Source organism: Marmota monax, unplaced genomic scaffold (genome assembly GCF_021218885.2).
Source record: "Marmota monax isolate L192 unplaced genomic scaffold, Marmota_monax_Labrador192_F-V1.1 WCK01_AAM20220418_F8-fsc00003, whole genome shotgun sequence".
In the NCBI taxonomy this organism is placed as follows: domain Eukaryota; kingdom Metazoa; phylum Chordata; class Mammalia; order Rodentia; family Sciuridae; genus Marmota; species Marmota monax.
Window position 1 is genome coordinate 6,555,091 of NW_026694084.1, and position 144,179 is coordinate 6,699,269.

At 37.2% G+C, this 144,179-nt stretch overlaps 1 protein-coding gene, 1 long non-coding RNA gene and 3 other non-coding genes across 7 annotated transcripts; 3 read left to right on the forward strand and 2 right to left on the reverse strand.

Annotated features, from left to right (window-relative positions):
- Positions 1–39,177: 39,177 nt before the first annotated feature.
- Positions 39,178–39,282, reverse strand: LOC124107070 (U6 spliceosomal RNA). The gene has a single exon (XR_006856277.1). It is a non-coding gene; the product is annotated as a U6 spliceosomal RNA (small nuclear RNA).
- A 9,438-nt stretch (positions 39,283–48,720) lies between these two features.
- Positions 48,721–49,739, reverse strand: LOC124106848 (uncharacterized). Its single transcript, XR_006856207.1, has 2 exons — positions 49,642–49,739; positions 48,721–49,400 (listed from the first exon to the last, which is right to left on the reverse strand). It is a non-coding gene; the product is annotated as an uncharacterized LOC124106848 (long non-coding RNA).
- An 81-nt stretch (positions 49,740–49,820) lies between these two features.
- Positions 49,821–114,153, forward strand: Mtdh (metadherin). 3 transcript variants are annotated; one of them, XM_046464665.2, is made up of 13 exons: positions 49,821–50,560; positions 64,533–64,634; positions 80,598–80,682; positions 81,674–81,850; positions 83,255–83,320; positions 84,530–84,766; positions 87,378–87,467; positions 90,060–90,158; positions 96,531–96,652; positions 103,209–103,316; positions 106,717–106,857; positions 110,001–110,157; positions 110,966–114,153. In XM_046464665.2, the coding sequence occupies exons 1-13, from the start codon at positions 50,180–50,182 to the stop codon at positions 111,034–111,036; spliced, it is 1,836 nt and encodes a 611-aa protein (XP_046320621.1). In that variant the 5' UTR covers positions 49,821–50,179; the 3' UTR covers positions 111,037–114,153. The 3 variants fall into 3 exon arrangements, with proteins under 3 accessions (XP_046320621.1, XP_046320622.1, XP_046320623.1); XM_046464666.2 differs by lacking the exon at positions 87,378–87,467 and having other exon boundaries at positions 49,822–50,560; XM_046464667.2 differs by lacking the exons at positions 87,378–87,467; positions 90,060–90,158 and having other exon boundaries at positions 49,822–50,560.
- On the forward strand, positions 67,623–67,757 carry LOC124107087 (U4 spliceosomal RNA). The gene has a single exon (XR_006856288.1). It is a non-coding gene; the product is annotated as a U4 spliceosomal RNA (small nuclear RNA).
- LOC124107067 (U6 spliceosomal RNA) lies at positions 69,847–69,953 on the forward strand. Its single transcript, XR_006856274.1, has one exon. It is a non-coding gene; the product is annotated as a U6 spliceosomal RNA (small nuclear RNA).
- Positions 114,154–144,179: the final 30,026 nt, after the last annotated feature.

Below are 144,179 nucleotides of genomic sequence, written 5' to 3' on the forward strand. Positions count from 1 at the left end.
CTTTCAACTATGCCTTGTCCCTGTGGATTGTATGGGATTCCTGTTATATGAGTAATGCCAAATGTTGAGCAAAATTGTTTAAAAGAGGTAGAAGTATAACCAGGGGCATTATCTGTTTTTAACTGTTTTGGAACACCCACAGTGGCAAAATTTTGTAAGCAATGAGCTATAACATCTTTAGATTTTTCTCCGGCATGAAGGGAGCCCATCAAAAATCCAGAAGAAGTATCAACTGTAACATGCAAATATTTTAATTTTCCAAATTCTGGCAAGTGTGTGACGTCCATCTGCCAAATATGGTTAGGTATCAATCCTCTAGGATTGACTCCAAGATTAACTTGTGGTAAAAAGGTCACACAATTTTGACATTGTTTTATTATTTGTCTAGCTTGTTCCTTAGTTATTTTAAAACGCTTTTGTAAAGTATTAGCATTGACATGGAACTTTTTATGAAAATTTATAGCTTCTTCTAGTGTAGAAAAAATATGTATGTCATGTGTAGTTTTATCTGCTAAATCATTGCCCAAACTAAGGGCTCCAGGCAATCCTGTATGTGCCCTGATATGTCCTATAAAGAATGGATCTTTTCTGTCCCAGATTAGACTTTGTATAGTGGAAAGCAAAGAGAAAACAGTAGAAGAAGGGGAAATCCTACCAGCATCTTCAAGAGATACTATAGCATTAACTACATACTGACTATCAGAAAATAAATTAAATACAGAATCTTTAAACATCACAAAAGCTTGTAAAACTGCATTAAGCTCTACCTTTTGAGCTGATTGTTTGGGTACTAAAAATGTAAAAGTTTGATCAGGGGTAACTACTGCTGCTGTACCATTATTTGACCCATCAGTGAATATATTTGGAGCATTCATGATAGGTGTTTTTCTTGTCATTTTTGGAAAAATTACAGGATGCAATGACCAAAAAGACAATAAAGGATTAGATGGTAAGTGGTTATCAAATGAAACATTAGATTTGCACATGATTATTGCCCAAGTATTTAACTCATTAGCTAACTCATCAATTTGATTCATAGTATATGGAGTAATAATTTTATTGGGAGAAATTCCAAACACTCCCTTTGCTGCTTTTATTCCTTTGAGTATTAATTGTCCTACAGCCTCAGGATACCTAGTAAGAATAGTGTTAGGAGAATAAGATAAATGTATCCATAATAATGGACCTTCTTGCCAAAATACTCCTGTAGGAATATTTTTTGTTGGTAGTACAATAAATAATAAAGGCAAACTTATATCAATTCTATCCAAATGCATATTTTCCATATATGTTTCAATGATTTTTAATGCCTTTCTTGCTTCAGGCGTTAACATTCGGGGTGAATTTGGATCTGATGGACCTTTTAGGATATCAAATAAAGGTCCCAACTCTCCTGTTGGTATACCTAAATAAGGCCTTATCCAATTTATGTCTCCTAATAACTTTTGAAAGTCATTAAGTGATTTGAGTTGATCTACTCGTATTTGAATTTTTGGTGGACGGACCATGGTTGAGGATAATAGAACTCCTAAATAATTAATTGGAAAATTTAATTGTACTTTATCTATTGCTATCTCTAGATTATAATTTTTTAATAAGTTTGTAAGTGTGGCATAACATTCTAGCAATGTGTTTTTATCTTTGTGTGCTAATAATACATCATCCATATAGTGAAATATTTGTAGTTCAGGATTTTGATTTCTAAGTGGCTGGATTACTTTGTTAACATAAATTTGACACATAGTTGGGCTGTTAGCCATCCCTTGAGGGAGTACTTTCCATTCATATCTCTGATCAGGACCTTCATGATTCAGTGCAGGGATAGTAAATGCAAAACGTGGACTATCCTCAGGATGAATTGGAATTGAAAAAAAACAATCTTTAATATCTATAACTAAAACATACCAGGTTTTTGGCAAAGCAGACAACTGAGGAATCCCTGATTGAGCAGGTCCCATAATAACCATCTCATTATTAATGGCTCTTAAATCTTGCAATAATCTCCATTTACCAGATTTCTTTTTGATGACAAAAATGGGAGTATTATGGGGAGATACAGAAGGTTGTATATGTCCTTCCGCTAATTGTTGTTTGACCAGGTCATGGGCTGCTTGTATCTTTTCTTTAGTCAGGGGCCACTGAGGAACCCATACTGGTCTTTCTGATTTCCAAGTAATTTTTATTGTCTCAGTGGCCCTTTCTGAAAATCCAACCCATGTCTGTCTGTTCCTTCATCTATTTGTATTGGTGCTGCTATACCTTGTTCTTGTTTTTCTAATCTTTTTCCTTTCCTAAAACCTTGTCTAGTCATAATAGTGGGTGCATTTTGGTTGATGTTATTTGTTAATGTCAAACCTAATTGATCTAGGACATCTCGTCCCCATAAATTTATAGGAAGATGATCCAATACATATGGCTGTATAGTTCCTTCACATCCTTCAGGATCCTTCTAATCTAATACCATTGCACTTCTATGGGGATTAGTTGCCACTCCTAGGCCTCAAAGCGTTTGAGTGGCTTGTTGTAATGGCCAATGTTTTGGCCATTCTTTTTTTTTTTTTTTTTTCCTTTTTAAATATTTATTTATTTATTTTAGTTTTCGGCGGACACAACATCTTTGTATGTGGTGCTGAGGATCGAACCCAGGCCGCACGCATGCCAGGCGAGCACACTACCGCTTGAGCCACATCCCCAGCCCTTTTGGCCATTCTTGACGAGAGATGATGCTAAGGTCTGCACCTGTATCCAGTAGCCCATTAAATTCATGTCCTTGAATATTTAGTTTTAGCATGGGGCGAGAATCTAAATTTAAAGAAAGCATAGCCCAATCTACACCTGTGGAGCCTAATCCCTTGGAACCTCTTTCTACAGTACGACTGGAAAATTTATCATGTAGGCCGGGTATTATTAGTAACTGTGCTATTCTATCTCCTGGTGAAATTACTGATATACCCTTTGGAGAACTGGCTATAATTTTTATTTCACCTTCATAATTGGGATCAATTACCCCGGGACTTATCATAAGTCCTTTTGGAGTAGAAGAGCTGCGTCCCAATAATAAGCCTACTGTTCCCTTGGGAAGAGGTCCTTTCACCCCTGTGGGAATGATTTGAACTCCCATCTCTGGAGTTAGTACTGCTCTGGCGGAGGCGCAGATGTCCAACCCTGCGCTCCCTCTGGTTTGTCTGATGAGGGATCTGATGGACAATGTGTCCTGGGCACTACCCTGATGGGGTTGCTGGGTTCCTCCAGTGCTCCGTATATTTGTGGTTTTGGGCCCCGGAGCATTGGGCCCCCCTGTCCATTTTTTGGCAATGGAGCCCGATGCCTTTCTCCACAATATCGTGGATAAACACCTGGTCCTTGTTCGTTTTTTGATAATGGAGTACCCTCTATGGTGGTTTGAGAACGGCATTCATTAGCCCAATGTCTCCCTCTATGGCATCGTGGGCAAATACCTGGTATTCTACTCCTTTGATACCTAGTTTTGTTAAACCCTCCTCCAATTGGGCAATTCCTTTTAAAATGTCCTGTTTGTTCACAATTGTAGCATGTTCTTGGCCTGGCATCTAAAGCCTGTTTTACTGCAGCTGCCACAATTTGCCCTTGTTCATTAATGTCTCTGGCATCTAAAGCCTGTTTTACTGCAGCTGCCACGACTTGCTCTTGTTCATTAATGTCTCTACATAATTTAATATATGTGTTTAAATCTTCATGTTTCCATGATCTAATGATATCTCTGCACCAACGATTCGCTTGCTCATAAGCCAGGTGTTTTAGTAATGGCATTGCTTGTTCTGTATTCCCAAAAACTCTGGTAGCTGTTTGAATAAGCCTATCTACAAATTCAGCATAAGGTTCATTAGCTCCTTGTATTACCTTAGATAATTGACCTTGTAAACCTCCATGTCCTTGTAAAGTCTTCCATGCCTTAATTGCATCTGCAGCAATTTGTGCGTATATGCCAGGATCATATGCAATTTGTTGCTGCTGATCCTCATAAGGTCCCTTTCCTAACAACATATCTAGATTTCTCTGAGGATAACCAGCTGCTGCATTTCGCCTAGCCGTCTCCTTGCAAAATTCCTCATTGGCAACCTTCCATAACAGGTATTGTCCTCCATTTAGCACAGCTTTACACATATTAGCCCAATCTGCTGGCGTCATGTTCAAGTTGTTAATGGATTCGACCATGCTTACAGTGAAGGGTGCTTGAGGACCATAGGTTGTTACAGCCTCTTTTAGCTGCTTCACTGTTTTGAAATTTAAAACTTGGTAAAATCGCTGCCCTCCTGCCTCAAATACAGGGCATGTTAATATTTGAGATCTTGTCTCAGGATCCCAACTATCAACTGCGGGGGTTGGGGACCTCCCAGCATATGGAGGTGGCCTTGTTAGTTGGACACTTACGTCCTCTGGTGATAGAAAGGTGTTAGTAGCAGTCTCCTGTTGTAACTTTCCCCCTGATGGCTTTTTCTGTTTTACACTTTCTTTCTCTGTCTGACTAGCTTGAGAGGCCTTCTCTTTTACTTGAATCATTATGTCTTCTTCTTCCTCTACCATTGTCTGAACTGAAGGCTTTGGACTAAGCAAACAAGACATGAACGTCCACAATGGCAATGTGCCAACTGGCAGAGTCCCTGGGCTTTTCTTTTCTATTCTTTTTAAATCTTCACCATGATGGTTCCATTGTGATATATTTAACAACTCCTCCTTAAAAAGCCATGGGCTACATTTTTGTATTGTATCAACGTATGCCCTGATTGTTCTTGATTTTACTGAGATGCCTCCTTCCTCTAACAATTTACTTAACACTCTTTCAGTTTGTTTTTTACTAATTTCTGATCCCATATTTCTACTATAATACAACCCAACAAGATAACGCCTAACAAAACTGAAACTGAGTGAAACAAAATTGGAACAACACAAAATCATTATAATAGCCTCCTGAAATGTCCATCCGTCCTTTCTCCCTATCTGTTCCTCAGATGTGAGTCGTTTTTCTTCCATCTTACACATCTCCAGGGACAGGCAACTTAAAACAAAAGTGAAACAAAATAACAAAAGAAGAATCTTAAAATGGCTACCCATCCTCTCGCCCTGCCCTCAGGGGCGAGCAGTTCACTTACCCTCAGTCGCTCCCCGTGCGAGCCACCAAATGCCGCAGTCTGGCTGGGCACAATCAGGAGCCACTTGTCAAAAGAAACTAACTTTATTTTTAGAACCACACACGCCAAACAAAACAGCCTCTCAGGAAAAACCCTCAGAGCCTCAACTGCCACCACCGGCTTTCCACAAGCTTCTCTCTCCCACCCAAGATTCTCTCCACCTCCCACAATCCTCCTGCTCTTGAGGCCGATTGGCTGGGTCATGTGGGCGGAGCCAAAAAAGTCCCCCAATGAGCAGCTCCGTGGTCTGAAAGGGCAGGGAAACAGCCCAATGAGCATCACTGCAGAGGAGCCAATCAGCTAGATGTTGCTGGGGCCGCTGTGAGCCAATCATCAGCCGGCAGCTGGAAGTTTGCTGGCAGTTGGAAGTTTGCTGGGGCCCCTTCGGCTGTGGCTCTCAATAGCACTGGTCTCTGCCCTAAAAATTATTTGGTTTTTATGGAAAAAAAAAAAAAGGGAAACTGTGTGTTCCCTCCCTAGCCCTCTAAAATGAAGGGGAAACAGGATCCTCCCATCCTACTCCTACTTCCTTTCTTCCTACCACAGGACCAAGCCACCCCCTTGGAGAAAACGGAATTCCCCTGATAAGTTGCCCCCAGTCAGAGCATTTCTGGGTCTCTTTACCACCATTTCCCTTTTTGTTACTTTTAGATACAAGAACAACTCCTCACTCTGCGGGGTCCTGTCAAAACCCCTTCCTTTTTCATTGTCTGTTGGCCTTGCAATCCCAGTGATGGAACACCCCCTCTGCTGCTTCTCTTTACAATATCCTCTGCTCTTTCAGAAAGCAAGATTACAGTTTCAAAATCCCCAGATAGACTAGAATGTTTTATTCAGAGAATCAATGGCACTTTATCCTGCTTTCCTTACTGAAACTTGTAGTATTCTTTTTAACTCCACTCCCATTCAATTGCTAACATAAACTTGATACTGGTTATTATCTCAATTAACTTTTTATCCAGGCCCTAATTCATTCTCTCTCTCTCTCTCTCTCTCTCTCTCTCTCTCTCTCTCTCTCTCTCTCTTTCCAGGCCCTAATTCTCAATACTCACAACAAATAAATGGCCTTCAAATATTAGCTTCTACATTAGAAACTGTGAATGTGGAAGTTGGCACATCCTCCCTGGAGAGAAATCAAAAGTGAAGTTGTTCCCCTTCTGCTGACTTAAAAGGGCCCGGGCTTTCTGACACCAGGAATTCTCCAAAGCAGAAGCCGACTCTGGCATAATGAAACTTTTTGTATTGGCTTAGTGATGAAAATGGTCAGAAGCAACTGCTATAGCAATTGCATTTTTCCTTAACAGGAAGCAAGAGTTACCTACTAGTTACTAGTGGTGTAAATTTCAGGTAAGATAATGGTGCAATTTTCTAAGGGTAAAATATAGGAAATGAAAATAACTTTTGCTTTTATTCTAATAAGCCATAGAAATTTAGGCTAGCTTAAAGATAATTTTTAAAATCAGCTTTATATTTAAATCATGAAATCCTCTCTTGGATAGAAGTCGTCTTCTCTTTAATGGAAAAAGCAACTTATTTTGAAAATTTCTTTATCCACCCACCATTAGCTTAGAACAACAGTACTGGACCTGGAGGTGTAGCCAGTGATAGAGCTCTTGCCTAGCATGGGAAGGCCATAGGTTCAGTCCCCAGCACCAAAAATAAAAGAGAAAAAAAAACAAAAACAAAAGCAAAAAACCCTGACAGTACTGGGGTCATGGACAGGTAGGGGCAGGATACAAACAAGGAATTTATACTAACTCAGCAAAATACACACACGAAATCACTCAGAAATTTTTTAAAGCAACATAATAGACATGTGTATCAACGTTTGGGAATTATGTGGTTTTTCAAGACCTTTAATCTTGAGTTGCCAGATAAAATATAGGACCCCCTGGTTACATTTGAACTTCATAAAAAACAAATAATTTTTAGGATAAATATCACCCATGCTTTAAAAAATATGTATCCGTTATTTATCCAAAATTCAAATTTAACTGGGCATCCCATGTTATTATTTGCTAAATCTGGCAACCTTAAACTTGAGGAATAGAGACTGGGTCAGATAAGCTTCCTGGAGAATGTAGGTTTTAGGCCAACTGCTGACAGAAGCTGTAAACGGAAACAGAAAACATGCCAGATGTGGGAAGTACACTCCATGGCATGAAACCGAGATGAGCAAGTAATTCTTGGTTAGGATGACAACCAGGTTGGCAGAGCTGGAGGAAGATGTTCAAGATGAGCAGACAGCTGAAAACCACCAGAGCGAGTGAGTGATCACTCGTTTTTTTTTGTTGTTGTTCACTGTCCTTGTGAGTGGTGCCTCGTAATGGGCTTTATTTCCATGGAATTTGTTTAAAGGATAATATTCCTGTTAATCAGTCTGAACTTTCCCCATGTAAGACCACAGATGTCAATGGCTTAGACACAGTCTTTAAATTGCAGCGGTGTTTACAGGTTATGCACATGAGCATTACAATTGAAGTTTCAAAAATTTCTCGCGCGCGCGCACGCGCGCACACACACACACACACACACACACACGTGCATATGTATTATCTCAGTGGTTTCCTGATACTTGGAGTGTCTTGGTTGGTGGAATTCAGTAGGATTGGAAGGTGAGGAGGTACAGTAAGACCTAAAAATCTCTGTTCAGTTAAAAGAGGCTGGGAAGCCTGCAGAGTGTTCCTGCTGGTGGGCAGAAAGGTGCTGGAGAAAAGCAAAATAATGTGGGCAGTGATGAAATAAACCCCTTGTCCTTCCACTTTCGACTCTATTCCTCATATCTGGCAATTCTGTTTCTAGAAATCTATCAGAAACATGTGGACAAAACTACAATTAGACATTTATACAAGACTCATCATTGTAGCACTATTTACAACAATAGCAGCAGCAACAATAACAACAACAAAACCCTGAGAATAACTAAAACGTCTATGACAAAGGATGAGTTAAGTAAGCTCAGGGCATCCACTCAATGGATGATTCCACAGCAGTCAAAAGGAAGAGGAAGGGCTCAGGGTGTGGCTCAGTGGTAGTGCCCATGCTTAGCACTTGTGAGGCCCTGAGTTCAATCCCTAGCATGGGCTTGCACACATACACACACACACAAGAAAGAAGGAAAAAGATAAAAGAAGAAAGGAAACACTTTTAAATGGGGAAAGTCTAGGAAGATCTAGGAAGTATGTATGATGTGCTACAGCTTACATAAGAACCAAGTACACAAATATATTTGCTTATTTTAAAATATATATATAATTACATTCTTAAAACAACAAAAATTTAACCATAAAATAAAAAATAATACCAATGCAGGAGGCAGAAAATAAAGCAGAGAAAAAAATGGACAAAAGCTAAACTTCTTTAAATGTGCTTTGTTGGACAGATATCTTTAGGGGAATGTAAATGTTTAAATAATTTATAATTAAATTATGAAAAAGAAATCCTGGAAACAAAAAATAAAAGGAAATAAATGAGCATAATTGTATAATAAGCATAACCACCAAAGAGGACCCATTCCAAGTGACTTAAAAACACAATAATTTGGCACTCCAGGTGGGATATACCCTACCAATAAAAAGAACCGTAAAAAATATTAATGAAAGAATCCTTAAAGTTTTGGAGTTATACCCTAGGCATCTGAAGATTGTTGTGTGCATGATGTGGGACAAAGTAAATGAGTAATTATGTGATGTTCAAACTCTCTCATACCCAAGGTAATTTGAGAACTAAGACTCTTGGCATGGGAGGAAGGAAATAGAAAAAATTAAAGAAAAAGGCTTCACAAATACTCAACATGCATTCTATCACTGAGCAGAATCCTCAGCCCCTATTATTTGTTTTTAAACTGGAAATAACATTGTGATGTGAATATTATCACACTTTTTTTTAAATTTTAGAAATGAAGAAATTGAGGGGCTAGGGATATAGCTCAGTTGGTAGAGTGTTTGCCTCACATGCACAAAGCCTTGGGTTCAATCCCCAGCACCAAAAAAAAAAAAAAAAGAAAGAAAGAAAGAAAAAGAAAACAGAAATGAGGAAATTGAGGCTCAGTGAGGTCAGTTGGCATTCTGAAGCCAGAAAAAATATACCATTACTAACCATTACTCTATAAATGAGCTTTCTATAGACTGAGTGTACAATGGTGCCAAATCTTGTGTCTAAGTTAAGCATAAAATGAGAATAGATGCTGTCCAACTTACATCTGGGTTTTGGAAACTTAACAAGGTCTAACTATCCAAAATATATACCAAAAATAACTGGGGAAACAATAGTGTGTCCAAGTCATTCAAAGGAAAAATGTATCACTATTTCTATTCATAGTAAAAAGCCTGTTTAGACCATCCCATGACCAAAAATGGTATTACTGAGCCTTTCAAGGAAAGTGGGCATAATACTTGTAGACAGGCAAAAAGACACATGGTCCTCAAGGAAATATGAATCTGAATAGAAAATGTTAAACAACAGAGATCAAATCTGCTGCTTAGCCTGATGAATGAAGTTTGTTCCACTCCAGTAGCAATCAGGAGATTCTGGCAGCGGCCCAGGGGACCCCCCGGGAGGAGCATCTGGAAGGAAGTGTCCACCACACTTTGGTCAGGCTGGCACCAGCACTGCAGGGCTGGCTCCTTGCTACAATACCTGCAGAACTACCTACCAGATAAGGTTAGCAAGGAGTGACATCAACTCCAAATCATCCAGGGCTCCGCAGGAATTAAAGCGCCTGATTGAGATAGTTAAGGGGACTTTTTAGAAACACTGAATCAGGCTCAGAATGACTTATTGCCAAGTTTTGAAAAATTGGTCTGGGGTTCATCCCTGGTCTAATTAAGGTCTATACTATCTTTTCCCCTGAATGTAACTCAGGAAAGCTATCTTTATCGGTCTGCTTGTATCTAGCATCCCAGACACTAAGTCTCTGACTTGAATATATAGCTGTGAGGTTGAAAACTGTTATCTCCCCTACACAGTCTGCTGTGGGAGGAAATCGCTCTTATGCAATGAGAGACCAGACAAATTCTTTACTCTTTTCTAAGAAACAGAGATAAATATTTACAAGGATTCCTCAGACACCAGAGATAAAATACTTGATTGTAAAGAAATAAAATGTGACTTTTTAACATTTTACTAGATTCATAGGGAAAAGTGTGTTGTTTTACCAGAGTTGCACTGACTCTAAGGTTTTTCACATGGTATGAAGAGGGTAAAAACTAAAAGAAAGAATAAAAAAAACACAGATTTGATCACTGTTTGATGCAAGTAGTTATTGTAAATCTTAATTAAGGCCTTGGGGGGACCTCACCCAGATCCTTTAAAAAGGAGAAGAAAGAGGAGGGGGTGGTGGGGAGAGAAGAAAGAAGAGGAGAGGGGGGGAAGGAGGAGGAGAAGGAAGAAGAAAATTAAAAAGGCATGTAGCAAGATAATTGTAAGTAAATTGAGAAATTTTAAATGTTACTATTTTTCTATTTTTTCCCACTGAGGTGAATGTGTCAATATTTTGTGTACATTTAGAGGAATCATAGGAACTTAATTGCTAAAAAGAAAAGAACTATAACAAGCAAATCAAGTCCCCCGTCACATTCCCAGACTACTGATAATGTGGATGTTGTTGCCTTCATTTTCAGTGTTTAAAAGTACTTCTCTATTTCTCCCTTATGTAGCTTTCTTCCATATTACAGGTCAAAGCAATGTATATTACATATGTATTTATTAAGTTAACAAACAGCACAATAAACTTCACAAACATTATATGCCAGGTACTGCTAAGCAATGGGAATACAACAGTGAACCAGATAAGGTAGGGTCCCTGACCCACATGAAGCTTTGAAAGAGACAAGGAACTAACCTAGAGTTACAGTAGCCTATAATACGTATTCAGAATTTCAACTATTTCAACTATTACAGCTCCTAAGGAGAAAAGTAGAGAGTGCTGTGAGTTACTCTAAAAGTGAAATCTAAATTAGAATACTTATTTAACCAAACAATTCAATGAGATATTTAAGCGTTAGAATATCCACATTGTTCCTGAAATTTCCCAACCTTTCTTGTAATTAGTAAGAGTCCTGTAATTAATTATGGTCACTGGGCTGGAAGGAGAAATGTGTCACTTTTAGGAGGAAGCATTTAGAAGACAGTGCTTCCCTCCAGCTCTTTCCTGCCCTGCAATTATAATCATGAGGCTAGGTGTGGAGATGAAGTTCACAGATGGAAACAACCTGGATTGCTAAGTTGCGACAGGAAGGTCAAGTACTACACAATTTTCTGTGCGTGTGTGTGTGTGTGTGTGTGTGTGTTGCCGGGGATTGGACCCATGGCCTTGTGCATGCACAGTGAAGAAGGCCATTGGGATTTTAATAGGAATCACATTAAATCCATATAACACTTTTGGTAGTATGGCCATATTGATAATGTTAATTCTGTCTATCCAAGAGTATTTGGGAGGTCTTTTCATCTTCTAAGATCTTATTCAAATTCTTTCTTTAGTGTTCTGAAGTTTTCATTGTAGAAGTTAATTAATTACCACAACATGGCCTTTTCCTCCTTGACTATCCTGTCACAGGAATTACATTTATTCTCATGACATCTCTCCATTTCACTAATGGAGAAATGATGACACAGGAATGCTTAGGGAGTTACCTAAAATTAGTCAGTAGTGAAATCGGATATCCTGCTTTTGGTCAAGAGCTGTATTCGAAGCACAAGAACTTTTCAAAAGCAGGTTGAGACCCACTAATTTTAAAATTAATTTACTTTGTCACAATTGGAATTTTTCAAAAGATAAATTAGAGCACACTAGTCTGGGATAGAATATAAGCTCACAGTGCACTTTAATGAGTATTATTTTAGGTAACTTTTATTTTTAAAATGTGCACATGTTTTATTGCATTATGCCCACACATATACTTTAGGTACACATTAGTTACTACGCAAAATGTACTTCTCATTGTGTTGTGGATGAGAAGTTTGGAAAATATTGCATTAGACTACGCAATGGGAGTCATGGATAAAGTTTTTTTTTTTCAGTGAGTCATTTAAATGAAATATTGTAAAAATTTTCATGAAATGAATGTACTGTTTTGATACCGTTTGATCAGAAATTATGAGTGTAAGAAGAATCATGGACTCAGAACTGGGGATATAGCTCAGTTGGTGGAGTGCTTGCCTTGCATGCACAAGGCCCTAGGTTAAATCCCCAGGACCATAAAAAAAAAAAAAGAATTATGGACTCATTCTGAAAGGTCAAGAAAACTACAAAAACTGCCATTAAATATTAAATAATTTACTTTTAAAAAAAAAAGTAAGTGAAGCCAGGTACAGTGGTACATGCCTATAATCCCAGGGGCTGAGGAAGGTGAGAGAGGATTGCAAGTTCAAAGCCAGTCTCAACAAAAGCCAGACATTAAACAACTCCGTGAGACCCTGTCTCTAGATAAAACACCAAATAGGGTGGGGGAATGTGGCTCAGTGGTCAAGTGTCCATGAGTTCAATCCCCAGTACAAAAAAAAAAAAAAAGTGAGTAACTCTTGGAGAGCAGGAAGATAAAGGTTAGAATTTGGATTCACTTAATCATCCATTTAAAGAATACTTATGGAGCACCTGCCATGTGCCAGACTGTAAGTTAGGCTCTGAGAAAATGTCTAACAATTGGTAGAAATGTTCTCTGCCCTTATGGAGCTTATATTCCAGGCAGGGAAGATAGACACTGGATTTTTTAAACATACACTTATTATTGAGTTGTGACTAAAATGAGTGCTAAGACAGATAATGCCCTGAAAGCATCTGTGTGCTGGCAAATGATTAACAATCTGCTCTGCAAGGAAAATTTTCTTGTGTATATTTAGGCACCTCTATCTGCAATTAATTTTTCTGACATAAAGGATATATAGCATACAATAATAATATACAATACTTAAGGCAGACAGTTGATTCTCATGGAATACTTTCATAGATTTTTTTATTTGTTCTAATTAGTTATACATAACAGTTGAATGCACTTTGACGTATCATTCATAAATGGAGTATAATTTCTCATTTTTCTGGTTGTACATGATATAGAATCCCACAGGTCATGTAGTCACGTATATACATAGGGTAATAATCTCTGATTCATCCTACTATCCTTCCTATCCCCATACCCCCTTCCCTCCCCTCCCCTCCTTACCCCTATACCCCCTCCCCTCCCTTCACTCCTCTCTGTCTAATCCATAGTAACTATTCTTCCCTTGCCATCCCCCACTCCCACCAACTTACTATGAATTAGCATCAACATATCAGAGAAAACATTTGGCTTTGGTTTGGGGGAGATTAGGCTTATTTTGCTTAGTATGATATTCTCCAGCTCCATTTACCTGCAAATGCCATAATTTCATTCTTCTTTATGGATGAGTCATAGTTCATTGTGTACATGTACCACAATTTCTTTATTCATTCATCTGTTGAAGGGCACCTAGGTTGGTTCCATAATTTAGTTACTGTGAATGGAACTGCAATAAACATTGATATGGCTGCATCACTGTAGTATGCTGTTTTTAAGTCCTTTCAGTATAAACCAATAGGAGTGGGATAGCTGAGTCAAATGGTTCCATTCCAAGTGTTCTAGGAATCTCCATACCACTTTCCACAATGGTTGCACCAAATTGCAGTCCCACCAGAAATGTATGAGGGTACCTTTTTCCCTGCATCCTCGCCAACATTTATTGTTGCTCGTATTCTTGATAATTGCCATTCTGATTGGAGTTAGATGAAATCTTTGAGTAGTTTTGATTTGCATTTCTTGAGCTTTTATATCTGTAGCCAGTGTATGGCTATAACTTAAGAAAGGAACCTTGTAATTCCAACATGAGTGTCAGTGGATATTCTCATTTATGTTAAAGAGTAAGATGAAAGTAAAACAATGACGACTTAAATCAGAACTTGACTCAGTTGTCAATGACAAGAGCAACTTCTTTGCTGAATTAGATAACAGTTTTAAATGCTAAAAGTATAATCTCTCAATTTTTTTGTGCTAATCATGATGTAATTATTATTTCTTTAATTGGTTTTATTTTTAAGTACATGACACATGATGTAATTATTATTGACACCAAATACTTTTTCAGTGCTGGGAATTGAATCCAGGGCTTCATACATGCCAAGCACAACTCTACCACCATACCACATTCTTAGCCCACAAAACACTTTTAAATTTAATCTGCAGGGGAGGGGAGGGGGGATAGTAGAGGATAGGAAAGGTAGCAGAATACAACAGTTACTAATAGGGCATTATGTAAAAATGTGGATGTGTAACCGATGTGATTCTGCAATCTGTATTTGGGGTAAAATTGGGAGTTCATAACCAACTTGAATCTAATGTATGAAATATGATATGTCAAGAGCTTTGTAATGTTTTGAACAACCAATAAAAAAATAAATTTAATCTGCATTACTAATATTTTTCATCAGTGTTTTAAGAATAAACAATAAAACAATAAGACAGTCCTGGATTTATTGTATTTGCAGATTTTTCCATAGTGAAAACATCCATGGGAGCATCCTGGCCAATTTCCAGCTACCAAGGTGATATTACAAGAGATGGGGAACAGAATTGAAAAGACTACTGCAGAAGTGTAGTATTGTGTACTTCATTATGTAGTATTCTGCCATATAAAGAGAATAGACATGGTCTGGGGCTGTAGCTCAGTGGTAAAGCACTTGCCTCACATGGTGAGGCACTGGGTTTGATCCTCAGCACCACATAAGAGTAAATAAAGATACTGTGTGTTCATCTACAACTAAATAAATAATTTAAAAAAGAGAGAGAGAATAGACACAACCTCAGGAGCCAAGTAATAATAAACTGTAGTAAAATAATTGGGGAGAAAGGAGCTTTGAGTATTTGTTTTAACTTTTACTGATATTTTTATTATGAATATAATAATTTATTTTTTATTTTTTTTTAACTGGTAAAATATTTTATTATTGTTAATATCTTAAGCATTTAAACATTGTATCAATACTTAAAATACACAGTATCAACATTTCTTAATGAATTGTTTATTACTATGGAGTTGCCTGTTTCAGTCTTTTGGTAATATCTCCAGAGCACTTCAATTTTCTTCTTCTTTTTGTTATATCAAAATATATGGGTAGATCTGTGGAATAGTAATAGGAGAATGAGGAGGGGGGAAAAAGAAGGGAAAGGGGTAGAAATATGAAATGAATTTAGCAATATCATATATATATTTTAATCTTATATATATAACATATATATGTACCAAAAAAATCTTACTCATGTGTATATGTAGAAAATACCAATCAAATATAAATAAGTAAGGGAGTGAAAGGAAGATCTATATAGAGGAGAGGAGGGAGAATAGAAGGAGGGGAGAGGAGGGAAATATGGAAGGGAAATTGGGATTGAAATCAAATTCCTTGCATGTGTTACTTTGTCAAAATGAACACAAATACTATACATAATATTAAAGGAATAATTTATTTTTTAATTATTACTACAGTTAACAAATGTCCCCACAAAATTCTTGATATTAACAACTGGTTCTTGTGACTATACCCTAAAGCCCTCAAGGATTAGAAAAAGGGCAAACTGATGGAGAGTGTCTCAAAAAAGAAAGGCTTTGCTCCTGAGTCCTGAACAGGGAGGGTTGATATCATGGAAGAAGCTGGTGGTGGTGGGACATAAGCCCACTGATGCCAAATGTAGCTGCTTGGTTTCTCCTCCAGAGTAATGAAAAGGCTGTACAGGTCAACAACAAAATATTTCTAAAATTGTTTTCTCCCCAGCCTCCTCTTACTATCTCCCAGTTTCCTTAAAATGTTTAAATCAAGATTTTTAACATGGAATAAATTTCAGATTACCCTTCTCTCACCTCTAACATATCTCTATCACCTCACTGAAATCCCTTTAACAGCTGAAAGATCCTATTCTAAAAGTGAAGTTAAAGGGCTACAAAAGTGTTCAAGCAACACAGCTCCAAAAACTAAACAGGAAGGGACAGGCCTGCAATCATCAGTAAGCAGTTAAGTGACATATGGGGTTCATTCCCATTTGACAACTTGATGAGAAAATCAGGAAGCACAAAGACCACCCAGTGCAGCAAAAAGCTAATGTCAGAGAACTAAAACTGGCCCTGTTTACACACTTACTTGGACAAAGAGAATGTATTAGTGGGGGCGACTTTGGTCTCTATAGCTGTGCACATTTACATCATGGCTTGAGACATTACAACAAAACCTCTCCACATCCTGGGCTCTTATTTATTTATACAATCAGTTATAACATGTTACAATAAAGGAGTTGCTGAAGAAGATCCATGAATCACCAGAAGGTTCACTTGCAATAATTATATCAAATAAATTCTTATCTCACTAAAAAAAAAAGTGCATAGTTTATTTCTCTTTTCACTACACTGTAAATATTTATGTATATGTTTGCTTCCTCCAAGGAAAGCAAACTTCTCTTCTGAATTGTGTCCTCTCCAAATTCTTATGTTGAAGCTCTAACTCCCTATATGTGGCTGTATTTTGAGTAAGAAAGTAATTAAGGTTAAATGAGGTTATAAGGACTGATCTGATTGGATTAGTATCCTTGTAAGAAGAGGCCCAGAAAACTCTCTTGCTCACTCTGCCATATGAAGATGGAGCAAGAAGGTAACCATCTGCAAGCCAGGAAGGGGACCCCACAACCAAACTGGCCAGCACCTTGATCTTGGACTTTCCAGTCTCCTGAATTGTGAGAAATGAATTTCTTCTGACAGTGTCACCCAGTTTGTGGCATTTTGTTATGGCAGCTTGAGCCGACTAATATAGAAGAGATTCTATTTTAGTTACTTTTCTATGTATAATACATTAAAGTATCTTACACAAGGAAGACACTCAAAAGAAGATCTTGGAATTAGTGGGGAGATGTACATGATAGCTCTATTTTTTGTTTAAGGTCCATAGTCTCTTGCTCAAGCTTGAATCCCTTCTCTCCAGAGCTCTATGAATAACACTTCCTTTTCCCTGCTCATAGAAGCCGAGCTTACTTAATGGCAACTCACAACAAATGTTCCAGAGTCTTCTCTGCCATCACTTATCCAACCATTTCTCCTACAAGCCGGATTCACCATTTCTCATCTATAACTTTGCTAAAGCACTTATGTTTCTTCTAATAATGCCCTGGAGAGGGTGTAACAAGCAGCTCTAAGGACAGTCCCATGCAAGAGAGACCTGATCTGTGGCACTGGAAACTTTCTATTCTGTAAATATTCTCACAATGGCTGATTTCAAGCTACCAATGTGACTTCACTCAATATAGATTTGGGAAGAATTGCACAAAGCAGACTCTCACAACCTGCTATGGTTTGGATAAGGTTAAAGGCTTGGTCCCCATCTCATGGTGCTATTGGGAGATGGTGGAATCTTTAAGAGATGGGGCCTCCTGAGAGGTCCTCCAGTCCCCAGGGGTGTACCCTCAAAGGAGATTGTAGGATCCCAGCCCATTTTCCTTCCTCTCTCTTTCCCACTCCAGCCAAGATAAATGGTTTTGCCATGATGTACTGTTTCACCAAAAGCCTAAAAGCAATAAGGCTACTCAATCATAAACTGGATCTTACAAAACTGTGAGCTACAATAAACCTTTCTCTCTAGAATTTAATTTTTCTTGGGTATTTGTTTCAGTGTCAGAAAGTTAACACAACTCTACTTCAGTCTACCATGGATTTACATCTTAGTGATAGGCACTAGTCACCAGCATATCCTTGGAGTTGGAGAGAGCTACAGTCTAGAACCAAGTCTACCATTGTGTAGACTACCATTAACTTACTTAATCCATTTCCAATTTTTATTTGCAACCTGGGAATAATAAGAGTAGCTGTCTCATATTTCATAGGTGTTAAATGAGATTGTACATATAAAGTACTTATCACATTGACTAGTACATAGTAGGTGTTTAAGAAATATTAGGCATCATCATTATCATCATCATACCTCCACTGTCACCACCATTCAGTTATTCCATATAACCACAGACATCACCTTCCCCCATCTGCACGGCCTGCCAGTTGTACAGATATTTGCATAAGCATTAGCATTGAAAATCTATTATACTTTTGTTACTCAACTTCTCCTGGTAGGAGACAGGTCTGAAATGCTTATAACTGAGAATGAATGGAACTAACTTACTTGCATGACAGGAAGAGAAACCAAGCCTGCCATTTATTGAGTACCTAATTGTTGACCCACAAGACTTTTTGCTAGAGATTTCCCTGTCATCTCATTTAAGTCTCAAAACAATCATTTCCATGCATAAGAAAACTAAGGCTTGGAGTTCAGTAACTCGATGAGGTCACAAGCTGGTGAGAATATAGATCCAGGATTCTTCTAACCTATTCCAAAAACCATGGTATCAACCTTGTCAAGAATACCTTAGTTGCTGGGCTCAGTGGTGCACGCCTGTAATCCCAGCGACTGGGGAGGCTGAGACAGAAGAATCACAAGTTCAAATCCAGCCTCAACAATGGCAAGGCACTAAGCAACCCAGTGGGATCCTCTTCTGTCTCTAAATAAAACACAAAATAAGGCTGGGAATCAGTCGTTGGGTGCCTCTGAGTTCAATCCCCAGTACCCCTCCCGCCACTACACACACCAAAAAAGAATACCTTAGTGGTGAGATGACAGGATAAAACAATATAAAGAGCCCACTGACTGCCACAACTTGGTAGTAATGCATGTATTGGAAATTTTGGTTCAGAGTAAATTGAAGCATTGTCCCAACCCTGCCCCATTTTCCTACTTAAGTTTGTGTTTGCATGTAACAGAAACTCAATTACAGCGTCTTAAGGAAAGATTCTTCTCCTCATGTAACAATATCCAGAAGGAGGCTCCTGTCTCTTCCTGATCATCAGTTTTTTAGCATATGGCTTTCTTCTTCATGGTCACGAGAGTGCTACATCATGTCCAGGCATTGCATCTATATCCCAGGTGGAAAGAAATAAAAAGACACATATCCTCTAAGCATGCTTTTTAAAAAAAAAAAAAAACTTCATTGAATCTTTTTTTTTTTAAGAGAGAGAGAGGGAGGTAGAGAGAGAGAGAATTTTAATATTTATTTTTTAGTTATCAGCAGGCACAACATCTTTGTTTGTATGTGGTGCTGAGGATTGAACCCAGGCTGCACGCATGCCAGGCGAGCGTGCTACCGCTTGAGCCACATCCCCAGCCCATGCTTTTTTTTTTATAAGGAAAAAAAGTTGCTTTCCCAGGACCACCATCCTGTGGATTTTTGCTTATACCTCTGGGTCGGAATTAGGTCACAAGGTTGCCCCGAGTTGCAAGGGGTCCAGGGAATTGTGTCTTTTTAAAGGGACACATTATTGACTGAACACAATTGGGTCTCTGTTATGAAGGTGAAAGGAGAGACTGAATATAGAGAAAGGAAGCAGTGGAGTCTGCCACTCCATTTGGTCCTCAGAGAAGCCTGGACCTTTTCAGGGTTGGAAGGAGCACAGAATGTCAGAATGAAAAGAAAACTTTGTGATCATTAGTCTGATCCAATTTCCTGCTTAATGAAGGATTTTCTTCTACAACTTCTCTAACAAAAGGTCATCCAGATACTGCTGAATACAGACAAGATATCAGTGTTTGAATGCTTGACTATTACATGCAGGAGACCAGGACTTATGGTCCTATCAATATACTGACTACAGAATTGTGATCAAGCACCAAAAAAGTAAAAATATAAAATTAATGAGTATTCCAATTAGATAGCAAAGGGTAATATTAGAATCTAGATAAAAGAGTACAAAATTCTATATTCTAATTATGCAGGAAAAAAAGATTTTCATCATACTAGATGATAAAGTGTTTTGAAAAAATTAAGTAAGGATGACATCTAAAAGATGCCTACGAGAAAAATGATGGCAGGCATGAAGTTGGTCACATTGGTCCAGAAGACAAATCAGTCTTAAGAGAGTATGTTAATCGCAGCACAAGTAGAATTATCCTGGTTTGGAGCATCGAGGTCCTGGCCTAATTATCTAGCTCAGTGGTTCTCAAAGTGTGATCCAGGGCTTGTATGGTGTCTAAGACCATGACGTCAAACTATTTTTATCATAATACAAAGAAATTATTGACCTTCTTCTCTAATTCTCTCACTAGTATACATTGGAGGTTTTTTGTTTGTTTGTTTGTTTGTTTGTTTTGGTTGTTGTTGTTTGTTTGTTTGTTTTTTAATGGCTAAATAACCTGGGATATCTCCACAGAAAGAATGCAAAAGTAGACATGAAAATGTAAATCTCAGGGCTGGGGTTGTGGCTCAGTGATACAGTGCTTGCCTAGCACATGCGAGGCCCTGGGTTCAATCCTCAGCACTACATAAAAATAAATAAATAAAATAAAGGTATTGTGTCTAACTACAACTAAAAATTTAAAAAGAAAGAAAGAAAATACAAATCTCTAAGCCTGTACTAAAACTTTAAAGCTTATAGAAAATTTTCTGAAAGTTGGAAGGCTAAAACAAAAAATAAAAATAAAAAAAAAATTGAGACCAAAGAAGGCGGGGAAGAATAGAAAATACAAATCTCTTTAATTAAGGAATATATTGAAAGGAATTGCAAAACTGTAAAACAATGCCACCTTTATTGCTGAAATTTTAACTAACATTTCAGCTTTGGGAAAAATAACCTTTTTCATAATATATTATTTGTTAACACATAATGGATTTATTATTGCTTTTAAATGAATCAATAAGAGTACTTTTTAGATTTCTCAGATTCAATTTCTACTACAGTAAATATTGATAGTCATGACTTGCACAAACAAAAGTTCTTTGGATCAGGTGTGGTGGTGCACACCTGTAATTCCAGCAACTTGGGAGGCTAAGACAGGATTTTAAGTTCGAGACCAGCCTCAGCAACTTAGTGAGACTCTCTTAGAGAGTTTTTCCTCTGAGAATTGTCACTGTAAGCATTGCTAATCGAGAGAGGAGTCACCTCACTCGTGGAAACACTCTGGCTGGAATGGTTTTACCTATAAAAGCAGTCAGCATGAAAGTGAGAACACCTGTGTATAAGCCCTTCAGCTCACCTGTGCTTAATATTACCCGCCATTCACATCATCAAGCTTGACACCTTCTGTTCCCATATCTAATCAGGAACTAAACTGTGGTTCTTCCTTTTTCCTGGCTGGTATCTATCCTTCCTACCCCATCCCCACATGGCCACCATCACATCGTTCAGACTTCATTTTTTCCCCTTTCCCTTTAAATACCTTCTGAACATGGAGACATTTAGAAGTTCAAAACCTACGTTTGAGAGGTATCTCTTTCTTGATATTACAACAGTATTAAGATATTAGATCAAATAAAAATCTACTTTTCTAAGGTGATCTCTATTTCGTCTTCAGCAGATCCCTAAAGAGCTAAGGGGCTCTTAGGGGCTGGAGTTGTGGCTTGCCTAGTACATATGAGGCACTGGGTTTGAACCTCAGCACCACATAAAAGTAAATAAATAAAATAAAGATATTGTGTCCATTTATAACTAATGCTCTAAAAAAGAGAGAGAGAGAGCTAAGACAGTGGCTGTATGTGGAAATACCAACTTAACAGTTCTGCAAGTCTTTGTGCATTACCTAACCTCGGGTCTCCTGCTGTAACCAGTCCTTCCGGTGTACATCAACTGTCCTTCCTAACGCCCTACCTAAGCCACAAGTTAAAGTAAACCTGGGGCTGCCCATCCGGTTGTTCTTACAGTGACCAGCTCAGCCACTCCAGCCAGTATCAGAACTTCCCAGCAGGGACTTCACAGCCAATCAGCTGTTTCTTCTGGCTTCCTTTCCGTCCAAATCCACACTCTATTTAAAGGATGGTAGTTAAATTTGAGCCAAAGAAATAGCTAGGAGGTGACAGCAGCTAAGCCCCTAAGGCTTTAAATAGACCAAGACACTGCATAAGGAGAAACTTCCCCTTCCCCAGCCCTCCTCCTCCTCCACGAGGTGAGAGAGCTCTGTCATGAAAGTCACTCCATATCCCTCAAGTTTGCACTGCAGTCAAAGTCTAGAAAAAGGTAGAGGTCGCAGATAGATTTCTGTTAAATAGAAATCAAGTCAAGAAAAAGGTAGAGGTAGTAGATTTCTGTTATTATAATGTATGGGGAAATATCATTTGTTGTGTCAGAGGAAAAAAAACACATTTTACAAAACAAATGAGAGGAATGTATGTGTTGGGCAATCAGTATTTCATTTGATACTGGGAATTACTTTGACATGAATGATTCTTCACCACCGTAACATATTAATCCTAAAGAGTGATCCAAAGGCAAGACCAGGCAGGCCTCTTAATGTGTAAAATAAGAAGGATTAACTGACAAGGGCACCTCTACCTTAAAGATATTTAGATTTTAAGATTATTAAAAACATCCACTGACCTTACAAAACCAAAACACAGCTGCAGGCAAATCTGGCACCCACAGACAGGCTGGCCTAACTGGCTTTCAGGTTAAGTACATGCAAACCTCAAAGCTTTGGAAAAACTGCCCCCCACCAACTCTAATTTTAGAGGCCATGGATTGACTTCCTGCTATGAAAGATGAGGTAATAATATTATTTTAATATTGATTGAGGTGAAATATTCAATTTCTCCTAGCTACATCTTATCCCTTTCTCTTTTTTTATTATTTATATTTTATTTTTCCAAGTTACAAACCATCACATTATGTTCTGTAATTATGATATTCCTGATGTAGGATAGAAGAGATGTTTTTATTTGTTTGTTTTTAGTTTTTTTAGTTTTAGGAGGACACAATAGATATTGGTGGTGTTAAGATATGTGGTGCTGAGGATGGAACCCAGTACCTCACATGTGTTAGGTGAGCACTCTACCACTTGAGCCACAACCCCAGCCTGAAGAAATGTTTTTAAATGGGTAGAAAGGAGACATAAAGGAAGGACGAGGAAGTAAGGTCTTAATTCAGAAGTTCCACATAACTTTTCCAGGCATGTCCTTCCCTACGTTTGTCTCTCTTGAAGGCCTGTTATTTCCAGATTCCCAGTAAATCTGTAAATCCCCCAGTTCGCTGTTAACTGACCTGCATTAAATAGATTAAGCAAAGAGAGATACAACATCTTGAAGAAACTACAATTTAGGAGCCCTTCCAGCACTATCTATTGATCAGATAACAAAGACCATGTCAGCCTAAGGATCCAGAGATTGACCAGACCATCTTGAGATCACTGGACTGATGTCATTCCTACATTCCTTTCCATACCCGACCCGCACTACATTTTCTTTAAAAGAAGAATTGGCAACCCCCCAAAGTGCATCTCTTACTCTGGAGATGGCCCATATTCTCCCTTGAATGTGTACCTATTTTCTTAAATAAACCTATGCCTCTAATTGGCATGTGCTGAAATTCTTTTCAACACTTATGCCAAGAACCTCACTGGTCCTTAGTCAAGTCCCCCTCTCTCAGGGAACTCCTTGGATCCTTCTCTGAAGAAAATTTCTTCAATGACATTCCAAGTCATTTAGTCTTTGTTCCATTTAAGTAGACCCAATGCTCATTTCTGGTTCTTCTACTATTATTAAATTCTTGGTCTCCATTCATTTCTTAGTCTGGATTTCAACAGCAAACGATTGTCTTTGAGAAGGGCTTTCAGGTCCTATATCTTTTGCACAGAAAATTCTGAGTACTGTTTCTGATGTTCATGTTTGAGGGGAGGGAAGGATGGGTGTGTTTGCTAGTTGACTTTATAACTGTGTAATTCTGCTTGGTCACACTCTTGTCCCCAGAAGTTTGTAGATCTTGCTCCACTGTCTTCAGCTTTGAAATCTGCTGAGATGAATCCAGCATGCCTAATTTTCCTCCCTACAGATGGCTTACTTTTTCTATCTAAATAGCTAAAGAATGCTTTTCTCATCCTCCAACCCCAGTAACTTAATCACAATATGTCTCAATGTTTATTGTGCTCTATCAATTTTTTTTTCTGACACACGATCTGCTCTTCTAGCTAAGGATTTGGTTTGCTAATTTGGAAATTTTCCTTTATTGCAAATCAAATATCAGGTTGGATCATCTTCCCAAAGAAAAAAACAAAGTTTTTCTCTCTACCCTCCTCAGTACAGAACACTTCACCTCTGGTCATCAAAATGTGCAGATTCTCTCCCCCCAAGAATTCTCTAGTGAACATCAGCTGGGTATCCTATAATTCAATTCAATTTTCATACTGTCACTTGGAGACAGCATCAGATCTCACAAGTTAAAGACTCAGCCCCACAAATGCAAAGCCCTCTTCAGATTCCACTCCCAAACCTCACAGTGTGACCTGTGCTTCTGACCCACCAGCTATAAATCAGGGCTCCCATGACCCCTTTCTAAGGTTCAGTTAATTTCTAGAGTGATTCACAGAACTCAGGGAAACACTTTGCTTACATTTACTAGTTTATTAATGAGGGCTACAAGTGAACAGCTAAATGAAGTGATGTGTAGAGTGAGGTCTGGAATGTTCCTGAGCACAAGAGCTTTAGTTCCTGTAGAGTTGGGGTGCGCCACCCTCCTGGCATACAAATGTTTGCCAACCCAGAAGCTATCTAACTCACAGTTAAGGAATTTTCATGGAGTCTCCATCATGTAGGCATTAGGTCCACGTCCATTACTCCCCCTCTCTGGAGAGCGAGCAATGGGGCTCAAAGTTCCTAAGCAGGGCTTGACGTTTGTGGTGACTAACCCCTATCCAGGAGCCCACAGAGCTGCCACAGAACAAAAGACACTCCAAGCACCCAGACACTCTGTGAAGCTGTTCCTACCACACAGGAAATTACAAATATCTCAGGAACTCTGTATCAGTAGGCCAAAGATTAGAACACAAGATTCTCCCGACATCCCTATACTCAGGAAATTGCAAGGATTTTATGAGCAGAAGGCAGAAATATATATATATTTTTTATATCAGTCTCTGCCCTCCACATTGGTTGCTCTCTATGTATTTTAATCTCTTTGTCCCTTTCTCTACATTCATTGATAATTAGAATCATTTCCTCTATATTATATTCTATTTTCAACCATGTCTACACTGTTCCTAAGTTATTTATTAAATCTATACTGGCTCTCTTTGGGGTTTCAATTAATTTCCTTAACTCTGAAAATTTTCCAATTTATTTAATTCTGTTGTCTCATTTTGGGGTCTTAGTTTATGGAATAACAGTATCATAAAGTTCTACAATACCTTAAAGCACTTCCAGAGAATCTCTTGTTGGTTTGGAGGGGGTGTATTTTTTTTTCTTTTCTTTTTTGTGGTACTAGAGATTGAATCCAGGGTTTTGCACATGCTAGGCAAGTGCTCTACCACTGAGCTTTTCCAAAAAACTTTCATCTTGAGGATGAGGCGAGGTTTCATTAAGTTACCCAGGCTGGCCTTGAATTTGCAGTCCTGTGCATCTGGGATTATATGTGTGTCACATGCCCAACTGGAGGGGTTAGGCTTTCATTATTTTAAAAGCCATTTTCCCCCTTAAAATTTAATCTGGCTTTATCTTACCATTTATATCAGAGATCTCTTATTATACTATCAAATCATAAATACTTTTAATGATATATAGACAGAAAATACCTAGAGAATTATTACCAATACATAGAGTATTTAAAAATAAAAATTCTTTAAAAAAAATTTTTTTAGTTGTCAATTGACCTTTATTTATTTATTTATTATTTGTTTGTTTGTTTGTTTGTTTATATGCAGTGCTGAGGATCTAGGGCCTCACACATGCCAGACAAGTGCTCTACCACTGAGCCACAACTCCAGCTCTAAAAAAATAAAAATTCTTGATCAGACTACTTATTGCCCTTGAGTAGTTAACATTTCTCAAAACTTACTGTGTGACAGTTAAAAGGTATGGACAGGGCTAGAGACATAGCTCAGTGGTAGAGTATCTGTGGGTTCAATGCCCAGGACAGAGAGAGAGAGAGAGAGAGAAGTAAGAAAAAAAAAAAAAGTGCCTTAAAGGTTTTCTGATCCAAGCATCTAACATTACAAAAGACAAATTAATTTTTTTTTTAGAAAGAATTTTTTAATGTTTATTTATTTATTTTAGTTTTCGACGGACACAACATCTTTGTTTGTATGTGGTGCTGAGGATCGAACCCGGGCCGCACGCATGCCTGGCGAGCACGATACCGCTTGAGCCACATCCCCAGCCCCAAAAGACAAATTAAGATAATGAAAATCAGAAACAAAATCTGCTTCCTAACACTGGAATTATTATTCCTGATAATGGAAATACATTTTGGTCAATGGATATATTTAGATCATTAGGAAGGCGCTGTTCTTGTTGTAAACTATTAACAAGGTGTTCAGTTTCTTACACACATAACACAATTATTTTATTTGGGCCTGTGACAACAACCTAACTGCTCTGAATCTATATACTTTCTGTTAATTGACAGCTTCTCTTATGTTATTAAAGGAAATATTGTTAATCCCACTGAAACTTATAAAAATGTTTATATATGGAAATATAAAATAAAATATATATATATATATATATATATATATATATATATATATATATAGGCTTTAAAAAAAACTTGTTTACATTAAATAGAGACATAGCATTAAATATCCAAACTACTCATAAGATACAGATCTCCCACAAAGATATACTAAGCTCATCAAAGGCCTGACTTTGTTCATCCCCTTGATACGTAAGTTTTAAGCCAAATTCATAAATTCATCATAATATATTCATTTGAAAATCGCACTACTGGGCTTGGGTTGTGGCTCAGTGGTAGAGCGCTCACCTAGCATACACGAGGCACTGGGTTCGATCCTCAGCACCACATAAATGTAAAATAAAGATATTGTGTCCACCTAAAAAAACTGAAGAATAAATTTAAAAAAAAATCATGAAATCCTGAAGGAAAAAATATTTAATATAGTAGGCTATAGTGACTTGGACCATCATAATGTATGTTGCTTCCAACCCAGATAATCTAAGATTAAAAGGACTCGGAGAAAGAGCCATTTTAGAGAATAAGTTTCACTGGATAAAATCTATGGCACTCCTACTTTTCTGGTGCAGAGCCACCAGGCACTGTCCTTTGTGTCAGTAGCATGCAGACCCTGACCTCCTTAGCTCAACACCTGCAAATGGCCCCTGATTATTCAGACTGCATGGTTGTTGACATACTTATCACACTATTCCAAACTAAAATCCAGATGCCATTAATTCAAATCCCTCTTACTCCCCATGTGGTGGCCAGTTAATCAGATAAAAAGGTAGTAATAAATCATTATGAGATAAAGAAGACTAGGGGTACAGTATCCTCCTTCCTTGCCCTCCCAGGAATTATAAATGAGACAGACTTTCAAAGACGGTATTTTCATCTTCATTGCTTAACCTAAAGAAAGGAATGTTTTCAATGGTAGAAAACTTATGCCAGAAGGAAGCTGTGTCATTTCGTATTTGTCAGAGGTACCCTAGGAATATCATAGACTACTAAATGAAATATAATCAGCTGGTATATGAAGTATGCCCCCAAACTCCTATTAATGCTAGAATATTCAGAGACAAAAATGATTGGATTATGAGACCTGCAGTCTAATCAGCCCACCCTAGTTTGAATGGACTAACTGGGAGGTAATTGTAGATGGGTAGTGTGTGGCTGGAGGAGGAAAATCACTAGGGGGCATGCCCTGTAAGGGTGCATCTTCCCTGTGGTCCTGTCTCCCTTCCCTCCTCTCTCTCTCTCTCTCTCTCTCTCTCCCTCCCTCCCTCCTTCCTGACCCACCATAAACTGAGTAGTTTTCCTTTACTGGGCCTTTCTCCCATGATATGCTGCCTCACCTTGGGCCTAGAGCATTAAAGTCAGCCATCCATGGTCTGGAGACATCTGAAACAGGGATTCTCCAAATAAACTTCCTTCTCTAAGTTGTTCTTATTGAGTATTTTGGTCATAGCAACAAAAAGCTTACTAAAACACTGAGTGAGACTTTAAAGGCTTCTCAAAGAAGGCCAAGCATAGGGCTACTTGATCCTGGTTTGTAAGTAAACATCATAAGCTATAGTGAGTCTAGTTTGCAACAGATAGCTACCCGAGTCTTTCCCTCGCCACCTGCTATCGCTCTGATGCTCCCAAATGAACCAGAGCAGAGAACCACCCTGAGACTTCCTTTACCTGCTGAGTTGGGACTGCTGGCCTTTCCAATCCTCCTTTTCTCCAGTTCACATTGACCCAGGCTGGGGCATGGCACTCTCTACTTCCTGACATTTCATTTGCCCACAGGCTGCTGTGCTCTTTCCTTCCCAGGCAGGGCCAAAAGTGGCAAAACAGAGCACCAGCCAGGAGGCTGAAGAATGTTGATGCCTTACAATAGAGTTACCCCTGTGCACAAAGCCAACCTACAGCTGGCCCTCCACAACTAAGGGTTTCACAACTGTGGAGTCAACCATCCACTGGCAATAAATATTCAAAGAACAGGGGTGTTGCTCAGTGGTAGTGTGCTGCCTAGCATGTGTGAGGCACTGGGTTTGTTGATTCCCAGCACTATTAAAAAAAAAAAAAAGCTTTCTCCTTTGAACACGTACAGACTTCTTTTCTTGACATCATTCCCGAAACAATACAGCATAACAACTATTTACATAGCATTTACATTATATGAAGTATTATAAATAATCACTAGATGATTTAACATATAAGGGAAGATATACATAGTTCTACACATGGTTTAAAATTCTGCCATTATATATAAGAGTTTTGAGCTCCCTTGGATTTGGGTATCTGAAGAGCTGTTGAAACTAATCCCCATGGAGATAAAGGGATGACTGTACTATCTAAGGCTCAACAGAGCAGTGCTAGTTAGAAAATATTGAAACCCATTACAATGTGTTCTTAGCTGAAAATTTGGCTACTCAAAGCATCTAGGTCTCTCAGTAATGCTGATTCTACCGTAAAATTTCAGAACAAAGGACAATCCAGAAATTCCCATACTGCTAATTTGTACCTGATTTTCTTACAAAGCATGTGACCCTCAAATGAATTCAAATACAAAACCTTTAAAGTCAAATAACAGACTTGCAAGTTATGTGAGCTTTTGTTGCCAAGACCCATAAGATATATAAAAGTCAATTATACTTACCTTTTAGACTTGTTTTTTGACAACATATTTTTCAGCATTTTACTGACAATTCATAATTTTGCTTTTTTTTTTCCTTCACAGTTGGACATGCAATGAATTAGCTTAGTCCAGTGAGCATTCATCTGAGACCAAAGTCAACTTTTGACATGCTGCTTCTATACTTTTCATGTTCCCAAGTATATAGAATCTGAGTTTTAGCTGGGGATATTCCCCAGCCCCCCTCATAGCTGAGGGTGAACATGTAACTAGGTTTTGGCTAACAGAATTTAAACAGAAGTGATATGTACAACTTTGGTTTGTGTCCCATGAAAGAAATAATGTCCTTTTATTCTTTCTATGCTTTCCCACCTTGCAGCCCAGAACTTGGTCTTGGTGGCAAGCCATTTGGGACCAAACAGATGAGGCTAATATTTTAGGGGCACTTAAACTTCTGCTTATAAGAAGCCAATCTATCAGTATTATATGAGAAATAAATCAGATGATTAATGAGAAAAAAAATGGCCTTCTTTAAATTCCTGTTGGTCTTTGTCATAGCAGCTGAATTTTAATCCTAATTGAAACATCCTCCACTTTCTATTTCAGTTGTATTACACTTAAGAATTGATGTGAACATTGTAATGTCATGTGTAGCTAATAAAAAAAATTAAAAAAAAAGAATTGATGTGTTTTTATTACTATTTGCTATTTCATTTTTGCTAATCCTTACAGAGTATTTAAGGCAAGTAGCAATAAATCATTCAAAGAATCATACAAATTTCTGTACAAAGTCAAAAATTAATGGCATCAGCATTGTCACTTTATCAGCTCATTATAAAAGTTAAAATCCAGTAAATAATTCCATACTTAAGGTCGTACAAAACACTGCCTATTCACAAAGGACAATAACACAGTTTGTTAGAGAAGTGAACATCCAATGTGGTTCTTGATCTTGTGGAGCAGCTAAGACAAAAGCTACTAAAAAAACATTCTAGTTATCCACAATAAACAAGTAATTTGGTGCTAAACCCTATTACTAAATGTGATTGAATTACTCTAAATCTAAATTTAACCACCTTTTGAGTTTCAGTTTTAAAGTTGGCTAAAAATAATTTATCCAGAAGAGAGCATGGGTACGCTCAAAAAGTTTCTGATGTAAACTGAGACTGTTGTGACTGAGTTCTTTCAGAACTATTGCTACTAGATGCAAATTTCCGTTAATAAATAACTCAGCTAGTGAACTAAGAAAGAAAGTTTTGAGTCATTCCTCTTAGAATTATAAAGACAAAGAAATGGTTAGGAAGACAGAAACAACTATGAAAAAAAATTCTTCTGGTGCCTAGAAGGATAAAGTTTAGCATGACCATAATTTCTATTTCTAGTGTGGCTACCACAAATAAAAGCAGTAGTATTATTAGAAGGTAAAATGTGTATTTCTAGTTCTTATAATTCTCTTTGGCCTACTAAAGTAGGGTGAGAATGTTAAGAAAATAGAAGTCCTGAATGTTGCTAGAAGAAAGAAATCACATGTCTTCAGAGAACTATCAGGAAACATCTGGGAGAAGCTATAAAGACTTTCAGTTTCACAAATTATGTTAGTCCTCACAGACATCTCATTTCAAAATGAAGATTAGTAGTAATGAACCATTTTTCTCACTTCTCCAGGTTCACTAATGGGACAGTGATCATCATGTCACTTGATCACAGAACATCACTCATCCCTAATTCTTCCCTCCATGTTAACCCAGTGTCTTATGGTCATTTGTTGTCCCCCTTCCTCTTCATTTCCCCCAGCACTGAATTTTTGCATTTGGCACCTCATATCTTTCTTAGACCATTGAAATAGGTACCTTCCCCACTCACTTTCCAATCACCACAATCATTAATTCATTCATTGAACAAATATGTGTACTCATAGGCCCTGCAGTGATTGCTAGGAGTAAAACAGTGTGCAAGGTAGACACCTCCCCTAGCCCCACTCCTGTGGAGTTTCTGTTCTAGCAAGGCTTGCTGGCAAACCAGTTTTATGATATTCTTGTTCTCAAAGACCGCAGAATAATCCCCGATCATATCCTGTATTAGGAACCAAATTGTGCATCCCACAACCAAATTCATATGTTGAAGCTCTTACCCACAATGTCACTGTATTTAGAGATAGGGACTTTAAGAAGGTAATTAAGGTTAAACAAGGTCATGAGGGAAGGGCCCTAATTTGACAGCACTGATGTCTTTATTAGAAGAGGAAGAGACACCAGAGACCTCTCTCTCCAAGGACATACAAAGCAAAGGCCAAGGAAGGATATAGCAAGAAGGCATTCATCTAAAAACCAAAGAGAGAGACCTCAGGAGAAATATCTTGACAACACTTTTATCTTGCACTTTCAATGTCCAGAAGTGTGTGAAAAAAAAAATGTCTATTGTTTAAGCCACCCAGTCTATGGTATCCTATTATGATATCATAAGAGAACTGAGTAATACATTCTGTTACTCTTGTTCCCACTGGACTGAGGCACAGTTATCTAATTCCATCCCTAAGCTCCAGTTAAGTAAATGCCCCGAAGACACACCACTTCTTTTCTATTCCAAACCTCTACTCAAGTTGCTCACTACCATACACTAAACTCCACTGTTTCAACAAAGAAATCTCATTATTTTTTAGAGCATAACTACAGACAGGATTTGTTCCAGCCTATGATGGAAGTCTGAGTATTTGGAAAAGGAGATTATAACTAAAACCATCTGTAGAGTTTATTTGATACTCACAAAAGAGTAGAAAGTCAGACAAAACCGGATATGATTATGAAATTTTATTTTAAAGGGATTCCATATTACAGTTTTTTCTTTGTTTTTTCCTAAAAAGAAATGTCCTAGAATCTTAGTCTGAAAAAGATATGTTATCTATCTATTCTGATTTGTTATACATGATGGCAGAATGCAATTTATTTCCTATTACACATATAGAGCACAATTTTTTTAATGTAAAGTTATATATATATATTTTTAAAGAGAGAGAGAGAATTTTTTAATATTTATTTTTTAGTTTTCAGCGGACACAACATCTTTGTATGTGGTGCTGAGGATCGAACCCGGGCCGCACGCATGCCAGGCAAGCGTGCTACCACTTGAGCCACATCCCCAGCCCTAGAGCACAATTTTTCAAGTCACTGGTTGTACACAAAGTATTTTTACACCACTCATGTCTTGTACTTAGGGTAATGATGTCTAACTCATTCCACCATCATTTCTAATCCCCTGCCCCCTCCTTTCCCCTCCCTCCCTATCTAAAGTTTGCCCTATCTAAAGTTCCTCCATTCCTCTCATGCTTCCCCCCCCACACCAATCTCCATTTATGCGTCTACATCCTCTTATCAAAGAAAACATTTGGCCTTTGATTTTTTGGGATTGACTTGCTTCACTTAGCATTATATTCTCCAAAGTCATCCATTTACCTGCAAATGCCATGATTTTATTCTCTTTTAATGCTGAGTAATGTTCCATTGTGTATATATACCAAAGTTTCCCTATTCATTCATCTACTGAAGGGCATCTAGTTTGGTTCCATAATTTAGCTATTGTGAAATGTTCTGCTACAAACATTGATATGGCTGTGTCCCTGTAGTATGCTGTTTTTAAGTCCTTTGGGTAGAAACCGAGGAATGGGATAGCTGGGTCAAATGATGATACCATTCTCAGTTTTCCAAGGAATCTCCATACTGCTTTCCAGATTGGCTGCACCAATTTGTAGTCCCACCACCAAAGTATGAGTGTCCCTTTTCCCCCACATTCTCGCCAACACTTATTGTTGTTTGTATTTTTAATAGATGCCATTCTAACTGGAGTGAGATGAAATCGTACAGTAGTTTTGATTTGCATTTTTCTAATTGCTAGAGCTATTCAACATATTTTCATGTGTTTGTTGATTGATTGTATATCCTCTTCTAAGAAGTGTCTGTTCAGTTCCTTGGCCCATTTATTGATTGGGTTATTTGGGGTTTTTTTTTTTTTTTTTTGGTTTTAAAGTTTTTGAGTGCTTTATATATCCTAGAGATTAGTGCTCTATCTGATGTGCTTGTGGTAAATATTTGCTCCTATTCCATAAGGTCTCTATTCGCCTCACTGATTGTTTCTTTTGCTGAGAAGAAACATTTTAGTTTGAATCCATCCCATTTATTGATTCTTGCTTTTTTTTTTTTTAATTTATTTTTAAGGAGATGTAAAGCTTTTGACCCAGTTGTAGATGGTGAAGTAGATTTTTTTTTTAATTTTTTTTTTTTTTTTGTATTTGTAAGTGGACAGCATGCCTTTATTTTATTTGTTTATTTTTATGTGGTGCTGAGGATTGAACCCAGTGCCTCAGAGATGTGCAAGGCAAGCACTTTGCCACTGAGCTACAGCCCCAGCCCTGATTCTTGCTTTTAATTCTTGCACTACAGGAGTTTTATTACAAAAGTTGGGGCCTAATCCCACTTGATGGAGATTTGGGCCTACTTTTTCTTCCAATAGGTGCAAGGTCTCTGGTTTAATTTCTAGGTCCTTGATCCACTTTGAGTTGAGTTTTGTGCATAGTGAGAGATAGAGGTTTAATTTCATTTTGCATATGGATTTCCAGTTTTCCCAGCACCATTATTGAAGAGGCTATCTTTTCTCCAATGTACATTTTTGGCACCTTTGTCTAATATAAGAAAACTGAAGTTATGTGGGTTAGACTCTGTGTCCTCTATTCTGTACCATTGATCTACAGGTCTATTTTGGTGCCAATATCATGCTGTTTTAGTTACAACTGCTCTGTAGTATAGTTTTAGGTCTGGAATAGTAATGCCACAAGCTTCATTCTTCTTGCTAAGGATTGCTTTGGCTATTCTGGATCTCTTATTTTTCTAGATGAATTTCGGGATTGCTTTTACTATTTCTATAAGGAATGCCATTGGGATTTTGATTGGGATTGCACTGAATCTGTATAGTGCTTTTGGTAGTATGGTCATTTTGACAATATTAATTCTGCCTATCCAAGAACAAAGTAGATTTTTCCATCTTCTAAGGTCTTCTTTAATTTCTTTCTTTAGTGTGTTGTAGTTTTCATTCTAGAGGTCTTTCACTTCTTTCATTAAATTTATTCCCAAGTATTTTATTTTATTTACTTTTTTAAGGCTATTGTAAATGGGGTATTTTTCCAAGTTTTACTTTCAATGGATTCAATGATACTTTTTTATCTGTTTCTTTCCTTTTTTGGTAATGGCAATAAGTTTATATTGAAGCAATCAAAACTCTCACATATGCTAGGCATGGTGGCACATGCCTATAATCCTACCAGTTTGGGAGGCTGAGGCAGGACGATTACAAATTCAAAGCCAGCCTCAGCAACTTAGTGAGATCCTGTCACAAAATAAAAAATCAAAAGGGATTTTAAAAAGCTCAGCAGTTAGTGCCCCCTGGGTTCAATCCCCCGGTACCGAAAAAACAAAAAACTCCATTATAGACTCACAAAATGCTTGCATAGGTGCTGAGGTTGTGGCTCAGTGGCAGAATGCTAACTTAGCATGTGTGAGGCACTGGGTTCAATCCTCAGCACCACATAAAAATAAATAATAAAATAAAGTTATTGTGTCCATCTACAACTAAAAAAAATTGTTAAGTGGAATTAAGGGTCATAGCAGAGACAAAATTAATTTATCCAAATTAATAATCATGGGCTGGGGACGTGGCTCAAGCGGTAGCGTGCGGCCCCGGTCCGATCCTCAGCACCACATACAAAGATGTTGCGTCCGCCAAAAACTAAAAAAATAAATAAATAAATATTTTAAAAAATTCTCTCTAAAAAAATTAATAATCATATTTGGCATTCACTCATGCCATACACTAAACAGAAAGAGAGAGAGAGAAAGAAAGGAATAAGCTCACTGGGTCATCAAATGTAGGATTTACCAGCTGTAGAAAGGCCACAGTGGTGTTATAAACTTACTAATTTTGCCAAACCTTAGTTTTTAGATTATACTCTTAGTTCTTTTGCCAGTTTCTGAATGCCTAAGGTTCCTAATTTACATAAACGCTTGGGTCTTTCCAGACAGGGACAGCAGTTTCTTTCCTTTCTGCTCAGCCCCTGGAATAGCTACTCATTTTTAAGACTGGTTGGTTTCCAGTGAGGTTTGAAGGGTTATTTTTTTCTCTTACTTCCAGGGGAGGCTACTTAGCACCTCCAAAAGAAGTTTTGCTTTTTAGTAATAAAGATTATAAAGATTTCACAGCTTTGGGAAACATCTTAAAATATAACTGGAACCCTCATAAAAAGATGAATGGGGATATATATATATATATATATATATATATATATATATATATATATATATATATATATATATATATATATATATATATATATATATATATATATATACACACACACACACACACACACACACACAATGGAGTTCTGCTCAGCCATAAAAAAAGAAAGAAATTATGGCATTTGCAGGTAAATGGGTGGAAATGGAGAAAGTCATACTAAGTGAAACAAGCCAAAATTAGAAACTTAAAGGTCAAATGTTTTCTCTGGTATGTGGAAGCTAGAGTAAAATAAAGGAAAGGGGGAAGGAAGGTTAAGATAACTTAAAGATAAAGGGAAGATCAGTGATGTAGAAGAAGGAGATAGAGAGGCAGAGTGGAGGGATGGGTAAGGAGAGGCAGTGCAGAATGAATTCCTTAAATATCATGTATGTGTATAGATAAATACACCACAAGGAGGTTCACCTTTAAGCATAAGTAAAAAGAAACAATCAAATATAAATAGATGAGCAAAAGGAAGTCTAGTAGATTAAAGGAAGGAGAATGAGAGGGAGGATGAAAGGAAAGACGGGGAGGGAATAGGGGATCAGGAACTGAAATCGATTTCCATGCATGTATAGTTTGTCAGGATAAACCCAACTACTATGTATAACTATAGAGCTTTAATAAAAAAAAATTTAACTGGAACCTTAGAAGTCACTGGGTATATTAATAAATGACACGGGTTGACATATCTTAAAACTTAGCAGTGGCATTATTCTGCTGGTAAATCAGCAAAAGTGGGCCTTGATGAAACACACCCAAATAATACTACTCTTAGGAAGCTTTTCCTAAGGAGATATTTTAAATTTAAATTATACTAGTATATATTACTCAAAAAGTGATATAGCCCAATAATGAGTTACCTGAGGATTTTTAAAGATGAATGAAAACTTACATTATTCTGATTAAAAGTATAATTATAGTCACTTAAAATAGTTGAACAATGTAGCTACTCAAAAGACTGAGTCAAAAGGATTGTTTGAGCCCACAAGTTCTAAACTAACCTGGGAAACATGGCAAGACCCTGTCTTAGAAAAAAGAAGAAAGAAAAATTAAACTTTTGATCAATTTAAAAGACAATATAGAAAAAAGTAAAAAACTACTCAAAAATCCTAGCTCCTAGATATGACTATTGTAAAGTATTATAAAGATTTTGAGAAATCTCTTTCCAGCTATCTATCCATGTAAACACATTCTAAAATGTTAATTAACTGCCAATTAATCATGTTATGTTATAACTTGATTTTATTTACTTAGCATTTTGGCCTTCTGTATCACTGAATAATTGATATGCATGGATATATATCATATTCTTTAATGGCTGCATAATATTCTTATCCTTGTATATGTTACAATATATTCAATCATCCCTTTTCTTTCAGTTTTTCCCCCTTATATTATAAACCATAATATAATGATTATGTGATTTCTCTTTTGTATATTTGTCCAATTATTTTTTGGATAACTTCCTAGCAAGGGACTTTACTGGATCAAAAAATATTTAACCACATTTTGAGGTTTGATTTTTTAAAATCTGTTGCAAAATTGCTTTAGAAAGTTGTTTACCTACTTACTTTTACTAAAACTGTCTAAAAGTGCCTGTTCCCCCATAAGCTTGAAAACACAAAGTGTCATTCATCTTCTCATCATGGGTTTTATTGCTGTGTAATAAATTACCACAAACCAAATAAGTTAAAGCAAACTTTTTTACAATTTCTGTTTGACTATGTCCTCTATTTCAAGGTCTGTGTCTGTTCTGTGCCACAATATGTCTCTCCTCAACTTCTTGCTATAACATGGAGTATGGATGGGTGGGTTGTCTCAAGAATTTGATGAAATCCACAGACATAAAAGGCTGAAAATAAAGTAACAGGATTTATTAGAATAACAGAAAGAAAAAAAGCAGAGCTCCCAAAGGGGAGGGGTCCCAAGAGAGGGTGTCTCTTGTCTAGGGGTTTCTATGGGCTTAATCTGTCCCTATAGTTGATTAGTGGGATGACAGGATTCAGAAAGGGGTCAGTCAACTCTCTATATTTTGTCTTCTTCAGCAAATCTGGAGAAAAGTGATTTCTAAGCCTTTGTTAGCAAAGGGTTGAGGATAGGGTCTGTTGGCATAGGAGGAAGTACCTTTTATGGTTTGTCATGTCTAGGGGTTATTAAGGAACTATCTTTGTGGCTAGGACCAGATAGGGTCAAAAGCTTGATTTCTTAATCCTCTCTTCCACCTTTCCCTTCTCCAAGACTCTTTTCCTGTGGGTGGTCTATTTGTCTCATTGCCTCAGCCACCCAAGTAACTGGGACTACAGACATGTGCCACTCTGTCCATCTTGGACTTGATTTAGATGACGAAACTCTGGAGTTTGAACAGATGTTATAATAGGTAGGATGAGACTCTTGGAGACTTCAGGAGAGGGTGAATGTGTTTTGCATGTGAAGTGATGTGAATCATTGAAGACCAATGATGTGAATCATTGAACTGTGGTAGATTTTTCCAAATTAGCCCCCAATGTTGACTGCCTTCTGGTATTCACAGCCTTGTGCAATTCCACTTCCTTAAGTAACTTGCTTTTTGTTGTTATTTATTTATTTATTTATTTATTTTTTAAATTTTAATATTTATTTTTCAGTTTTCAGCAGACACAACATCTTTGTTTTTTTTTTAAAATGTGGTGCTGAGGATCGAACCCGGGCCACACGCATGCCAGGCGATCGCGCTACCGCTTGAGCCACATCCCCAGCCCTTATTTTATTTTTTATGTAGTGCTGGGGATCTAACACAGTACTTCACACATGCTAGGCAAGCTCTCTGCCACTGAGCCACAACCCCAGGCCCTTTACATATTTTTGAATTCCCCAACACTTAACACATTTTCTGGTATCTTGCAATGTTCAGTTCAAATTGAATACACTGAATAACAGTGGAGCAGAGAATGCTGATTTCCTCACAATGTCCATTCTCCCTCCTTTCTTTTTTTTCCCCGGGGGAGGGGGAGAGGGGGGGAGGGGAGGTAGATACCAGGGGTTGAATTCAGGGGCACTCAACCACTGAGCCACATCCCCAGCCCTATTTTGTATTTTTTTAAGAGACAGGTTCTCACTGAGTTGCTTAATGCCTTGCTTTTGCAGAGACTGGCTTTAAACTCGTGATCCTTCTGCCTCAGCCTCCCAAGCTGCTGGGATTACATGCGTGCCCCACTGTGCCCAGCTTAGATTTCTTTTATGTGAGAAAATTTAATACCTACCCTGTTTAATCCACTTTAGTTTGGGTTTCTGTGTACAGCTGAAAAACAAATCCTAACTAAATCAAACATGGTTTTCCCTTACTGTATAGAGAAAAAAAAAAAAGAAATATGGAGACAGCATTAGGAGGATTGCAGGAAAAAATATGTTACTTTAAAGGCAATCCAAAATGCCATTAGGCACTTAGGATTCCAGGGATAGTGTAATCTGTAAAGTATTTCAAAGAACAAAACAGTCTTTTCTGTTGCCACATGTGTTTCAGTAGTGTGAATTAACTCATACAAAATTAATAAATGGGAGAATGATAGCAGTGAAATAATGTCAAAATTGCTTTAGTCTTATGCAAGTGATTTTCCCAGTATGTGATTTAAAAATTTGGAATGCCTCACGAATTTGAGAGTCATCTGGATAGGGGCCATGCTAATCTTCTCTGTATCGTTCCAATTTCATTGTATGTGCTGCAGAAGTGAGCGAGTAACTGGCTTTTAACCAATAGAATACCTCAACATTGAGGGAATATTACTTGTGTGATCAGATTACAAAAGATTCTGTGTGGCTAGCAGACATTCATCCTTGATGGTTTTGATGAGGCAAACTGCCGTGGTGCAGAGGCCGGCTGGGCAATATAGGCAAAAGGTTAGGGAGTCCCTGTCTCAAAATCAAACAAGTGTGGGCACGGTGGTACACGTCTGTAATCCCAGTGGCTTGGAGTTCAAAGCCAGCCTCAGCAATGGTAAGGCACTAAGCAACTCAGTGAGAACCTGTCTCTAAATAAAATGCAAAATAGGGCTGGGGATGTGGCTCAGTACTTGAGTGCCTCTGAGTTCAATCCCTGGTACTCCGCACCCACCCAAAAAATCAAGCAAGCAAGCAAACTGAAATATGGCTGAGGCACTTTACATGCAGTTTAACTACACCTCCTGTAGCACAATTCTTCACAAATTTATGGACCTGCAAACCAGAGACAGTTTTCTTCCTCCTAGATACCCATCATACAATGTTGATACAGGAAAAGGAAAGCAACTATATGTAAGGCCCTTGCTTAGCATCTGGACAGCCATCTTAAGTGACCGCCGCCATTTTAAGAAGAATTTTGCTTTCCTGCCCAAGGACATTTCTGAGAAATACTAACTCCCTCATACTAATTCCATCCTTAACTGCCCATATTAGGACCCCACCGGTTCTAATCCCTGTGCCTGCCCCATAAAAGTCCCAAACCCCAAGCCTGTTTTTTATCAGCTCTGACAAACTCTCTCATGTGTATCTTTGCCTACTCTCTGTCTTTCATTTCTCCCTGAGGGGTCTTGCTTTCTTGAAGGCAACTGGCAGGAGGCCACCAGTTTCTTGCCACATGGGCCTTTCCTCATGGAAGCTTATTTCACCAAAGCCAACAAGGGAAGGAGAAAATAGTCTACCAGCTAGATGGAGGCTACAGTCATATGGAGCATAACCACGGAAGTGATTCCATCCCTTTTTGCCATATTCTATTGATTAGAAGGAAGTCACAGGTCCCTCATTCTCAAGGGGAAGGGATTACACAAAGGTTCAGATATTAGGCTTCAAGGATCACTGGGCAGCATGGTAGTCTTTCTTCCACAAAATACTGATGCCTTCAATTAGTGATATGTCTTTGTTCCATGTGTAAGTAGTTATTAGTCTTTTTAGCCATGTTTTGAGCACCTATTATGAACTAGGTATTATGATAGGTATAGGGTGTAGTACAAGAATGAGCAAAAATAGACACAGTTCCTGTACTCATGGAAATTATGATCAGGAAACAGAAAATAATTACATGAATAAAGGTAAACTTGCAATTCTGACAAATATGATGAAAGGCGCTATGAAAATATATAACATGAGGAAGTGACCTGATCTAGGGTTTAGGCACAGCTTTTGAGAGAAAATGACATTTCCCCTGAAATAAGTAAAATGAGCAGTAATTAACTAGGAAGAGCAAGAAAATAAACTGGATGCACAGGGAAGAACAAGTGCCAGGAGCTAGGACTATGGAGAGCATCAAAAGATTGAGGCATGAAAAGCTCTGGAGCAAGGAAACCAACAGGTACCTCCAACTCTGATCTCTCCTCTGGGATCTGCACCCTTGTATCTGTCTGCCTATTTGGAATCTGCATCTGGATATTTCATATTTCTCAAAATCAATGTATGCAAAACCAATCTTGGCTCATAAAACTTAGCTCTTTCCCTATATTCCCCATTTCAGTGTATGGTACCACCTTCTGTCCAATTGGAAGTGAGAACCCGGAGTCATTCTTTTTTTTTTTTTTTTTAATAATTTTAATATTTATTTTTTAGTTATCAGCGGACACAACATCTTTGTATGTGGTGCTGAGGATCGAACCTGGGCCACACGCATGCCAGGCAAGCGCGCTACCACTTGAGCCACATCCCAGCCCCCGGAGTCATTCTTAACAGTGTTCTCTTCTTCAGTCCCTCACCAAATCTTATGAACTTTACCATTACTTACACACCAATGTTCACCATAATGCAGATGTGCCATGTTTTTTATTAAATTTAATTTTTTAAAATTTCATGTCTAGGGCTGGGGATATAGCTCAGTTGGTAGAGTGCTTGCCTTGCATGCCCAAGGCCCTGGGTTCAATCCCCAGCACCTCCAAAAAAAAAAATTTCATGTCTAGCAATACACTTTCACAAATTAGACAGCTAAACAGTTCTTTAAAAAAATGGAAGTCCTATATCATTTTTCCAGCCCAAACTTGTCCATAGACAATTTCTGTTCATTATTCTTGCTGCTGTTTCTTATATCTACCTCCTATGGCTAAATAACATGCTTATATAACTATGTATAATTTTCAGCTTTAGTTATTGTGCTTTCACTCCCATGAAAGATGGGAACTCAGGTTTCTTACACACAGGCACATCATCTACCCTCATTCCCTGAAAAAAAAAAATGACATCACAGTATTTCCATATGTATGATATTCTCTATGTATATATTATTCACAGCTGAGCCATGTAATATACTTTGGTTACTTTCCTTCTCTTGTACAAGTTTCTTTTTCTCTAGCATTCAATAACTGCATTTTTTTACCTACTGTTTTTCTATATATTTATCACTAATTCATTTCAAGCGCTCCAAAAGAAGTATAAACCTCTCTCAGGCTAGGGTTGTAGCTCAGTTGCAGAGCACTTGCCTACCATGTGTGAGGCACTGGGTTTGATTCTCAGCACCAGTATCAATAAGTAAAATAAAGGTCCATTGACAACTAAAACAAACAAACATAAAGAAGAATAAACCCCTCTCAATGTGTGTGAGTCAATTGGTTTCTTGGTTTTCTAGGAGACAGCCTTCCTAGAATCCTTGGAATTCCTGCTTCTACCTGCCTTAGTTGCTTTCTAACCCTGATAATACATCCACGTTTGGGAATTCTCTTCCCCTTTCTTTTGTGTTGGATTCCTTCTTTCTTAGTAGCCTTCCTCTTGATTTAATCTCTAACTTCAGAGAAGCCCATCTTCTAGTAGCTTTCTAATAAAAGTGCAATGGTGATAAAAATGTTGAGACTTCTCATTCTAAAAAGCCCTCTATCTGCCCTCCCAATGGTGTCTTTAGGGACTTTTTCTCCAATGTGCAGTGGATATCCATGGTAGTTTATGATCAGGAATGATGCGCTTGTGTGTAGAAGGGATTCCCTACATTGTGGGCTTCACTGTCAAGAACAAAATAGAGCAGATGCCCAGTTTGAGGGGTGGAGGATTCCCAAACATCTGTCAGTCTCTTTCCTAGGATAGGGCAGTTTCCCCATAGGCAAAAGCTCCAGAGTCCTGTCTTGATGGGCATCTGTCATCCTTCTGGTAGCCAAATAGGGGAAGGGCACTGGGGTTTTCATTTAGTATGAAGGTCCTTAGTCCCTCCTTAGCTTCAGAACATCACCTCCCTCCAGCCCTCCACTGTGCCAGGGGTCAACTCCAAAGAGAAAAGCCTTCATTTTCTAGTGAGAATGAGGAGTGGCATATTTCTGGTGGGAGAGGGGAGCTTTTACTCAGACTCAACCAGTGTTCCTGGAGGTTTGCAAGAGTACCTATGGAGAACACCTAGTCAACGGTCCTACAAGGAGGTTTTTTAAATTCTTACTGTTTAAACTTGGACTTAATTTCTTTGAACTTCCATTTCTTCATCTGTAAAAGGAAAACTCCCCCAGAGCCTTGGTGTGAGGATTCTGTGGGATTAATGAATATGAATACTGAATAATGAATAATTACTATTATTTTTTAGTTGTAGGTGGTAGACACGATATCTTTATTTCATTTTTATGTGGTGCAGAGGATCGAACCCAGTGCCTCACATGTGCTAGGCAAGCACTCTACCACTGAGCTATAACTCCAGCCCAACTTGCACATTCTTAGAAGATCTAGTCCTGATTACAACAGTCAAAATGTGGTTTCAGAGGTCTTAGTCCATAGACAGCCAACTCCATTGCTCTGGGCCTGAGGTGACAGAAGATAATGGTGGAAGGGTGTAGTGGCGGAAAGCAGTTGGGGATACGGCCACCAAGAAGCAGAGAGAGTGAGAATATACCATGTTCTATCATATCCCCAGTCCTCCACTTTGCTGGCCCTCATGCCTACAAATTCCTCTCCATCCTCATGAGTCTCTCTACTTAGCAATATCCTAACTCATTCTTTAAAACTTAACCTAAAAACATACTACACCTAGTGTTCCACTATAACTATGCAGAAATAATCTCTCTCCTTAATGATATCAAATACTTTGTAGATACCTCATTCTCATCCCTATTACAGGTTGGTCATCTGGGAAGCTGACTTTGAGACAAATCAGCCTGAAGACGTGTATTGGGAAGTCGTCTTAGAACCAGTGGAAAGAGAAGGTCGCAGGATTGAGCAGATGGCAAATTGAGTCAAGATGCAGTACCAACCTTCCTCAGCCAAACCCATAAATTGTTCTGGGGTGGGGAACATCCTTGGAACTATTCCAAGTTGGGGCAAGGCTAGAACTTATACCCCATTCCCGAGGCTGAAGAGTCAGTGAATGCCAGGTCTCCCTGAAGGAAACATGACCTTGGATGAGGAATGTCCCCAAATGAATGACAGCTAAGAGATGTCTTCTGGAAATACACCTGGCATTGAGGAATAAGGTCTTCATTCCTGAAGGGGAATGGAGGGGTGGATTACAGCAATCACTACAATCTCCAAGCTCAAATCAATTGACTTTAGCCATATTCCCTTGTATTAAGCAAGGGCTATATCTTCACTAAGTTTTCAGGTTTTGGGGTTTTTTTGTTTGTTTTTTCCTTTTAGGAAGTGTTTATTTTGATTTTGAGACTTTTGAGGACAGATACCGTATTTAAAGTAAAGTGTCGAGATTTAATAAAATCTAGTGAAGGAATGCTTGAATAAATGATCCAGGAGCCCAGTTAACCATAACACAGGAGTGTAAGTTGACTCACAAACAGATTGTGAGTTTCTCAACACTGAAAGAGGTTATTTAGACTTTTCCCCCCCAATGCCCACCTGAATTTTTAATGCCATAGGTATACTGGATATTATATGTATGTCAACTTTATACAATTTTTGTTTTGCCTCCAAGAACCAGTAATTTTCTATAGCTCAGTTGAGAATGCATGAATTGCCTTAGTGACTGCTAAGAGGATCTGATTTCCTAAGTCAGCTCTTTGACCCATTGTCTTATGTAGCAAAATCCATATGAGAGAACTCACATTACTAAATGTGATATGTTGATAATGAAATCAGGTCAAACGGGGTTAAATGATTTTAAGAGGTTAATTATGGAGTTAAGATTACTCAATACACTTTTCCTCACTATAAGATTATAGTAAATCAGTAACTGTATAGTCAAGGGAGATACCATTACTTTGCCTAGATTCCACACAACTTACTGCATTTCTCTCTCTCTCTCTCTCTCTCTCTCTCTCTCTATATATATATATATATATATATATAATTTTTTTTGTTAGAGTCATATAAACACCTTTGTACCCATAACCTAGCTGGAGGGATAAAACATTGCAGAAACATCTGTAGCCCCCTGAATACTCCACACCAATCCCCCAATCCCATTTTTCTCCCTTCATCACTAGAAATTATTTGGTGTTATTTCTGCGTACAATTTTACATTTTCACTATATATGTATAAACTTGTTTTATAAATTTTCAAAGCACGGTATCAAAATGTAAGCATTCTGTGGTATTGTTATTACTGTATGGCATTCCCTGAATGAATATATCACACTTTTCCTTGTCATCACTTTGATAGACTTTTTGCTTCCCATGGCCCCCACCCTGATGTTCCAGTGAGGTAGGATTGATAAATTCCAGTTTTTAGTTCCACACAAGTTCTAACCATATTGTCTGATCTCTTAGAAGACTTAGAAACATACATAAACTATCTTATAGGATAATTTCCTTGTTTACTAATTATTATTTATTCTGAGGATGACCCTTTCCTCACATTACTTCCAAATTTTTGGTTCACTAAAGATCCCTGCTTTGCTGTAAAATTATCCTCCTAGGTATTTAACTCTGTGACCCAGCAATTTATAATGGCAAGAATCTACATTTTGAAGATGCAAATCAACAATTTTCGTTCATCTGTCTTCAAACAAAGGCTGCTTGTGTGGAAGTTGGCTTCCCACACTGCTATGGTCTGAATGCTTCTATTTCCCACAAAATCTGTATGCTGAATCCCTAACCCCAATGTGATTCTATTTGGACAGAGAACTTTTATAGAAGTAATTAGGGTTAAATGGGATTCTGATTTTATAAAATTGGTGTCCTTATGAGAAGAAATAAATGATAGTTCACTTGCTGCCATCCATGCTTAATATTGGACTTCCAGAACTGAGAGAAAATAAACTTTAGCTGTTTAAGCAACCTGGTGCATTTTGTTGTTTTTGTTTTCCTTTGCAATACTGGGGACTGAACCCAGAGGACTCTGCCACTGAGCAACATCCCTGGCCCCTTCTTAAAATTTATTTTATTTTATTCAGTACTGAGAACTGAACCCAGGGGCCTTCTACCACTGAGCTGTATCACCAGCCCTTTCTTTTGATACAGTCTTCGTAAATTGCCCAGGATGGCCTCAAACTTGGGATCCTCCTGCCTCAGCTGCCTGAAGTAGCTAGGATCACAGATATGTACCATAAAGCCTGGCTTATTCTGTGGTATTTTGTTATGACCGTTGTAGCAAACTAATACATGCACTAACTCCAAGACCTGACTGCATACTGAAAAAGAGGAGGAAAGCAATGGGAGGTCTGGATTCTAGTCTAAGCTCAATCATTCTGATTCTAGGGTATGACACTAAAACTCTTTGTCAATAAAATGAGTGGCACTAAATAGCACTTTTTTCAGGTCCCTTAAAATTGAACGTATTTAACACACATGTTGTAGGCTATGACTTATGCATTGCAGTGCCAGGATTCTATCTTGAAGAAATAATGAACAATAGTCAAAGATTTAGTTACAGAATATCCATGACAGAATTACATTTGATGGCAAAATAAAATCTGTTAAAAAATACAAAAAAAAAAAAAACTATCCAACATTAAAGTATGTTAAATTATAGTAGAGACAAACAATGCAGTATTTTTGCATTAAAAATGATACTTTATTTATTGAGAAAACTGTTAAAAAAAAACCTGCTTTGGTTATAATTATAACATCAAGGTTATAGTGTTGAGAAATCATGTTCTTTAAAATCATGTATCAGCAAAAATAACTTGTTTGAAATCCCATCAGCACCAACTCATATGAATCACTTTTAAAATTTTTTGAACTGCTTTTTTGAAATATAGTTAATATAAACTATAATACTTAAAGTACACAATTTGGTACTTTGGTAAGTTTTAAAATACATATACACCTGTAAAATTGATACCATCTGTTACTGGTGATGAGTCCTGCTTCCTCACATACTGAAGTATAACATTAGAGAAGCACTGAGAGGCAAGCATATAAAGCAGGGTTTATTTAAAAAGGGTTTATTTTAAAAAGGGTCACTTCTCCTGGGAGGGAGAAGGGGACCATAGCTGGTATCCCCAGAAGTGAGGGTGTTTTGCCTTTTTATCTGTCCTAGGTTTCCTTTGTTCTCCTGTTTTCTTCCCCCCTTATCTCTCTCCTTCCTGCATATCTATGACTAGGCCCAGGAGATACTGCATGGGATGGCCAAAAGGTAGAGGGGTCAGGGAGGAGTGGTCTGGGTAGGAAAGGGGGCCTAGGGAGAATTAATTAGCAGTTCCAACTCCAGTCTGCTCAGAAGTTGCTTCATTAACAATTCTTTTAGGATGGGCAGTATAGGCCAATCTCCCAAGGGCACAATTTCCAACCTTTGGACGCAAACGGGTTTAGTCTGTTTTCTACAATCTGGCCAGATTTATCAATCTAGGCTGACTACCTGTTTTTTTTTAATTCTGGCTTCAAAATCATCACCACAATCAAGATAATGAACATATTAATCATCCCAAGTTTCCTGGTACTCCTAGTACCTCCCCCTCCCACCTTTTTGTTCTCACCTTGCATCCCCAAGTAACCACTTATTGGCTTTCTGTCACCAATAATTATTTTGCATGTTCTAATTTTACATAAACGGAAACATACAATATGTTCTTTGGAGGGGGAGGGGCAGTGAGGGAGAGATCCTAGATTCTTTCATTCAGCATAATTGAGATTCATTCATGTTGCTCCATGTATTTATAGTTCGTTCCTTTTTATAGCTGAGTGGTATTCCCTTTTATGGGCCACTTCCAGAAAAAGCAGTCCTTATTTCCAACCCAGGTTTGGTTTCAGACACATTTTACATTTATCTCAACTTTACCATTCAGAAGGGATTCCCAGTCTACTTAGACCAGAGTTGGTATTAACTTAATATTACATACAACTCTGCTTTGCTTTCAGTCTTTCAAAGCATGGTTTCATTTAAAATTTTACCTAAACTTTATCCCTCTGCAAATCAATAAACATAATTTTGTGTGACTGCAGCAGCAAAGTTCTTGGTAGGCTTTATCAGATGATTTTTATTAATTGACATGAATGCCCATTTCTACATTAAGTGGAAAACAGTAAACAGCAGATGAACCCATTTTTGTTTTCAAAATATAAATACATGGAAAGATGAGGAGAAACTTAAAAATGAGTATATTTGTATTATCAAATATAGGAAACATTGTTTCCTATCCTTAAGATTACAGTTACAAAAAAATATGATTTAGGAGTGGCATACCTCACTACTATTATTTTTTTTCATATGAAATTTTTCTTTTTATTTATTCACTCTTTTTGCTCACAGAAATTTAGAAGACATTGTTAAAATAGAAGTAAAAGAGAATAGAATTTAAAAGTTAATAGATATTAAAGTGAAATTTGATAGTTACAATGATGGTTTTTATGACTCAGCATAATCTCTAGATAACAATTGTTTCATATTATTTATGTACTTAACATATTTTAAAATGTATATAGTACCTCAAAAAGAAAGTTCTCAATAGATTAGTGTTCTTCCAAAATAGAAAAATATTTAAAATAGATTCCCCACATCTGTTTTATAGATTCCCTTAATATGGCCTTTTCTGTTTTCTATATTACCAGAATCAGGTCACCAGGTCTAACTCCTGTTTGTCCGCCCCCCCCGCCCCCGCCCCACACACACACACACACCTCACTACTATTATTGTAATAGTTTAATCTATAAATTCACAGGAGTTAAATCTAGACTGGCCAGCGGAACTTCTTAGGAAATCATGACCCTTCATGTCTGGAACCATAACAAATATGTAAGATTGTAAATCTTATTTCAAAAACATGAATGGAATTTGTTAACTTTTAGAGCTTAAGCAGATTCCAATGACACCTTCTAAGTTTCTGACTTTATAATTTACAGCATTTAATTATAAGTCTACATAAAGTTTAGCAGAAGTTTATTTTTGTTATTACAAAACTCCCTTCCACCCACTAATCACAACATGCACTACAACTGCTAAAAAGTAGGTCAAAATACTTGACATATTTTTGGCATTGGGTTCTTGTACTTAGTTCACTTGTTTACATACTAATGATCATTTAATGCTAAAACATTAAATTTCCTTACAGAAAAAAATGAAATTTAAACACCCTAAGGCAGTCCCCAAATATCTTTGTAATTAAAATCTGAAAAGGCAATTCATTCCCTTCTAATGCTACATCTCACAGTTGGTCGACAGAGCAAACAAAAATAGAATTTTTAAAACTCCTTTTAACGCGTTGTAAAAAACCTTAAAATAAAACGCAACGAGGAAGCTACCTCTACATGTAAACACAATCTAATGAGCTTCCTCTCATTATTTCTTATAGCAGCAAAATAATAGTACCGCCCACAGGCTTTCAGAATTTTGAATTCTGGATACTAAAAACAGCACGACTGAATGAGCTCAACAACGCAAACACGCCCTAGAACGGCTGGCAAAGGGCAGACACTCAACAGTTGGCCCGAAGATAAAGATCCACTTGGTGAATTAAACCCAGTTTCACCCTAGGAGGAGGGGTGGGTGCCTGGCTTCAGACTCCACTGAATGCACTCTGGAAGCATCTAGCTGACTGGTGACCTAAGGAAGAAAAAGGCGCTTTCATTTCAACATCACTCCAAAAAAAAAAGGAAAAAGAAAAGAAAGAAAGAAAAGAAAAATAAGAATGAAAAGCCCTACACCTCTAACCAGAGAGAATTTGACCCAGACCCCGTGCTCGGGTTCCTCGCTCTTCACCCTTATCCCCGAGCCCGCCCTCCACGAGCACCCTTCCATTGCACTCATTCAGAGCATCCGGTCTATCTCTGTGTTACCGGCCCACCTGCGGGGCTTCCCCCAGTTAATCTTCCAGCCCCCAATCCCGGGTCACCAGTCCCTAGGTTCCACTTCTCCGCCGGGCCGGTACCCGCCACCGCCACGCCTTCGCGCCAAGGTTCTCTTCCCGCCCAGCCCCTCCCGCGCCCACGTGACACCCACGCCCCGCCCACCGCTCCCACGTGACCCGCGGCCATCCCCGCGCGCGGCGTGGATCGCGGCCGGAGCCGCCATTGTTCCGCCGAGGGAGGACAGCGGGGCCTGGCGCTAGCGCCGAGACGCCGCTTAGCGGTCGCCACTGGAGACACTCCCTCCCTTCGCCCCGGCTCTCCTCCTGGCGGCGGCGGCGGAGTGAGACTGATAGGGGGAACCTGGGAGCCCCTCTGTCCTCCCCGCGGCGGCAGCGGCCGATCGCCGGCTCCGGCGCGAGGAACGGCCGCGATGCGCTTGGCCTGAGGTGGCCCGGCAATCGTCGCTTCCTTTGACTCTTCCACGGCGTCTCTGCGCCCAGCGTCATCCTTCAAGTCCCCCTGACGGGAGGGAAGATGGCTGCACGAAGCTGGCAGGACGAGCTGGCCCAGCAGGCCGAGCAGGGCTCAGCCCGGCTGCGGGAAATGCTGTCGGTCGGCCTAGGCTTCCTGCGCACGGAGCTGGGCCTAGACCTGGGGCTGGAGCCGAAGCGGTACCCGGGCTGGGTGATCCTGGTAGGCACCGGCGCACTCGGGCTGCTGCTGCTCTTCCTACTGGGCTACGGCTGGGCCGCAGCTTGCGCCGGCGCCCGCAAGAAGCGGAGGAGCCCGCCCCGCAAGCGGGAGGAGGCGGCAGCCGCGCCAGCTTCAGCCCCTGATGACCTAACCTTGCTAAAGAATCTCCGAAGCGAGGAGCAAAAGAAGAAGAACCGGAAGAAGCTGCCCGAGAAGCCCAAAGTGAGTAGGGGTGAGGGACAGGTACAGCGTGCCGGCGCCGCGACCTTCGAGCGAGCGGAGGGCCGAGCTCCAGCCGGGGAGCGAATAGAGTGTGGTTAGGCGACAGCCGAGGCGCAGATCTGCCAAAGTGGAGGAATAGGTGCTAGATAGGTGGGCATGTTACTTTGGGGAGTAGGGGAAACTCCGGAGGTATAAGGGCGGGTAGAGAAGCCCAGTTTCCAGGAAGGAAGTTAGATGCTCTGAGTTTAGTATAAACAAGAGTACCCAGAGGTCAAACCACCTTCAGGAACCTTGACACTAGAATAACATACCTTACCTTAAGGCCTACCTTAAGGGTAGGCTGCACGTGGAGGGTAATGGGACCTTAAAGGCGGTGTTGGGAAGTTGTGCAAAGAGTACACCTGGAAGATCGCTCTCAAGTCACACTGAGACCGTAGCCAGAAATTCGGTGACCTAAAAACTCGGGCTTACAGAGGATTAAGGGTGTCCAGGTCTAGACCCGCTTCCATTTTAGTTGGGACTTTAAAGGGAAATGGTTGCCCACTCTTGGTCTGGTGAGTTGGGCCAAGGGAGGCCAGAACAGAAACAAGGCAAGTGAGAGTCGGCTACCCCATATTCTTCAGGGGTATATGGCCACAAAGAGAAAGAGCTCAAGCAAGTTAAGCGAAGTGGACTGTTGTGCACTCCATGACGTGGGAGGTTTTTGAAATAGGTAAAAGGGGATGACGGGGCAGAATGGTGAAGGTTGAGGGTTTCAGGCACCAATTTACTGGACCACGTGTGGAAATGCAGAGGGCATCACATCCCTTTTGTCATGCCTTCATGTTTTAGTTGTACATTCTTTATTGCCATTTTTCTGGTGGTTTTCCCCTTTATATCTTTCGTAGTTTCATATATTTTTAAAATGCTTTACAAGTTGAGCACATTGAGAATATGGAGGTCTTGCAGAGTTAGAAATATCTCTTAACCTATTTTTTTTATCCACGTAATTAATTTTTGCCTTTCAGTATAATTCAGTAATCCTTACTATGAAAAGTGCACACTGTTGTGTTTGGTTGGCAGTATGAGGTATGCACATAGGAGTTAAGAGTCAATCACAGGATACCGATTCATAAATAACTATAATATTGCAGGCTGCTAGGTGCTAATAGAGATGTGAACAGAGTATTAATGAGGTTTGGAGGGTGGGAGACTCATTCCATTGGATGGATTTAGAGAAGTTATTGAGGGAAGTGGAGTGTAAATTCAAACTTATGAGAATATTGTTGGTAACAATACAAAAATAAGGCTATATTAGAGATGTGACAGGTCACAATCAATTAGGCCTGGTTAAACATTGATGTTTTGCTTGCTGATTAGGAAGTGCAAGATATATGAAAGCTAGAAAGGGCTCAACTTAGGAGAAGAAAGAAATAGAACTGACTTGGAACATAATAAAAATGCAGAGAGCACCAAGGATTGCCAGAAAGTAATGTTATGATGGAATTAAAGAGCCTGGCTCTAGGCTAAAGAAGGTGATCTTGGGGTGGGGGGAACGACACCTATTAATCCTAAACCCTGTGCAGATGTTGCAGGTTGTGAAAACTTCAAGGCCCTATTTGGGACATCTAGAATTTCAGATGGACTTGAGGCGAAAGACAGGTGCTCCAAAGAGCCCATCTGAAGTGCATCATAACATTCAGATGACTCATCTGAAGAAGGAACAGATTGGTGAACACTTGACACTATGAAAAATGCACGTTCGATTAGGGCTTACCACCTCTTTTGAGTTAAGAAAAGGGGAAATGAATAAGTAAATAAACCTAGAATTGGCTTTGAGAAGTGGAGAACAGGGACACTGACTGGATGGTGAAATGTTAATTAGGTGAGAAAGTAAATGTTCTCTTATCAAAATGTTGAAGATGTTATCAAGGTACTACCTACAAATAAAAGGCAGTAAAAAGAGATACAGTATTCTAAATTGGATCACATTTGTTGGTTTCACATTTGATTGTGAGACATGATCCACAGAAAAATACTGCTTTATGTGGCTAAGTATAATCCACCCTTTGTTTAGTACTCATTATGTACCTTGCAGTGTACTAAGGATTTACTTGAAGAAAAAGCAAGGTACTACCTACAAATAAAAGGCAGTAAAAAGAGATACAATATTCTATGTCACTCTGAAGGGGATACAAAAGTAAAAGCTCTCTTTCTCCCCAGGGAGTTCTTTATTTCAGTTATAGAAGATACACACTGGGTTCTGCATCCATGAATTCAACCAACTGGGGAGCAAAATATATATTTTTAAATTTATAAAATTATACGTGCGCTAAATGCCTATAGACTCTTCTTATAATTATTCGCTAACCAATATAGAACAACACTACTTACTTAGCATTTACATTGTACTGAGCCTTACATGTAATCTAAGGATGATTTAAAGAATGTGAGGATGTTTGTAGGTAATATGCAATACTACATTTTATGTAAGGAACTGCATCTGCAGATTTTGATATCGTTAGGGATCCCAACCAGTCCCTTGTGGATGCCAAGGGACTACTGTACTCAAAAAACTTAACAGTACAACCCTGTTATTCCAGGTAGGCACCAAATACCTAATCACAAAGTTGGCTTTTAAAGTTGGTAAGGGGTAGGAGCCAGGTAGTGGGAGAGGCAGGCCTGAGATACCACAAAGGCCCAGGGTTGGAGGAAGACAATTTACCAGCCTGGCAGGAAACTTGTAACGTGTTTAACCTTATCTTTTTAGCTTGTCTTGTTTATAAATTGAAGATCTTAGTTGAGTTAAAACACTGCAGGAGTCCTCAAAGTGTCCTGGCTATTTGTAATAGAGTAACTTAGAATACTCATTTTATTTGTGTGTGTGTATATATATATATATATATATATATATACATGTATGTATATGTATATATGTATAAAGATAGATATAGATCTCTGAGTCTTACCACAGATTTTAAACATTCAAAATCTCTGAGCCTGGGTCTAGGGAAATATGCTTTTGTTGTTGTTGCAATTTTGTGTTTTGTTCTTGTTTGTGTTTTGTGACTGGGTCTGGTTGTGTTGGCCAAACTGGTGTGATAGCACCCTGCAAATAGTTACTCATCCTAACTACTTTAGAGGATGCAGCAGGAGGATTGCAAGTTTAAGGCCAGCTGGGCTACTTAGTTAGGCTGGGGGACAGGGCTGCTCTTGAAAAAAGGGACTGCAAGTATAGCTGAGTGGTAAGCACCCCTGGGTTCCTTGATCCCAGTACTATTTCCTCTATCCCAAAATTTACACACTGGAATAGGGCTTTGGGATCCATAGTATAACATAAGATCTACTGTGATTTCTTTGAAAGGACATTTCATATTGCTTTAGGACATTTTGCTTAAATGTAGTTTAACTTTCATCTTTCTTTTTAAAATTTCATTGTTTATTTATTTATTTGTGTGTGTGTGTGTTGCTGAGGACCAAACCCATTGCCTCATGCATGCGAAGCAAGGGCTCAACCACTGAGCCACAACCTCAGCCCTAATTTCATTATTTTTAGTTTCTTTTAAATCATTCCAAATTTTTGGATCCTCCTTTTCAAAATTTGTCTGTAATAGTTTGTCTTCATTTGTACAGTAGGTGGTATTTAGCTGCTTAAATCTATATTAATTTCAACCTATTCATTTTTAAAAATTCTTTTATCAATTTGGTTTTTATCCCCTAATAATGTCTTGCCATAAGCCCTCTAGGGTATGAATTGCATATGTTCCACTTTTAAAGTGAGAAAGGGGAACACTTTTCACTGGATTAATTCTTGGTATATTTAGGAATAAGTTTTTCCATGTATTTTTTATAATACATAGTTTAATGTGGATTTTAAATAGACACTCAGTAAATAAAGTGAAACGTGAATTTTTCACAAAATCAACTTAAGAAAATTTATTTTAGTGAACAAGTTGTTTACATATTATTGTAGGAAGATTTGCTGTAGTGTAATTGTCAGTATCTTGAAACTTAATAATTAACAGTAGTATTTTGTCTTGTTTGCTACTATATAACTGTGCATAGTACTTGGCACTAGTAAAATTATTATTAAATGCATGATATAGTCCCACCAGAGTATTTATACAACTTTTTTTTTAATAGTTGTTAATGGATCTTGTATTTTATTTATTTATTTGTATGCAGTGCAGAGGTTGAACACAGGACCTCACACGTGCCAGGCAAGCTCTCTACCACTGTGCTACAACCCCAGCCCTATACAACTTTTAATCATGCCAGATAAATAGTCATATGAGCCGCCTTTTTATTTTTACATTTGAGATGGTTGTTTGCCTAATCTGGCTATGATTTTGAAAGGTCCATGCTTCTACATCCAATAAATTATTCTAGTGGTATGCCATGTCTTTTAGTCATTAATTCTGTTTCAGTTTTAATGACAGTGTCCTACTTTAGGAATTTTATTGCTTTTTGCGTAGACTGTTCGAACAGTATCCTGACTGGTTTTCCTGCTTCCTCTCTTTATTGCCAAACTTTTCTACCTACTCATGCTAGTTGAATCTTTTGAAGTCCAGCCCTAATCATTTGACTTTCATGTTCACCTCTTTTCAGTAAGTTCCTCTGTCATATGTTGAATAAAATCCATAGTATAAGATATGGCAGCAAGTCTCTTCATTATCTAACCCTATCTTAGGTTTGTCTCTCACCATTATCCCCAAGAAGTAATTCTGCTTAGTTACACTTCTGTGTCTCCCTCCGTTCTTGTAAAAAGCCCTTTCTTTCTTTCTACCAATTTTTACTTTTCCTTCAAGATCCAGCTACAGTGCCACCTCAACTTTAAAGTCTTCCTAGCTCTTCAGCTACAGTTGTATGTTTCTGGAACATCTAGCAAAATATCTTATATTTAGCAGAAGCTGTTGCCATGTTGTTAAATCAAAATGGCCTGATACTCCCCTTTCACATGTATCTGTAATCATTCAGCAGGTATCTAAATATCTCCTCATTGTGCATTTTGGCAGCATAGAGCACATTGATAGTGGTTACACACATAGGAGGTACTTAATAAACAGCAATGGAACAGATCAATGTAGTTGAATCTTATTATTTACATAGTTATGTTCAATGAAGTCTCTGCAAACATTCAGTTATTGAGTACTGACTAGAACTCATAGAGAAAATGCAAGGTTAGGTTCCTGAAGCCTGTATAACAATATTTTCAAAAACCAATTAATACATAGTCTTGCTTTATGTATGCTTCTGTTTAAAGACACTTTATTTAATAAACTTGATTCATTAACATTGAATCCGTGACCAGCAGTACCAGAACTCATGCATATTTTCTGTAAGGTACATTGCATCCTTCTTGTAAATCACTTTGGAACATTAAACAGCACTATAATTGGGGGCCATTTTAAACAGAATTGCCAAAAAAAAAAAAAAAGCTTAAAAATGCAAAATATATGACTTTAAATAGACTTCAAAAAGGACACTTGTTTATGAGAACTGCTGGGGCTGGGCATATAGCTCAGTTGGTAGAGTGCTTGCCTAGCAAGGCCCTGGGTTCAATCCCCAGCACCACCTAAAAAATAAATATAAATATGAGAACTGAAATTTGAAGGTGGAATATTACCTTGACCTTAGCTAGGAATTGTCTGTAGGGCAATGCAAATTATTTGCAGCTCTGTGCATGTTCTCAGATGACAGCAAGTATTGGTTTTTGTGGTTACAAATTTTAGTGAGAAGGCAAAAATCACCAATGCAGAATCTATGAATAGTGAGATCAACCTTTATTAGTCTCTATCTGTATTTGAACTATTCTTCTCATCTCCAGAACCTCATGTCTAATATATACTTTTCTGTAGTTTGAATTTTGACATTTATGTCAAACTTCAACATCCTCATAACAAATGTTTCCTGTCCTCTCCAAGTCTTCCCCATTTCTGTAAGTGGTAAATTATACCCATATTCAAGCGTTTTGAATCATCCTTGATTTTTAACCTTTTTTTAACTTCGTGTCTAATCCATAAACAAAGTACCATCAGTTTTATCTTCATAATATATTCAGTCTGACTTCTGTGACTTGCTACTGTCACCTTAGCTCATCCGCTTCTGCAGTAACCATCCCTTGACTGCCTCCAGTTCTTAACATCTTACCAAAAATTCTTTTTTTTTTTTTTTTATGCTGAGGATCTAATCTAGGATCTAACCAGATGTGAGGCAAGCTCTGTACTACTGAGCCACACCTCTAAGTGCACTGAGTAGTCTTTTTAAAAACAAATCACCATCTTGCCTAAAACCATCACTTGAGTAGCTTTTGTACTCAAAATCAAAACCTCTTTTCTTGTCCAACATAGCTCAGCACCTGTTTCCCACTTCCCCATCAAGCTGATTGGGTTAGTTTCCTCTCATTTATGACCATGGTGATATTTTTTCAGTTCTTTGGACTCTTTGACAGTCGATTGCTTTTACATGAACTGATGTTTCTGGAACAGTCTTTTCCCCACTACTCTAATCAGCCTTTAGATCTCACCTTTAAATATGACCTTCCCAGCTGGCTTATTTAATAAACTTGATTCATTAATATTGAACCCAAGACCAGCAGTACCAGAACTCATGGTACTAATTGTAATCCTAGTGACTCAAGAGGCTAAGGCAGGAGGATTGCAAATCCGAGGCCAGCCTTAGCAATTTAGAGAGACCCTGTCTCAAAATAAAAAATTGGAAAAAGTATTTAGGTATTTAGCTATGTGGTAGAGCACCCCTGGCTTCATTCTTTGGGAATGTCAAAAAATAAAAACTTCCCAGAAAATCCTTTCCTGATAACCCTATTTGAAATAGGTGTCCTCTTCTATTTTCTGTTCTAAGACTGTTATCTTTCCTTCATAATTATCAGTTTGTAACTTATTTACTTACTTATCCATTTCTTTTTTGAGGTCTTTTCCTAGACTATTAGACAAGATTGTAAGCCAGTGGCAAATATTGCCTGACATATGAAGCCTTCGTTAATTATTTGTTGAACTAAATGCTGAATGAAGTGGCTGAAATGACAGCTCATGGTTTAATTGGGTGATCTGTTATTAACCTAAATAAATTTGCCTTTTATTATATTCCCAGTAGCATTGTTGGTTTTCTTTATTTTTAGACAGTGGTTTTTACTGGCAATATTAAAAGTAAGTTATATCACTTGCTGCATAGTTTTTTTTTTTTTTTAATTTTTAAATCACTATCCCTCTTTGTTTTAATTCTTAAAGAATAATCATTTGGTTAAGAATCTCCAAGTGATGAGTAAAGCAAATATTCCTGATTTCACAAAGAGAAATCTTGAGATTTAGAGAGATTTAGTGACTTACTCAAAGTATGTAGAGTAAAGGAGTTTCAAAGGCAAAACAGTATCCTATAAGAACTTTGTGTTATTTCCACCATACCTCTATGGTTTTAATGCCATGTTCCAGGATATTAAATTGTACTCAGAGAACAAATCCAGTTTACCCAGTGAGTTATAACTTTATTGCTTTTAAATTTTACTTTTAGAGTAATCAGAAGTTTCCACTGACAATTATAATGACCTTTACAAAAGCTCCAGAATTTTAGCTCTATTGGCTTATATGGCAGAACTTTTTCATCTTTTGTATTCCATCAGAGTCCTAACATAAAAGACCTTTTTAATAGTTTATTCACCTTCAGCTACCAAAACCAGCAATAAACTCTCTGAACACTTGTTTTTATTGTGCTTTGGCTTTGTTAATTAGTATACTACTACTCAAGGTAGAGCAGCCTTTAAAGTATTTTTTAATTATTATTCAAGCAAAATCAAGGATCTGAGTGAGCAGTTGGTGTTTATTTGACCAGTTTAAAAACTTACTATTTTCTTTCCAACTCTCCTTGTAGTTTTCAAATTATTGCACTGAATGCTGGCCATCTAGAATATATCTGTCAGGATTTAAGAAAGAAGTGTCTCATTAATATGTTTGCTCTGTCACCTGAAGTCCTCATCTCAGTACCCATCAGAGTAAAACTGAAAAATCAGTGATTGGGTTTCATTATTTAAAGATCATCCTTAACATAATTCAGTCACATGACAGATATTTTCATCTCCCCATCCCATAAAAGTAGCCCTGAACATTCCTGATACTGTTAATAAGAAGAATAGTGGGGAATCTCCAAAAAGATATGAACTTTTGGCCAGTTGTTTGGGAACACATAGATCTTTACTGCTACATGAAATATCTCAGGATATATAACAAGATTTAGAAAAATTTTAGTTGTAGATACTATTTGTAAGATTGTTCTTTGAGTTCTAAGAAGTTTAAAATTGGGGTTGAATTTTAAAATAGTAGGTAAATTACCGTGTCTGAAACTGTAGTTTATGTAGTTGATAATGTGCAAAACATTTGGCATTTACTAAAGAAAAATTCATAAGTTGTATTTTCAAACAAAATGACAAATTACTCTATCTGGAATTTGTATCAAAACTCATTAGGCTGTATTATGGTCTAACTTGTCAGCCTTGTACTGATGCCTATTCTGAATTTCCATAATGACTTGTCTTTTCTTTTTTATGATGAACATTACATATGTATGCATTATATTATATATGTGTATGTGTGTCTATTGAATATGTATATATTCAAAGCTTTACACACACAAACATACACACACTTTTGCCTCCTATATGCATAACTTTCAGTTAAGCAAATTGAGAATTTAATAAATTAGTAACTTGTCCAGAGTGATACACATTTGGGATTTCAATCCTGATCTTGCAACTTGCCTATAAAACCCATACTCTTAATATATATATATATATATATATATATATATATATATATATATATATACACACACACACACACACATACACACACACACACTTTTTTAAAAAGTTAGTTATTGATACATCTTTATTTTACTTATTTATACGTGGTGCTGAGAATAGAACCCAGTGCTCACACATGCCAGGCAAGTGTGCTACCGCAGAGCCGTAGCCACAGCCCCCAAACTCATACTCTTGAAGAGAGGGAGAGGGGGGAATGTGCTTTTTGTCTTGTATTTTGTATGTTTTATTGTATACTTGTCTTCCCTTGCTGGGTTCTAAGATTCTTGAGAGCAGAGATTATGGCTTTTCTTTTTTAAGGGTTCTACATGTTACTCTACTGCATTGTTTGCTTATTGAATATTTGGTGAATAAACACATGAGTGAATAGTTTGTGATTTTTTGTTTTAGAAAACAATAGAACTATATAAGCAATGGTTTGTTGTTGTTGCTGTTATTGTTGTTTTGGAGTACTGGGGGATTAAACCCTATACTGGGTGATTTTACCACTGAAATACATCTGTAGCCCTATTTGTTTACTTGTTTGTTTGTTTGTTTGAGGTGGGGTCTTACTAAGTTGTTTAAGGCCTTGCTAAGTTGCTGAGGCTGCCCTCAGACTTGTGACTCTCCTACTTCAGCGACCCAAGCCACTGGGATTATAGGTACGTGCCATTGCAACAGACTCTAAGCACTGTTTTTAAAAGATAACAGTGCTGTCTATAGAACAAGCCTAAACTATTTTCAGCCTCTGAGAAGATATAGTTTCTTATCATTTGTAGTCTATTAACTTACCAAAAGAATTTGTTTCTGCAGCATTGGGCCTGACAGGTGCATATCCACGCCCTTTTGACCACCAGGACTTAACATTTATTTTGAACTTACTAGTATAAAAGTGACCTTAATACTTGAACATGAGGTTAGAGGATGTGGACCATTATAGCTTTGCAGAATAAAAGATATTAGAAGGAAAGAAACTATTTCTTGAGCAAGTATGCTTTCACATGGGCTCTCATTTGGTGAGAAATCTGTAAGTCAAGTACATCTCATATTTACTAAATGTTGAAATCAAGGATTAAGTCAAGGGAAATGCTTAAAATCACAGTGATTAACCATAGATGTTGGGCCTTGATCCCAGGTTTGTCCAATTCTAAAACCCCTGGTCTTTTCATATTCCTTTTGTGTGTGTGTGTGTGTGTGTGTGTGTGTGTTGTGGGTAGTTGGTAGACCACCCTTCTAATTTTTAAACCTAAGAAGTAATTTATGATCTTTACATTTTGTGACTAGAAATAAAATTTACTTAACTAAGTGAAAATAGGGTTCCACATGATTTCATTTTAGAAGTCTAATATTAAACCTTTTAAATTCTTGCCTCCAATATAGATTTCTTTTGCAATTTAAAATCAGTTTTACAAGTAAAGTCTCAAATGAAGTAAAAGTCTATTATTAAACATACCTTGTCATCCTGAACCTTAAAACTCCTTCAGGGTAAATTCTTTTTATATGTTCCTGTTCCCACAGTCCCTAGCCCTTACTTAACTAAATATTTATGAAATTGTATGAAACTAATAAACTGTCGATTGATTAACATGAACAATTTTATTTCCTTGAAAATGGGAATAATAAAATAAACAGTTCTCCTATTTTGTGGCCCCCTTGTCCATTCCATTCTGGTTGTCAGCTAGGTATTCTTGTTCTGATTTACTACCACCCCTGCTAGCACACACACACACAATATGTTCTTCTGTGCATGCATTTGAAAAAAGAATCCAAGGAGGGAGTTGAGGGGTTATAACAATAAGTTATATTGTGATGCCTCTAAGGAGTTTATCCATATAAATGAAATGGTTTTATCATTTTATTGTTACTGGTTGATTCTCACAAAATTTAAAAGACCTCTTTGGTTTAAATATACAGATTGTTTACTACATATGAAATTAATTTTGACTCTGGAGGGGGGAACACCTTAAAGCTCTCCAGAGAATTTAAAACTAGGTCATAAAGAGAGGCCCATGTAATTGCTAATCCGTAGAAATCCAGTAAATAAATATAAAGCTCCAGGAGAAGAGAAAACAATATTTTCTTATAAAATGCATATTGACAGTCACAGGGGCAGACACATTAGGTAAGTGTTGGTTTGCAATTATTTCCTTTTCATGTGAGTAGATCTGTATAATATGCTCTGATTTAGAAATCTGCTAATTTAAATATGGTTAATTTCTCTGGAACAGCTAGTGGCAGAATAAAAGAACATATATTGGTGCTGCTATTTGATAGGACAACCACTGTAGTGTTTATTTGTTCCTGCTATCCAAGAATTCTATGGGCTTTAGTCTTGGGGTAGGAAGCTTATGGTTTAATGTATTTAATTTTAAAAATTAAAAAAATCAGGTGTGTGGGAGGGTTGTTAATGGCTTTGGGAATCCCAGTAGTGGTGAGAACTATATAAATCCCCAGGGTTAGTGGAAAATAGAGGTCTGTAATAGACCAGTTTTTCTCTCTATTACAGACCAGTGTTAGACCCAAACTGGTCTAGCTGCAGACACAGACATTACATAGGTTGATGTTACAAAGACAAGACAAAATTGAACTTGGCATATTGTAGGAGCATGTGAACACCCTCTGGTTTGGTGATCATTTCAGAGTCTATGAAATGGATGCTGAATGTTCCCAATTGTAAGAGCACTGTTGATCACTGATTGAGGACTTCTGACTTGAATTTGTTTGAAAGGAAAGATTGCTTCATCTTTTATTTAGGAGACTCCATCAACAATGTTTACAGCTGGTCTCAAATATATAGTATAAGTTTTAAAGACATCTTTGACCACTTGATTTTTTTATCACTTAGCTTTAATAAATAAATTTAAATGACTTACTAGTCATTCATATGAGTTAAATAGAGATGGTATATAACTGTCCATGACAGTTTCCTGAAGGGATTAATTAAATGAAATTTTGCAGATGTAACCCTTGTGAGTTGTTAGTTGAAGAGATAAGAAGCTGTGGAATTGTAGCTGCAAGATCATTCAATTAGTTTAAGACTTACTTAGGTGAGGCTAACCACAGGATATCAGAAAAGTTTGGCTATAGAGGATAGTATAAACTAAGAATAGCCTGATAGCTGGGTGTGACAGTGCTTGGGAGACTGAGGCATGAGGATTGTTTGAGGTCAGCCTAGGCAACACTGTAAGACCCTACCTCTACTGAATAGAAAAGAAAAGGAAAAAAAAAAAACAGCACATGAGACTAGACAAGTAATATGGTGATATTGGAAAGTAGAATTAAACAGCTTTAAATTCCTGATACAGATCCATCCATAAGTTCACCTGCCTTACTAAGGTTTCTTATCCCTTTTCTTCATGCACACTCTCTCTCTCCACTCTGTGGATAAACACAGATACAGAAAGAAAGATTAGAGGCGGCAACATTAAACTGGCAAAGCAAAACAAAAGAAAGAAAACCAAATCAATTGTGAGGAAATCTGATTGTGGTATTAGCAGTCTGACTTAACAAGTTGCTTAAGACCTGGCAGATTAAATTTTGATTCATTAGGAGTTTAATCACCTAAAAGACAGCTTTTGTTTTGGTTTTTATGCCACTAATCTTTGAAAAGCCTACAAATTGAGTTTCAAAATATAAATGGTCTCTTTTCTACAACCACATCCATGATTTTTTTTTAACAAATCCAGATAAAAATCACTTAGAACATTCATACTGTTTTCTTGAGTGTAGCTGTGTTATAAGGATAGGCATTCTAGCAAATTCTATTCTGTGGGCTGCGTTTATGGCTCAGTGGTAGAGCTCTTGCCTAGCATGTATGAAGCTAAGTATCTCCACATTTAAAAAAAAAAAAATGAAGATACTGTGTCCATCTACAATTAATTTTTTTTTTTTAATTCAAGAACTGGAAGTAAAGCTTTTTCAAAAATATTTATTTTTTAATATAAATATTAGTTTGTATAATAAACTTATTGTAGTTGGACACAATACCTTTATTTATTAATTTTTATGTAGTGCTGAGGATTGAATCCAGGGTCTCACACATGCTAGGAGAGCCCTCTATTGCTGAGCCACAACCTCAGCCCCTGGAAGTAAAGTCTTTAAAACTAGTGTGTTGATTTACTATATTGTTGAATATGAGGGGAATATACAAGTGACAAGAAGTGATAGGATTCAGAAAGAAGGTTAAGAATACCTTGGCTCCATTCTTCAGACTTATCAATCTATATGCATTTCCGTTGATGGGGCTCAGAAATATTTATTTGAAAAGAAAAAAAAAAGCTGGATTTGGGCATCAAGTCATTATTCTACTCATGAATACCTCTAAGTGCTATTTATGATTTTAGGAATGTTAGGAAAGCTGAGGTAGCCTTTGGCGATGAATTGGTAAATCTGCTTAATTCCAAAACAGTAGAGCCATTAAATTATATAATTAGAGGTAATATTAGAGATTGTCTAACATTCCTTTATATATCATCTGAGGCTGTTTTTGTGCTACAGTGGAAGAGTTATTGAACTCTGTTGAAGTGGAGTCTGTATGGCCTACAAAGCCTAAAATATTTTCTCTGGCCTTTTAAAAAGCTTTGTGAGCTGAGCATGGTGACACATACCTGTAATCTCAGTGACTCAAGAGGCTGAGGCAGGAGGATTGCAAAGTTTGATGCCAAACTCAGCAATTTAGGCTCTAAGAAACTTAGACCCTGTGGGGGGTGGAGGAGATACTTAGTTCAGTGGTAAAGTACCCTGGGGTTCAGTCCGCAGTACCAAGAGGCGGGGTGGGTGTGGGGGTGGTGACTTTTTAGTAGCTCAAATGTGTCATTTTTATAGAAATAGAAATAAGGCTCAGATGTTTTGATTACGTAGCTAACTGGTGGTTATGGTACAAATGTAGTTTAGATTTTTTCAGTGCCTCTATTTTGTTGTTTGGAGGGGCTGATACCTGAGTGAGATCAGAAAATTTTGGGTATATAATTTTGTTTATAAGTTCATTATAGTTACATAAGACTGTTATTAGGGACAGTGGTTCATCAAGTCTTCAATAATTTTGCTATATAATAAAGCAACCTTGTTAATTTAGGTAGGGGACCATATTTTGATTGTAGTATTCATTGATAACATTGTTTCCTAAGTCTTTGGTTTGATCTGCCAACCAGCTTGATACATGATGTTTTCTTGTTGCCTATGCAGCCAAATGGTCGAACTGTGGAAGTGGCTGAGGATGAAATTGTACGAACTCCTAGAAATGTAACAACAAAGCAGCAACCAGAGACAGACAAGAAAAATGAAAAGGTAAGTTTGGGAGCGTATGAAATTAGATGTAAGGTTTTAATAAAGACAGTTACATGAAAATGATGCTTTCCTGTTTCATAAGATTTTATGTGTATCTTCAATTTAAGGAAACTCTGTAAATCTGAATTAATCATAGTGGGTGGATGGTGAAAGTTTGTTGGGTTATTTTATCATTATTATTATTTTTTGTTTGTTTTTTTAAAGAGAAGATGTGTCACTAAATATTTTAAATATTGCCGGTATTAGTAAATATTCATTACATCAAACATAATTTATATAATTCATGACTTGAACACCTTTTGTATGAGTAAGATCTATATTTATATATTATCCCTTATTCAAAAATAGAGTTGTATTTCCTTTGTTGATAGTGTACTTGTAAATACTTAGGAGACTTGTCCAGTGGTATTAAGTGTTAAAATAGATTTCTGTCATGGTGGAAACCTAATCGTCTCCTTTATTAGACAGTTTGGTTTTATTTAACCAAGTGTTCATTGCTTAGGAAAATAAGTTATTAAAAGGTTTGGATGAATACATTGTTTTGGATGTGAAGTTTTCCAAAATAGAAATGTAATACCCCATAAATGTTACCTGCCTGAAATCTTATTTTTCAGTTGCTGGTTTTAGAACTGGCCCAAATTTACTTGACTTATCTGGTTTGGAATTCGGCAGAATAAACAAGAAGCTCTTAACATTGTTCCTTCTGCTGTGAGGGAGACTTGTTGAATTTCTTTTTGTGCATTGAATTGCCACTACTCCACCCACCCGTCTTTTTTAACCATGCATTACCCATTTGGGGGAGTGGTGACAACTGCAGAGAGGTAAGTGGTTTTAAGAAGCTAGCATGCAGCAGCTCCAGCCCCATGGAATAGTAGTATAAAATTGTTCCTATAGTTCCTTAATGCTTGCAGTTTCAGAATGTCTTTGAAGAATTGGTGAGATCAGTTCTCCCACTGTAACCCAGTGAAATTGGTATAGAGCCAAGATAGCTGTAGGTGGAATGGCTTGAAATAAAAGGATGGTTATGGGAAATAATTAAATTTATGTCTGACTTTGCTTTGGGCAGAAAAATGAATAATAAATTACTTGCTTTAACAAATAAAAGTATAACAACAGATTGTGTGTTTACAGAGTAAATAGTTCATGTGCCTAGTATAGATGTACATCCCCCCCATTATTTTCTTGTTCTTAGGCTTTCTATTAGTAAGTATTTCTATTTAATTCTGTTTCTCCTCCCTGATTTGTCCTGAAAATTTTATAATTGGAATAATTAATGAGCTGTCATTAATCTCTGATTAATTATATACAATTAGATGTAACAGGATGTAAAATTCAGTTCAAAGTTTATAACTATCATTCTGAAATTTATGTTAGGAAGTAATTATAATAGTGGATATTTATAAAGTGTAATACATCCAGAATTATGCAAGGTGAAATGGGTATATATGTATGAATATATTTACCTGTATATCTCGTGAGGACAATTTATTGAGCACTTAGTAGATGCACTTTTAAGACTTTATAAACATTTTTTAATGATTTATATTCATTATTTATTCTCACAACAACACTGAAGAGATGGATTCAAACCTATTTTACAAATGAGAAACCTGAGACTTAATTACCTAAACTATGAAAGGTGATCAGTTCTAACCCAGGCCCATCTAAGTTCAGTGTCTGTATTTCTACTGTCCTATCTAATCCTCACAAAAACTTCCAGACAGATAGTAACAGTGCCATTTACAGATAAGGACTTCAAAGCCTGATCACCTTTGTATTTTCATTTGTTTCATACAATTTTTATACTAGGATTTGAACTCAGCTTGTTCTAATGCCAAAAACCCATGTTCTTTGTATCACCTAAAAGTACTGCCTTTTAGTTGCTGTTATTTAGATTCATTACCATTCCTTATAAAGAAACATTTTAGGTTTACTTATACACTTTAATATATATATTACCATATCTTCATTTTCCTCTCAGAGCCACATCTTGGGCACTTTGAAAAGTAACGATATTTGCCCAGAGAGTAAAAGTGGCTTTTTTTTTTTTTTTTTTTTTTTTTTTTTTGGTACTGGGGATTGAACTTATGGTCACTCAACCACTGAGACACGTCCACAACCCTGTTTTGTATTTTATTTAGAGACAGGTTCTCACTGAGTTGCTTAGCACCTCACTTTTGCTGAGGCTGGCTTTGAACACATGATCCTCCTGCCTCAGCCTCCTGAGCTGCTGGGATTACAGGCATGCGCCACCACGCCTGGCAAAAATTTCATGTTAAACTATGTTGTTTATTACCTTCCCTTGTCATTTTAGGAAGTCTAGATAAAACTTTGTTCAGAAACTATATATGACAAGAGGTAGAGAGCTTAAGTCTATAAAGCAGATTAAGCTATCATTGTTTTCAAAATCTTTATTTGAATATGAAGGTAAGTGCCTCATTGATGCTAGTTTCTGGTAAAGGTCACACAAATTCATTAGCCAGGCAGAATGCATTGTGCTGGTAGATGCTTAGAGGAATAAGGAGAAATATAAGATGCTCTTACCCTCAGAGACATTTCAGTTTGGTAAGGAAAGCAAACAAAAGGAAGATATCTGATAACATACCACATTAAGTGCTAGATATTCAGAGAAGAAAGGTTATTCTCCTTGGATAGCCAGAAAAGATGGACTTATTTGGATTTTTATTAAGGATGGGATAGGATTTCAGTAAGTAGATGTGAGGAGGCCAATTTTAGAAGGAAAGAAACAAGGGGAGCTCAATTAGATTTTATTCAGATAAACCAATTGAGTATATTCAGACACAGGAAAAGCTTGACAGGTCAGGGTAGGGTGAGGTTATAATAAAAACTTGGATATGTTTAGCTGGCAGCAATATTTATGACTAATGAGTCAGTGTTGCATGTGTGATTGATTATAAGAGTCTGAATTAAGGTAGAAGTATAAATATGGCTAGTAAGAAAAACATCAGAAGCAAAATGTATAAAATTAGCTTTGTGCAGTGGCAGTATTGAAGCCAACGAAGTCCATCTGAGGCACAACTATTGCTAATTGAAAACTTTTCCAGTACCCCATCATGACAACTTTCAATATAGTCGGCATTGGCATAATTAAAAAAAAAAAAAAGGAAGAAAGAAAAATGTATAAAATTTGGTTACTACAAGGTTGTTTAATATGAAGTCAGTATCTACTGAAATCCTAATATCTTGCATTATTAATTAGATGCTACATTTTTATGATGCTATACAATGTACAAAATAGTTTAACATCCCTTAATTCTGATGAACAGCTCTGAAGGAAAATGACATCATTTTTTCCCCATATAGCTCAATAAAAAGAGTTTAGCAAATTGCCCAAAATCAGCCAGGCATGGTGGTACATATCTGTAATCCCAGCTACTTGGAAGGCTGAGGCAGGAGGATAGAAGTTTGAGACCACCCGGGCACGGTGGTGCACACCTGTAATCCCAACAGCTTGGGAGTCTTGAGACTGGAGGATTGCAAATTCAAAGCCAGCCTCAGCAAAGGTGAGGCTCTAAGCAACTCAATGAGACCCTGTCTCTAAGTAAAATACAAAAAATAGGGCTGGGGATGTGGCTCAGTGGTTAAGTGCCTCTAAGTTCAATCCCTGGTACCAAAACCAAAAAAAAAAAAAGAAGAAGAAGAAGAAGAAAAAGTTTGAGATCAGCTTTGGCAACTTAGCAAAATCCTATCTCAAAATTTAAAAATACAAAGGCCATAGTGGTAGAGTGCTCGTACCCCTCCATTCAAACCGCAGTATGGATAGGGAGTTGCCCAAGATCTAGTAAGTAATGCTTTTTCAATTTCTCTAATGCAGTACTAGTTCTCAGTGAATCCTTGGAAAGGGGTCCCAGTAACCCTTTCGTTGGATCCTTGAAGACAGAATTATTTTCATAGTAATTAAGATAGTATTTACTGTGTTGATGACTTACACTAATGGTACAAAAGGAATAATAGATAAAACCAACTCTTTACTCTGAATCAAGGCAATGGTACTAAACTACCAATAGTCAAATGTCATTATATCATTTTATTCTTTACTGCCATTTATTCACAATTTAAAAACAGAAGAAAATTGCTAGTTACACTTATTTAAAATATTTTTTAGCCATAGATGCACACACTGTCTTTATTATTTTTATGTGGTGCTGAAGATTGAATTCAGTGCCTCACGCATGCAAGGGAAGCCTTCAACTACAACCCCAGCCCCTGCTAGTTGCATTTTTTTTTTTTAAAGAATATTATTTTCACGTGAAGCTTTTTACACATATAACTAACTTTCTTTTCTTTCTTTCTTTCTTTCTTTACTTATTTATTTATTTGTATGTGGTGCTGAGGATCAAATCCAGGGCCTTGCATGTGCAAAAAGCGCTCTACCATTGAGCCATAACCCCAGCCCAAAGCTAGTTGGATTTTCAGAGACCTTAAGTAAAAGCCACTATCTGGGCATGGTTGCCCATGCCTGGAATCCCAGTGGCTCAGGAGAATGAGACAGGAGGATTGTGAATTCAAAGCCAGCCTCAGCAAAAAATGATGCAACTCAGTGAGGCCCTCTCTTTAAATAAAAAACAAAATAGGGCTGGGGATGTGACTCAGTGATTGAGTGCCCCAGAGTTCAATCCCCATTACCCAAAAAGAAGAAATCAAAATAGGTCCTGGGATGTGGCTCAGTGGTCAAGTACCCCTGAGTTCAATCCCCTATAACCCCCACCCCCGCCAAAAAAGATAGTGCTTTACCAAGAAAACAATACAACTGATTAATTTTATTAAATCTTGATCATTAAATACATGCTTTTTAACTATTCTGTATGATAAAGTAGAATATATGTATGGAATATGATACATACTGAAGGACAGTGATTATCTTAAGCAAAAACACTATACAGTGAGTTGTAAATTGAATTAACACTTATTTCATGTTACTCCATTTATACTTGAAAGAATGATTAGTAGCCCTGGATATGCAGACTTGGGTATTTGCATACATTTTCTTCAAAATAAACAACAGTTATTATGTCACTTCAAGGAGAAGAACAGATAAATATTTGTTGCAAATTATAAAATTATCTGTTTCTGAGTGAAAAGTAGAAATTTGGAAGACTTATATCTGCTGCCATGATCTTGACAACTCAGTATTTAAAGAATTTCTGATGACATCAGAAAGTACAAATGTTTCTTGAAAATGAAGAGTATAGTACTCTTTTCAGCAGTGCATATACTAAAATTGGAATGGTACAGAGAAGATTAGCATGGCTCCTGCACAAGGACGACACACAAATTTGTGAAGCATTCCATATTTAAAAATTTATATGCATATATATATGTATATATACACACACACATATATAATGGAGTGTCTTTAACATTTTGGAAGATCTGCATAATTCAGTGAATCAATATTTTCCAATTGATCAATGCTTGCCTGTTACAAAATCATGCATAAAATATTCAAAGTGCAAGATGGACCAATGGATATTAATATGGTACAGCATGAAAAGTGCATTGATGCAGTTTCAGATTCCAGGTTGGAATAACTTTTAATAACTACTTTTGATGTGATATTTTTTTCCTTCCCTTATTTTAAAACTCTTTATGCCTTCCCAGTGCTCTTAGGAAACACTCCAGTCTTAAACTTGACTTAAATGCTCTGCCTGTGACACCAGTCTAATCTCCTGTTTCTTACCCTTTCTCAACTCCAGCTACCTTGGTTTTCTTTCTTTTTTGTTAAACAGCTTTATTTTGAGATATATCATAAAATTCACTTAAGTGTACAATTTAAAAATATTTACAGAGTTATATAACCATTACAATATAATTTTAGAACATTTTCCTTACTTGAAAAAAGAAATCTATGCCCATTAGCAGTCAGTCACCATTTTCCCCTCTACCCCACTCATTCCCAGTCCTGGCTACCACTAATCTTGGTGTGATATCAAGGAAGAATACTCACTATTATCTGAAAATATTAACATACTCCTCCGTTTTCCAGTTGTATACTATGTGTTGTCTGTAGATATAGCTCTGTGGTATGGTGGTTGCCTAGCATGCCCGAGGTCCTGGGTTCAAACCCAGCACTACAGAGAAAAGTGTGTGTGTGCGTGTATATGTGAGTGCACATCGGCAGATATTGTTTTAGAAAATATCGCTTGCATTTTTATGGTTATATTTGCATAATACATAACTGATTATTTTGAAATACATTAATATGTCTAAGTAATTTCTTAGCTTAAATTTATGATATGATAAACACAGTCCACATAATCAAAGGCTCTCTACATTCTTGGTACATTTTAAGAGTCTAAAAAACTGGACTATGACCAAGAATTTGAAGAATTGTTGCTCCAAGAGTCCAGAAAGCTAAAACCAAAATAATTGTTAAGGCAGCATACTTTGAAACAAGTGTCAGCTAGAGCTACTCATCACAAAACTGAGTATCTGTATGCTCAGAGGGCTTATATACATTAGTGTTTTACCTTCCATAATACATCTTAGAAATGATAATTTAAAACCAGGACTTCATAGGCTGGGGCTGGGGCTCAGTGGTAGAGTGCTCCCTTAGCACAAGTGAGGCACTGGGTTTGATCTTCAGCATCACATAAAAATAAATAAAGTAAAGATATAAAAAAATCAAACAAACAAAAAAACAGGACTTCACAAATTATGTCCAAATCTGGTTCTCTGGCTGTTTTTATAAATAATTTTATTGGAAGACAGCCACATATTATCATCTGTGCCTTCTTTTTGCTCCATAAAAACAGAGGTAGTTGCTACTTTCCTTAAGGCATAATTATACCGTGCCTTGAAATATTAGCTAATGATATTCTGAAACTATCCCATTTAGCAAAAGTTCTAAGCATTCAGAATGTGAAGATAACATTTATAGCTCTTTTAGAAATGTTTACTTATATGGTATTCTATCTAACAGATTTTACTAAATATTACAGATGCTTAGATGCCTCTCTTAAGGTTTCTTGGGGAAACATTTGTTCTTTCTGCCTGGTAAAATTAGCAGAAAACAATGTGTCAAAAAAGCAAACATAATCCTTCATCAGCACATACAGTTGGATGCAACATAAAAAAAACATTGCTGATGATGTAAACAAATTAGTAGCAGAGCAAATTACATTGTCTGGGAGGGGAAAAATACAAATGTTTCTAGCATTACAACATGGAGAACTTAGTAGATTCTATTTCAGTAGTGAAATACATAATTATTTTTGTGAGCAACTAATGATAAAAGCTGTTCACAAAGATCTATTTGTAATTTTTTTAAATGTGAGAAAAAAAGAACTCAACTCAACACCAGAAAAAAAGAAAAAAAACCTTATGTTCACTTATGGGTGAATGAACTACCCCTCAAAAGAAGAATACAGATGGCCAAGAATTGTATGAAAAGATGTTCAACTTCTCAAGCCATCAGGGAATTCAAATCAAAACTGCACTGAAATTCCACTTCATTCTAGTCAGAATGGCAATCATCAAGAATACAATAACAGGCTGGGGATGTGGCTCAAGCGGTAGCGCGCTCGCCTGGCATGCGCGGGGCGCTGGGTTCAATCCTCAGCACCACATACAAATAAAATAAAGATGTTGTATCCGCCGAAAACTGAAAAATAAGTATTTAAAAATTTTTAAAAAAGAATACAATAACATTGTGTGCCTGTATGAATATATAACAATGATTCCCACTACTATATATAATTATGATGTACCAATAAAATTTTAAAACAATGCAAATAACAATGCTGGCCAACATGCAGGGAAAATGAACCTTTTCTGTTGGTGGAAGTATAAATTAGTACAACCAAATCAGTATGCATTTTCCTCAAAAACTAAAAATTATATCTATCCAAAAGAATTAGAGAGGATACTTCAGAGATGCATACATCCCCATGTTTATAACAGTACAATTCACAGTAGCCGAATTATTGAAACAACATTCATACACACACTTATACATACATAAGGTATTTATTCGGTCATAAGAAACAGAATTATGACATTTGCAGGAAAATGAATGAAACTAAAGTGCATTATGTTAAGCAAAATAAGCCAGGCTCAGAAAGACAAATAATATGTTTTCTCTTAATATGTAGAAGCTAGAAAGAAAGAAGGGGGGAATCCTATGAAAATAGAAGAGAGACCAGTAGAGAAGAGAAAGGAGGTTGCGGGGTTGGGCAGTGGTAAGGGCAGTACCAGGGGTTGAAATTAGTCAAATTATATGCATGTACAAATATACTGTAGTAAATTAGCCCAGTATTCTGAATATGCATGAACAGAAAGAAATGTTAATGGAGGGGCTACTTTGACCAGGAAAACAAAAAAATAAAATGAATAAAATTGGGAGGTTAGGAAGATAAAGTTGTAGACAGTTTGAAAAACCATACCTTTACATTTCAGTAAGGACAAGGTGGTAATCACTTTTTATTCTATGAAGAAGAATACTGGTTACATTGTAGCAAAATACTATTATAAAGTAGACCAATTTTGAAGGGGCTAGTCAAACCCAGGATCTCATGCATGCCAGGTAAGCACTCCTCCACTAAGCTACATTCCTAGCCCTAAAGTAGACCAACTTTTACAATTGAGCTTCACACTTTCTTTTACTAAAAATTAAGTATTCTTAATCTATTGATCTTTTTTATTATGACAGATTGTTGTCTATTTAGCAGGTATTTGGGGAGGCGGGGCTAGGCTTAATCCATACCTCAGGGTTAAGAAATGTTTAACAGAGTGTCAGAAGGTACCTGGTTTTTGAGGGAAACTCATCCAATGAAGAGTATATTCTTAAATTTTTACATGATTATGTGATTTTATTATTAAGAATTATTTTTTATTGGATGTGAAAATCCTCATGTCTTCACAGCATTTGGAGCAGAAAAATAGCCTAACAGCCCAGATTCTGGAGTGCAAGTATCTGAGATCTAATCCCAGCTCTAACATTAGTTATATGATTTTAGGTTGACTAGTAATCATTTGTGCCTCCCTTTTCTCATCCATATAGTGGAGATAATAGCATCTTCTAGGGTTATTTTGACAATTAAATGGGTTGATTACAAAGAGCTATGTAAGGGATAGCTATAAACTAGTTTAAGAAAAAAAAGTCTTTCTTGTGAATCCATTTGTTCAAAATACCCCCGAAGTGTAGAATCTTCTCATTTGCAGAGGGAACTTGTGAATGTTGAGAGGTATTAAAATTTACTAGCTTAATTTCTAGGTGGACTAGGATGTAGCTTAGTGGTAGAGCGCTCACTGTCTAACATGTGTAAAGCTGAGGAGAAGGATTGCAAGTTCAAAGCCAGCACCAGCAATTTAGCAAGACCAAAAGCAATTCAGCAGGATACTGTCTCTAAATAAAGTATATGTATAAAGGGACTGGGGAGGGCTCAGAGGTAGAGCACTTGCCTAGCATGTTTGAGGTACAGGGTTTGATTCTCAGCACCATATATAAGTAAATAAAGATCCATTGACAACTAAAAAAATATTTAAAAAAAAATAAAGGGCTGGGGATGTGACTCATTGGTTAAGTACCCCTGAGTTCAATCTCCAATATTACCCGCCCCCACCCCACCAAAAAAAAAACAAAAACCAGCAAGCAGCTAGCTTATCTAACCCATTGATATGGCAGACCCCCTCAAGTATTTAAGTGAGTTAAGTATGTCCCAGACATGTATTCTCAGCTGAGTACCAGTGCTGCCTGTTTGCATATTTTGGATAATTCCTTCTAATGAGATTTTTTAATTTTCTAGTTTTACTTCAAGTTCATTCTAATTTCTGAGGAATTATCAATCCATTTTATTTTGTGTATATTCTTTACAAGTTTTAGAAAGTAGCAATAGTGGATCATTTATCAAAGTTTTTTATAGTAAGTCCCCAGCCACCAAATACGTATTATGTAGATGTACATTCATTGTCTGTTTAACTCATTGTTATTTTAGGAATTTGGTGTGTTTGTGGGTACATACATATACGTGATCATGCATGTATATACATATTTAACATATAAAAAACACCTTTATTTATTTATTTATTTATTATTAATACCGGGGATTGAACTCAGGGACACTTGACCACTGGGCCGCACCCCTAGCCCTATTTTGTATTTATTTAGAGACAGGGTCTCACTGAATTGCTTAGCGCCTCACCATTGCTGAGACTGGCTTTGAACACACAATCCTCCTGCCTCAGCCTCCTGAACTGCTGGGATTACAGGTGTACACCACCATACCTGGCCACATTTCTTTTTAATGGATTAGTATAGTATAAATTTTTATAATACTTGAACCATATATATGAAATGAGAGGAAAAAATGTGTTATTCTACTGGAAGACAGTAAAAAAGATTTGCTGTATACACAGATTTTGAGTCGTTTATGATTTATTAAACGATATATGTTTCAAGTAATGTTGGGAGTTTTTGATTAAAGGTAGTTTGCTTCATGCAACATGTGAGTCCCTGATGATTTCTAATGGTAGAAAGACTTCCTTAAGAACAAATTTCTTCATCTTGTATTATCAGTGCTGATCATGAAGCATTCAAACAAAGTAGAGATTCTGTTGTGAATGTAATGAAGTATATATACCTCTTACTCTCTTGCTTTCAAGAAGATCATATTTATTTAGAAAATTTTATTTAAAAAATTGAATGCTTTCACATACAGAAACTTAAAGCAGTACTGGAAATATCACATGGAAGTTTGTGACAAATGACTGAATTTGTGGCAATTTTAAATGTTTATAAATACCAGACTTTTTGTATTTAGGGAAAAGGAATGAGAAAACTTGACAGAGATAAAGTAAATGGAGTACAACTTGAACTGGGACAAAAGATATAATGAAGATCACTTCATGCACTGAGTATCAGCAGGGTAGCAGATGATTGAAGGTACATACAAAGATAAATCACCCTAGCACTCTGGCTAGCATTTCATTCCAAGAAAAAATAAGTCCAAAGTCATGCAACCTAGGCAAAGCAGGAAATGGTATAAGAGATGGTCAGTCATATAGAAAACAAATAGTTGCATATATGAGTAAAAGAGGTTGAAATTAATTTGTAGGAGACCTTACATGTCATATAAGTAATTTGTAAGTTAAGACTTTATAGGTAATAGGACATATCTGTAGTTGTTTTCAAAATTAGGAAAGAAAATTAATTGGATTGGTGTAGATATCTTGGAGGTAACCATTAGGAAGGAAACCCTTGATGAGAATTTCTCCTAATAGCAATTACATGTCTTTCCTATTAGATAATTAGCACAGTTGCCATAAGTAGACATTTATTCAGTTCTAAATACTTAGCTCCTAAAACAATGTCTGGCACATAGTAAACATTTCATAAATGTTAATAACATGAAGACTATGAAGAAAGGCTTGCTTTTTAAATTTTAATTGACATAATATTTGTACTTATGGGATACCATATTATAATATAACATATCTACAATTTGTAATGATCAAATCCAGATAATTAGCATTTTCATCTCTTCAGATATTATCATTTTTGTGCATTGGGAACCTTCATACCCTTTTCCTATAGTTATTTTGAAATGTGTATTTAATTGCTGTGAACTACTGTGCTATAGAACATCTGAACTCTATCCCCTGACTCTGTGTTTTGGTTCTTATTATCCACTCTCTGAGTCTCCCTCACTTCCCCCTATCCTTCCTAGCTTTAGCAACCTCTATTCTACTTTCTACTTCTGTTACCAGTTTTTTTAAGCTTACACAAATGAGTGAGAGTATACAGTATTTGCCTACCTATTTAACATAATGTCTTCCACTTCCATCAATGTTGCCATGAATTGCAGGATTTCATCCTTTTTGAATAATATTCCACTATAGATACTACCAGATTTTTTTATCCATCTATTTGTTGATTACATTTCTTGGGTATTATGAATGGTGCTTCAATAAAGAGGGGATTGCAAATATCTCTTTTGATGCAATGATTTCATTTCCTTTGGACACACACACACAGTGGTGGGATTACTGTTTTCAGTTTTTTTGAGGAACATCTGTACAGTTTTCCATAATGGCTATACTAATTTACATTTCTGCCAACAGTACATAAGATTTCCCCTTTCTCTGCAGCCTCACCAGCATTTGTTATTTTTTGTCTTTTGATAATAGCCATTTAACTGGAGTGAGGTACAATTTCATTGTGGTTTTCATCTGTATTTCCCTGATGATTAGTGATACTGAGCATTTCTTCATATACTTCTTGGCCATTTGTATATCTTCTTCTGAGAAATGTCTATTCTAACCATTTATCCATTTTTAAATCAGATCTTTGTGCTGTCAAGTTATTTGGTGAAGGATAGTTTAATAATCTACCCAGCTCCTTGTCAGAGCCTGAAAACAAATGGGGGGAAAGAAAGTAAAGTAACAAGGAAGCCAAAACTTAGTGCTGCAGATTTTCTTCAGAAGATTTAACTGAAGTGGAACTGCTTAGAAACAAGACATTCACTTCAGTAAAATGGCCGGGGCAAGTAGGTATATGTATTATATTATATATTTATCTTAAAACTTTTCATAATGTAATATTGTCTCATCTGAATGTGCCTTGTTTTTTTGGTAGTTACTTTTCAAAGTAATAGTAAATTTCAACAATATTCATGTCTCATCCAAGAGGATAATCTTTTTCTACAGATGTTTAGTGACAGATCTGGGTATATTTATGACTGTAATTTCTATCATTTTTTCATAGTTTCCCTCTTTTTAAAATTTTTATTTATGTATGCTTTTAGTTAGTAATCTTTTTAATTTTTTTAATTCTTTATATATGTTTTTTTTTTTATTTTTATTATTGGTTGTTCAAAACATTATGTAGTTCTTGACATTTTTTTTAATTCTTAAAAGAAAATTATATCTGAGGTTAGTAGAAGTGTTTGTCCTGTGTGACAGTTGGAGGAAAGGATTTATAGTGACTTAACCCAAAGCCATGTAGTTAATGCATATTTAAATTTGCATTTATAGTTACATGTAGGGAGAATAGCAGAGTGTTTGCAAGGGTAGGGTCTGGAGTCAGAACTGAACCTTTCCTGGTATTCCCACTTAATTACTTAGACATTTTGTGTAATTTCTTAATGGTCTCAATGCCCTTATCTTTATCTCTAGATTTAGTTTATCTTATTCTTATATGTCTTATTTTGGGAGGGTAACCAGGGATTGAACTCAGAGGCACTTGACCACTGAGCCACCCCCAACACTGTTTTGTATTTTATTTAGAGACAGCATCTCACTGAGTTGCTTAGCACCTTGCTTTTGCTGAGGTTGGCTTTCAACTCTCAATCTTCCGGTCTCAGCCTCCCTGATTGGCTGGAATTACAGACGTGCGCCACCATGCCCGGCCTATATTATCATTTTTTATTGATAGTTTTTTATATTGATTATGTGGTCAAATAATAGTATTTATATATTATTAAAATTAATGTCACCTATTTTAAGTTTTTAAAAATGTGTCTACTATAAAACATTAAACTATATATGTGGCTTGCATTAGGTTTCTATTGGATGGCTCTGCTATAGACTACAAATAGCAACCCCTGGCTCCCCAATTCCAACCAGAGGACTGTTTTTGTAAATAGTTGTATTGGAACTTAGTACCATTCACTTCATTTATATATTGTGTATACTTGCTTTTATGCTACAAAAGTTAGTTGTGTGGTTACTACAAAACCAGATGGTCCCATTAAGCCTAAAATACTATTTGATGCTTTAGAAAACGAATTTGCTGCTCCACTCTAGACTGTAGTTGACAAATGTTCACTATGTTATCTTTTGAGTGGTTATAATAGAGACAGAGATAAAAAGCAGATTAGAGGGTGCCAGGGAAAAGAGGAGAGTAGGGAGTGTTAATAATGGTCTAAGAAAATAATGGTAATAGTTATGCTATTTTGAATATAATAAAACAGCTGAATTGGTATTTTTAAAGGGTCAATATTATTGTGTGTGGATAATACCTCAACGTTTAAAAATCCTGGTTTGGTTTATATAATAAAGCAGTATATTAAACATGATACATGTTGATGATAATGAGAACATGCAAAGAAACATGAAAATCAGTTATGAGAACAAAAAAATTTTCAGAAATAGTTTTTTTTTATATACTCCCTTATTACAAATAGTTTTTTATCACTTTTAAAAGCTTGTGTCACAGTTGTCCATTGGTGTCTGTGGGGTATTTCCAGGAGACCATGCAGATACCAAAATTTGCAGATGCCCAAATCTCTTATACTGTAAAATGGCATTATACTTGCTATGTACCTTACACACATTCTCTAATATACTTTAAATGATGTCTAGATTAATTGTAATATTTAATATAATGTAAACACTGTGTAAATAGATTTTTTTTCTTTTTTGTATTAGGGATTGAACCCAGGGGTATTTTATCACTGAGCTCTCTCCCCAGTTTTTATTTTTTATTTTGAGACAGAGTCTTATTAAGTTGCTAAGCCTAGCCTCAAACTTGTGATCCTCCTGCCTCAGCTTCCTAAGACTCTGGGATTATAGGTGTGAGACACCACACCTGGCTTAATTTTTTTTTTTTTTTGGGGGGGGGGATGGTGCCAGGGGTCAAACCCAGGGTTTGTGCATGCTAGGCAAGTGCTGTACCTCTGATGGGCATCTCCAGCCTATGAATAATTTTTCTACTCTAATATTCTGGGAATAGTGACAAGGAAAAAAGGTATACATGTTCAGTACAGGTGCATTTTCCCCACAGATTTGGAGGACTAACTGTATTTTCAAGTTGTTTATTGATAAGTGCTTAGCTGAAATTGCTTACTCATACAAAAGGCTTATCATTTAGATACAATCTCTTATTTAGTTTGAGACTTTAGATAGTCCACAATAATATATATGGCCGATATTAATATATAACTAAATAAGTGAGTACAAAGTATATATAAAAACTTCAATGCATGTTAATTCTTTTCTGTAAGTACTTATCTAAGTGTAGAAATCATGGCTTTATGGAATTTTTGGCCAGCTTTTGAGAGGAGAATATAATTTAACAGAAAGGCCATTCCCAAATGTCCATATCTTGTATCATGTAGGTATTTTATCTTCATTGAATTGTTAAACATCTATATATAAGTCTTCAGTATTTTCACATTGCTTTGAAGGTAACAAATTATTACTTGCGGCTGGGTATGGTGTAATCCCAGTAGCTCAGGAGTTTGAGACATGAGGATTGGGAGTACAAAGCCAGTCTCAGCAATGGTAAGGTGCTAAGCAACTCAGTGACAGCCTGTCTCTAATAAGATACAAAATAGGGCTGAGGGTGTGGCTCAGTGGTTGAGTGACCCTGAGTTCAATCCCTGGTACCCACTCACCCCCCAAAAAATAAAGAAAGAAACAAAATGTTACTTGCATTATACAATTGATTAATTTATTTGTTGTACGTAGGGTTTATCAGCAATGTGCTTTATGCAATCCAAAAACCAATAGTTGTCTCATCATTTTCCTTGTGAACACAGGCAATGGGTTTTCATTTTATTGCCCTGAAAGCGGCATATTACAGCACCTTATTGTACCATGAGGTAGAATAACATGTCTATGAGCACAGCCTTGGAGCCAGACAGAACTAGTTTCTAATTACAACTTAACTTACTAATTTAATGTGACCCAGTACTGCCTATTAAATATTTAACAAATATTTCTATAAGTCTCCATTTTCTTATCTTTAAAATGAGATAATGCCTTTTCCAGTGATTTTTTTTAAAGCAACAAATAAGAAAATAAGTGCGAAGTACTTAGCACTTAGAAACCACTCAATAAATGGTAACTTCATATTATTGCCAGTTAATATGTTATGTTTTTTAAATCAAACTCATTAAAAATTTTTAGTGTCAGCATCATACATTTCATTATGTATTTTACTGACTACTACCTTTTCAAAAACATAACAAAATAATAAGTTACGTTCTATTTTACTTTCAGTCAAAGAAAAATAAGAAGAAATCAAAGTCAGATGCTAAAGCAGTGCAAAACAGTTCACGCCATGATGGAAAGGAAGTTGATGAAGGTATTTGAGCAAGGGAAAGCACTGTAGAAATTTTTTAAAATCCTTTTTTTTTTTTTTTTTTTTTTTAAACCAAAGTGTATCATGTAAAAGCCTCATTTGTTTTAGTTAGTCTTGTATCTAGCTCTTCTTTTTAATTACTATAGTTTTTCAAATTCAGATCTATGACACTGGTAGGAAACAATTTGTTTTCTAAATTATTTGACAATTCGATAGTGCTTTTCGTAAATGAAACTACCTTGAAATTTAGGTCTACCTCAGTATTTTGAACAAACTGAAAAGCCATTCATCTTGTCTTTGTTTCCTAAGTATGGTTTTGGGGATTTCCCCCATTGTTTTTAAATATACCATCCCTGACAGGGATGTAATTTTGTTTTAAAACATGCATTCTCACCTTTTGCCTTATTTCCTAAGTTCTAGTCCCAAATACTGGTAAAGTTCTTCTTAAGAACTTGATGTGTTTGTTTCTAGGATTGTTGAAAAGGCAACTGGTATTTGAGAGGTGGCAAAGTTGAATCCAATTTTGGAGGCCAATTCTGCAGTTCCTACTTAAAATAATCTAGATTATTATTGCAAAATAGCAAACCCTATTTATGCTTGGATAATTTCCTTTATTGGTAAAATTCTTGAATAAGCCATTTATCTTCATTACCTAATAAACCCGTTTATTAGTGATTTTATATATATATCATTCCTATCACTTCTACCCAGCAAAATAAAAAGATACATGATGACTTATTTGTATCACTTTTTCTATAGACGACATATTTGATTAAGAAAAATGCTAGAATACATAATAATGGTTTGTTGCCTATAACAATAAGCTTAGAATAAATTCTTAGTTTAAATTAATAAAATCAACACTCTGGGTTTTTAGTTTAATATATACATTTATCATGATACCTTGTGTGCCCCACCCCATTTTTTCCTCAAAACTACACCTTTTTTTGTTTTCCCCTTACTGAATAACATTTTTTTTCTGGGGCTATGTCAGGAGCCTGGGAAACTAAAATTAGTCACAGAGAGAAACGACAACAGCGTAAACGTGATAAGGTGCTGCCTGATTCTGGTTCATTGGATTCAACTATCCCTGGGATAGAAAATACCATCACAGTTACCACCGATCAACTTACAACTGCATCATTTCCTGTTGGTTCCAAGAAGAATAAAGGTATATTAGTGGAACATAAGAGTGGTACATCAAATCAAACTCCTTTAAATCAGATTTACAAAATATTTTGAATTGCTAATGTCATTGTGCTGATATACCCTTCTTCATGAGAATATTATGAGCCATGTATTGGTTTACCTAATACCATCAGTATTATTTTGTACATATTGCCCAATGAATGGCTTGTTAAAATCTGCCTTTCTGCCTTGAGTCACATGAGAAAATGATGTTGCTCCTTTTCTTTATATGTATTGCTTTGCCCCAACTCTTGCACCTCATTTCTTATAGTGGATAAAACATTTATTAAATGGAATTATTTATCACCATTATGCATGTTGGGTGCTTTCATTCCAAGATAAAACAGGCATATTCTGGTTAGTGCAGGTTCTATCTGGATTTCTTATCACCCTAGCTTTTTGAGAGGACCAGAGATGTTTGGTAAAGCAGAACTTGAAAGGTTATTAAGCTTATGATCTTCCAAGTATTTCAGATGTTCAAACTGTCAATATTGATGGCTTCTTGGTAGCACTTTACATTGCCATCATTTTACACCAGACACGCCAGTCTGCAAAGTGATACTGTTCAATTTGCTTCAAAACATTGACTTAACTCACTCTTGTCTTTTTGTTAATGACCTCTCATCTTACCATCACTCAGTTGTTTCCAGATCACTTTCTTAGCCTTATTACTCTTTTTTACTTTTTTGCTTGGTAACTTGTTGGAATTTATTGCCACAATATAGCAGTGACTTAATTCTACTTACTCATTTTCACTATCACATGTTAGCTCTGCTTTAGTAATTCAGTTGGTAGCCCTTTTCACTGTCTTGTACTTGTGCCTTCCTTTCTCACACAATTCCGTTTCATGCTGGATTGTATTTTTGTTTTTGTTTTGATACGTTATGATCATTATGCTTTTTAGTGACAGAGAAATTGTAATTTTGTTTTAAAACTTGCATTCTCACCTTTTGCCTTATTTCCTAAGTTCTAGTCCCAAATACTGGTAAAGTTCTTCTTAAGAACTTGACGTGTTTGTTTCTAGGATTGTTGAAAAGGCAACTGGTATTTGAGAGGTGGCAAAGTTGAATCCAATTTTGAAGGCCAATTCTGCAGTTGCTACTTAAAATAATCTAGATTACTATTGCAAAATAGCAAACCCTATTTATGCTTGGATAATTTTCTTTATTGGTATTTTAGTTGACTAAGGATATGGTAATTAGAGAATCAGTTACTTATGAACATGTGAAATGTGTTGTAAAATTTACTTTTTTCCTGTGTAAGAATCTGGCACTTGAAGAAACAATTTATTATAGATAATAAGTAAAAATTAATTTGTATATTACTCCTAACTTAACGTGCACAGTGGCCTTTAGTGTTAAATAAATTTTATTTCTATTTCAACCAGGTGATTCTCATCTAAATGTTCAAGTTAGCAACTTTAAGTCTGGAAAAGGAGATTCTACACTTCAGGGTGAGAGAAATTACATGTAAATTAAATTGAAGGCCCGTCAAAATAGAAACTTATGTACATGTCTTTTTTCTTCACACAAGTGATGCAGAAGGAAAATAAAAGGATTTAAAATGGTTTTTTAATTAATAAAGTAACATAATCCAGAGATTTTGAAAAATAGATAAAAAGAAAAATTACTCCCACTTCTAACAGCATTTGGTATGTTTTAGCTTTCTGACGTCCCCATACATAGAAACATTCTTTTAGTAATCATTTATATGCAATTTTGTTTCTTGCTTGCATTGCTTAAACCAGTAGAGAAGGATTTTTGTTGAATGTGAATATAATATAGTCATGTGAAATAAAAACTTTACCTCATATATTAAGAAAAAAAGCCTTAGTTATTATTTTTAACTACCTCTTTGATAGTATCTAATATACCACAGTAAATGGACTGTAAGGTACTCAGAATATCACAAACATAAAATACATTTATCTACTCATTTATGGTGATGATTGGATTAAGTAGAGTGATACATGATGCGAAAACAAAAGTTATAATAAATTCATAAGTGAAAAAAGCACCTTTTTCATTTCAGGCTTGTTCTTAATCACTGTCACCTTCCTTCATGCCTATGAGTCTCAATCTTGGCTACATATTACAGTTATCTAGGAAGCTTAAAAAAAAAACATGTACACATACTTACATGTACATCAAAAGAAACATGTCCTTATATATTCACAATCGCCTGTGTTTCCATGCATACTTAAAATACCTGGGCCTCACCCCAAGACATTCTGATTTTTAATTTGTCTGGGCTGAAGCTCCAAAGCCTATTTTTAAGAAAAATATTAGTTGATTTTAATGTGAAGCCAGGGTTTTTAGAATTGCTGCCTATACATAATGTATAGAATAGTTTAAGGAAATAATATCTAACTAGGGAGAAGTCTTCATATGAGTTGGGTGAGTATTTTGAGTATACTAGAATATATGTCATTTTCCTGTTCACTTTGTTGTACTTCCTTTGAGGCAGTAATTCTGCCATTGAAAGAGGTATGGGGTGACTATGTCACTTTATAATTGATTTTTATCTTTAAAGCTCAAGCTATTTAAAGGAAGAAACAAAGGAATGGTCATTATAAGCCAAACAATTGTAGAAATTTGAAAATACTTATTTTTTAAACAAGAAGTTGCATACTTATTTTTAATCTTTATTTCTTTTCTTTAAGTTTCTTCAGGATTGAATGAAAACCTTACTATCAATGGAGGAGGCTGGAATGAAAAGTCTGTAAAACACTCCTCACAGATCAGTGCAGGTGAGGAGAAGTGGAACTCTGTTCCACCTGCTTCTGCAGGCAAGAGGAAAACAGAGCCATCTGCTTGGACTCAAGACACTGGTGATGCTAATGCAAATGGAAAAGACTGGGGAAGGAGCTGGAGTGACCGTTCAATATTTTCTGGCATTGGTAAGAACCATTAGAAAAATGTATGTTCATTTAAAATTGCTAACCTCTGGTATATTTTGAATTTTTCAGAAGAGAGGAAAACGTCTGTCTATAGATACATTAGTCCTTCTAAACAGAAATAATAGAAATAATTCATCTCAGATCATCTGCATGAAGCAAAGTGGGAACTAAAGTGAATACAGCATTTATTATTTACTCGTTACATAGTGCTTTCAGAAATATTATCGTATTTGGTTATCAATGTAGATAACTGGTATGTTTGTGATTTGGTAAATATAATGTGTAAGCAAACTTAATTAATTTCAGTAGTTCTATTGAGTCTTAGTGAAAATAGTAAGTGGAAGTACAGCATACAGCATCCATTTTTGAGTATTTTATAATCTGAAGAATGCCTGTTTATAAATTTTTCCCTAGATTTTTTTGATAAAGACTAGTAGTTTGAGAAATTTATTTCTGTAAGAGCCATTAAGTTAAAAACAACTTAATTTTTAGGTGTGTATTTGTAGTATAGAAAAGAAATCCATGTTAAATATGGAAAACTGTATAAAGATAAAGGGAAAGGTTCACTATTGTCTTACCACCCAATGATAACCACTGTTACTTTTTTGCTTTTTGTTTATTTGTTTGTTTGTTTGTTTTTGTTTTAATTTTTTAAGGATTATTCCTGCCAGTGTATAATTTTTCTTTTTTTGATATGACTCGACTCAAACGAGCATTGTTATGTTCCTTTTGCCCTCATCTCACCATTGTAACAAACATTTCCCTTACTCTTTGTATTTTTATTTAATGACCCTATGGTGTATTATGTAGTAAGCATAATATACCATAGTTAACTATTCCCATATTATTGGAGAAATAATTTTTCTTTTCTTTTTTTAACTGTTTTATATGATTTTACATTGAATATGTTTGATTTAGGGTCATTTCTTTAGTATAGATTTCTGGGAATTACTAGGGCTCAAGGGAATATGAATGTTTATAATGCCACATTATATGTTAGCAAAGTATTTTCTCAGAGAGTTTTTCTCCTTATACTTTCAGCATCAGTATATGTGCTCATTTATTATATACTTACCAAGGTTGAGTTTTTTTTTAATTTTTAAATCTTATTTGATAAGCAAAAATACATACATGGTTTTTGTAACGTTTTTAAAATCACTAGTGAGGTTGACTTTTTTCTCATACTTTCTTGATCATTTCTATTTCTATTTTTTTGTGTGTGTGTGAATTATGTTTGTGTTCTCTGCCATTTGTCTAATGGCCTCTTAGTGTTTTATTTTTTTGAATTAAATTATTTCTTGTGCATTAAATATACTTTTTTCCCCCTATTGTTCTTATGGCAGGCATTTAATACTTTGTTTCTTTTAATCTGGGGAGCAATAGACACTAGAAAGTTTTTAGTTTGTAAGTGGAGAAAAATTTCTTCTTTTTCTATTAGTTTTCCCACCACTGTTTTCAAAACAAACTCATAGATCATTTACTAGTATTGTTCTTATGCTTGTTTCCTCTCCTTCCCTGCCATGTCATAAAACTAGAAATATCAAGAAGACATTCTGTAAATTCCTACCCGTTAGCACAAATCTCTGTGCTAAAAGCATCCTTTCATATTTAATAAAAAGAAATGGTCAGGTTTTATGATGTAATGTTGGGAACTGTGACCTTTTCTGATACGCAGTTTATGTTTTAATTATAATTAGACAGAGATTAAATGTTAGTCCTTCCTTAGAGATGCTACAGATAAAATAAAGCAGTAAATTAGAGTTCCTCCCTTGTTGGATTCAGACTTGTTGAAAATGAAAAGGAACTGTATTAAATTAGGTTTGCAGTAGGTCACTGAAAGGAGACAGATGTGACTGATCACATGGAGATATATGCTCCTTAAAATATGGTCAAATATCATATAACAATGGGGACACATTCAAAAGATGCATTCTTAGATTATTTCATAATCATGTGAACATCATAACATGTACTTAAATTAAGATGGCTATGATGTCAGTAGGTGATACTGTCTTATGGGAACACATGGTCTGCAGTTGATGAAAGTATCATTTTTGTGGTACATGACTATACCCATGTATGAGAAAGAAATGTCTTTAAAATATTGATTAGATAGCATGGTATAGTAACATGGGACTGTCTGGTCACATGTATTAGGTGTGAAATAACCACTCTAGCTTTTATGTACATTAGATTAGTTATTTCACCTATATGGGACCTCATGTTATACTTGTGAGGATTGATTATAATGAATATCATATACCAAGTTCTGTATGTGACCCAGGTAGTTGCTTAATTATGATAGATAATAAAATAATTCGATATAATGGAAAGAGCATAAGCTTTGGAAATTAAGTTCCAGTCGTAGCTCAGTTGTTTCCTAACTGTCAGCAAATTATTTAACTGCCTAGAGAGTTTACCAGAAGGATTAGAAATGGCTGGTGGAATGGGACTCAGCCATAGACAGATGTAAATAGTAGCTATTGGTGTATTATTGGTTGTGATTTCTACAGTTATCTTTAAATATTGTTATCATAGTTTTGAATCTGTACATATCTTTCAAGTTTCTTTGCAAATTGAAGGTTCCAAGTGACGTTCTTTATTTTAACAGCTGCTTGGTCTAGTGTGGATAGGGGAATGAATACCTCTGAACAGAATTCTGCTTCTTTTGCATCTCTCACACTTAACTCTGCTGTTTCTGGTATGTGAAAACAGTCTTTCATTTAGTTAACAACAACAACAACAAATTCTGTTTAAATAAATTTTAGCACTTGTTATTTAAAAAAATAATCAGCATCAACATAATGCTATCAACATTTAAAAAAATAGATAAATAGAATGTCAGAGATCTTTAAAAGGGTGTGGGGTTGGGGAGAGAAAAAAACCTAAATCCTTTTATGTGCTAGTGGCTTAGCTCCTTTCTGCAGGGGAATAAGGAAGATTCTGTGGCCAGACAGCACTGACAATGTGTTAGTGCACAGACAAATACTCGTGGAAGGCCTTCCTTTAGGTTACGGTCATGATTTTCAGTTTCTAGTCTATTTCTAGTATACTTGTGGTTGCATATTGGCTTTTTTGTTTTGTTTTGTTTCTGTTCCCTTTTCTTTATCTTGAATGGGTAGGGAAACCTTTCAGATTATGCAGACCCCCTCGTAATAATTTTACTTTGAGTATCTATTGTTTTAGAATGTATACTATTTAAAAAACTATTGATTGATCATAACGTAAGTGGATATGCCTTTTAGTAATCACCTAGAAGCCACACACATTTAACAGATATTACATATTGGCTAAATTATGTGAATGTACAAATATGTAACAAAGCCCATTATTATGTATAAGTATAATGTATCAATTAAAATTTTTAAAAAACAGGAGCTGGGATTGTGGCTCAGTGGCAGAGCACTTGCCTGGCATGTGTGAAGCACTGAATTCGATCCTCAGCACTATATATTAATATATATATATATTTTTTTTTTTTTTTTTAATTTTTTATTTTATTTATTTTTTTTAAGAGAGAGTGAGAGAGAGGTAGAGAGGGAGAGAACTTTTCAATATTTATTTTTTAGTATTTGGCGGACACAACATCTTTGTTTGTATGTGGTGCTGAGGATCGAACCCGGGCCGCACGCATGCCAGGCGAGCGCGCTACCGCTTGAGCCACATCCCAGCCCCTATATATATATTTATATTTATATTTATATATAGGATACATCAACAACTAAGATAATTTAAAAATTTTTTTTTTAAACAAATATTACATAAATGTGGGAGACACTCTTTGCAGTGCTCGATACACATCAGAATTCATGGACCCAGTTTACTAATTGTGTAGTTCCACAATGTCTAGAATCAGTAGCCTAGAATAAGGGTCAGCAAACTTTTTATATAATGGAATAAATAGCAAATATTTTAGGCTTTATGAGCTATAGTTTTTTTTTGTTTGTTTGTTTTTTGTTGCAGCTACTTAAGTCTGCCATGGTAACAGTAAAGCCGCCAGAAACAATACATAAACAAATAATTGTGTCTGGTTCCAAAATAATATTCTTTATGTATGTTTTTTCCAACCATGTAAAAATATAAAAAGTATTTTTGACTCATGGACCTTGTGAAAATAAGATGGATGAATTGGCCCATGGGTCTCAAACTGCCAAACCTTGATCTCATAGACCACCTTGTAGATCTTTAGGTGCAAGTTAATTGTTTCCCTCATTTGATGAGGGAAATCAAATCTAACTATTTTGAGTATGTATCAAGCAGTTGTCATGTTAGTGGAATGCTAGTAAGATTATCTGTAACCAAGTGAAAAGTTATAAATTAGGACTCTGAGGGGAGGAAATGATTGTATAGTCTTTTATACTATTAGAAATCTCTCCTTTTTAACCATTTCTTTGTGATACTGGCTCTGAATCTAAAGTGAATCTATTTGTATCTACATACATGCTTATATACATGGTGGAGAACCACTGTTAACAAACATTACAAAATGAATTCGTAGCCGTAGAATAAGGAATTTGACCTGGCATCTGTAAACTTACATGCCCCCAAAATTAGATGTACAATTTTGTGTTAAGTTCTAAATGTTAGACTACCACAGCACTCTCATTGAGTTCCAAAAGTACTCTGTGACATGGTACTGTCATCCCACCTATTCCTTCCCCACTCCCCATAAAACAAAAACAGAAGAACGAGACAAAATTTAAAATATTCTGTTCTTTTAAAGGCACCTAAACTTAACTCTCCAAACCTTCAACAATCCTCTTGTCTCTTTGGCCTTTCTCTGTCTCACCTTTCTAGATCATTTATTTCTTTTAACTTTCTTTTGGCCAGAAAGTTGTAGGTAACTCAAGACGTTTTCTAGTTCTGCTTTTCAGGGTTCTAAGGATATAGTAAACCCTGAAACATCTAGGGCCAAAATCATCAATAACCAGAGATTTTCTTTGAGTTTTATTACTTTTCATTAAGAAGAAAAATAAAACAACTTTCTTTGGGTTCTTGAAATTTGTAGGTAACTAGTTGGAAGGATCTATTACAAAAAAGTGAAATCTAATGGATTGGAATTATAGGGAAAGTGTGTCTGATCAATTAAATTAGATTTAATGATTATCATGTTTAATTTAAAATACCCTCAATACTACTTTTTCTTTTAATTTAACTCTTTTTCTAATGTCTGAATTTTTCCTTTTAGGAGAAACAAAAAAGTAAAGTCTCCATGTGCAAAATAGAACTATTGTTATGAAACATCATTAGGAAATTCCATTTTTAATTTTATTGCATTCGTTTTTCATTTAAGGGTCTACTGCTGAGCCAATTTCTCAGTCTACCACTTCTGATTATCAGTGGGATGTTAGCCGTAATCAACCCTATATCGATGATGAATGGTCTGGGTTAAGTATGTCCTTTTAAAAATTATCAGTTTTTGTTTTGTTTTGTTTTGTTTTGTTAGAATTTTCTTTATAGCACCCTGAATTCATGCTTTATTATTTAATTTAAATCTTCTCATCTTTAAAGGTCATATTAATATAGTACAATATCAAATGTATTACTTGAAAGCTGCTTATTGAATGCATGTAGTTAAAAACTGAGTTTTCATAATGATTGAGGCAGTATTTAAAGTTTTTTTGTAGTTGCTTAATAGTACTTCTAGTTTAGAATTTTTGTTTTAAATAAATTTTCTGTTTCTTCTAGTTATAAGAGGGAATAGAATATACAGAAATGGCTTTGAATTTTTGTGCTGGTAGAAAACCACTTTCTTAGCATAATTTCCAGTAGGAACATAGGGAAGGCTAAAGGTAAAAATCATTTTTAAAAGATGGGGAGAAACCAGGTGTAGTGCCATATACCTTTAATTCCACCTATTCCAGGAGGCTAAAGCAGGATGAGACAAGTTTAGGGCCAGCCTGGGTAACAGTGAAATCCTTTCTCAAAAAAACAACAAAGAGGATAAAAATTAGAAGGGAAAGAGGATACAGTCTTCATGCTCAGAAAGCCCATACCATTTTCATTTAAAAATAAAAGTATCTGATATTATTTTTGCTTCATAACCCCAAATTGCAGAACTTGACTCATTTTTCTGAATTTTTATATCTTTCCTTTTTACTTTTTTTTTTTGGGGGGGGGGGTAAGCAATTATATTCTACCCTGTGGGATTTTATATTTTCTTTAGCATGTTAAAAAAAATATATTTTATGTTTTGTTTTGTTTTGTTTCCAAGTAGGGTTTAAACCCTCTGAAGGAGGGTTTTATATACTTTTATATACTCAGTACCTATTATAGTATGGTATACATAGGTATTTTAGTAGTGTTGATAATGATGATAAAAGAAAACACTGAACTATGTACCAAGCACTAGTCTAAGTCTTATTATATAAAGAAAGATTCTTTCCCCCTCCACTTTCTGGTTGAAGAAACTGAGGCAAAGAAAAGTTATCTAACTTTTACCAGGACAGCTAGCTAGTTAAATGGCAGAGGGTAGTATGCAAACTTGATAGTCTTGGAGATGACAGTAATCAGAGAAGTAAGTTTGCAACACAGTAGTTGAAGCACAATTACAGATTAGGGCAGAAGAAGTTGAAAAAGTAGACAAGGGAGGGCCATATTTTGAAACGACTTGATTTGCCTATGAAAATTAGGGAACTGGGGTTTGGAGTACTAGTTTAAATGGTAGAGCTGAATTTTAGTCCTGACTTTAAAATATAGTATCTCATAGTAATCACTTTTTCTGGTATTGAAGCAATTATATATGTTTTTAAAAAGTTGATTGCCTAGCCACTTTTGTTTAATTTCTAAGATAAATGTAATATAGTACAATGACTTATCTTGGAATCTAGGTTAATTAAGCTATAAAATGGAGCAAATAAAGTCTCATCTGATTTTAAGATATTATAAGAATGTGAAAGCACTTGTTTTGGGGAAAAATAGTCCTATCTGTGCTTTAGGAAGAATTTTCAGCTATTTGCAGAGCAGAATTAAGGAGTGACTATAGGAAATTGGCAGTAAGCCATCTTGAGGTGCTGAGGTTGACACTGAGGAAAATTGAGCAAACAGGGTTCCAGGCTTCCCTGCTGCAGACTAGCTTCACTTTTATCTTATCTCTATTAGGAGTCTTCAAATATGAAAAAAACGTAATTGGCTGCTAAAATGAAAGATTTTTAAAAACATGTATCACAGCAATTTTGTACTTGAGGAAGATGGTGTTCTTCAAGTTTGTAGTAGTCTTTTAAATCCAAAATTTTTCTTTAACCTCATTTTCTCTGAATTTTATTTTTTTGTGTCAGTATCTTTAGTGTGGTGTTTTTTGTTTTTTTGTTTTTTGATGCCCAGTGGATTTGATATTTCAGAATTTATACAATGTGATTTAGTAATTTGAGATTAATCCACAATCCACAAAGCAAATGTTTTCTAGGATTTTGTTTTGGTGACACAAAGCCCAGGAGTAAATGAATTAGCTATATCATGTTGAGGGTTAAGGTTTGGAAACATACTACCTAGGTTCGAATCTTAGGTTTCTTGGGGCTGGGGATGTGGCTCAAGCGGTAGCGCGCTCGCCTGGCATGTGTGAGGCTCGGGTTCGATCCTCAGCACCACATACAAACAGAGATGTTGTGTCCGCCAAAAACTAAAAAATAAATATTAAAAATTCTCTCTCTAAAAAAAAAAAAAAAGAATCTTAGGTTTCTTGCCTTTGCTCTTAGACAGGTTGCATGATCATTCTAAAATGCCCTGGTTTCCTCATCTGTCAAGATAGTCATTCCTCCCCTGCAGTGTTGTTGGGGGTTAAATAGATTAGTACGTATAAAGCACTTAGAGTATTACTACATACATAGTCAGTATTCAATTAGTGCTGCTGTTCCTGTTGATATTCTGGTGATAAAATTAGTAGTTCACTTATGGGGATTAATCAATATTTCTGTTAAAACACTGGAGAATGTCTTTCAAATTGTTTTCATAATTGTTTTACTAAAGTTGTTAAACTTAATGTTGAATTAAGTTCTGGCAAAAATAGCTGGCAACCAAATAGAAACTGGCAAAGAGATAACTAATGTATTAGTCTACAAACAAATTAAATGGATAAACAAATTCCTTTTTCCTTTTAGGGAAAAAAAAATACTAACATGTCTCTTTTAAAAGATATTGGAAGACTACTGGAAGAATTTTGAGATGAGAAATAGAATAATTTCTATCAATCATTTTCAAGGGAACTATGTCCAAAAAGTTTATTAGCTCATTAGGCCCAGGAATAATAAAAATTATTACCAAGTTTCCTGGTAATAATTTTTAGGTTTAGGTGATTGAGCTATTGTTTTAAAGTAGTTTTATTTGATCCCAGTAAAGAAAAAACAATCTGGGACTATGTTATGTTTCTGTTAATAATCTTATATGGAAGTCATTCCATGGGCTACAGTTGTTACCCAGACTTCATGTCTACCTGCTACAGTTGTTATCCAAACAAAGTCACCCTCAGCAATTGTGAAGCACTAAGCAACTCAGTGAGCCTCTGTCTCTAAATAAAATACAAAACAGGGCTGTGGATGTGGCTCAGTGGTTGAGTGCCCCCTAGTACAAAAAAAAAAAAAAAAACAAAAAACTTTTCCCTAAGTACTATAATAGATGTTTATCCCTCACCCCCATCCCCCTACAATATTTATCAAGAAAGTAGGTCATATGTTAGTATATGATTCATTCAACTTTTTAAACTTTTTTATACTTGATTATTTCTTTTCTGGCAATCAGTCTTAGAGGTAAGGCTAATAGACAACAATTTTCTGAATCTGGGTTTCTTATCTATGAAGTTTAATTGTTTGGTTCAAGTAAATCCATTGGCAGCTCTGAATCTCTGAACACTATGGTTAATGAATGCTTGGGTAAGATGGGCAATTAGTTCTTGACATCTACTAGATCCCGTTATGCTTATAAAAATTGTTCTACATTTAAGATATTGCCAGGTGTGGTGGTGCATACTTGTAATTCCAGCAACTTGGGAGGCTGAGGCAGGAGGATTTTCAAGTTTGAGGATAGCCTCAAGAACTCAGCAAGATCCTATCTCAAAATTTTAAAAAATAAAAAGGGCTGGGAGTGTAGCTCAGTGGTAAAACACCCTGGGTTCAATCCCCAGTACCCCTTTCCCCCAAAAAAAGACACATCAAGTATATTTTACTAAGATATTAGGATTGTGAGACATCAAGTCTTAGTTATATATACTGATAGCTTAGAAATGGCTTTAATGTCATTGGTGATAGTAAAAACAATAGCTACCATTTATTGAGCACTTACTGCATTGCTGTGAACTGCCTTACATGTATCTTATATAATCCTATCAGTACTCCTTAAAATTGATTTATAGCCCATTATGATTAAAAAACTTGAACAAAATCATATTGTTATTAAGTGGTAAAAAAAAGTATTCAAATGTAGATCTGCTTGACTGTAAGACCCACGTTCTTGAGCTGGGGTTGTGGCTCAGTGACAGAGCACTCGCCTGGCATGTGCGAGGCCCTGGGTTTGATCCTCAGCACCACATAAAAATAAATAAATAAATAAAGTAAAGGTATTGTGTCCAACTACAACTAAAAAAGGTGAAAAGAAAAAAGAAAACTCAGGTTCTTAACCTCTATGTTAATACTGTGTAATACTGACTCTAGAATACCCCTTATGTTAATGAATTTAGAAATATAGGAAGAAACTTCCTTTTTTGTTTACATTTCACACTTTTTTATGTTTTTCCTCCACTAGACTATAAATTTTGCTTGAATCTCTGTCTCTTCCTATCCTATATGGGATTTGCTTCCCTTCTCTGTTTCCATAGCCCCCTAATGGATCTATTGCTCTGTTCTTAATTGTCTGTTATGCTTACATTTGTCTGTTATGCTCCATCCCTGAATAGACAGACTGTGACCTACATGTGGACAGGGATTTCTCTCTCACTCATTTTTGTGTCTCTCGAACTTCCAATTATGGTACATAGTAAGTGCTTAATGAGAGTTGAATTAGATGTAATTCCACTATTAATATATATTTATTATTGTGTTTTTCTTCTGCCTCTTCCTCACACAAATTTTGGGATCATATTGAGCAAACAGTTTTGTCTATCTTTTTTTGTTTTTCTGTGAGCACTTTCTCAGATTATTATATGGTCTTTCAAAGCATATCTGTTTTTCAACAAAATATTTAATAGAATTCATCTAGAAAAATAAGAATAGTAAAATAATAATAAAAGTAACATAAGCACATTTGTCCTTCCAGATGCTAAAATGTATTACAAAGTTATATATGGCCGTATCCTAGGAATAGGTCAGTGAAATAGAAATTTCAGGAACAGACCCAAGTGCATATGAAAGAAATTAGTACTTGATAAAAAGAAGTGGGAAAGGCTTGAATTTTTTAAATTTAAGCAATGTTAGGACAACTTATTGACCATTTGTAATTAAAGTCTATTATTCTATCTTAAAACCTGACTGTAAGTACATATTACGGGAATGTATATGAGAATATAATGATGTGCAGAGAAAGGAGGAAAAATTTATCTTTGAGACCTGCTTAGTTTCAGGGAAAAATCAAAAAATGGTTTCCCCATTTTCAATAAGCCAGTGAACTTCCTAAAGAAAGTAAAATTCAGCCCTGGGCTGTAATTCAGTGGTAGAGCCCTTGTTTAGAATGCAGGAGTTCCTGGGATCAATCACCAGCACTGCAAAATAAATATAGTAAAAATCCAGCTGTGCACAGTAGCACATACCTGTAGTCCCAACTACTCAGGAGTATGAGACAAGAAGGATCTTGAGTTCAATGTAGGTCTGGGCAACTTAGCAAAACCAAAACCATCTCTCGAAAGAGTTATGGGTGTAGCTCTGTGGTAGACCCTGGGTTCAGTTCCCAGTCGTTCCCAACACAAACACACACACACACACACACAGCAAAAATTTGGTGCCACCTAGAGTGAAAGAAAAGAATTTAGAAATCTAGAATAAAAATAACTTGCGAGACTAGGATGATTAAAGCCCTGAAAGTGCCTCAAACATCTATGTGAATCATCAGGCTAGGAAGCATTGAAGAATCTGTAAAGTACACAGATTACCAAGTATTAAAAGAGAAGAAGGCTGGGCATGGTGGCGCATGCCTGTAATCCCAGCGGCTCGGGAGACTGAGGCAAGAGAATTGCAAGTTCAAAGCCAGACACAGCAATGGTGAGGCGCTAAGTAACTCAGTGAGACTCTGTCTCTAAATAAAATACAAAATAGGACTGGAGATGTGGCTCGGTGGTCAAGTGCCCCTGAGTTCAATCCCCAGTACCAGAAAAAGAGAGAAGTACATAACTTGGTGATTTGGAGAACGTCGTTTTGAAAGGTACACAAGAATGGGGGGGGGTATAATTTTGATACTGGTGTTAAAAGTTAATTCTGTACCATAGAAAATAAATCAGTTAAAAAATATGATTATCAGAGCAAAAAAAATCCAACCAAATCCTAGACTGAGGTAAAGATAGGAGGAAGTATAAATTCAGGAGACTGATAAAGGAAGTAAGGAGGATAAAATTAAATGGTTAATAAGTTTTCTGTTCTCTTAGAAATACCACTTAACCATATACCTAGCAAAATTTGGATAAAGTTTGTTGCCATTATGCTACTATTTTTTCTAGCTCTTAAAATGTGCTTGAGGAAAAAGAAGAACAATAATTTAAAATTACAGTTTAGTTCAACATAAGGAATTTTTAGTTTTTTCATTTTAGTTTATGGCAGAAATGATAGCTAATTTACACTGTTAATTTTAGATGGTCTGTCTTCTGCTGATCCCAGTTCTGATTGGAATGCACCAGCAGAAGAGTGGGGGAACTGGGTAGATGAAAGAGCTTCACTTCTGAAGTCCCAGGAACCAATCCCTGATGATCAAAAGGTGAGTATAAGGGATAAGTGGGTGTTTGTTAATGAAAGAGACTAAGGGTAGAGAGTTCTAGGTTACAGAGGCTCAGGCAGTTGAAAGTATTAAGGAGGCAGTGCTGGGTATGTTAGTATATGCCTATAATCCCATGAATCAAGAGGCTGAGACAGGAGGATCACAGGTTCAAAGCCAGCCTTAGCAAATTAGTAAAGCACTGTCTCAAAATAAAAAGATTTGGGCCAGGCACAGTGATGCACACCTATATATAATTCCAGCGCCTCGGTGGCTGAGGCAGGAGGATCGCAAGTTCAAAGCCAGTCTCAGTGAAAAAATAAGATGCCAAGCAACTCAGTGAGACCCTGTCTTTAAATAAAATACAAAATAGAGCTAGGGATGTGGCTTAGTGGTTGAGTGCCCCTGAGTTTAATCCCTGGTACCAAAAAAATAAAAAAGGGATTGGGAGATGTGGCTCAGTGGTTAAACATGCTAATCTCCAGTACCAAAAATAAAAAAGAGAGAGAGAGAGACAGTGATAACATCAGAAATAACAAGGAGCAGGTAACATTAGAACTTAAAAATGACTGGATTTCCTTCCTGGTAATTTACAGCAACATCATTACAAATCTTGGAATAGTAGATTAGAGTGTAATGCAGTGGTATTTAGCATGCATGAGACCCTGGATTCAGTCCCACGATCCCCCCCCCCCCACCAAAAAAAAAAAAGAGAAAATAAATCTTGAAATAGAAGCCATATTTTAGAATATGAAGTGATTAAAGGATAGAAAGTAGTACTAACAATTTTTTTTAAATAGGTGTGGAGCCCAACACAGTTGTGCACACCTGTAATCCCAGTGGCTCCAGAGCCTGAGGCAGGAGGATCATGAGTTCAGAACCAGCTTCAGCAATTTATTGAGGCCCTGAGCAATTCAGTGAGACCCTGTCTCTAATAAAATACAAAAGGGAGCTAAGAATGTGGTTCAGTGGTTAAGCATCCTTGGGTTTCATTCCTAGTACCCCAAAAATTAAAAAATAAATTTGGAACGGAATGGAGGAGAGAGGTAGTAGATGACAGTAATAGTGGTATCAGGATTTTGTAGTGGGGGAGAGGGTTGTTTGTATTTTAATGATAAGAAAAAGCTTTAGTGCAAGTTGGGCAGACTTTTTATAAAAGAAACCATATGATCTTTTGCAGCCATTCAACTATGCTGTAAGCGTCCATAAAATATGGAAGTGAACTTTGTCAAGCTGGTGTTGGGATTAATTTGTAGTTTGCCAACTCTTCCTGCTTTGTAGACAAAAGAGAAAGAATCTGGAATAAAGTAAAAACTTAAACATAGATAAAAGATCATATTTGGCTAATAGAATAGTATCTAGAAGAGGCAGTAGGGGATGGGGAAGCCATGGGCACAAGTGAATGGATTGGCTTTTAATAAGGTAGACTACCACTCAGCTTCAGTGACCAGAGAAAGGGAGAGGTACTAATGATAGGTAGGAGTTGGCAAGTTATAATACATGTAAAATTAGTAAGCAATATGAAATATGAGGTGGAAAAAAATGAGATTTAGACTAGGTCTGCAAAAGCTTCCTTGTACACTACCTTTCCGCACAGAAATCATTCCAGTATTTGTTGAATGTTTAGTGAGTATATAACCAAAAGTCTGTATTTCTCCAACTGGACTTCCCTGTACTTAATCACTAGAATTTGGCAAAATCAAGGAGTAGTGACTTTATCACACATCATAACAGTTCTTTTCCTGAATCTATTTACAGATTGTCTTTATATTTCTAAGCAAACAGGATGCCATCTAAAAGCCCCTCATTGGAGAGTGGGTAAATAAAATTAGTATGTTCATCCAATGGCATATTAAAGAGAAATTTAAAATAAATAGATTAAAGCAACACTAGGGGCTGAGGTTGTGGTTCAGCGGTACAGCACTCGCCTAGCACATGCAGGGCACTGGGTTCTATCCTTAGCACCACATAAAAATAAAAAATAAAGGTATTGTGTCCAACTAAAACAATTAAAACAAAAAAAATTTTCTTTTTTAAAATTGCATTAATAGCAGTATGAACACAATCTCAAAGACATACTGAAGCCAGGCACAGTGGCGCATGCCTGTAATCCCAATGGTTTGGGACACTGAGGCAGGAGGCTCACGAGTTCAAAGCCAGCCTCAGCAGAAGCGAGGCATTAAGCAACTCAGTGAGATCCTTTCTCTAAATAAAATTCAAAAATAGGGCTAGGGATGCAGCTCAGTGGTTGAGTGCCCTGAGTTCAATCCCTAGTACCCCCCATCAAAAAAAAACATACTGAACAATATGCAAATTACTGAAAGATACAGTAATACCACTTATGTAAAATTTTTATGTGTGAATACACATAATTTATAGAAAAATTGTTTGGATGGGGCTGGGGTTGTCGCTCAGTGGTAGAGTGCTTGCCTAGCATGTGTGAAGTACTGGATTCAATCCTCAGCATCACATAAAAATAAATAAATAAAATAACTTTATTGTGTCCATCTACAACTTAAAAAAACAAATCGATTGGATGGACACACAAGAAGTTGAAATCATTGTTACCAAAGTGAGAACAGGATCAGCCAGAGTTGTAAAAGATTTTAAGATTTATCATAATGTTATGCTATCAGGGATTGAACCCAAGCCATTGTGCAAACTGGGAAAGTTCTGCCACTGAGCTACATCCCTACCCCTTTTAGATATAGATTTAAATAAAATTCATATAAATTTTTAAAGATATTTTTAAATTTTGAGACAGGGTCTTGCTAAGTTGCCTAGGCCAGCCTCAAACTTGTGATCCTCCTGCCTCAGCCTCCCAAATAGCTGGGATTACAGGTATATACCACCATGTCCAGCATCCTCTTGTTTTTTTGGGGGGGGTACCAGATAGACTTCAGGGACACTCAAATCACTTAACCACATCCCCAGCCCTATTTTGTATTTTATTCAGAGACAAGGTCTCACTAAGTTGCTTAGCACCTCACTGTTGCTCAGGCTGGTTTTGAACTCATGATCTTCTCGTCTCAGCCTCCCGAACCTCTGGGTTTATAGGCATGTGCTACCGCGCCTGGCCCGGCATCTTTTTTCTTTTATTTTCTTTTCTCTTCTTTTTTTTTTTTTTTTTTTTAACGTTTATTTTTTAGTTGTGTGTGGTTGGACACAATACCTTAATTTAGTTTTATGTGGTGCTAAGGATCGAACCCAGCGCCTCACATGTGCTAGGCAAGCACTCTACCACTGATTTACAACCCCAGCCTCTCTTCTTTTTACAGTCAAAAATTTGTAAAGTGGGGACTGGGGTTGTGACTTAGTGGTAGAGCGCTTGCCTAGCACATGCAAGGCACTGGGTTTGATCCTCAGCACCACATAAAAATAAATAAAATAAAGGTATTGTGTCTAACTATAATTAAAAAAAGAAAAAAAAATTTTTTTATTTGTAAAGTCAACTCTGTTATGGGTTAAAAGATGATACAGAGTTGATTTTGGCCTTCTCATTAACAAAACAAGCCTTTTGTCTTAGGGAACTTACATTTCATATTTGTAAGAAATGGATCATAGATAGGGCTGGGACTGTAGCTCTATTGTAGAGCACTTGTCTTGCACTTGTGAGGCACTGGGTTTGATCCTCAGCACCACATAAAAATAAATAAATATATTGTGTCCATCTACAACTAAAAAATATTTTTAAAAGAAAGAAAGAAAGAAATTGATTATAATGGTCTGAGAAACAAACTGAAGACAGTTCTTGTGACCTGAATATCCTTCATAGTATGCATGGATTCATGTGAGGGTTTTTTTGTTGTTAGGTTTTTTTTTGCAGTACTGGGGATGAACCCAGGAAAGCATTGCTACTGAACTATATATACCTCCAGCCCTTAGGAAGAGTTATCCAGGCTGGCCTCAAACTTGGTATCCTCCTGCCTTAGGCTCCTGAGTTGCTGAGATCATAGGCGTGTGCAGTGGCGTTTTAATCCTTTCAAGCTTATGAAATGCTTTCTGTGTTATAACCTCTATAGAAGTTTCCTCACAATTGGCAATTAACTTGAACTAAAAATTGGTTAGTCATCTTTGTTACTTTGTTTTTCCATCTGTTAGTAATTTCTAAAAGCTGTTTGGTTTATGACATCACCAAAATCATACTAGTGACTATGATGCTGAGCAGAAAAATTGCAGTTACCCAGATCATCTCTTGCTATAAGGATAATATAGAAACCTAGGTTGTCATCTGTGAGAATAAGCAAGAAACATTTTCCATGGAAAGTTCACCTCTGTGGTACATGTCAATACTAATTTAGCAATTCTGATTCAATAGATATTTTGGCATGCAGAATGTTCTTTTCAATGACATTTTTTCCCGAATTTAATTTTTCTAATTAAGCCTTTTATTTTTGAGACATAGAGTCACATGCATTCGTATAGAGTCATAACATTTTTTAAAAGTATTTTTAAAGAAAAACACAGAAGAAGTCTGGGGCTGGGGCTCAGCAGTAGTGTACTTGCCTGGCATGTGTGAGGCACTGGGTTTGATTCTCAGCACCATGTATAAATTAATAAATAAAGGTCTATAAACAAGTTAAAAAAAAGTTTTAAAAATTAAAAAAAAAAAAAACAGAGGAACAAATAATGATGCTGAGCAGTCTTCTGTACCCTTTACCCAGTTTTCATCGGCAGTAACATCTTTATAAACACTGTAGTACAGCATTGTAGCCAGGATATTGACATTAATACAGTCAAGATACAGAACATTGGGGCTGGGGATGTGGCTCAAGCAGTAGCGCGCTCGCCTGCCATGCGTGCGGCCCGGGTTCGATCCTCAGCACCACATACAAAGATGTTGTGTCTGCCGAAAACTAAAAAATAAATATTAAAAAAAAAAAAGATACAGAACATTTTCTTCCACCACCATGTTAGGGTTCCTCATATTAACCTTATATATAGTCCCCCCTCACTTTTCTTCTGATCCTTTTCCCCCATAGTCCTTTCTCCATCTCTATAATTTTGTCATTTCAAGAATCTTAAATTACCCTGGTGTGGTGCCACATGCCTGAATCCCAGCTATTCTGACTGATGCAGGATGACTGCTTGAGTCCAGAAGTTCAAGGCCAGCCTGGTCAACATAATGAAAACCCATTTTAAGAAAAACAAACAAGGCAGGAGCAGCAGCGCATGCAGGAGGCTGAGGCAAGAGGATCCCAAGTTCAAAGCCAGCCTCAGCAAAATTGAGGGGCTAAGCAATTCAGTGAGACTCCGTCTCTAAATAAAATACAAAATAGAGTTGGGGTTGTGGCTCAATGGTCAAGTGCCCCTGAGTTCAGTCCCTAATACCCAAAAAACAAAAAATGTTATATTAATGGAATTATATAGTATGTGGCCTTTTGGTATTGAATTTTGGATTTCTTGTTTGTCTGTTCATATTTTCCGCCCAGCAGAATTCTCTGGAGATTCGTCCAGTTTGTTGTATGTATCAGCAATTTGTACCATTTTACTGCTGAGTGATAAGCCATGATCTGAACATACCTCGGTTAATTTAGCCATCCTCTTATTGAAAAGCATTTTCAGGGTGTTATGACTAAAGCTGCTAAACACACAGTTCAAGGGTTTTTGTGTGAATATAAGTTTTCATTTCTCTGGGATGAATAACCAGGAGTGTAATCACTAGTGTTTTGTAGATACATATTTATTATTATGTTAAGAAACTTTCCAGCTGTTGTCTGTGATGGCTGTATCACTACATTCCCATGGACTGTGTTTGTGTGATCTTGTTTTTCTGCATCCTCACCAGTATTTGCAGTTGCCACTATTTTTTATTTTGGCCATTCTGATGGCTGACTATCAAAATGTGGTTTTAATTTGCATCTCCTTTTAACTAATGTTGAACATTTTTTTCGTGTGCTTCTTTATTATTCTTTGATGAATTATATATTCATAATTTTGCATATTTTCTCTTTGAATTGGTTTTTCTTTACTACTGTTTTACTTTGTTGTTTTTTCTTTCTACCGATTTACTTTGTTCTTCATTTAGCCTAGATCCTAGTTTGTTGGAAGTATTGTGTGGTTTTGCAAATAATGTGTGTGACTCTGCATTTTTACTCCAAAATTCTGTTTGATTTACCTATCAAGTAAGTTGTTAAAACATGAAAGTTGGGCTGGGATTGTGGCTCAGCGGTAGAGTGCTCACCTAGCATGGGTGGGACCCGAGTTCAATTCTCAGCACCACATAAAAATAAAGCCATTGTGTTGTGTCCATCTACACCAAGTAAAGAAAGAAAGAAAGCATGAAGGTTTATACAGCTCTCTAATTTTTTTGTAACAAGGAATGAAAGACATGGCAAAAAGGAGTCTATCCTAGAAAACAGGAGAATGAAATTCTGTGTACTTCATTACTTTTTTAAATATGTAATTTCTTGGTCAGTTTTATCACTCATTACTAATTCTTATTTAGATTTGGGGGGATAAAGGCTGAACCTAATGAATGAAATTATTTTGTAATAATTTACTGTATAATGGAAATTTAACCTATTGGTTCACTTAATATTTTTGCTTTTAATATCAGGTTTCAGATGATGATAAAGAAAAGGGAGAGGGAGCTCTTCCAACTGGAAAATCTAAAAAGAAAAAAAAGAAAAAGAAGAAGCAAGGTGAAGATAACTCTCTTGCACAGGTAAATTACCAAAATAATATGTATTCTTTACACACCTGTTGCTTAAAATGTGAAAAGATGGTGTTAAGATACTAAAAAATAGGGCTGGGGATGTGGCTCAAGTGGTAGTGCTGTCGCCTGGCATGTGCGTGGCGCTGGGTTCGATCCTCAGCACCACATAAAAATAAAATAAATATGTTATGTCCACCGAAAACTAAAAAAATAAATATTAAAAAATTCTCTCTTAAAAAAAATGCTAAAAATAGGTAGAAATAAATGACAAAATATCAGATAGTTACTTGAAAGGCATTTGAAAAATCACAGACTTTAATACCTTATATTGTAATAAAAATTTTATTGCCCTAAAAACTCATTACGAGGGTCACTAAACCTAAAAATAAAAATTCCAGATTACTCAAATGCATTTTTTATTATAAAATGATAAAATGGAAAAGGAAGTACATTATTCTGTACACACAAAAATTCACTTTGAGCTGGACTTTTGAACCCCTGTAATCCCAGCAGCTTGGGAGGTTGAGACAGGAAGATTGCAAGTTCAAAGCCAGCCTCAGCAACTTAGTGAGGCCATAAACATCTTAACAAGAAGACCATGTCTCATAATAAAAAGGACTGGGGACTAGCTCAGTGGTTAACGTTCTGGCTGGTTAAATCCCCAGTATCCAAAAAAAAAAAAAATTGCCTTTGAGTAACTAGAAGGTTAATATTTACCACAATTAGAAAATCCATGTGCATAACTGGAATCTTCTACTTCACTGAGTTTCCTGGTTATTTCACTTAGTGTTCCTTCAGTTTTTTTGGTTTCTGATCATTAGAAAGTTGTTTTTTGTTTTGTTGTTGTTGTTTTGCATCAGTCCTACATTTCTTTTCTCCTATCTGGGAAAAAAATTAGATTAAAATAAAGATAAAATCAAAGATGTTATTTCAGCTGAGCATGATAGCCCACACTTGAAATCCCAGCCTACTTGGAAAGCAAGAGGATCTCAAGTTCAAGGCCAGACTAGGCAGTTTATGGATACCCTTTCTCAAAATAATGTAATGATGTAGCTCAGTGGTAGGGCATTCCTGGGTTTAATCCCCAGTACCCAAAAAATTGTTTTAAAATTATTTTAATTTCAAACATCAGATTGTTAGAAGTACACACGGATTTATTTTTGAAAGCATTATTTCATTATATCACAACTTGTGATTTTATTTTTATTTCTTTATTTAGTTTTTTAATGTGGTACTGGGGATCAAACCCAGTGATAGTTTTTTTTTTCTAAGTTTTCTGTTTCTTTTCTTTTCTTTTTTTTTTTTTTAATTTTTTTTTTTGTAGTTGTAGTTGGACACAATACCTTTATTTATTTATTTTTATGTGGTGCTGAGGATCGAACCCAGGGCCTTGCACGTGCTAGGTGAGTGCTCTACCGCTGAGTATTCTGAGCAACAACCCCAGGCCCATTCTGTTTCTATTTATGGCTTTTACTAATACATTTGGGGGGGGGGGGGGCAGATTGTGGATTTGTTGAGTTCCTTTTGGAAGAAATTTTGTAGAACAGATACATGTCTTTCAAAAGCTCAATGTATGGCAAACATCATTAATGTGTTCAAGTTTTCTTTGGTACTTTTGACCACTGTTGTCTATATAAATTCCAAAATCCAAAAATTCTAAAATCAGAAACACTTCTGGTTCCAAGCAGTTTGGATAAGGAATACACCGTTTTTAGAATTATTTGATCTGTTTTTTTTTAAATATAGCAAGTAGGGGCTGGGGCTATAGCTCAGTGGATAGAGTGCTTGCTTCATATGCACCAGGCTCTGCCTTCAATCCTCAACACCACAAAAAAAGAATTTAAGTAAGAAATAAAAATAAATAAATAAATAAGAATTTAAAATATAGTGAGTAAAGTATTCTGGGTTTAGAATCAGATCTGTGTCCGGGTACCCATTCTGCCATTTACTTTGTTTTTGTTTGGTTTTTCGCTTTGCAAAAGTTACTTACTTGCCTAGGATATTTTAAGAATTAAATGAAATATCAGGGATAGGTTGTGGCTCAGAGGTAGAGCGCTCACCTAGCATGCGTAAGGCACTGGGTTCAATCCTCAGCACCCCTGAAAGTAAAATAAAGATACTGTGTCCACCTGTAACTAAAAAAAATAAATAAATATTTTTAACAAATGAAATATCAACTGGGCACAGTGGCACACTCCTGTAATCAGCCTCAGGGGGCTGAGGCAAGATGATCAGATGATTACAAAAAAAGTTCTAAGCCAGTCTCAGCAATTTAGCGAGGATCTATGCAACTTAGCAAGAACCTATCTGAAAATAAAATATAAAAATGTGCTTGGTATGTGGCTCAGTGGTTTAGTGTCCTGGGTTTGATTCCCGGTACCAAAAAATAAAAAATGATATATCCATAAAGTCCTACACAGAGTACATACCACATAGTATCCTATTCATAAAAGATTACTACATTTTGGAATTTTTCTTTTTTGGTTAATTATTTTCAATTGTTGGTATGTGGTTGGTGGAGTCTTTCACTATTGAAGTTCAATTTAGGATAGAAATAAATCATTGTCTTCTGATGCATGCTTATAAAGTTACCTGCTAAGCTTAAATTCACATCACAGTGTTGGATTACTATCTAAACCTACTACTATCCTAAACAAATTTGCATGTTTAAAAAATAAAAACTGGGGCTGGGATTGTGGCTCAGTGGTAGAGCGCTCGCCTAGCACAGGCAGGACCCGGGTTCGATCCTCAGCACCACATAAAAATAAAGGCATTGTGTTGTGTCCATCTACACCTAAAAAAATAAATAAACATGTTTAAAAAGTAAAATAAAAATAAAAAAGATAAAAGAACCACCACTATTTACATGTATGTGTTAGCTAAAGAATAATATATTAATTCAGGGGTGGGAAAGATGGTGGAATGATGAGGACATTACCAGTATACATGTATGATTGCGTGAATATTTTGTTCCTTGAAAAAGTCATTCAATGAAAAATTTTGTGGGTTTTTTTTGTTTTGTTTGTTTATTTTTTCTTGTACTACGGATTAACCCTAGGAGTATTTTACGTTTAAGCTACATCCCCCACCCTTTATTTTTAATTTTGAAACAAGGTCTTGCTATGTTGCTCAAACTTGTAATCCTTCTCCATCAGCCTCCCTGGGAGCTGGGATTTCAGGCATGCATGACCATGTACAGCATTATGTCTTTTTTTTTCCATTCACAATTGATATAACTCCCTGGAAAAATCAAAAGTGATCAATATATGTTCTAAAAGTGATTTGGACAACTTCTGTGAAATGAAATTATTTTCTTGTGGCATCTTAAGGACAACAAGCAAAATAAATTTTAATTAGTAACGAATGAATGATTTTTATTATCTAACATACAAACTACTTTTCTCTGAAGGACACAGAAGAATTAGAAAAAGAGATTAGAGAAGAGCTTCCAGTGAATACCTCTAAAGCCCGTCCAAAACAAGAAAAAGCATTTTCCTTGAAGACCACAAGCACTAGTGATCCAGTTGAAGTACTCATCAAAAATAGCCAGGTAATTTTTAAGGAATAGTAGTAGTTTTACTGACTCAAGAATTGTATCATTAAAATTTTGCTGAAGCACTGCGGTAAGTACTTTAAACACAAACTAGTCCAGAAAACAAAGAGAAGGTAAGACCTATCATATAAATGTTGCTAGAGAAGTTGAATAATTTGCCCATAGCTACAGTAATAAAATTGGAGCCACTACACAGCAGTTCCCCTTCATCCAGTTTTGGTTTCTATGATGACATGTAGTCTGAAAATATTAAGTGGAATTTTTCAGAAATAAATAACTCATATATTTTAAAGTACTTGTCATTCTGAGTGGTATGTTGAAATTGCATTATTTCTTGCCCTTCCTGGACATGAGTCATCCCTTTGTTTAGCTAATTAATGCCCTATATGTTACCTGCTCATTAATCACATAATAGCCCTCTCAGTTATCAGTTTAACTGTCTTAATATCACAGTACAGTTTAAATAACCTTTAGTTTTATTTTACTTAATAATGGCTCCATCGGGCTGCGGTTGTAGCTCATTGGTAGAGCACTTGCCTAGCTCTTGCCTGGGTTCAATCCTCAGCACCACATAAAAAATAAATGATTAAAATAAAGGTATTGTGTCTATCTACAACTAAAAAAAAAATTTTTTAAATAATAATAATGGTCCCGAAGCACAAGAGAAGTGATGCTGGCGAATTGAATGTGCCAAAGATAAGACTGCATGTGACTGCATGACCAATGTAATCCTGCAACCTGTACACTCAGAAAAATGAGAAATTATATCCCATCTGATTCAAATGTAAAAAATAAATTAATTAATTAATTAAGATATTTTATTTTTTTTATAGTTGTAGTTGGACCCAATACCTTTTTTTCACTCATTTATTTTTTCTATGTGGCGCCGAGGATCGAACCCAAGGTCCCACACGTGCGAGACGAGCACTCTACCGCTGAGCTACAACTCCAGCCCATATAAAGTGCTTCTTTACAAGAAAAGAGAAAGTTCTTGACTTAATAAGGGAAGAAAAAATTGGATTTCAAGATTGCTAAGATCTACAGGGAGAGTGAATAGGAAAAGCATAGTATATTAGGTTTGGTACTACCTCAGTTTTCAAGCATCCACTGAGGGTTTTAGAACATATCTCCCACAGATAAAGATGGGGGTGGGTACTATATACTTTTCTTTTACTGGATATCTAGGCACATAAGGGATAGATGGTTTAGAGAAAAATGTGCCTGGTTGTATTATCCCCAGAGTATACACATAAAATCATTGGTTCAATCTTCTAAAATTTGGTAACAAATTTTTTAATTTTTTTAGTTGTAGATGAACACAATACCTTTATTTTTTTATGTGGTGCTGAGAATCGAACCCAGTGCCTCACATATGCTAGGCAAGTGCTCTACCATTGACCTACAACCCCAGTCCCATGGTAAAAAGTTTTTGAATGCTGTCTTATGTGGTGCTGAGGATCGAACCCAGGGCCTTGCATGTGCTAGACGAGTGCTCTACTGCTGAGCCACAACCCCAGCCCCTGCCTGATTCTTTTATTTGCCCATTCAGAAATTTTACTGAGGACCAACTATGTTTGAAGTGTTGAGATACCTCAGAGAACAAAGCAGTCAAAACATCCTTGTCTTTGTGAGAACTTTCATATTTAGTAAAACAGCTTCTGACAAATTGAGTTACTGCTAAGAGAAAGAATTTTAAAAAGTCTTGTACTAAAACAGAGCTTTAATAATATTTGCTATTTGGGTATGAAGTTCTTGATTTCCTATAAGTGTTTTCTGGTAAACAGGTGCAATCTGAGTGTATGTAGAAATTTAATGGTAAATGGAAAAGGGCCAGCTGACATTTTGGTATTGTATTTAAATCCTTTTCAAAAGCCATCTTGTAAAGAATATTTGAACCCTTCTATGATTTACTGTAAATAAGTGGTAAGATAGAGGGGAAAATGATTGAAAATATGCAATAAAACTTTTGCATATGGAATAAATACAGGTAACATTATGAAAGATAAACCAAGCAATCCAGTGTAACTTCAGACACCTGAAATAGAATGAAGGAATACTAGTAGTTGTCTTTACTCATGCCACTTCTCTAAAGAAGTTCTTTTCCTGTTGGACCTTCTTGAACTCATGGAGACTGGAGGAAGATGGGCAATAGAAACATTACTTACCCTGTTTCTATAGGAAATTCAAAATAATGATTGCAGGTAGAGCTAGCCAGTGAAATAATCTGATTTCTCACAGCCTCAAGACACTTCAAATACTAGCCTTTTTAGTATTAACTGGTCCTGACCATTCATTAATGGTTATGCCTCAGTAAGGAGAATTTAGGCCCTGCTGTGGGTGCTGACACATACCTCTAGTGCCAGCTACTCAAGAGACTGCGGCAGAAGGATTGAGAGTTTGAAAGCACTGGGATGTACTTGAGTGGTAGAATGCTTGCCTAGTGTAATCAAGTGCTTGAGTTTAATCTCCAGAAGAAACAAACACACACACATAAAATCAAGCCCTCCTTTAGTATTCTAATTTCACTTCCAGACTTTGAAAATTTCAAAAAATTTTTCAAAATTTGAATTTTGAAAAGTTCAAAGTTGGTAGAATGTCAGCAGAACCATTGAATGTCTAAAAAATATTAAAAAGTGAAATATAGAAATGAAATAGAAATCATAAAAGTTAATGAGCTGGGTGCAGTGACACTCACCTGTGATCCCAGGCTAAGGCAGGAGAATCATGAGCCAGCCTCAGCAAAAGTGTGTTGCTGGGAAACTCAATGAGACCCTGTCTCTAAATAAAACATAAAATAGAGCTGGGGATATGGCTCAGTGGTGGAGTGCCCCTGTGTTCAATCCCCAGTACCAAAAAAAAAAAAAAATAATGAAAATGGGATTATTCACTCCTATTTGAGATTCATTAGGTATTTTATAATTTTATACCTTCCATTTTTATCTCAACCTGTATTCGTAAGTAATGTGAAGTCATGGTTTATTTGGCCGTGTCACTAGAGGGCAGACATGAGTTGCAGTGCTTCTGCTGATAACTTACAACATCTTAGTATTTACTTCCTGCCAAATAACCTCTTGATATTAGTATACTTAATTTTATTTGAAAATATTATAAACATCTGAGGTAATTTTATTCCAAAATAGCCTATCAAGACTCTTCCACCTGCTGTTCCTACCGAGCCATCTGTTATCTTATCAAAGAGTGATTCTGACAAAAGCTCTTCCCAAGTGCCACCGATGCTACAAGATACAGAAAAATCCAAGTCAAATACCAAGCAAAATAGTGTGCCTCCTTCACAGAGTAAGAAATTCTCTTTTTTGGTTATTTTGTTTACTTCTGTACTATTCACTTTTTTTTGTATACAAGTGTGAAGATTCTGATCTTAGAAGTTTAATGGAGTAATTGAGTAGCCCTTACTTCCTCTGCAAGTGCTAGATTTCTTGGAATATTGTGAACTCCAGTTGTGAGGGCCAAGTTGCTAAAATAACTGAAGGAGAAAGCAAATGGCCAAGAACAGAGGAAGACTGGGTTCCTGCCTACCTATCTGTCTGGTCCTTCTCCCTTTTTCTTTGTATATGTGTTGTGACGTCAAATTGTTCTGTACTTTTTCTCCTCGTCTCCCTACAGCTACCTCTAGTGTCCGTATTACCCATTTTTCTCTTGTATTAGTTAAGCTGAGCCATATTAAATGGTGACTGGGTGCCATGGCACACACCTGTAGTTCCACCTACTGGAGAAGTTGAGGCAGGAGGATCACTCAAGTCCAGATGTTTAAGAGTAATTTAGGCAATACAACCAAACCCCCATCTCAAAAAAAAATGCTTTCTCTAGGTCAAAACTGGTTGAATATTTTAGCTTCCTTATGATCACATCTAATAATAAATTGGGATTAAAAAGAAAAAAGGGAGTCAGATATAGACTAACTTTAAAATATTCAATTAGGACTTGAAAATCTAAACATAAAACTTGAATTTTTTTTTTTAACTTGAGAATTTTGAAGCATTTTTTTTTTAGCTACTATTTTTGTATTATTGAAACATAACAATGCTTATTATACTCTTAACTTTTTTTCTCTCTCCATCCCCCACCCCATCCCACTCCCTTTTAGCCAAGTCTGAAACTAACTGGGAATCTCCCAAACAAATAAAAAAGAAGAAAAAAGCCAGACGGGAAACGTGAATTTTTTTTTTTTTTTCCTGAATTGGACATGTGTTTGCAAACACTGTCTTGAAGATTATGCTGTTTATGCAATAATTTGTGAACATGTACAGAGTTTTATATAATAAATTTAAACCAATTTTTAAAACAAAACTGTGAACACAACCACCGTAAAAATGGAATCAAAGGAGAGTTAATTTATGAAATTAAGAGGTCAGCAGAATATACTACAGTGCTGGAAGACACTTGGGAAAGTCTTTTCAATTGAACAAGAATGATCTTAATTTAAGAATATTATCCTGGTTTTACAACAGTTCCCTGTTTACAACAGATTGTGCCCTGTCTCATCTGCAGCTGAGGAATAATGGATTCTGATTAGAGAGAGGGCTGCCTCTAAGTTAGTAGGCAACTCCTTGGATCTTATGCACGAACTTATACCATTTGAATCTGTTTTATGCTTATATGAAAGTGCTTTGATCAAATGCATAATCTGCCATATCTTTACATATTTGTTGGTAGCAATTTGTATTAAAGGAATCACAAGTGCAAATAAAAAGTCATTTACCATTTGTTTAACTAAACTGTCATGGTTTAGTTGCAATTTTTAAAAAGTTCTTAATTAAAACATTGCAAATGCAATTGACACTTGTATGGCTTATGAAGTTATTTTTGATAGTCTTACATTACTTGAATTGTTCAAAGTACAGTATATTTTAAATTAAAAAAGTAAACTATATGTATTCATTTTATACACTTAAGGTTCAAACTAACAAATAATGCTGTTGTTTATGATTTGAAAACTTTCAAGCAAATCCAACCTAGAATTTTTCCTTTCCCTAGCAATTACTTTTTTTCCAGTGTCAACTCTTACTTGCTAATAATTTTTTGACTTTAAAAATGAAATCATTCACAAACTTTGAGTATGTGATGGAGAATGAAAAACTAGAGTCAGACAGCTTTAATTGACATTGTCAAGACCTCCAGTTATCAGGAATACATTTTTTTACTGCCTTAACCTGTAGTGCGTAGAATATGCATCAATTTCTTGAAGGGGATTCATGTTTTTATAAGAATTTTCATGTAATTATTGCAATTGTGGTCAAATAAGGAACATTTTCTGCTTGAAACTGTATTGATTTAAATGATGTGTGAGATGTTTCACCATTTTCAGGCACTGTGTAATTCTATTGTAATAAACTGGCAGGTATCTTTGTAACTATAAATAGTGCATGCTCGGCCATGTACACTGTAAATAGCCTTTACCAGACCGTGTTTGACAAGGACCATAATTAACATCACTTAGTAAATTGTGATAAAGAAAAAAGCCATGATTTATTTGATGTGATTGGCTTGTTTTTATGTGGCACCAAGAATGAAACTGTTTAACAGCTGTAACCAATGGTACTGATCTATCCATCCAATGTCGTCTCTATTATATTTGATTGTGACTTGATAGTATTGCATTGTCAGTCTAGGAAAGCTAAAGAAACAGAATGGTTTTAGTTTTGCTGAAGACTGGCCTTATTAATGGACAGCTTTCCTAACAGGCAATTAACTTTCATCAGGTGTTAACATCTGTTTCAGGAACATGGCAGTATGTTTACATGTCAGAGTTTTGTTTAATTCTATGATATTTCTAAATTGATTTGTTTAAATAAATTCAGCAAATGGATAGCATTGTTTTTATTTGCTTCAATATGGGGGTAAATATTAGGTAAAATGCCAGGAATGGATTTCTTCAAATAACTTTATATTTTGTTAGCTTTACTTACATATTTCCTAAGTAGAGCTGAAAATTCCTAAGTTGTCAGCACTTTGTAAAGGTATCAAAAGGAGAATTTGATAGGGAGTCTGTAATTTTAGAATGTGCCAAAATGTCTATGCTTAAAATTTTAATTGAACTCTCTCAACTCTACCTCACTATTTCTTTATCTTAGAATTCTTTTGACTGTCAAACAATAGTTCAGTATCTCCCCATTCAGCCACCTTTGCCAGGTGTTAAAGATTGAGGAGAGTGCTGGGAAGGTAGCTCAGTGGTAGAGTTGCTTGCCTAGTATGCACAAGTCCCTGAGTTCAAGACTCAGCACTACAAAAAAAAAAAAAAAATTGAGGAGTGATGATTGTTGAGATGGAGAAACACATTACTCAATTGGAATGGATCCAGTATGGAGATAATCTCTGTCCCTTCTCTCAGTAGTTAAGCCATCATTTTATGTATTAAGAGGTGGCAGCTATATGAATGACAAAAATTAATCCCGTTCTCTTACATGCATGAGGTGTAAACCCTTGCACAAGTGTTGTTCATTGCTCCTTGTCTGTTCCATAAAATGTGTATGTGACGTCAAAGCAGTTTCTGGTATCTGAACAGAGGAGCTGGCTTCTATCAACTCAGAAGACACCAAACTATAAGTAATGATTCAGGGAGGAGGGGAGAAAGAGGAGCCTATTGTTCTATGGAAGCATAGATTAGATGCTCCCCAGACTGCTAGTGGGAAAATAACTGACCCCTTCAGGTTTTTCCAGTTCTGGAGGGAATTGCTATTTGCAAGCAAGCCCTCCTACCCCTCCAATAAACCCTCCCAAGACTCCCTAATCCTGGCCGGTCTCCAGGTCCTAACTGAAGTCTTTCTTCACTATTCTGGAACAGGGACTACTGGCTGGTTTCAGATTTCTCCAGACTGGAATCCTATCTATCCATACCCTGAATTGAGCAAATAATAGTTGAGAGAGTCCAAAAAGAAAGTATTGAAATAAAATGTGATTAATGTAATTTACTATGTTTACTTTGTGCATGCATTTTGTTGGGATGGGGAGGTCAGAATAATTTATCCAAATCTAATGGTATTATTATTTCATAGGCTAATCCAGTTTGTATTTGGGCTAAAGATGCCAGAGGGCAATATTTAACTACAGAGTTTAGTTTTTCTTAATTAAAAAATAGTCCTTTATTAATATAGTGTGAATTATCTTTCACAATTTAGGATTTAGGTTTAAGATGTCAAACAGATATCTTATGATTTTCCTGTAAACTCATTGCACAAAACAGAATTACTTTCCAAAAGGCTTAGGGAATGAAAATATCATTTGTAAGATGCATTGAGTATTGTAAATAAAACAAACCATTTTGTTTTGTTTAAATTGCTTGTTACAGTTCTCTTTTGGGAAGGGACTTCATTTTTAACATCCTAAGCTAGTCAAAGGCAGGTACTTTTTGTTCTTGATTCCCACCTCTACCCCTACCCCAAAAAACCGTAAGTTCAGACTTTGCCCTGGGGTGCCATATATTTGAAATTAAGTTCTTCTGAAAATGGCCATTTGTTGACACAGTGTTATCCATGGGAAACATCTGTTATGTTAGGGCATCTTAGCAATAGATGTAAAGACAGCAAGATATAGTGTATCACCTGTATAAACCCTTTAAGTTAAGGAAATTAAGCCAAAACTGACATTCATTGGTTTTTTTATGTGATAGTTTCACTCTGTTTCCAAGCAGTAGTGATTTATACAAAGTAGAAGTTTGTTTCTCTTGCTTATAGAGTCTGGGAAACAGTTGAGGGTAAGATGATGCTCTGCAGTGCTATCCAGTCCCTTACATATTGCTCCTCCCCATTTCAACATGTGGCTTTCATGTCATAGTCAGGACAGCTGCTCCCTTTAGAAACTTCCTTTAGGCATCTGAACCCCACCCCCCAAGTTGGCAGCTACCATTCTCACTCCAGAGGCTAACAATCCTAGTTGCTTTGTCCCACTGGCTACAGAGGAAGATGAGAAATTAGTCTTTATTCTGAGTTGTCCTGCACCAAATTAACTTTTACGGATTTTATTGCTGAGGAGAAAGATAATTGGATGTTGAATAGTGCTAGCAACCTCTATCACACAGTAAAATGATCTGCTTCACCCAAGCGTTTTTAGCTTTTGCAGCTGAACAGAATTTTGAAGGCTCTTTTTTTTTTTTTTTGCTGTTCAAATGCAGCTAGTAATGTCCCAATTTCTTTTTTTTTTTTTTAAAGAGAGAGAGAGAATTTTTTTAGTATTTATTTTTTAGTTATCGGCGGACACAACATCTTTGTTTGTATGTGGTGCTGAGGATCGAACCCAGGCCGCACACATGCCAGGCGAGCGCGCTACCGCTTGAGCCACATCCCCAGCCCCTGTCCCAATTTCTATATGTTAGATTCTGGAAGAAATTTCTGCCACTCAGTGACTGCTTTAACTCTGGAGACAGGCCGAGAGGAATATTTGCCTCTTATCACACACTGCAACTACAGATTATAACAAGTTTTTGTTTATTTCTGGTTTTGATTTTTGGATACCTAGGGGTGCTTTGCTACAGAGCTACATCTGTATCAGCCTCCTAAATTGCTGGGATTACAGGCATGCACCCAGGTCTATAACAAGTTTTTGTTGTTGTTTTAGGAGGTACCAGGGATTGAAATGCAGGGTACTCTACCACTGAGCCACATCCCTAGCCTTGTTAAGAGGCAGGGTTTCATTGAGTTGCTTATCACCTCACTGTTGCTGAGGCTGGCTTTGAACTTGAGATCCTCCTGTCTACGCCTCCCAAGCTGCTGGGATTACAGGTGTACACCATCATGCCCAGCTATAACAAGTTTTAATAGAATAATTACGCTGCCATGTAATCTTTGAAAACATTACTATTTTTTCCTAAATACTTTCAACAGTACAATGATTTCTAGCTAGCATCAAGACATGTATATGAGTTATTACATTTGCTAATTAATAATAGTTAAAGTACTGAGGTTTGTTAATAAGTTAATTGAAGAAAATTTTAAGTAGATTCGAGGTCATTCCATGGTAACAGCATTCTTATTTGTATAAATGTGCTTTTCTTTATTTGTATCAAGGCATTCAAAATGAATATATGTAACATGTACATAAAGCATAATAAAATGAACACCTCTGAAACCACTGTTCTGCTTAAGAAATAGAATATTGCCTATAGGAGAACACTGGGAGTGAACATGACTTTTGCCATTTGATAACAGGAGGAAAGGCATGGATGAAAATGGCTATTCTCAAAAACCTAACTAGGCCCAGGTCTTTTTTAGTTTCAGAAGTGACTATGGGTCCCTGGTAACATCTATCTGGCCTTATTGCCACCCCTTCTGCTGATACCTTCTGGGGAATTGTAAGTATACATAGACACAATGGCTGAATGTGAGTGGCATTGACACCCAGTTTAATGCACAACTCTAAGTGGCAGCTTTTTCCTTAAGAGAAGAGGCAGCAGAGCTCTCTCAACAGTAGTCCCCCAGAATCCAGAAAAGCATCAAGTACTCCACTTAGATACCTGAGGTTTTTGTGAGACTGGAAACTTACTAATAAACACCAAAGGAAGTTTGTAGCAAGTTAGCAAACATTGTTTGGGAACTTAAGGTAACATAATTGTGTATGGTTTATTTATCTTCTGAGTTATCTTTAGTAATTAACAAGTATTAGGTTACTGGAAAAGTTGAAGTTGTTTTCTTGCATAGTCAAAATTGAAATAGCCAAAATGATGAAACATGGAAGAAAATCTACCTGAAACTAGGAAAGGAGCCATCCAAATGCCAGGAAGTTGGCATTTCTGTTAATAGCAACTGACCAGGGATGCAAGTGTGGGTTGATAGTAGGAAATCTAACATGCATGGTTTCATTACAAATTTAAAGCAGGAAAGGTTACACATAATATAAATTTATGTTGAAGATGTCTAACAAAATTCAATAGGCATCCCAATTCAGGATTTTGTTGGTTTTGCAGTCCTGGGGATTAAACCCACCACTAGCTATTCCTATACCCCCCACACACTTTTCTTTTTTCTTTGAGACAGTTGCTGCAGCTGGCCTCAAATTTGTGGTTCTGCCTCAACCTCACTTGGATTACAGTATGCCATCACACCCAACTTAATTGGTTTTTTTTGTTGTTCTTGTTTGTTTTTTAACTTAAGTAAAATGATCAAAGTCAGAGCAAGACAGGTTTACTACTAAACTACTAATCATCATTATTAGTATAACAGATGCAGTAAGGAGTGGGAAAAGTATATACTGAGCAAGTGAGATACTTTTTTCTTGATTTTTTTTTTCCTTTTTTTTTTTTTTTTTTTTGGTGTCGGGCATTGGAACCCAGGGCCTTGTGCATACAAGGCAAGCACTCTGCCAATTGAGCTAGCTTCCCAGCCCTTTTCTTGATTTTTGTAACAAGAAAAATCTAAGAAATCCTAATAAAAATCTACTAGCACTAGGGGGAAAAAAACCACTGAAATAGTAAGTATACAAAAATAAACAGAATTTCCTATACTAGGATAAATACCTAAAAGAAAAAGAAATGAGGGAGGAAATAATTAAAAGGGCTGGAGATGTAGCTCAGTGGAAGAGCATTTCTCCTAGATGCATAAGGCCCTGGGTTCAATGCCCTGTACTGCAATAAATATTTAAATAAATAAAATCCCAGCTACATCAGAGCTAAAACTGTAATATCTAGAAATAAAATTCAAAAAGACACAAGACCAAATGAAAACAATCTAAAAATAAAGCTATTTTGTACTGGGGATTGAGGGATGCTTTAACACTGAGCTACACCCCTAGCCCTTTTTTGTTGTTGTTTTGAGACAGTGTCACAAAGTTGCTTAGGGCCTCACTAAGGTTGGCCTTGAAATTACAGTCCTCCTATCTCAGCCTCCCTAGTCTCTGAGATTACAGGCATGAACTATCATGCCTGGCTGTATTATTATTTATTTGAAAAAAAAGTTGAAATTAATATAAATTGAAGTTTCAATTAGAATACACCAGGAGAATTTCAAAAGTACTTCAAAGATATGAAAACCAATAATTTGAGAAAGCTCAAGTAAGGAAATTTGAGTAGTGGTGGAGGAGCAATAGGAAACTAGATTTAATGAACAAAATCCAAGAATAAAATATGAAAACAGTTTGAATCTGTAAGTACTGTAACTTATAAAACCCAGAAGCCACTCTGGCTAGTTGAGACTGAAAAGGAATCTAGGATGCAGACCCTTACACCATCATCAGTAATAACATCTAACAATTTCAAAGTATGGTCCTACAAAGGCAGTCCACTAATCTGCAACTTCTGAAGGTGCGTGGTTTTCCCCACTTTGTGTGTTGGAGCTTGAGGCAGGGCCTCTTGTGTGCTAAGCTGCTTTCCCAGTTCCCTACCACCACTTCTGAATAGCTGAATGTCACTCCACCAGGCTTCCCATACTAGATTCTGCAGGAAAAAAAAAAAGATTGGGGATAAGCAACTCTGGGGTCAACCCCCAGTACCCACCCTACTCACCTTGACCTTGCTCTTAATGGCTACATCACACCCATGTTTGTGCCAAGCAGCAGATACTGAGAGAAGTTGTATCTATTGAGCCACTAAAACCTGATTCATGTCCACTACATCAATTTTAAAAATTATCAACAAAAGGGGTAGTCAAATGGGTTAGAAGAATAAGGTAGGAAACCAAAAATAGATGGAAATTTTGTATACAATTTCAGAGGTGTAGTAAAAAGATTATTTACTTAATAGTACTGGCACAATTTATCTGGAAGAAAATAAAGTTGGACTCCTATTTTAGCATATAGGAAAATAAAGGGATGTATTAAAGGTTGAAAAGTTAGCTGAAGCATGGTGTCACATGCCATAATCCCAGCTACTCTGGAGTCTGAGGCAGGAGGATCAAGGACAGCCTCATAAACTTTGTAAGACTCTGTTTTAGAATTTTTTTTAAAAAGTTTGGGGGGCGGGGGATATAGCTCAGTTGGTAGAGTGCTTGCCTTGCATGCACAAGGCCCTGGGTTCAACCCCCAGCACCAAAAAAAAAAAAAAAAAAAAAGATTTGGGATAAGCAACTCTGAGGTCAACCCCCAGTACCCATCCTACTCACAGAAAAAAGACTGAAAAGTGTTTTGGGGTTTTTTGTTGTTGTTATTGTTGTTTGTTTTGTTTTGTTTGGGGGGAGTACAAGGAATTGAACTAAGGGGCACTCAATCACTGAGCCACATTCCCAGTCCTAATTTTTGTATTTTATTTAGAGACAGGGTCTCACTGAGTTGTTTTATCGCCAAGCTTTTTTTTGCTGAGGCTGGCTTTGAACTTGCAATCCTCCAGTCTCAGACTCCCAAGTCACTGAGATTACAGGCGTGTGCAGTAGCAGCCAGCCTTCAGCAATGGCGATGCACTAAGCAATTCAGTGAGACCCTGTCTCTAAATAGAATACAAAATAAGGTTGGGGATGTGACTCTGTGGTCAAGTGCCCCCGAGTTCAATCCCTGGTACCAAAAACAAAACAAGGGTTGGGGATATGGCTCAGTTGTTAGAGTGCTTGTCTCACATGCCCAAAGCCCTGGCTTCAATCCCCAGCAACACACACGCCAAAAAAAAGTGTCATGAACATGTACAGGGATTTGAAAATTTGTAAATTTTTCATTCTCTTGAGATAAATGCCCAGGAGTGTGATTTGAGATCTTATATGGTGAGTACATGTTTCATTTTATAGGAAAGTGCCAAATTATTTTCCAGAGTGTCTCTACCACTTTGTTTCCACTAGCAATAGAAGAGAGATCCAGAATTTGGGATTGCTTCCCCCCCCCCTTAACACTCTAATAGATATACAGTGATATTTCATGTGGCTTTCATTTGCATTTCCCTAACAGATAGTGATATTATTGAACATCTTTGCCATCCTTGTATCATCTTGGATGAAATGTCTGCTAATGTTTTTTGGTCATTTTCTTAGTGGTTGTTGGTTTTCCACAATTAGATTTTGAGATTTCTTTACATATTCTAAATAAAGCCCATTTGTCACTTATATACTTTACAATTTTTCCCCATTCTATAGCTTGTGTTTTCATTTCTTAAACAGGGACTTTTGCAGAACAAGAGTTTTAAATTTTGAAAAAGTTCAAAAATTATTGACTCTTTCTTCTATAAATCATGTCTTTAGTATCATGTCTAAGAACTCTTTATCCAGCCATAGATCTCAAAGACTTTTGCTCTGTTTTCATAGTTAGAAAAACTTTCCTCACTCAGGTTATTAAATAGTTTTCCTACATTTTTCTAGTGTCTTTCTGGTTTCATTATTAGGCATGAAAAATTTTTTTATAAGTTTGGGAATTATCCTTCTATGAAGTAAAGACCCAACTTCATTTTTTCCCCATATGCTCCCTATTTGATTAAAATTATCTTGAGGGGCTGGGGTTGTGGCTCACCAGTAGAGCGCTCACTTAGCACATGCAAGGCCCTGGGTTTGATCCTCAGCACCACATAAAAATAAATAAAAAAAAACAAAGGTAAAAGAAAAATAAAATTATGGGCTGGGGATGTGGCTCAAAGCGGTAGCGCGCTCGCCTGGCACACGTGTGGCCCAGGTTCGATCCTCAGCACCACATACAGACAATGATGTTGTGTCCGCTGAAAAAACTAAAAAATAAATATTAAAAAATTCTCTCTCACACACACACTCTCTCTCTCTTTAAGAAAAAAGAAAGAAAAAGAAAATTATTTTGAGCCAGGTGTGGTGATACACACCCATATCCCCAGTGACCCAACAGACTGAGGCAGGATTACAAATTCAAAGCCAGCTTAGGCAATTTAGCAAGACTCTGTTCCAAAATTTAAAAAAAAAAAAAAAGGACTGGGATGTAACTCAATGGTAGAGTATCCCGGAGTTCAATCTCCACCCTTCCCTAAAAAAAATAAAATAAAATGATTTTGAGCTGCAGACTGTCAACAAGGTACTTGTAAGGTTTCAGGGAATATGAGAACTCCATCCGGGAAGCTTATCCCTTTCATTTGAGTGAATGATATGCTGCAGTGATAAGTGTGGTCTCTGTGGTGGCACTAGAGCAGGCAGTTGTATGCCCCCTTAGCATCTGCTTGCATTCCTCTGGATAAGGCTTACCCTTGAATCTACGGAAGGAAGCAGGGATTTCCTGTCCATTACTTGCAAAGTTGCTTGAAGGTCTAGAAGTGAATTCTAGGCTGGAGCACCGGAAGGCCCCCCATGGATCCACTGGGTCCAAGATAACATTGTATAAAATATAAATTGTCTTCTACATAAGGCATTGTGTTTACTAAGACTGGAAACAACCCAAATATCCATCAAGAGGTGCTGCTTGAATATGTTACATTATATTCACTGATGATGTCTTTGTAGCTGGAGAAAGGAATAAAGAAAATATCTACTGATATGTCTTAATCCCCAGGAATGGATGAAAAAAGAAAGGGGTTGCTTATGACACTTCTGTATCTTCCATTCAAGTCCCATAAATCTGATTCCAGTTGACCTTTTACCTCCATTTTCCACTGATCTCTTTTGCACACTCCTCCCTGCCTGTTCTTATAATCCATGCCACATAGAATACTTTTCCCATCCCTGCATAGTCCAGTTCTGAGACAGCCTAGCCCTGGAAGACCTCCTGCAATGATGGAAATGTCATACATCCATATTGCCAAATACTATAGCCATTTATGGCTGATTGTGCCTAGTTAAATGTGCCTAGTTAATTTAGGAACTAGATATATATATATATTTTTTTTTTTTTTCCCCCCCCAGTACTGAGGATTGAACTCAGGGGGACTCTACCACTGAGCCAAATTCTCAAGCCCGTTTTATTTTTTATTTTGAGATAGGGTCTTGCTAAGTTGCCTAGGCTGGTCTCAAACTTGCAATCCTCTTGCATCAGCCTTTCCAAGCAGCTAGGATTATAGACATGCTCCACCACATTCAAAGTCATATAAAACTATAGTACAATATTGTTGTAAGGACAGATGAGGCAAGGCACTGAAGATAGCAGGGAACAGTGTCATGTGGCTGCAACCAGGTTCAGAGGGCACAGCTTTTGCTGTAATCCATCAATCCCCTGAACCCCGAGTTCAGTTAGTTTCAGAATTTTATACCCAGCATGTAAGGGAAGGGGCTCAGAAGTTCACATAAAAGCAGTTTTTTCCTCTCACTGTTCTGGGCAAGTTCACTCTTCAAGGACAACACCTCCCCTTTCTTTCCTCCCCCTGCCAGCTGTTACCAGGGAGCCCAATTGGTAACTTATCTTAGAAATGTAGACATCTCTGTGAATCCCAGCTCAAGGCCAGAGGCCTTGTTTACACATTTCTACAAATTACTATACTGGATACATGTTTGTGAAAAACTACTAAGGGTGTGTCCAGCACCTGGAGTGCTGATTTCTTCCTGGCCAGTGTCCGAGTAAGACAGGGCAACACAAAAATAGGAGCTTTATCTACATTGAACTCTTTTGTAAAAGAGACTCTTTTGCTGACAGTCCTAAAATCAGCCATGGTGAAGATTTCTGGAGAAGCCCAGCTAAGACTTTTCTGTGGAGAAAGGGGGTACCACTACAATATCACAACCAGGAAAATGACATTGATGTGATCCACCAAGCTCTTCAGTGTTAGATGCACTTCTGTGTGTGTGTGTTTAATATGGCAGGACTTATCTTGTAGATTCATGCAATGAGCACCAGGGTTAGGACACAGGCTCCTATCAGGACTGAGCCCTAGTGCTGCCCTTTTATAACCACACCCACCTCCCTCCACCCACCCCTGTCCCTAACCAGTGGCAGCCTGTAATCTATTCTCTACAATTTTGCCATCTCAAGAATGTTGTATAGCACTGGGGTTTGGCTCAGTGGTAGAGCGTTTGCCTTTACATGTGAGGCACTGGGTTCGATCCTCAACACCACATAAAAAAATGAATAAATAAAATAAAGATTGTGTCCATCTACAACTAAAAAAAGTCTTTAAAAAAAGAATGTTGTATAAAGGGAGAGGAAGAAGAAGAGGAGGAGAGGTAGAAGAAGGGGAAGAGAAGGTGGAAGAAGAGAAGGAGGAAGAGGAAAAATAGGATCAGGAGGAGGGAAAAGAAAAAAGGGGGGAGGAAAAAGAAGAAAAGGGGAAGAGGAGGAAGATCTGGAAAACTATTTCAAAACTGAAAGAAAAGAAGAAAGAATAATTAGACACTCGGAACTACACAGAGAAGAACCTTGAGGTCAGTGTTTTTGCCTGTCTGCCATCCTTTACCCCATTGTTATGATTAACCACATAGGTTAAAAATTATAGATCATTTTGGATAGCATCCAGGGAGTGCATGGCCTCTGGGATTTAAGTTATCTTGTCCTGAAGCACAATCTAGAGATTAAAAACTTGTGACTATAATATATTCAAGATTTTTTTTTAAGAATGTTTGTACAAACGGAATCATACAGTAGATTCCTGTGGAGATTGGCTTTTTTCACTCAGCATAATTCCCTTGAGAAAGATTCAAATTATGTATCAATAGCTCACTCTTTTTTGCTGATATAGTATAGATGTACCACAGTTGGTTTAAATATTCATCTATGAAAGGACATTAGATTGTTTTTCCAGCTTTGAGCTTTTATGAATAAAACTTCTATACATATTTTTGTGTGAACAGAAGTTTCCAAAAATCTGTAGTGAATGCCCAGGCATGCAATTATTGTATGGCTATTGCTTATATAGTTTTATAAAAATGTAAACTATTTTGCCATTTCACACTCTTCAAAATTAATGGCCAAGCCGGGTTGGGTGGCGCATGCCTGGACAGGAGAATCGCAAGTTCAGCAATGTCAAGGCACTAAGCAACTCAGTGAGACTCTTGTCTCTAAATAAAATCCAAAATAGGGTTGGGGATGTGGCTCAGAGCCCCTAAATTCAATCCCTGGTACCAAAAAAAACTGTCTACCTCTGGCCCAGGCAAACTCTGGAATCTTACCATGTTAGATTCTGCTGCTGTGTGACAGACTATAGTCACCAATTGGGGATGGTAGGTTTGGTTTGTTGTCACCTGGAGCTTGAAATAACTTTATGTTCACATCAGAAATAACTGAAGTGAACGTAAAGGTCTGAACAGTCATTGCCTCTGGCACCCTGTGGGTAACCAATAAAAATGTGGTGAGGCCCATGAATTCTGAACTGGTCCGAATCAATAAAACAGTCTGACTCCATGCATATATGATTATGTCAAAATAAACCCTGAGATTATGTGTAATTGTAATGCACTAATAAAAAGGTTTTTGAAAAATTAAATAAAATCGATGTACAAACAGGAGAATATAAGGCTATAACAGCAACATCCTGGAGATAGCTGAGCATCTTTGAGCTGATACTGGACTTTGGGAAAAGAATGCTCTGACCCAGCCATTGCTTTTGGAGTACAGATAAGAGGAAAGGGCTAGAGAAACTATAAGTCAGTTACCTTGAAGACACAACAACACAGACTGTAGTCAGTTCCAAGTGAAACTCCTTCCTGGAAAATGTGTGCTCTGAATATTAAATAATTTGTTCACAAGAAGCTCTCAATCTGAGACCTTTTAATGGCTAAGTGTTATGTCTTTAACTTCAAGGATGTGATATACAGCATACATCCTTCTATAATGTGTGTATACAATCCAAAATTTTTATTCATGTTTAAGTCACATAAAATATGAGGTGGTGTTTTTTGCACAATAACAAAAGCCACTGTTTCTCAGCCAGTCTATACTGTGTCATAAAGCACAAAACTAGGGGCTGGGGACATTCTCAGTTGGTAGAGTGCTTACTTTGCATGCACAAGGTCCTGGGTTCAATCCCCAACACCACCAAAAAAAAAAAATTAAGTACAAAACTAAAGATAACAGAACTTATCAAATCTACCCAAACCCTGATCCAAGAAGGTTCAGAATGATCATCACATGGAAGTTATTTAACCTGCCCCACAGGAAAGAAAGACTCCCCTCCACACTTTCTTTCTCTGCCCTTGAGCAAGGGCAGGAAGAGCTCAGAAAGCAATCTCATTATACCCTGATTTCTCAGAAATGTCATGCCTTGGGTTTGCTTGTTTGTTGTAAGAAATTGTATTTATTCATTTTATATTTGTAATAGGAAATTGAGTTTTCTAATATTCATTCCAAATTCTGAGACCCCACCCATCTCTTTAAAGTTAAGTTTACCAGTCTAAACAAATGTTCAGATCTTCTTGAAGTTAGGAAAAATGCACCAGTTTTCCTCTATATGTCAAATTTGAACATGGAATGATGAAGATGATTAGAGTAGAAATGTGTTTAAAACAAAATTTGAACAGGCACGGTGGCACATTCCTGTAATCCCAGTTGCTCAAGAGGCTGAGGCAGGAGGATGGCAAGTTCAAGGACAGCCTCAGCAACTTAGCAAGGCCCTGTCTTAAAATAAAAAGGGCTGAGGATGTGGCTTAGTGGTTAAACATCCCTAGATTCAATACCCGGTACCAAAAAGAAAACACATTTTGGAATTTGGATTTTTTCCTTAATAACACATCACACACACATTTGTTGAATATGCATTGGTGAAATATACTTATTAAGGGTGGAATGAGTAATGGGTTTAGTCTAGCTCCATGAACCTTGGATAGTTTTAATTAATAGCCATCCTCTATGGGACCTTGATTCCATAGCAGGTACTGTGTGCACATTAACTCTGATGCTCATAAAACCTCAGAGTTAATCCCAAAGTCCCAAATTCCACTCCAAGGTGGGACAGGGAGAGAAATGGATGCACAAAGCAAACCCCCACCCATCTGTAAGCCCCTAAGTCATATCCTAGCCAGGGCTGGCATAGGACAAGGAATGAGGATTAAACTGGAGTTAGAAACCAGACTGGATTCTTAATTACTAAAATGGGGGAGGCGGGGCTGGGTTGTGGCTCAGCGGTAGACAACTCATCTAGCCTGTGCGAGGCCCTGGGTTCAATCCTCAGCACCATGTAAATAAAATAAAGATTTTGTGTCCAACTACAACTAAAAAATAAATATTAAATAAGTAAATAAATAAAATGGGGAATGATGGTATCTTCCAGGATGTCTCGAATCATCAGAAAATGAATGAAGGTGCTGATGAGAAGAGTAAAAGCCATCTGTGTTTGGACCCTACCGACCTTATGTCAATTAATATAAATGGCAATGTGTTTGGGAGACCCCAATTTTATATTGGTTTCATTAACAAACTGGTAATATACTGTTAGAGAGACACCTGATCTGAACTACCTGCTTACTTCTATCAACCTGACCATAAGAAAGATGGATGAGCTGAGAAATGTTTAAGACTGTCTCTCTTTCTGGAGACGGCCTCATTCTCCATTGAATAAATATCTACCTTCCTAAATAAACCTCTGTCTATGCCTTTGGAGGGAAAAAAGAATTTTTTTTAAAAAAATTATACATGGGGCTGGGGATGTGGCTCAAGCGGTAGCGCGCTCGCCTGGCATGCGTGCGGCCCAGGTTCGATCCTCAGCACCACATACAAAGATGTTGTGTCCGCCGAGAACTAAAAAATAAATATTAAAAAAATTCTCTCTCTCTCTCTCTCTCCCACTCTTTCTTTAAAAAAAAAAAAAAAAAAAATTATACATATGATTTAAAATATAGGAGCTGGGGCTGTAGTTCAGCTGCAAAGCGCTCATCTAGCACATGTGAGGCCCTGGGTTCAATCCTCAGCACCACATAAAATAAATAAATAATAAATAAATAAAATATAAAAATGTCAGCCAGGCATGCTGGCACATGCCTGTGAGCACAGTGGCTTGGAAGGCTGAAACAGGAGGATCAAGTGTTCAAAGGGAGGGGTTCGGGTGGTGGCTCAGTGGTACAGCGCTTGCCTAGCATGTGTGAGGCACTGGATTCAATTCTCAACACCACATATAAATAAATAAAATGAAGGTCCATTAACAACTAAAAATTAATTTAAAAAAAAAAATGTTCAAAGGCAGGGCTGGGGATATAGCTCAGTTGACAGAGTGCTTGCCTTGCATGTATAAGGCCCTGAGTTTGATTCCCAGCACCAAAAAAAAAAAAAAAAAAAAAAGTGAAAACCAGCCTCAGCAATGGCGAGGTGCTAAGCAACTCAGTGAGACCCTGTCTCTAAGTAAAAATACAAAGTAGGGCTGGAGATGTGACTCAGTGGTCAAGTGCCCCTGAGTTCAATCCCTAGTACCGATAGATAAAATGTCATTTTTACTCTAACAACTAATTGGAAGTGAACTTATCTTCTCAGGAATTAGACTTTAGGAAATATTTCCACATAGTCTGCATAGAAGACATGATGGTAGCTGGGGGCCTTCACGTCCACCATAACTTTATATTAAGGAATAGAGCCAGGGGCATTAGGTGATGCTATGTGGCTCAGCTGCCTCTAAAAACCTTCTGCATTCATTTCTACACTATCCAAAGTTCAAAGGAAAATAGTACAGAGTGTCACCAAGATACATTCCCAGAAAGGGAATTAGAATTTATATCCAACATGTATTATCCAATTGTTCATTTCTTTGGGGCTATAAAACTTAAAAGGGAAGAATGACCAAGTGACATTTTTAAAGAGGAAATTGGGAGGATAATGAGGACATTTAAAATCTCCCACTCTGTCCTTCTTGTTTCAACCCACAGCTCAATCGAGATTTATTGAATACTTACTATGAAAATGCACAAAATTAAAAGTCCTCTGAAGGAAAAAGGAAGGTGAACCCAGCAAGGATCAGATGTGCTGCCAGGAATTTATTCTTTTCTTTTTTTACCAGAGATTGAACCAGGGGGTCTGTGACCACTGAGCAATATCCCCAGCCCTTTTTATTTTTATACTTTGAGGCAGGCTCTCACTAAGTTGCTTAGGGTCTCACTAAATTGTGGAGGCTGGCTTTGATCCTCCTGCCTCAGCCTCAGTCACTGGGATCACAGGCATGAACCACTATACCTGGCATGCCAGGAATTTATTCTGTACACAGCTCTGTGTAAAAGATTGTGTCTGTTGATCTTGCCTCTTGATCTCCCAAAACCTGTGACTAGCCAGATGTAGGCACTAACACATGAGCAGATGGATCCATGTCTATATGTTGCCCATCTTAATAAAGATGATGCATTTGACCTAACAGAACCAGAAAGATACACTTTCTTTTGTGTGTGTGTGTGTGTGTGTGTGTGTTGGAGATCGAACCCAGGGCCTTGTGCATGCGTGCGGGCAAGCACTCTACCAACTGAGCTATATCCCCAGCCCCAGAAAGATACACTTTCTGTTTTCTGTACTGAGTACCTGCAATGTTCAAGACTCTGGGCTTGCTCCCATGTTTACTGCAGTGCTATTCACAATAGCCGAGATATGGAATCCACCTATGTGTCCATCAATGAATGAATGAGTAAAGAAAAGGACACATCACACATACTGGAAAAGTATTCAGCCTTAACAGTAATAAAGTCCTGTTACTTGAGGCAATGTGGATGAATCTGGGTATATTAGGTTTTTCATTACTGGGACCAAAATATCCAACAAGAACAACTTAGAAGAGGAAGGGTTTATTTGGACTCATGGTTTCAGAGTTTTGGTCTATGGTCGGCCAAGTCCATTGCTCTGGGCCCAAGATGAAGCTGTAAATCATGGTATTAGGGTAAGGCAGAGGAAAGCTGCTCATCTCAGGGTGGCTAGGAAGCAGAGAAAGAGGTGAAATGGCTGCAGGGAGAAGAACCCTTCTAGAGAATGCCTCCTGTGACTCACCTCCTCCTATACCCCACCTGCCTAAGGTTACCACCCAGTCAGATCATTCAAACTAAGATGGACTGATTAGATTTCAGCTCTCACAATCCTTTCTCCTCCAAACATTCCTGCATCAACACAGAACCTTTTGGGGGGCACTTCATATCTAAAACATAATATTAGGCAACATTATGTTAAGTGAGATAAACCAGGCACAGAGCAAGACAAAAACTTCATGATCTGACTCATATATGGAATTAAAGAAAGTGATACTATGGAGGTAGAGAGTTGTTACCAGAGGCTGGAGAGGGTAGTGGGGTGGGGGGTTTAGAGAGATTGGTCAATGGGGACACAGTTACAGTCAGATGGAAAGCATAGTGTCTGGCCTTGTATTGCACAGTAGGTCAACTATGGTTGATATGGTATTGAGTACTTCAAAATAACCAAAGAGAAGATTTGGAATGTTTTTACTACCAAGAAATGATAAATATATGAGGTGATAGATATGATAAATACCCTGATTTGATTATTACACAATGCATACATGTATCAAAATATCATTGGTCTCTTGCCAGGGGCAGTGGCACATGCCTTTAATCTCAGTGACTCAGGAGAGTGGGGCAGGAGGATCTAATTTTCAAAGCCAGCTTCAGCAACTCAGCAAGGCCCTATGCACCTTAGCAAGACCCTGTATAAAAAAGGGCTGGGTCATGGCTTAGTGGTTAAGTGCCCCTGGGTTCAATCTCTTTGTACAAAATTTTTTAAAAAGCCAATTATCCTTGTTTGATGGTTGATATTATTTGAACTGCTCTGGGCAGAACACTGAGAACTAAATGAAGCACAGTTGGATTTGAACCCCCTATTCTAATCTCACAGCGATGGGTCACCTTTTAATTAAGATAGATGTGGATCCACAGGCTTCCAAGCACTGAGGAATTCTGTCTGCTGACAGCTGCTCTTATCTGGTTCTCATCTCAAACTTTATAACCCTCCCCTGGAGTTGCCTGGACATCTTGAGGAAAGCTGTGTCAAGATGCCAAGTATTCAATTATCCTTTTTATTACAAGTTTTATACATTCCCTGGAATCCAGGAAAACTTACTGCAATAATGACCTGGAAATTATAGCTTAGGAAAAAACTAAGGCCTCAGAATCTAGGCGGTTTTGCTATTCAGCCAAATATTCTATGAGAACAACAATGGTTGACTGTCAAGTGACCAAATAAATACATTCACCACAACTCAGAAGAAATGTTTAAAATAAGATTGGACTATGAGGCTGGGGTTGTGGCTCAGTGTTTGAGTGCTTGCCTAGCACATATGAGGCACTGGGTTCGATCCTCAGCACCACACAAAAAAATTAATAAAATAAAGGTATTGTGTCCATCTACAACTAAAAATATTTTTTAAAAAATTGGACTATTGATGGGCTGGGGATGTGGCTCAAGTGGTAGCGCGCTCGCCTGGCATGCGTGCAGCCCGGGTTCGATCCTCAGCACCACATACAAACAAAGATGTTGTGTCCGCCAAAAACTAAAAAATATATATTAAAATTCTCTCTCTCTCTAAAAAAAAAAAAAATTGGACTATGACTTCAAGATAAACCTCTGTGGAATTATGTTGCTAGAAATGGAACATGTAACAAAACATGTAGTTGATTTAATAAGGGATGGATGATATTTACAAATTTTAATTCAGTCATCACCTAGTGGGTCAAACAAACTCAAACAGTGTGTTTGGGAAGGAACTCAGTCTACAATGTGCAACTCCGTTTTAATCGTTTCAGCCACTGTTAGCCAATATATCCCTTCCAGGTATTAGCATTTTGAAATCACAGAGGCAAATAAACCAGTTACCAAGTATTTGTCTAATACTTCCTATGTTCCATGAGCCAGAATTTCTAAATGTTAAGATGGTTTTTGGTCAAGAAAGAGGGAAATGGATGCTTGTTAGGGAGTGTTTATAGGCTGGGCCTGGAAGAGGCCTTCATCACTTTTTACCATATTCTACTGCCCAAACTCAGCCTCATGGCCTTGCAGGTTTTCTTGGCAGGAAAATCTGGGAAACAGTGTGCAGAGGGAAGGAGATGTGCTTTGGTGAGTTCCTTTTCAATCCACATCCGGCAGAGCACCTGGCCCATGCTAAATCGTCCATGAATGTCTACCGAGATCCCAGAGCCAGGTGCTGGAGCTGGAAATCCAATGTCTTTCCATTTGCCATGCCAGCTGCTCCTCCACCGATCAGCATGTCTAGATAACACTCACCTATTTAAGCAATGAGAGGAAGAAGGAACTTAGTAACACACTTGTAAACCTTGCAAAATCAATTAGAGAACACAACATGTTATGCGTGGTGCTAATCCTTTATATAAGGAAGGCAGAAGTTAGGTGGGGAGTAATCTGAGCCCTAGGAAGAGTTGTATAAGGAGAAAAGGTGGAGAGCAGCCAAAGGGCAACGTGCAAAACCAGAGAGCGAGAGAGGCACGGTGTTCATGGTGATCCTTCATTGTTTTAAGTAAAGTTTAAGCCAATCACTGTGGCAGCTGCCTGAATTCCCAGTGATGCAGGAGGCTGAGATAGGAGGATCACAAGTTTGAGGCCAGGCTGGGCAACTTAGTGAGATACTGTAACGCTGTTGACTGGTGACGAGTCCTTGCTTCCCCAATGTTGAAGAATAACACCAGAGAAGCACGCAGAAGCAAGGTCAGAGTAGAAATTAGAAGTTTATTAAAGGACAGCAGAAAAGACTTCTCCCGGAGGAAGAAGGGGACCCAAGAGGTGGAATCCGTGGAAGTGCGGTTGTCTCCCCTTTTTATAGTTCTTTCAGTGATGGAATGTAGGTGGGAAGGCCCAGGGGGTGGGACACAGGTGGGCCAAAGAAGTAATCTGGGCAGGAAGGACTTCATTAACACTTCTTTGGGATGGGCTATCTTCAAATCTGCTGGGGCTGTTCATTAACATTTCTTTGGGATGGACTTTGGGCCTAGGGCTTTTCTTGGGACTTCATTAAAATTTCAAGAGTTGCTCAACTTTTCCGGAAATTCATTCTCAACATGGCCTCTATTTTAGATTTCACTGATATTAGATCCGATTTACCTAACTACACTGCCTAATTTTAAATCTGGCTTCAATACTGTCTCAAAATAAAAAATATAAAGGTCTGGGAGTGTTTAGCTCAGTATAAAGCATCCCTGGGTTTGCTCCCCAGTGTTGAGAGCCACAGCCGAGTCGCCTGACATTGCCAGAAGGGGTGGTTGAGAGGTGACACCAGCCAGCCATTAAGATGATGATAATTAAGTTAAGCTGTGTATAATTGCTGTGACTGGATGATGCTGGATTGAAACAGGCTGTGTATTCAGTTGTATATAGACAACTATATACAACTATATATAGTTGTCTATATATACAATTATATATAGACATATTGCTGTCTGGCAATAGGGCGGCTCCTGCTGCCTCAGGCGCCCGCTACTTTTGAGTTCTCCCAGAGTTCCCATTGAGTTCTCGTGGGGCCCTGGAGGGTGGAGAGAATTCCCAGGGAGTGCGAGTGGAGTGCTGGTGGAGTTCGGGCAATAAAGGAGTTCCTGTTTGAACCTACAAGTGCCTCGTGGCGGCTCTGTTATTTTGTGCCCAGCCAGACTGCGGCACCCAGTTACTGCCAAAATAAAGAGGGGTGGGTAAAGAAAGAAGGGAGTGAGGGAAGGAGTAAGGGAAAGAGGGAAGGAAGAAAGGAAGACAGAAATTTTAGCCAGGCATGGTGGTACACATCTGTAATTCCATTTACTCAGGAGGCTGAGGCAGGAGGATCACGAGTTCGAGGACAGCCTAGGCAATTTAATGAGGTACTGTCTCAAAATAAAATTTAAAAAGAGCCGGAGGTATACTCCAGCTATACTGAGGTATAGCTCAGTAGTAGGGCACTTGCCTAGCATGCTTGAAGCCCCAGGTGAAATCATTAGTACTACAAGGAAAATAAATAAGTGAAAAGAAAAAGGAAAGTTAGTTTAGCTTTGGATTCCCATATGAATTTTCAAATTGAAATTGATTTAAATTGGGATCCACAATGTGGACCTGGGGAATATAAAACTTTTGTGTGGGGCTGGAGGTGGAGCTCAATGATAGACCCTTTGCCAAGTATGATTGATGCCTTGGGTTTGATCCCAGCAATGCAAAAAAAAAAAAAAAAACTTTTTGAGAACTACAATCACTATGTCCATTAACACACGAGCTGTTGCTGACAAAAGTGCTTATTAGGTGATTTTATCATGTGACCATCACAGAATTCTTATGTAAACCTCGATTATCTAGGATTATGTAGGTCAAGCACCATAGAATGATGAGGTAGGTCCATCACTATGTGGGAAACGAAGGATCTACAAGGCCATTGCCAACATAACAGCAGACTGTTCCTTTTTTTTTTTTAAGAAGTATTTATTTATAGCATAGTAAGTACCTAGGGTGTTATTGTATTGTAGTGTTGTGTTACTTTACCACGACTGTGATGTAACTAGGCAACAGGAATTTTTCAATTGTTATTATAATTTGTGGGACTGCCCTCATATGTATGATGCGTCATTGACCAAAATATTGTTAGGCAGCATGTGACCTTTTTACCTTTTATTTATTTATTTATTTAATAGTGCTGTGATCAAACTCAGGGCCTTGCACATGCTACGCAAGTGCTCTACCACTGAGCTACACCCCATCCCTAGCATGTGACTGTTTTTGAAAGAAAGCAGGTGCTGTAGTTTGGATCTAGGATGTTCTTCAAAAACCCATGTGTTAAAGGTTTGTTCCCAGAGAAGTGCTACTGGGAAGTGGTGGAACCATTGAGAAGTGGGGACTTGTTGGAGGTCCTTAGGTCATGGGGGGTGGATTGCTCAAAGGGAATTGTGGGTCCCCAGTTCCTCTTTCTTCCTCCCTTTCACTTCTTGGCCAATAGGTGATTTTGCTGTATACCATGTACTCTATACCATTATGTGCTGCCTTGCCAGAGGCCCAAAGCAATGGGCTAATTTATCATGGACTGAAACCTCCCAAACTGGGGAGCCAAAATAGACCTTTTCCCTTTATAAATTGGTTATCTCAGGTATTTCATTACAGTGAGGGAAAAGTGATGTATAGAGCAAATTTCTCCACTACAAAGTCACCTTTGTTTTGTTGTTGTTTCTTGGAAGTGCTGGGATTGAACCCAGGGCTTCATACATGCTAAGCAAGCACTCTACCACTGAGCTACACCTCCACCCCTAAAGTCACTTTTCTTATCCTCTCTTGCCATACCAAGTTCTTGAGGGGCAGTCACTATGCACAGCCCACACCTAAGGAGTAGGAAATCTTTCTTCACTTCCTTGAGGGCAAAGTATCTACATAAATTATTTGGAATTTTTCTACATGGAGAATATGCATCTTCTCCCATATTTATTTATTCACTCATTTATTTATATCATTATGGACTTCCGGATGTTAGAGCAGTTCATTTTTAAAAGAGCAATTTTTTTTTTCCCTGTAGGGAAAACAGGAAAGGCTGCCAAACATTTCCATGAACAAAGTGCCCTCGGCCTTGTTTCAAGCTGGTCTCAGGAGAGTGTTAAATCCTTTGTGCTGCAGGGACTTGGCACAGAAACCAGAGACTGCATCATGCAATCTAAAATAGTGGACTGCCACAAGGAAAGACCCTTGCAGAAACTTCCTGGGATCTGCTTCATCTAATCTAATCCCTCATTTGAAGAAGGAAAGAAAATGTAAATCTCGTCTTTGTTTCCAGTTATTTAAATTGCAGCCAAAAAAAGTGGTATTTGAACCAATGCAAAAAAAAAGATAACTTGCCTTAGACTATAAGAACCAAAACAAAACTCTTGAACCATACCCCTGGGTGATTTGTTCTGAGAAAAAGGGCAAAGAGGAAGCAACATCCTTGGGACCTCACAGGCCTCAGAAGTCCAAAGCTCTGAACGCTGTTTAGCTGCACCCTAACCAGGTCCTAAGGCCAGCTCCTCCTGGTAGGAAAGATCCTGGTTCTTAAGATGGCTCTTGCAGGCGTCAACCACATGGACCATGGTCTTCTAGTTCAACCAATAGGCATTTTCTGACTTCCTAAGGTCTTCAGCCTCCACAGAAAGGAGACAAGAACTCATCATGGTGCTACCTGGCTCCCTTTTCCACCACCACTACCAACACCTCATAATTGGTCTTCTCCCACCTGTAAAAGCTGCCATGTACCAGGCTGGCATTTTTAATGATTATCTGATGTTTACATCTAAATAAAAGAAATCCTGGGCTGGGCCTGGGGCTCAGCGGTAGCACACTTGCCTGTCATTTATGAGGCACTGGGTTTGATTCTCAGTATCACATGTCAATAAATAAAATAAAGGTCTATCAAACAACAACTAAAACAAATATTTTTTTAAAAAAAAAGAAAGAAAAGAAAGGGGCTAGCTCAGTGGTAGAGTGCTCATCTAGCATGCATGAGGCACTGGGTTTGATCCTCAGCACCACATAAATATAAAATAAAGGGCTGGGGATGTGGCTCAAGCGGTAGCATGCTCACCTGGCATGCGTGCGTCCGGGGTTCGATCCTCAGCACCACATACAAAACAAAGATGTTCTGTCCGCCAACTAAAAAATAAATATTAAAAAATTCTCTCTCTCTCTTTAAAAAATAAAATAAAATAAAGATATTGTGTCCACCTAAAAATAAATAAATAAATTGTGTTTCATTTTAAAAAATCTTTCTCGATTTACATAAAAAGAGGTGTATTTTGGGGGGGGGGGGCTGGGGATGTGGCTCAAGCGGTAGCATGCTCGCCTGGCATGCGTGCGGCCCGGGTTAGATCCTCAGCACCACATACAAACAAAGATGTTGTGTCCGCCGATAACTAAAAAATAAATATTAAAATTCTCTCTCTCTCTCTCTCTAAAAAAAAAAAAAAGAGAGAGAGAGAATTAAAAAAAAAAAGAGGTGTATTTTTTTCAAAGTGGGTTTTTTATTTTGATGGTTTCTAGCTTTTCAATGATTTTTGTTTTTGGTTTATTTCTTTGTTCTGGTACCAGGGATTGAACCTGGGGTGCTTAAGCAATGAGCCACAACCCCAGCTCTTTTTTTCTTGGGTGAGTACCACTGATTGAACTCAGGGACACGCAACCACTGGGTCAGCCCTGTGTTTTGTTTTATTAAGAGACAGGGTCTCACTGAGTTGCTTAGCGCCTTGTTATTGCTGAGGCTGGCTTTGAACTCGTGTTCCTCCTGCCTCAGCCTTAGTGCCGCTGGGATTACAGGTGTGCGCCACTGCACCTGGCTCCCAAGTCCTTTTTTAAATTTTTTATCTCACTAAGTTGCTTAGGTCAATGGATTTTTGAAGGAGAGGAATATGATAGGGAGGGCTATGCAGGAAGCTTGAACTAAGTGTGTCTGTAATGTTTTATTTCTTTAAAATAATACGAGGCAAAAATGGCAAAATTTGGCCAGGCAAGGTGGCATATGCCTGTAATCCCAGCAACTCGGAAGGCTAAGGCAGGAGGATCACGAGTTCAAAACCAGCTTCAGCAATGGCAAGGCATTAAGCAACTCAGTGAGACCCTGTCCCTAAATAAAATAAAAAATAGAGTTGGGGATGTGGCCCAATGGTCGAGTGCTCCTGAGTTCAATCCCCAGTACCGAAAAAAAAAAAAGGCAAAATTTTAGGATGTGATGATCTGAGTGATGGAACAAAAAACATATTATTATTCCAAATGTTTTTGAGGGGCATCATGGAGTGGGAACCAGATCATTTGGTGAACAGGACAGTAATGCTATCTACCCCACACATAGAGCAAGTTACTTCTGCTGAGTTTGAATTTCCATCTCTCAGCTAACAAGCAACAGTTCCATTATGTCATTTGCTAGTATTGTCAGTTTGAGTGAAGCACTAGGGCCTCAGGTATGCCAGGCAAGCACTGCTAAGCTACATCCCCAGTCCTTTCTTTATTTTATTTTGAAATATGGTCTCATATTTCTCAGGCTGACCTTGAACCTGTGATTCTCCTGCCTCAGCCGCCTGAGTAGCTGGAATTACAGGCATATGCCAACAGCCCAGCGGAGTTCCATAAATATCTATATCTATATATCTATATTTATCTATCTATCTTTATATAGATATAGATATATATTTGCTTTGCATGCATGTGTGTGTGTGTGTGGTAGATGGACATGATACCATTATTTATTTTTATGTGGTGCTGAGCATCAAACTCAGTGCCTCACACATGCTAGGCAAGCGCTCTACCACTGAGCTACAACTCCAGCCTCTGTGTTCCCCTCTTAATGAACTATTTGTGCAAACATTTAAATATTTTATTGCAATTTAGTCCTCCTTAATTTACAGCCATGGATGGAAAGTGAAAAATTAAAGTGCTGATGTGAGTCATAAGAACACAGGTCTCATAAACTTAAAGCCTTGGAGACAAAACCCTGGGTACATGGAAGATGTGACTATCTCAATTAGAGAATCCCCAGACATTCTGAGCTGACTCTGATCAGCTGTGAAGGAAACAAATTTAAAAAATGTAGAAAGCTAAATCAATGTGACTAAAGCTTCTTCTTTTTCTTCTTCTTTTACAAAATGGAAAACTGTATTTACAGGAAGTACATTACATGATCAGACAGCACAAAACACCTGCTACTATATTACATGCATTGGTTCAGGAAAAAAAACTACTAAAGCTTGTTCTTAAAAGTTGAGATGTAGGGGCTGGGGCTGGGGCTCAGTGGTAGTGCACTTGCCTAGCATGTGTGAGGCACTGGGTTTGATTCTCAGCACCACATATAAAGAAATAAAATAAAGATCTATCAACAACTAAAAATATATTTAAGGGGAAAAAAAGTTGAGATGTAAGGCTAGGGTTAGCTCAATTAGTAAAATACTTGCCTTGGGGGGCTGGGGGTGTGGCTCAAATGGTGGCACAGTCGCGTGGCATGCGTGCAGCCCAGGTTCGATCCTCAGCACCACATACAGACAGGGATGTTGTGTCCGCCGAACACTAGAAAAATAAATATTAAAATTCTCTCTCTCTCTCTCTTTAAAAAAAAAAATACTTGCCTTGCATGCCCAAGGCCCTGGGTTCAATCCCGGCACCACAAAACAAAAATGTTGAGAAGTAATTAGATGTTTTTAAGTCTCTGGGAATAGAAACTCTATTGTGTTAATATGTAGCAATTCTAGCTCTGTGTATATTTTATATACAAGGTTACCTGTACTTGGCTGACATTTTAAATTAGTGCTTTATACAAGTGCCTCGGATTGTGCATCAAGAGCAGAATGTAGTGAGACCCTCCTGAAGCCAATCCCAGTCTGACACTTCCCAGCAGGGGACACTAGGCAAGTGACTTAAAGTCTTTGAACCTCTGCTTTCTCATCTGAAAAATGGGGATTTCTTAATGCCTACTTCACAGGTTTGTTGTGATCCTTTTTTTTTTTTTTAAAGAAAGAGTGAGAGAGAGAGAGTCATTCTTAATATTTATTTTTTGGTGGACACAACATCTTTGTTTGTATGTGGTGCTGAGGATCGAACCCGGGCCGCTGGCATGCCAGGTGAGCGCGCTACCCCAGCCCCTGTTGTGATCCTTATTAAATACAGTTCTCTCTTGGTCTCCGTAGGGAGTTTGTTCTAGGATCCCTTGTCATGGGAAAGCAGGGAGCTGAAACTCCCAACCTCTGATCTTACGTTCCAGTGAAAGAAAATTTAAAGTCAGACACCAAAAGTCATGCAAAAGAACTTACTATAGGTGACTGTAAAGTAGAAGCAAAGTGGAGCTCAAGCAGAGAGCACTCTCAAGAGAGAGAGTGGGCCGTCTTCCAAACAGAGAACGACAAAGGAGACAATGCTGTCCTCAAATTTATTACTGTTTTATGGTTGACTTGTAAGCTGGAGTCCTCCTTCAGCAACCCTCCCCAATCAGGTATTCAACTCCTCCTTCATGTTGGGTGGTAGAGTTTTTGACCTTAGCGGGTCCTCTCTGGAACTGTCATGGTGGCCATCCTAGTTAGGGGGGCTTCATCTACAAGTCAATCCCATGTTAATGTGGGCACTGGGGTCAGTAGCTGGTCAGAAGTTACCCTAGTTCACCTGCGCTACTAAAGGAATCTTCCTTCCCTAGACAAATGGGGACACTTATAGCCCTAATTCCTATCTTCACATCAACCTCAGTGCCTCCTGTCAAGAGTCAGTCCCATTAATCCTTTTCTCCTCATGTGTTTTACAAATAGCTCCCTTGCTTCTGTTTGTTATCTATAGATTAACTGCCACCATTTGATTTCTTAAGATAGTTTGAAGAAGGACCCTAAAGTAATTTAAAGAACATTTTATGATCTTACCATTATTTCACTGATCACTGCTAGCTACTATCTAACAAATTATTGTACCATATTACTTAGGGAATAATGATTAGAAAATAGTTTCATACTCAGTACAGACATAATTTTTTTTTTCTGAATATTTTCTATCACCAGTTGGTTGAATCCAAGGACTTGGAACCCTCTGGTTCAGAGGGCCGATTGTACATATAAAACACTAGCAGTGCTCCGTAAGTGTCAATTTTGTTAAAATGTATGATTCTCTACACTTAGTATGTGCCAAGCACTTAACCAGGTTTATACTGTAATCCTCTCAGCAATCACAACTGCAGTATTATCATTCCCATTTTGTAAAATTCAGAGAGAACAAGTGATTTTCTCAAGGACACAATCATTTGCAAATTATGTAATTGAGCTCATGCCTTTTATTAAAAAATTCTACAGGGGCTGGGGTTGTCTTTCAGTGGTAGGGCACTTGCCTAGCATGTGTGAGGCACTGGGTTCGATCCTCAGCACCACATAAATATAAATTAACAAAATAAAGGTATTGTGCCATCTACAACTCAAAGTATATATTTTTAAAATTCTATGGGCTGGGGATGTGGCTCAAACATAGCGTGCTCGCATGGCATGCGCGCCCCAGGGCGCTGGGTTAGATCCTCAATACCACATAAAAATAAAATAAAGATATTGTGTCCACCTAAAACTAAAAAATACATATTTTTTTAAAAATTCTAGAAACCAAGAAAGAGGAGGTTAGCTGGTCTTACCGCTTCATGGCCTAAGGCGTTACTAGAGTCTGTCTTTGGACATCATCAGAGCAGGTAAATGGTACTTGCTATCACTTCAGGGTTAGATAATGTATTGCCTAGTTGGTGGGTCTGCTTGCTCTCAAATCTGTCTCCCCCTTTCCCTGCTGTTTTTTTTTTAATTGAGTAAAATACATAAAGCATAAAATTTATTACTTTTGCCCTTAACCATTTTTACTTCTACAATTCAGTGACATTGAGTACATTCATAAGGTTGTGCAAACATCACCACTACCCATTTGCAGATGTTTTTCATCACCCCAAACAGAAACTGTATCCATTAAGCAATCATTTCCCACCCTCCCCACAGTCTCTGGTAACTTCTATTCTACTTCCAGCCTCTATGAACTTGCCTACTTTATGCACTTCAGGCAGGTGAAATCATTTAATATTTGTTCATTTATATCTGGTTTGTTCCACTTAAACAGTGTTTTTCAGGTTTATCTATGTTATAATATGTATTTCAATTTCATCCCGTATTTTATTTCTTTATTGTGGTAAAAAATCTTCAACCATTTCAATTGTACAGTTCAGCAGTGTTTAGTTCATTCCCACTGCTGTGAAACCGATCTCTAGAACTTTTTCATCTTGCAAATCTAAAACTTGGCCTCCTCATGGCCCCAGGCAGTAATCCTTCTACTTTCTGTCTCTGTGATTTTGACCATTCTCAGTACCTCAGATAAATAGAATTCTACAGTGACTGGTTCTTTCACTTAGCATAAGGTCCTCAAAGTTCCATGTCATAGCAGATGTCAGAATTTCCTTCCATTTTGTGACGGAATGATATTCCGTTCTGTGTGTATATCACATTTTGTTTGTCCATTCATCTGTCACTGAATACTTGTGTTGCTTTCCCCTTTTGACTCCTGTCCAGAGTACTGCTATGAACATGGGTATATCCCCTGCTCCTGTGTGATGGAAAGTTATGTTTTCCAGGTCCCCTTGGCAGCTGGTTTCTGGGAATTTGACCAGTGGAAAGCTCTGGGAGAAGATCGGAAGGGGAGAGACGGGGAGAGTGGAGGGTCTTTCTGCTCTTCTCTCTCTGCTTCTGGAGGCGTCTGGACAGCCCTTCCCCTCAAGGTTTCAGCTCCAGGCAGATGCTTCCTTTCTACCTTCGCCAACCTCTGTATCACCCGGCTGTCTCTTTCCTGCCTTCCCATGTCTGTGTAACTAAAATTTAAGATTCTTTTGATGCTGAGACACAACACAGTAGCACTTCAATAGATAAAAGGCAGAACTCTTTGATACATACAGATCCCCATGAGAGAAAGCTGCCCCGCTGAGCCATGCAGGGGGACAAGGTAAAACCAAGTTGGAACTATAGGAGGTGCTTCTGTAGGGTAAGCTGGGTGGAGTGAGCTAGGTTTTATGTGCTCCCTAGGGATTGGGTATTTTGAAAAATTCCTTGGATCCAAGAAAGAAAGGGCCATCCCTGGTGTTTGATATCAGGAGCCTCTAGCCTTGGATATGTGTGTATTGTAATCAGTGTGTGAAAGAGGCTGATAAGGAAAGGAGTTAGACACATTGGCGATATAGCTCAGTTGGTAGTGTGCTAGCCTCCCATGCACAAGGCCCTGGGTTCAATCCCTGGGACCACACACACACAAGGAGCAGTTGGAGTCAGCAGTTGGAGTCAGGGCTTAGTGAACTGCCTATGACAGGGAATTGAGAGTTGTCAGCTTATGACTTACTTCATGGTCAAGATCACAGTTGTGAGGGGCTGGGGATGTGGCTCAAGCGGTAGCACGCTCTCCTGGCATGCGTGCGGCCCGGGTTCGATCCTCAGCACCACATACAAACAAAGATGTTGTGTCCGCCGAAAACTAAAAAATAAATATATATATAAAAAAAAGATCACAGTTGTGAAATGTTTTATTACAACAACCAATTCCCTATGTTACATTCCTTCCATCTGAAATATCTAGAATGGTTTCTATTCTCCTGACTGCACTCTGACCAACACAGATGTATTTGGTTGCATACTAAATCTTTAAATATTGAACATTACATAGAGTGCCATTTTAATATCTCTATTAATCAGAATATGTTGTTTTATTGTTAGTCATTCTACCTACCTCCTAATGACTCCATCTGCTCACCGGTGGTTTCTCTCATTATGAAGAAGGGCCCAATCAATGATCTAACCAACTCCACTGGCTCCACTTGCCTTTTTAGCTTGTCTCCCTTCTGAGCCACTTTCTTCCACTTTGGATTCCAGGAACGAAAGGCCTGGTTGACAAGCATTTTTAGGATGAGGTACAGAAGAAACTACCTGAGCCTCTTGCAGAACAGATCACCCTGTCGACTTTGCGTAAAAGGAAGCAATTACCCAATGAAGGAACTCAGGCTGTGCCCTTAAGCAGGAACAATCATCTCCTGCTGGGAATCAAATCTTCCCCTCAAGCAATGATAACCCTCCCAGAGCTTCACAGAACTGGCCCAGGAGACAGTGATCAACCAGACCGCGGTCTGACCAGGATTACTCACTCTATCAGGTATACAAATCCCCCAGTCATGCAAGCTCCCAACCCTTGACTTTGTCCTCCTTTTCTATGAAACCTCAAAGTTCCAGGGGGAAGGAAAAGGGCAAGGAAAGTGGGGGAACCCTCAAAGTTCCTGTCAGCCCCTTGGAGACAAAACTTTGGTCACTGTGCCCTTATATTTCTTCCTGGTGTGGCCACGCTGATGAAAAACTCCTCCTGTCCTTCACCACTGCTGACTGTTTGATTGGCATATTGGGATACAAAGCAGAATCTGGCCTGTTGGACTATTGCAGAAGGGGCCTTCGCCAAGGACTCTGGGAACACTTTGAGTGTTTGGGAGGCAAGGATTGTGTCTTATGTGCTTTGTCTTTCAAACTCCTATATGAAAGCCCATGAAAGAGAAAGTAAAAGAAATAGTGACAGGCCACAATGGATCAGCAGAGTGGGACATTATTTTCAAGAGAGAAAATGGCAACTGGTTATAATAGGGGTATGATTTTTTTTTTTTTTTTGGTGGAGCTGGGGATCAAACCTAGGGTCTTGTATCATGTGAGGCAAGCACTCAACCAGCTGAGCTATATCCCCAATCCTAGGGGTCTGGTTTTTATAGGATCTAGTGAGATGTAATCATAGCAAAATGAGTCCATTGGGCAGTCAGGGAAACAGTTGCAGAAGTGGAAATTGTGAAAGTCCAGAGCCCATTGTTTTCCTTCTCTCCCTGGGGCCCTTTGCCCTCCCTCCTTTTCTCCCTGGGGATTGTTGTTTTCCATATCCTTCACTGGATGGACCTAACCAAAGCCCAAATGTGAGATTTAATAAATACATGATTAATTACATGGGCCTCTGAGAGCGCGTATCAATCCTGATTCTTGACTTCTACTTTGGCTGCAGTTCAGGACTGGAGTCAGCCCCATATTCTGACCTTCATTGTCCTGACCCCGACTGGGATAAGATCCAGATTCTTTAATGAATCATCTGGCATACTACTTATTTTCTTCCACACACTCCTATAAAATGGACATTTATCATAGCTTCCCTGAAGCAGTTCCTTGTTATCTGACTGAAACAAGAGACAGCTCTTAGAAAATATATTTTTGGTTAGTTTTGTTTTTAATATCTAACAGAGATATGGGGGCCTATCCACAGGGCCAGCTTCATGGGTGTGTGAGCTGAACGGCAGCACAAGGTCCCACCCTTCAGAGGACCTCCCATCTTAGGTTAATATTCTGCTGTTGCCATCTTGAAGTTCTTAACACTTTTTAAACAAGAGCTCCTACATTTTCATTTTACATGGCAGCCCACAAATTATGTAGATGGTTTTACATATCTCTTTTGCATATAACTTAACCAGGTGACATTTAATATTTATGAAACTTTCTGTAGTTCTTTAATCCTTCCTTTTTTTTTCTCAGAAAATATACTCAGTGTAGCATGGCATGAAAAGCTTTTCATCTGATTTCTTCCCCCACCCACATAACATCCCTAGAACTTCCTTAGCTTCCCCTCTCCAGACTCCGCCCCTCTTCCCTTCAAATGTAAATTCCCAGTCACTAAACTTGCAAGCCTGCCAGCTGCCAGCCCTTGCATATCCTGTTTCCATCCTGCCTGGGGACATCCTTTGTTTCTCTTTATCCCTGGCCAACTCCAATTTATCCTACAAGCCAGAACTTAGATGTCACTCCCTCTGAGAAGCCCTTCCAGATCTTCCCAAAGCTGATATATGGGAAGCAACCTGTGCAAATACATAGAAACACACCTGTCTTGCTATTATGTTCTTTTGTGGTCTGTCTTTCTCATTAATTAAATTGTGAGCTCTTTGTATATATAGGGACTATCTTTTGTTCTCTGAAGCAGCAGTCATGCTCAGATGCAAGGAATACTCAGTAAGTTCCTGCTCACTGAGTTGATGGATGAATAAATCCCTGACTTATTGGGAGAACGCAGGAGGGGCCTCCAAAGTTTTCTTTTGACTTACGTAGGAGGAGAGCAGTACTTTCAATACTGCAGAAGACATTCAACAACACCCCTAACACATCTAG

What these genes read in the sequence shown, in the direction of transcription:
- Mtdh (XM_046464665.2), top strand. Translation starts at nt 50,180, where the DNA reads ATGGCTGCACGAAGCTGGCAGGACGAGCTGGCCCAGCAGGCCGAGCAG. An exon ending in TTCAATATTTTCTGGCATTG is followed by an intron (nt 84,767 to 87,377) that starts GTAAGAACCATT and finishes TTATTTTAACAG; the next exon opens with CTGCTTGGTCTAGTGTGGAT. An exon ending in TGATGAATGGTCTGGGTTAA is followed by an intron (nt 90,159 to 96,530) that starts GTATGTCCTTTT and finishes TGTTAATTTTAG; the next exon opens with ATGGTCTGTCTTCTGCTGAT.